Genomic DNA, 144,179 nt, shown 5'->3' with positions numbered 1-144,179 from the left:
GCACAGGCGTGCATGGGGCAAGGTACAGGGCCAGGCTGCCTACCTCCCTTGCTGCAGCAGTATGGGGAGAGAGGGATTAATTTAAGACAACCCTCTCATAATTAAATGCTATACATGGAGAATTGTAAGAAGTGTGCGAGTGCACTAGTGCTTTGCCTAACCTGACTGATTGGTCCCTGCACCCATTAACTGAAGCTACATACTTCTCCTAGGGTGTCTCCCACCCCAGTGGAACTGTTCATGCCTGGCTGGCACTGTGGGTCAGTGGTCACCACCGGCGGCCCAAACGGCCCTTACTTAAGCTTTCGAGCTCTAATCATGTCCCCATTACCATGCCCGTGCCTTAAAGATGTCATTCTGTTGCCACTTAATCCCCTGTTATAGGCTTCAGCCTCCTTAGCCTTAGCCTACAAGTTACTCTGGCTGTAGCCTCGGCCCACTAGCTCTGGCCCAGCCTTTTCAGTCTCAGGCCCTGTTGCCTCCTCTAGGCACATGCTGTGGCCCTCTTGGCCCCTGGCCACTCCTACTGCCTCTTCTGTCCTCAGGGTCTGGCTCTCTCGGCCCTTTGAACAAAAATTCAAGCACCCACTTTAAACTCAAAAGTCCTCCCCTCTGGGTCTTCATACTACTGCCAAGTCACCTTCTCTCTGGCTCTCTCAGCCTTGCGAGTACCTGCCATGGCTTGCAGCTTCGGCTCCCCACCAGCTCTGGCTGCCAGGAGTGCCTCTCTCCCTATCTAGTCCAGGACTTGTTGCCTATTGCCTCCAGGACCCAATTGACATCCTGTGGGCTCCTTCCCTCCCAGGTAAATGTGCTCCTGGCTGGCTGTGGGTGTCTCCCCTCACCTTAATGGGCAGCTTAGTGTGCCTTGGTTGCAGCTTCCCTCCTGCAGCTAACTGCCTGGGGCTCTTTCTGCTGCAGTCTCTCTCCTCCCCGGCTCCCTGTTACACTGCCCTACAAGATCTTGTTTGAAAACCATAATGTTCTGCAAGCAATTTTGCAGACGGTGAAACAGAACAAACTTAATGAAACTTTCAGCCCCCGGCTACTTTGGGAGCTTACACTTTAAACAGGGTGCTTGGCATCTTTGAGACGTGGTTGGCTGGGGTTTCCTAAAAGGGCTTGAGGTAGATGGGCACTGTAAGGAGGGGCTTGGAAAGCAGCTGCAGGCTGTCAGCAGATGATACCGTGTCTGGCAGGAAGGCTGCTAGAATGGATAACCCACTAATGAGGGTGCTGTCACAACGAGGCCTGAGGACTCCCGGATCGGGAGGGAGCAGGCTGCTGTGCTGTGGAGAAGCTCAGAGCTAAAATTTCTCCTCTCTTATTATCTAGAGGAAGCCGGTAGGTTTTTTGGGGGGGTTGTTTTGTTTGTTGTGGAAGCAAGATTGTTCCACGTAGAATAAGCTTGTCTGACAACCTGAAACCAAAGACGATTTGCCTATCTTAAGGCGCCCGGGTAAGGGACCTGCTCATAGGCATTGTATTCCCACTGATTGCCGAAGTCCTCGGTCCCTCACATCTCCCTTTGAAATCTCAGTCTGTACCCACGGTCAGATGGGTACTACCAGCTAATGGAACTGGAGCCATAATCGCTGCATTTTCAAGCAGCAAAGATACCGGCCTGTGATCTTCGCAGCACTAGCCAGGCGTCTGGAGGCAGCAGCCAGGTCACATGGTGCTGCCTTCTTTTCCTTCCTAGTTGTTTAATATTGTTAAAGCAAAATGATATACATTATATTCCCATTGTGACATTTCCATTGAAGAAATTGCTGTGACTGCCTTAGGGCAGTTACGTGACAGCGGATGGGAGGGGAGAGCTCACAGTGACTCTGGGTAGGTCTATGCTGGAGTCAGAGGTGTGACTGTAGTTCATGGATCTGTGAACTAGCTTGCACGTCGATAATGGTAGCCCTGGCTACATGAACACAACACTGCCAGCAAAGGCCGCTGAAGAAGCAAGGTAAATAGCTGAGCATTCAAACCACACCTAGCATTTTGTCTGTGGAAGTCTATTTGTGTACGAAGGGCATTTATACCAAGTGTGGTGTGGAGAACATTTCAAACTGCCCTGGTGCTAAGGACAACAGCTAGCACAGCACTATTATTCCTGTCCTGTTCTTGTCTGGGCAGGTGGATTGGGGACTGCCGTATAAAAGTCTTCACTCATTTCTGCCACCGCCATAATTAGAAGGATTTCTCCCCACCCCACAAGAATGAGCAATCCTTCCTCAGTTGTTACTGCATGGTCATTTAGTACTTGCACAACCAAGTGCTAAATGACTGTGCAGTAACTGGTGTCATTGTGCAGTAGTACCCCCTCACACAGCTTCCAGGTGATGCTGACTGTACAGTAGCCCATTACTACTGTACAGCAGCTCGTTACTTCTATGCAGTAGTGTCACATCACAGTTTGTGCCCTGCAATGCTACTGCACACTACTAAAGCTACTGTGCAGTAGTAACAAGCTACTACACAGTAAGCATTTCATGTAAAATTAACTGCAGGTGGGCAGGTAGAGCCTGGGGATATTGTTGCACTGCTTATCTGTACCCTGAAGCAGACAGTTGGTACCTCTAGTTAGGGCAAGACTAGTAGAGGTGTGAAAAAGTCCTTGCACTGGATATACCAGGTGTGAAATGCTTTGTGAGGGCAGCAGAGGAAAGAGAGGTTCAGTTGAGCTGAACGGAAATGGGGCCTCTCTATCATTTTTCTCCCTATGGCCCTGATCCTGCCTTATTAGACTCAATGGGAACTTTGCCACATACCCCAGTGACTATGGGGCTGAGCCCTATGTTGCCCCTGTCACTTCAAGAAGTCCAGGTGTAGTGCAGTATAGTGAATATAGTGACCCACATGGCTTAGGGATGTCCACAGCAGCCAGCATCTATCTGCACCAAAGTTCCCAATGCTATGTACACGATGGGGCCAACCGGCGCTGCAGTGATGGGCCTGTGGAGCAGGAGCAGACAGGGACTTTGGCTTTAATCGCCTGCTTCTTTGCAGCTCCTCCTTCTGTTCAGGAATCCTATTGCATTACTTACATTACACTAATAGAGTTTGGAGCCACTGATGCCAGAGCAGCCTAAGACCAGGGTTTAGCCTAGAAAGCAGAGTATGTCTGGGAGCTAGAGAACCAAAGGCTAATCTGTGTCTAGTCAATGAATCTCTTTAAATCAGTGGCTCCCAACCTTTTTAGATCCTGGGCTGGCAACCATGGACCAGCAAACTGCAGACCACTGTACTGTAGACTGGAAGTGACTAGCATATTGTGGACCGGCAGCCAACCCTTTTTTATACTGAGTATACCGGTCCACCCTGAATTGGTCCACAGTATACCGGTCACTTCTGGACTTCCGGTCTGGCAGCCAACCCTCCTGCAGACCGGCAGCCAACCCTTCATGGCTCCGTACCAGGCTGCGGCCCAGGGGTTGGGAACCTCTGCTTTAAATGCATTAGAGTGGATACCAGTCATTTCCTTGCTGGAAGAGAAACATGGGCAGTTGGTGATGTTGATGGCTAGTGACCTCAGCTGGAGGTAAGTACTGCCTGATGGTACTATCTTATAGTTTCATAGTTTCTAGGGTCGGAAGGGACCTGAGCAGATCATGAAGTCCAACCCCCTGCCATGGCAGGAAAAAGTACTGGGGTCAAACGACCCTAGCAAGGTGATTGTCAAGCCTTGTCTTAAAGACCCCCAGGGTAGGAGCCAGCATCACTTCTCTTCGGAAGTTGGTTCCAGATCCTAGCTGCCCTGACCGTGAAGTCGCGCCTCCTGATGTCTAGTTTAAATCTACCCTCTGCCAGCTTGTGACCGTTATTCCTGGTCACTCCTGGCGGTGCTCGGGGGAACAGTGACTCCCCCAATGCCTGCTGGTCCCCCCTGACTAGTTTATAACAGGCCACGAGATCCCCCCTCAGCCTTCTCTTGTGGAGGCTGAACAGGTTCAGGTCCCGTAGCCTCTCCTCGTAGGGCCTGCCCTGCTGCCCCCTGATCATACAAGCGGCCCTCCTCTGGACCCTCTCCATGCTGTCAACATCCCTCCTGAAGTGCAGTGCCCAGAACTGGACGCAGTACTCCAGCTGCGGCCTGACCAGGACCGCATAGAGGGGGAGGATCACCTCCTTGGACCTGCTCAAGATGCATCTGTGGATGCAGGACAAGGTGTGGTTGGCCTTCCTAACTGCCTTCCCACACTGCCGGCCCATGTTCATCTTGGCATCAATGATGACTTCAAGATCCTGTTCTGCCTCTGTACTGACAAGAGGGGAGTTCCCCAGCCTGTAGGTATGGTGCTGGTTGTTCCCCCCCGGGTGCAGCACCTTGCACTTGTCAGGGTTGAATCCCATCCTGTTCTCATCCGCCCACCCCTGTTACCTGTCTAGGTCCAATTGTATGGCAGAATTAATTAATTTACTGTGCCCTAATACTGGCACACATGTAGACAGTGATGCTTTACTGTGGAGTTAGCTACGCTGGTTAGCACTACAGATGAAAGGGACTTGGGGGTCATGATTGACCACAAGATGAACATGAGCCTGCAATGTGATGCTGCAGCTGGTAAAGCGACCAAAACGCTGGCTTGCATTCATAGGTGCTTCTCAAGCAAAACCCGGGACATCATTCTCCCCTTGTACTTGGCCTTGGTGAAGCCACAACTGGAGTACTGCGTCCAGTTTTGGGCTTCGCAATTCAAAAAGGATGTGGAGAAGCTTGAGAGGGTGCAGAGGAGAGCCACACACATGATCAGAGGTCAAGAAAACAGACCTTATGATGACAGGCTGAGAGACATGGGACTCTTCCGCCTAGAAAAGCTCAGGCTTAGGGGCGATCGGGGTGACCACCAGGATCTGGGGGAACATCTGTTCACCAAAGCGCCCCAAGAGATGACAAGATCAAATGGTCACAAACTCCACCACGACCAATTCAGGGTGGACATAAGGAAGAACTTTTTTACTGTCTGAGCCCCCACAGTTTGGAATAGACTGCTGCCAGAGGTGGTTCAAGCACCTACATTGAACTCCTTCAAGACACATTTGGATGCTTATCTTGCTGGGATCCTATGATCCCTGCTGACTTCCTGCCCCTGGGGCAGTGGGCTGGACTCAATGATCCTCCGGGGTCCCTTCCAGCCCGCCTATGAAATCTATGAAGTCTACTCTGCAGTGTATGTGTAGATGCATCCAGTGTATTTTTTCCTGTGAAGTGTTATCTTTGTACCCTGCTTTTTTAAAAGGAATTGCTAAAAACAAAACCAGTCATTTCAATACCTAGGTAAAGGCATGCAAAACGTGGCTGCTAAAGGAAAACTAAGAGGAGGTTATGAAAATACCAAGCCTGCCCCAGCTTGCCACCAGAGATTCCCTCCTACAAATAGAAGAGTTGCCAGCAGGCCACAGATGTATGGCATGTGAACAGTGAAAGAAAGAATAGAAGGCAAGTGTTTCATGGCTAAATAGTGATCCCATTTAAGTCAATGGCAAAACTCCACTGACTCCAGTGGGACTAAAGGTTTGGCCTTTAGCCCTCTGCCCATTTGTTCCAAAGGTCACTTGTGTAATTGTTAATCTGGGCTGACGAGCACCATTGGTAGTAGACAGGAACTCTGCGGAGGAGGAGACGGCACAACAGTTGCAGACTCCAGGGTGACTGCCTGGGCCCAGGCTTTCATTTCATGGCAGTGGTAAACATCCCCTTTGCCTTGCCTGCTACATCAAAATGTAGCGGGCAATGCACGATTTCAGTGCTCCAGGGCAGTTCAGGATTAAGCCCACCAGAGCAGAAAGCGCCCATGTTTTGAGCAGAAATAGCACTTAACAATAATCAAAGTCTCAGAAATGGTTTGACGAGGACATTCTGGAAAACTTTGCAACTTGTAAATCAGGTTGCTCAGTTAATTTGCACCATTTTACTATACAGTGGAAGTTTGTATGACAGTCATATCTGGCTCTTATGCAGCATTTTTCCCAGTAAATAACAAAGGAGGCTTGATAACTACCTAACTGGGGTCCTATGAGCTTAACTTATTGGGGGTCCTATAAGCCCAGTATTCATTCCTGCCCAGGGCAGGGGGTCAGACTTGATGATCTGCTCAGGTCCCCTCCAACCCTACATCTATGAATCATCTCTGAATCTATGAACAGAATACTTTACCCGGGAAGGTAGGTGATAGCATTCCCAGTTTTATGGAGGAGGAAATGGAGGCATAGCTGTGAAGCAATATGCCCAAGGTCAAAATGGTTGTTGGTGCCAGAATGGGAAATAGCACCCTGTCTGAGTCTGGGTCCGGAGCCACCCCTACCTGATCATGCTGCCCTTCATAAAGTCAGTGAAACCTTGATTACTACAGGCTCCCTGAAACAAATAAAAATAAAACAGTGCAGTAAACCAGATCAAAGCAGTTTTTTATATTCTGTTCATAATGGGTTTTTAGATACGGGGAGCAAACCAATCCACTTCCAGAAAGACCAAGTAGTGGGTTAGCCCAGTTGTTCCCACTGCTCTCTGTGAGTTTCAGGGGCTCTTCTTAATGCATCTGTTTGAGTGGGAACTGAGTTAGCTGGGATATGTTTCAACTCCCAGCCAGGGTCAGCTGGAGAAAGATGTCAGGTTTCCACAAGTGGAAACGATTCAGTTGTTCTACTAAATAATCCCTAGAACATGTGGTTATATTAAAGCCACATTAAGCCAGAACTACTGTAGTAATGGAAGACTGCCTAAAAATGTAAGCCATGTAGGCAGCTAGGCTGACTGAATAGTGTGCGGTTTATAGTGCTACCTGTCATCATCATAGCCCCATGGCGGCTACTGAGAAGTGGGCCATGTGTCATGCAGCATGAACACAAGTGGCTATTTTATTAAGGGCTTGTTCTCCACGTGCTCCTTAACCTTGCCTCCCTCTCTCCATCTCATTTCAGAGAGGCAACTACTTGTCCAGAGCGCTCTATGTATGAAAGCCCAGGATATGAGCATTGTGATTGTGCTGGCTGGGAAGGGCCTGGAGCAAAGGATCTGATAGTTCAGAGGTGGCCTTAGGGTCAGCCGGTCCACCGGAAGGTGAGTACGTTGCTGGAGGGGAGCCACCAGCAGTCTCCTGGGAGTATTGTCACATCGCTGTGTTTTGATAAAACAAAGATCTGTTGATACACATGTCTCAATGAGGAAGGAGGCTACATGCCATGGTGCAGACACAGGCACATTATTAGCCCAGAATCCTGAATACTAATAGCTCATGGGATCTCAGCCCAGTTTTGTCCACTCCCTAACCCTCAGCTTTGGATTTGAGCACGGCCTCTTCAGCATGCATACTTGTACTCTGCTCCACAGGGGGTTTATACTCTGTTTCGCTCTTACCCACCGAATTTGTGACAACTAAGACCTCTGGGATAAGGCCCTCTCTCCTGACTAGTACAAAGGGAGAAGTTAGGATTGCTGGGCTCTGTGGGATACATTAAAATGTCATCTTGGCCCCCAACCATGTTCTGTTGGAGCTCCTCTTGCAAAGGCTGGGCAGATAGCTGTCCTAGCTCCTGTTTTTCAAAGTCTCCTTTCTCTTTCCCATCCTTTTCCAGCCACTGCTTATGCCAAATTTTATGCTGTTTTGCTTTTGTTGACTGGCTCCTTCTCCATTTCCTGCTGCTTATCAGAAGGTTGCCAAATAATCTCCGGAGTCCAGCCTCACCTACTGCTGGCTTTCAGTGGGAGTGAAGCAGAGAAAGCTACCCTGTACCATGCTTGCATGTTGCTGAGGTGGAAGGCTGGGGCTCTCCAGGAGCGTTCTCCACTCAAATGGTTTTGCAGGGGATAGCTGATCTGAACCCCATGCAGCTTCCTCCAGTTCCCCTGCTCTTCTTTGTCCTGTGCCTCACCCATTGTAGTTTGCGGTTCAGAAATAGTGATCTATCACAACAGGGACAACACTGATAATGACATCATTAAAGGCCACAGGTGCCTAGAAAGGCCGGTGTCCAGGACAAATGGACATCAGCTAGGCTGAGCAGTGGCTAGCTAGGAGATGTGAGTTAGCTGCATAGAAGCTGAGCTCCTCTATAGTCTTGGAAGTACGTCTCCATTCAGTCCATCGGACAAGCCCTGTATTAATTATTCCCGTCACCAAATAGTGTATCATTCATTATTTAAACATGACATTCATTTTGCTTTTCAGCAAATATTTTCGTATTCACTAGCAACTGACAGCAATTTTTTTGTCAGCAACGTTAAAAGGTTCAGAGCTTCCCAATGGCTCCATTGTTCAGCTTAAGTCTGTGCTTCCTTTCCTCTTACGTCTCCTGAGCTCATAGCTCATTGTACAAACCATCTAAAAAAACCAGTGAAGTTGGTCAGTCTTCTGGCTGACCTATGCAAACTACAAAGACCTTTTTTTTCTGTTTTCCTGTATCATATGACATGAATCATAACTGAAGCAAACTGAACTAGGAGGCGATTCATGACATTCAACAAAGTGCTTCTAAAGATCATTCAAGAAATATCCAGATTTCTGTCCAGCACAGAGATTCTCTTCTCATTTTCCTTAGCCCGGCTTTCATGATGCTACTTTACCCTTTCCCCATGCCTTCTTTCCAACATGCTGAAAGTCCTTTGTAGATGTTTATCCTCATGGCTCCTCTGACCCTTTGACTAATACTGGATTTTACCAGTGGGGAAATCAAGGCACAAAGGACCCCCCAGTATGCTAATTGTGGATGCCCCCAGCTTTATACACTGAGACCAACATTTTCATGTGAGCATTCATTTTAAGGAACTATCCTGAGACACTTAGTTACCAACTCCACCTAAAGCCAAGAGGGACACTTGAAAATCACTTAAGAATGCTTGTGCAATTTTGCCAGTGACACATTGAAGGCTGTGGAAACACTGGATCTTTAGGACATTAATTCAAACACTCTTGAAAAGCCTTTATACATGGGTTGCTATTGCCTTTAAACTAAAGAAAAAAAACCTGATTAGGCCTTACAAAGAGCAGGTGTCTTGCCCACTCCATGCTGGATCACAGCTTGTTGTTTGAAACACTTTTTAAACGTTATACTTTGGTCAGAGCTGGCCTTAGGACATGAAAAATGTGTAGTGGTATGTGGCGGTTCATACCAACTGACCCACCACCCAGGAATCATTGAGTAAAAATTATTCTCTCTTTGCTGCTCTTCATGCCTTCTTCCATCCCAAGCTTTATTTAGATCACCTGTTTCTTGGGGGGGAAGGGCAAAAACAGCTTAATTTCTACATTTTCCCATCTGGAAAGATATCCAGTGATGGCTCAGAGGGATGAATTTATTCTTAAATCATGTTGATCAGCAAACATGCATAATGTACCCCATTTGGGCAAACTGTACTCGTCAAGGATGGTATAGCGTACCTGTTTGTCCCTCCTCAGTGAGAGCTAATACGCTGAACCAGCTGAAACAAAATACAGAAGTAGCCAGCAAGATTTTCTTGCAGGATTAGATTTATACCAAACCAACCCCAGCCTGAAAAAAAGAACCAAGAGCAAACTTCCCCATCCTGGCCAGGAGCAGCCCTCCTGATCCCATCCATCGGACGGTGTCAACATTGGAAATAAGGCAAATGGTTAGGTTTGGGGATGGCTGCCGTTGGAACAATTTACCCAAGAACACACTGCATTTGTCCTCACAAGGAACCTTTGAATCGAAATTGGATGTCTTTCTGCTGGGCTTTGTGTAGAAATACTTGGAGGAAATCCTATGGTGCATGTCATGCAGGAATTGAGACTGCATTATCTTAGGGTGCTTGCACACATGACAGTTGTCACGATGTACATGTGACAAAAAATGTCATTTGTGTGACTTAATGGCATCACACATTAAACATGTGCCAGTTTTAGGTGAGTTTGCGTAGTCGCAAACTAAACTACGTCCGGATGTAGTTTAGTTTGCAGCATTGCAAATTGCAACGATGCAGCTGTCAGCTTGCCCCCTGGCCACGGGAGAGGTGGGCAGTCTCTGCAGAAAAAAAGGATTGGGCCCCTTGCTGCGTCTGCCTTCAGTAGGCACCTGCTGAAGGCAGATGCAGCGAGGGGCCCAATCCTTTCCTTTTTCAGCAGAGTCTGCTCATCTCTCCTGCGGCTGGGGAGAGAGCTGTCGGCAGGCCGAGTGACCCCTGAGGTGCGGGGGACCCTAGTTCTTCCCTCCGCAGTGGTGGCACCCTCAGGGGCCACCCAGGTGGGCTGCTAGCAGGCCAGCTCAGAGGCAGCACCCGAACTGATCCAACTGTTCCCCAAGCACCCCCGCTAGAAGCCTGCCGGGCGCTGCAGCATCTGGCCCACCAGCAGCCTGCTTGGGCAGCCCCAGGGGTGTTTCTGCTGTGGAGGGAAGGACCAGGGTCTCCCACACTTCAAGGGCTACTCAGCCTGCTGACAGCTTGCCCCCCAGCCGTGGGCAAGCTCCAGCTCCAACCAAAAAAAACAAAAGATCAGGCCCTTCGCCATAATATGATGGAAAACTAAAACTGATATGGTGGGTTTCAATTAAAAACTCACTGTTTTAATTTAGGGGGTATAGCATAAAACCCTGAGGACTAAACCCTGGTCATGTCTCCAAGCACCCTTAATGACCATCTCAGGCTTTAAACCAAGGGTGTTGAACTTAACTGGCCTTGTGGGCTGGATGAGTGTCACTGAATCAATCTGCAGCCTGGACTGGGAATGAGCCCTGTGGAGTACCCTTAGTGCCAGGGCTCACTGTGCACTTGGACCAACCCCTAGCACAGGTCTAGCCCGTGCACTGCATGCAGCATGCAGAGCTGAGGCTGGCACAAGGGGTTTGTCAAGAGACCTACAGGCTGCATCATACCTGCAGGATGCATGTTTGACACCCCTGCTTTAAACTCTCAGATTCTGACTTCTTATTCTTATTCCAACTAGGGCAGGTGCCAAAACCCCCATTTACTTGACTATATAAATGAAGCGTAAACAGGAAACGGGATTTGCCCTTACATCCTTTCACCTAATTTCCTCCCTATAAACCTAATAGCAAGAATCAGACCTGGGTGGTTGCCAAAGTGCAATGGCTTATGGTTGGTCTTAGGCACATTATTGACTTATTCCAGAGAAGTTAGATGTCTGTGTTTGAATGCTGGAAGTGTAATAGTTCTAATCATCTTCTCTGAGAAATATCCCCTAAACTAGTAATACCGAACACATTCTCTTCCAGATGCTAAGCTATTACAGGCAGGTGTCTGATGCATTTCTTCAGAGAGACTGGGGAACTGAAATCAAAAGGAAAGCCCAGCAAACCATTTATCTGTAGTAATGTTCTTTGGGGAGGAAAAAAGTACTGAACAGAATGGCAGAAATCTCTTTTTAAAGTGTCTGGAGACCGTGGCATTTTCTGAATAAGCTCTATGAACTTGAAAGCTAAAGTGTCTTGTCACATCCTCTCCTGTCACCACTGTGCCTTTCTAAGAGTGACTGTGAAGATGCAATCAGAGCTAATGCAGGATTCAGCCTGCAGCCTTTTGGTAAGAGCTCTGTCCACTAGCCCAAGCATACTTTTCCACCGAGTGTTGCGCAGGCTTGTAACTCGAGCACTGCATGCCTACATGGAAGAACGTGTGACCTTTCAAACTTTCTTTATCATTTGCAAGAAAAAGAAAAGGTGGTTTAATGCCACTTGCATTAACTATATACGGGAGGTACCTCTCACAAGTCAAGTGACTCAAAGTGACACCAGCGGGTGCCACAGCCCTTCAACCCTTGCACTGGGTTAAATGCAGTGCAAGCCACTGAAAGACTGAAAGCTAATAGCTTGCTCCTGTGAGATGCCGAGTCCTCTCGCCTCTCGTTGGTCTTGCTGGAAGTCACAACACCTCCCAAGACTGGCTTTCATTTTGTAACAGAAGGCAAAGCTGTCATCTAACTCCTAATTTTGTAGCTCATTTCAATTAAGCTTTTTGGTTTCACTCCGATTCTTGGGGACAGGCATTTGGTGCAGCAAATACATATCTAGACAAACTTACTGTTACCCATACTATACCTGTCCTGTGACGGACGAAGAATGGCAGCAGCAGGATTTTCAAGTTTTGTATCTTCTGTCAAGTATTGGGGGGCAGTTTATATAAAGGATCTTATTGGCAGTAGGTTAGTGCGGGCTTTTCACTTCTTTGTTCTGTCTCAGCGGTCAGGGGGGATGTACGCAGTAAGGGTACTGCAGGCATCAGCGTTGTGGCTGGTGTTATTTGGCATCACTGCAAACACGTAGGTTACTGAAGGCAAAACAACGAGACGCAGGGTCAGGATGCCATTCACTTGGAAAACACAAGCTAACCTAGCGGAGGTACTGGAGACAGATGTCCCTTCTTAGAGGACAGACTGAAAGGAAGAGCCAGATCCTTAGCCCAGGCAAAGTCTGGTGGCAAGGAGTTTTGATTTCTCATAAAGGAAGAGCTGAGGAACTGCCTGTCTGGGCAATCTCACAGCGCCGGGTTTTATATTACCTATTTTGTTTCCCACACCCACTGAAGGGACAGTCTGAAGAAAGTCAGCGTAAGCTGGGGAAGAAGGGAGAAAGCATACAGTTGTGGGTCAATGGAATAGCTCCGGCAGTGCAAGGGCAGCCACAGGGCCTTTCTAATAGATATGTAGGAGCTGCCGTGGCTCTGGTCAAACCATAGTGGAGCAAGGATGCAAAGCTACTTTTGCCTGCCTGAGCTTGATACAGCTGAGAGCTGAGCCTGGATGACGGAAGCTTCTCTCCAGTGTAGACGTCTTCCTGCTAAACCCCAAACTCTTTGCTGAGACGAGAGTTTCTCTGGTTTTGCTTGAACACTTTTCAGCACTCAGCTCCTGCTCCTTTTGAGCTCTTAGATTTAGGTTTAATCAAACTTGTATTAATGACTCAGGTTCTCACTGAAGGAACTGACCTGTCAACAGGTAGTTTGTATCATTCTGCACCGGCCGGACTCGTAGGCTAAATAGTCCAAATGATGTAAGGAATCTAATAACACTCCTCCTACTCGTATATCAACAGTCAGTTCCCCATCACTGAATTCTCTTTATTGAATGCAACAGAACAACTCCAGTGCAGTTTCTTTAATCCATCTTTGTCCTTACAAAGAATAACACAGGAGCCTGGATCCTCAGGATTTCCATTTATTTCACAATGTATCATGCCCTTCATCTGTCTCAAATGCTTCCTAACTCCCCAAGTTTTCAAGCTTTCCACAATCCCCATAAACCATGAGTCAACTTTGGCTCCAGTCTGAATGCCCAGATCGGATGCTGCAGATCCATATCTTCACAAAGGCTCATACCAGTCAAAAATTACTCATCAAAATCAATTTATCAGTAGCTTTCGTCAAGTCCTTGTGCTTGGTATTGCCACTCCCCTTGAGCACAGGCAGAAGTGACAGTTTTCATTCACTCTGGCCAGAGAAAGCAGTTTATATTCATGACCAAACCCACGTGCATGGCTGCAGGAGGCTTCAAAAATGGCCAGTTGGGATCAGGTGAAAATCTGACCCCTCATTCTATTAAGGGGTCAGATGAAGATGTTTCAAAACAGAGCATCTTCTGTAACTTCTGTCTGCTGGCCTGCCAGCCTGTTGCTGGTTTCAGACTAGGAGAACGGAAAGGGAGCAGAGGGCGTTCAGTCTGGGGTCTACTGAGCCCTGCTAGAGGGTGAGGCAAGTGTATTTGAGCCCCCTTGAGGTGGGGGGCTCCAGTTCACCCATCCCACCCTCCAGTGCTAGGTCGTTTTAGCCCAAGCCTAAAAAACGGGATTTCAGCCCCTGCTCTAAAGAAAAATTACCTTCTAATCTGAAACATTGTGAACCAATCTGAGCATGTAACCGAGAATTTGCATTAGTGCTTGGGATTTATGCACATAAAGCAGAGAGTTGGATGTCTAATTGGGCTCTATGTGCAATTTCATACTTAGATATGTGCTCCTGTTAAATCCAGCCCAGTGTAGAAAGTTTCCATAAAGACTAGGCACCATTTAAGATGCTAAGAGGACTTCAATACTGCATAGGTTTTGTGTTGCTGATCCACACACAAGTGAAAAGTACATATAATCCCCGGTGTGTTTTCAACTACTTGTGCAGCCTCTTGAAAACTCCAGTGATGGAGACTCCACAATTTTTCCAGGCAGCTTCTTTAATTTGTCCTATGGTTCTTACAGTTAGGAAGTTTTTCCTGAGTTTGACCTAAATCTGTTGGGCTACAATTTAAGTTTACTGCTTCAAACTCTTCTGGAGAAAAGGGAAAACAATGCATCTCCATATTCTTTATGGCAGCTTTTCAGATATTTGAAAACTGCTATTCTTTCTCCCTTAATCTCCTTTCTTTTGCCCTGAATAAACATGCCTAGTTCCTTCAATTTTTCATTATATGCCTTGTATAACATTGGCTCCAGAAAGACAAAAAGCCTGTGGCAGAGCATTTTAGCCTCCTTGGACCCTCCATCACTAACCTCAGGATAGCTGTTCTTAGGCATCAGAACTAACTTTAGTGGGAAATTGTGGAACAAGAAATCATCCACAAACAGGGTTGTATTAAGTCTAGTTTAAACAAAACTACAGATTCTTACCCATTACCAGGATTAGCTTTTGTGACCCTTTTGTCTTGGGTGCCCAGAGGGGCTTATGATCATCTCCCAGGGTCCCCTTGTCCCCCACATGTTATATTCCACTCTGTTCTTTGCCTAATAAACCCATATATGGTTACGTTCCAGCTGGTCTCGGATCTACTCTATATGGGATAGGAGAGCTGCTCCCCCATAAGTCGCTACCCCTCCCATATCACACTAACACCTACTAAACCCCTTCCATTGGAGAAGGGGTACCGCATCTCAGTACCACCCAGGTTATCCCCCCAACCCCTGCCAAACCAAAACCCCAGTCCAACAAAAAGTAATTTTAATTAGCCTGCATCTTGAACTGCCTGACCCGTAACAATTTGATCTCTGCCATGAAGTACATGCAAACACAGGGAACAATTTTTTTTGGAATCTAAAGAAGCTGTATTTTTCATTAATCTGAACCTTGAACTAAATCATCAGTAAAAAAGTTTGCAAGATTAGCCCATGGAGTCTTGCTGACTCATTACAATAGAGATCCAATGGATTACTGAGCAAACCCAAGTGGAACCTGGTGGTGTAATGGTTGCAAAGCAGGAGGCAGGAAAAAAAAATCACGTTTTTGGGTGTAAGTCAGAAAATTCACGTTGATAATTTAAAACGATGAAAAAAATAAAAAAAATAAAACAACCCTCATGGAAGAAATTCAGGACCTAAAAATAAGACATGTCGGAGATGTTTTAAATTACCACATTAAAAAAAAAAAGAAAGAAAAAGATAAGATAAGATCAGCTGACAACATGGATACATAGATGCTATTTAGCTAGCTTGATGTTGCTCTTTGTGACATGGACACAGGAAAAACGTAATGTGGTAACAGGAGGTGTAACATGGACAGGCGCCCTATGAGTTCACCACTTGCTTCTTTGCCTCTCCTAGCACTGCCCCTGGCACCCTCCCTCCTTTCCTGCTTGTATTCGGATCACTCCATCCTATACACAGAGCTCTATGCATGTCCTTTCACAGCATGTAAGGAAGTAAGCTTGAGCTCATGAAACATTATGCTATATGTATCACTGATTGAGTTAGTCTATACAGTGCAAATCTACACTGCCTATTGCATTACAACCCCATTGTCATCTTTACCCTTTACCTCTGCATCTTCTTCAATTTCTGTACATCTTTTTTTAAAATGTGGTGCCCCAGACTGTCCAGCTCAAGCTTACACTGCATGGGGTAAAATTAGCATCTTGCAAAAACTGTTTTTCTTTAACGTGACCCAAAATTCCAGCTAATTACTTCATTACCCTAGGGTGAATTCTGCCAGGTATTGCTGACTTAAGTTCATTTAAAATTTGTCAAAAATCCTCTACCATGCTCCTTACTTATCATGGTCTTGAGCCTGTCCCTTTCTTAGTCTTGCTGATCATCTGGTCACATCCCCCCCACCAGGCTGAAACAGAACAGGTATTGAACAGCTCTGCCTTCTGTGCATCTTCTGCTAATAGCTCACCTACTGCGCAGTGGACCCACAGTTCCCCTGACCTGTCTTTTCCATCTGACATGTATATAGTGTCATCCTATCATCTTTAACATTTCTGCCAGTTATAACTAATTTTCTCCTTTGCTTTCCTGATTTTGTTCTTGCATGTTTATGCTATTCCTTTGTATACTTCCATAAAGATGCACCCTTCCTTCCATTGCTTGTGTGATATATATACACATCTCTTTTGATATTTTTACAGCTATAAGACGTTCCTTGTGTAGCCACACTTGTGTCCTGTTGCTCTACTTACTTTTTAATGTTTGCAAAAGCTTGATGTTGAGTCTCCAATATTATATTCTTTAGCAACCCTTGGACTCCTGTTCTTTTTAATATGTCTGCCCATTGTATCATACCAGCTGCTTCCGAGTTGGTTGAAATCCACCTTTTTGAAGTCAGTGTCCTTGTTTTAAATTTTTCTGATGCCTTTCTTTCCTTAAAATCATGAATCCTACCATATTGTGATCATTTTCTTCCAGAACTGGGTGACCACTGCTACGTTCATCCCCGTTGACTAGAAGCACATCCTAGTTGTTTTTTCAACTTTCTGAAACAGAACATTATCCTCTAACCATGTTGAGAGTTTGCTGGACATTTTTACAATATCTCCCCCCCCCCCCCCCCCCCCAAAAAAAAAATCCCAAACAAAACAAAAAACACATTTTGGAGAAAACCCCCATTATTACTAACTTGTACTTTAGAAACGTTCTTGTTACCTGCTTGAAGAAAACTATCCACCTCCTCTCTCTTGTGGGCAAGGCTTCCAAATGCGTTAAGAAGAGGCCCAAACCATAACAGTGATGGTATCTAAACAAGACACTGACTGCACAATCATTACCGCAGTCATTTAGTACTTGTTCATACAGGCAGTGTAATGTTTATACAAGTACTAAATGACCACACACAGAGTTACTGCACACACTAGTGTTTCCAAATGGTTTTTAGGTGATGCCGAGTGCGCAGTAGCTCGTTAGTACTGTGCAGTAGCATTGCATCACGCTTCCTGCCATGCATCTCATTTAGTAATGGCCACTGTCTGCAAATTCCCTTCCACCTTGCAAAGCCTGGGCATTGTTTTCTATAGGGAGGGTTAATGAGAGTGCCACCTGTGCCCCAGAGCGTTGCAATCTCCTCTGGTCGGGTGCAGGTCATTCCTGGAAGTCAGTGCCCACGTGGATGAGTATGTACAGCTAGCAGTCCAGGAGCCAAATGAATTTTTTAGCAATACCCTGAATGCCCTGAATTTAGGCTCAAGGCATGTAGCACGCCTCCTAGGATAACTCATGGAGGTCTCAGGTATCTCCAGGAGAAGCTCCCTGACCCATTACCACCTGCCTCCTGTTCCTCATGAATGGAGTGATCATATAGTTGCTGTTCCCTAGGGCAGGGCTGTCCAACTTCATTGTAGCCAGGGCCTCGGACGAAGTGGGTCACATGCACAGGCCCCCTGGGATCTCCTACATACAGCTGCAGGGGCCCCTGGACCACATGCAACCCATGGGCTGTCACATGGACAGCTTTCACCTTGTGCCAGAGTCCTATCTTCTGCTCTGTGGGGGTCTACATCTGATCTCTTCCATCTATTGATTCATCTGAGGTAGGAGCATCAAACATACCCAGCCCACAGAGGTGGATCATCTGGCCTGTGAGGCTTTTCAGTAGGGCTGTTAGCATCTAAGGCATTTGTAGCAAGGTTGGGTCCCTAGAAGTGGCCATGTTACCCCTAGGTTCCTTAACCATGCCAGTCCTGCCCTACAGGCACCCTCTATCTCCCCTGCCATGTCTTGTTGGTATAACTGATATGGGGAGACTCCCCTTGATCTTCGGGTTTAGGCACGGTCTGGCTAGATCTTAGTGAACCCTGTTGGGGGGTACCCTTGGCATACCACGTTATGGTGGATAGCCCCTGAGTCTCTCAGCCTTATAGGCTATATGTGTGGCTCCAACCACCCCTTTACCATGCCCCAAGCCTTGTAGATAGCATTGACGTTGTCCAGTCTAGGCCTTGCTGTGATTTGGCCCCCTTGTCCCCTCTGGGCTCTCCACAGCCCTGTCTCTGCACCCTCTCCAGCACCTGTGCACCCCCAAATGCTGCACCCTCTCCAGTGCCAGGGTCCACATGCTGTAGTGGGCCCCCAGTGAGGCCTCCTCCTTTCCCAAACAGCCTCACTCAAACCACCGGTGTTGTCAGACAGCAAACAAACAACAGCAATCAAACATGAGCCCCTGGCCTATAACATAACAAAATGCAAGGCATACCCTGTCCCTTTAAAAGAGTAAAACTCCTTCTCTAATATTGGGTGCCTGTAGGTGAGGGTACTTTATGGGCTCCTGGTGCTCCCAGTAGCCCTAAGGGTAGCATAGCCAACCGTTGTAGCCCTTCCTTCCTGAAAGCTCCTTCCCCTTCAACTACGGGCAGGGAACTGAACCATCTGGTCCCAGCCCTAGGGTTTATATGGGCCTAGGGCCCTGCCTCTTCTGGCCAGCTGACCAGGTGCAGGTGCAGCCAATTCCCTCATTAGCCAGTTGTCATGGCAACCTGCACCTGGGCTTTTATCTGGCTTTTTGAGTTCCCTCCGCTGGCAATCTCTGCTGTAAGAGGAGCAGGCACTTCAGTGGCCTGTGACAGCATTAATGCTGCTACTGCTGAAGCACCAGAGCTGTGGCCACTAAATCTGCCATGTTAGCATGGCTAGCAACCAGACAGTGAATGCCACACTTGAATTTAATCTTTTTGGTCACTGCTGGCAACCCCTGGGTGCCAGCTGGGCTGATAGGGCAGCCCAGGCAGCCACAGTATTGGGCGGAGGTGACAATCCTTTGACTGCCACTGCTAACACAGAGGCACCAGCAACTGTGTTAAGAAGCTCCATAGGCCAGATCTGGCCCACCAGCACCACCGATCTAAGGTATCCTCAAGAGTGATACCTGTACTGAGAGCCAAAGCAATTGCTAGCTTCCATCTGCATCTGACGTACTCTGATTCTCCTCCTTTTTCTAGAGGTCACATGCTAACAGTTATCTTCCCTGCTTTTCTTGGGAGAGAACATGTCCCAGGATAGCTACTGACCGTCCTAGTTAGGGTGCCCATCTGGGAAACCCAAGATCCCATTTCTGGTCTGAATCAGGTGGAACAGAGATTTGAACCTACATCTCCCACACCCCAGGGGAGTGCCCTGACTACCAGGTTATGGCCACACAGGCATTTAGTTTTCTTTCTGTCTGGTGAAAAATGGTTGTGTTAGAATATCTAACCTCTATCCCTAGGCTCCCTGAAACAAGATCAGGGGACCCAGATTGTCACACTTGAGGAATGAGTTAAGAGGCACAGCTTTCTTTACCAAAGGTGGGCCTAAACTTCCCCAGGCTCTGCAAATTGGAAGAGGATTCAAAGCCAGTTTTCTGCTTTGGACCTCTTTACTGCATATACGACCCTTGCCCAAGGCATGAGGTCTCAGCTTTGAAGTCTATGGGAGTTTTACAATGGATTTCAAAGAGCATGGGATCAGAGCTTCACTGTGCAAGTAGAGTCATCTCCTACATTTTCCTCATACCTTGAGTACTAAATTATTGTACATCATAACACTGGTATACGACTACTTAAAGTTTGGATCAGTAGCCTACCCTTTGTTCAAGAGGATACACCATTTTACAACCAATACGTTTTTATTTTGATTGCCAAGACTCTTTTAATAACTTCCTCATTATATTTTATAGTTGAGATGCTATATCCACTGTGAAGCACTATAAAATCAGATAATTAAAGTATGCCATGTCTTACAGTCATGCCTTTTGTTACACAGATTTGTCCTTGGGCTCTCTAAATCAGAGTACAAGTGAAATACACGTAACAATTATACTAATACGGATAGCAGTAAAGCTGAATGCAGTGCCATGTGAAAGTCCTTTTAATGCATGAACTCCTAGCCTATTCTAGTCAGCAGGTGGCATTGCAGAACAATCAGAAACTTTTAAAACTCTCGTAAAATCTTGGCTGCCTTCCACGTTGAGTGTAAGACCTGAAATTACAGGAATGACAATAAAACTGATTCAGATCATAGGAGAACATGCAATAAGCAGCCCCAAATTAGTGTCACTGCAATTGTTTGCTAGGAAGCAAATATTGATCTGACTGAAATCAATAGGCATTTCAGTCCTGGCTGCAAAGGGGACAGGGTTTTTTTTATAGGTTATCATTATTTATGATACACTGAAAACATGGTGAGCCCTAGATAGGAAGCAAAACAGAAAGCCATGCCCCAAATAGCTGATAAAAGGGGCAGACGGCATATGCTGGGAAACTCTCAGGAGGATGTAACCTGGTGGTTTCATTTTAAAAATGTTATCTCCCTTGTGGACTTTGCAAGAGGCGAGCTGTTGGCAGGGAACTGGTGTACGGAGGTGATTTGGCAATTGAGCAGGGGGTGGGCATTTGGTCCTGAGTTGGTTTTATTTTCTCAAGAAAGAGTTTCACTATAACTCCGGGGTCTGCATGTTTTCGCAGCTTGCAAAAACTTCCAGCATCTGTCTCTTGAAAAGAAGAGATGTTCTTAGTGATAGGAAAAACCACGCAAGCTGCAACTCGTAACCAACAAAAAGCAAACTTTCCCATGAAACGCCCTGGTTGCATGATGCCTAACCAGTTGTAGGCCAGAAGAAACTTAAAGCATTCTGGCTAACCCCTGAATCCATACACAAAGGATTACAGCATTTTTCCAGCTTTCCACAGTTCAGTGCCAAGTAAATAATCCATCAGTCACATGCCCATGCCAAGGTACAGCACCTTTTTGCAGCTGAGCCTCACTGGGAACTCTCTCCAAATTTTGAAGCAAAAATTAGCTGCTTATATCTATATTTAGGCCCTGAACCTGTAACTGGACATGCACAGGCAGGCCATCCATCAGTGAGGATCCTGCACAGATCAAGTTGCAGAAGGAGGGCCCTAGGTTTTGAATTGAAAAGTTGGCCACTTTTATTTAGGCATCCTAATATGGACATGATTTTAGGAATGTGTCTAGGAAAATGTTGGTTCATACTATAACGGAGTGGCCTGGTCTGGAAAATCCTGCCTCTTTGGGAGAAATAACTGACTTTTTCATCTGCTGCTTTTTCCCTGTTTCCCGTACAAAATGAAAGGTGGAAACTGCCCATTCAGCTGGTACTGTGTTTATCAGAGAGGCAGGTTGCGTTCTGTTCCCATGCCACATACATGTAGTTAGCTGATGACAATGGTGCAGATTGTTAGAACACTATTTTCTTAGTAGGATTTCCATGCTCAGCTCTCAAAAGCTGGGCTTTGTTTCCAGAATACAACCAAATTAGGATGAGATCTAGGTGGTTTCAGTGCATCTCAGCCTCCCCTGAATTATTGATGGCAATAGCCACAGGTTAGCAATATCCACAATCTACACACGCATGCAGGCATATGTATAATGCATGGTTTTTATTAGCACCATCTATTATGGAAGTTGGAGTGCATGAGAACTGTAGAGTAGGTTGCTTTTAAATCACTTGGTTTTAACTATCTGACTCTCTGGGCTTCATTTGTGTACAGGGGCTTTGATAATTTACTTGTTTAGTTGCTTATCCTTTGCCATTATGGTACTGGAAAGAAGAATGACGCTTTGCTCTTTCCGACCAGGAAGTGAACAGTGTATCACAAGGCTGGTTTGGAAATGTGTTGTTACTTGGCCAATGACAGACATTAATTCATGGCAGGAGGCGCAAACCCAGGATCACACATGCTGATTCCATGCTCCCCCAGCTGGTTGAAGCCCCGTGCATTCCTGATCCTGCCAACAATCAACTGATTGATAGCCAGGACCGCACAAGGGATACTTGGAGACCCCCACGTGATCCTAACCCTACCACATATTCAGTTTAATGCATGATGGAAACCAGCCACAATCATATTATACATTTCTTGTGTATAATATCATATCATACCTTTTTGTGGTGCCATTAATTCCATGAACATGTGGCAGGATTATTACTTGAGATGTGATTAATGGACTAATAGGCCATATTCAGATGAGTGTGGCTGTGTGATACCGCAGACACGTCTGTGGCGCCACATACTGCACGTTCAGTTCTTTTCCACACTGCAAGGGAGCAGCACGGAGAGGTTTTTTGACAGGCCTCAAAAAAACCACGCGGGGAAAAAAAAGCAGCAACAAAGCTGGAGCCGCACTCTGCTGCTGGCCAGGCTCCGCATGGCAGGATTGCTGCTGCTGCAGCCCTGGGAGGCCCCCAGGAAAGGAGGTAAGGGGGGGGCATCTTTTACCCCAGCCTGGGTAACTGGCCATGCACCAGAGCACATGTGGCACAGGCATGCCCTGGGGACAACTAGCAGTGGCACAAGGTGCGCGGCCACTAGTTGTCTCCAGGGAACCAAACTTCCATGCACATCTGGACGTGGCCATAGTGTCTGAAGTGTAAAGTCTGCCAAGGGTCAGCGAGCACAGCAGTTGGTACGCCGGGTCTGCAGAGTGTACTCGGAATTCCCTTTAATGTTACACCATGCCAAAGTGGCGTTCTCCGAAGTCAGATGACAACAAATACCAACATCTGGACTTTCTTTTACTGTGTCAGACTCCCCTTTAACCATGAATTAGGCAAACTGAAGATCCATTCTTGATTTCTTTGCTTTTCCTGTGTTGATAACATTTCATTTAATTTTTGCTCATGCCAGGTATCTTGGAGATGCCTAGCCTTACTTGTTGAGGGGCTTCAGGGGGATGAGAATTATACTGATTCCCCAAGATAGCAGGTGGAAAGCAACAGTCGTAGCTTTTGTTTGGTGTAACCTTGGGTTAAATATCTCAACTGCTGTCTGACCCTTTGTAGTCTAAGGCCAGAGACCTTTGTTACAGCAGTTCAACATCTTGCTGGCCCTGACTAATTCACACAAAGGAAACCCAAGGCATTTCTGAGGCTCCAAATTCTGATAACAATTTAAAAGAAAACAATTACAAAGAAGCTTCCCCTATCTACATCTTTGTCCTTTCTGATGAAGATAAAGAGTTTGATCTGTTGCTGCCTCTGTGTTGGATGTGGGATCAGATATTAAATCTAATTTGCAGTTCTCATTCTGCCTGTGCTCGGTATTTGCAACCAAGAGCGTCCATCTCTTCTGTAATCCCCCTTCAATTATGTGGATGCAATGGGTTTAATTTAATCCAGCTGTGAACAGAGCTGCTATTTGTTATATTAAAAAAATGTATGAACTCCAGCATGACTTATACTATATTTGTCCTATTTACATTAAATACATGGACCCTTTAAAGACCCTGCTATACAGAGTGCAATTTAAGGCCTGACATTAGATCTACCCGGTCTGTGTGGTTTGAGAAACTTTCATGCCTGTTTGATCCTCCCCATGTGTGCTTACCTCTTCTGAGTAGACAGGATGTTGAATCGTGTTCTCTTTCTGCTGCCAAGAATAGACAGGGAGAGTAGCACAGCATTTACTTCTGGATGAATGTCTATGGCCATGAAGAAAGCTAGTGCTTTAGGTTTATTACAGTGGGGATTGCCTAGGAGAATATTGTAACGATCAATAATGTTAAAGCCTTCACTATGGGAAACAGATGTTTCAAGACTTCGATGGGGTGCAAAAGCCTCTGCCAACTGAAGTAACTCCAGTAACAAATTTGGTCCTAGGTAAGTACTTTTAAATGCTGAGTTTCTCAACATACAGCTCACAGGGTCTGGCCTATGGAAATTAGTGAGAAAAAAAAGACTTACTGAATAGGATCCATCCCTCAGAGCCAGAAGATAGTACCCTAAATAGAAAACCTCTTATTAACATCTTAAATGCTGTACTTGGTTATCTGCTGCTGCTTTGATTGGCTTGGTTCTTGGTTCCTCTAAAAATAACTAAACAGTGACAGTACTCTTAACCATGTACAAGATGTATAGCTAAATACAAACCTGCCATTACAAGACGACATTATATGAGGGTAATGTTTATTAAGCACTCAGGTGCTGGTTTGTCAAGAGAGTTGAAAAAGTGGTACGATACTCTCATTACGGGTATAAACCTTCAGCTCAGGTTTCTGTTCACAAGCATATGGACAGGCATTAGCTGACATTCCCATCCTATCATTATATATTATCATGCCTCCCACGCTAGTAACTTAGCATCCATCCTCACAAGATCTTAGCTGCAAGGAAACTTAATTACTCTACTAGTCCTTCCAATTGAATGTCACGGGCTTAGTTTTTTTGGATTAGTTTCAATCCCAACCTTCACATGGAGGATCATGGGCAGATATAGGATTTTGAAAATGGGGCTTCAGAAAATGTAGCACATCGTCTTATAACACAACAGATATTTTTCTCCAATTTAAGAGAAACTAGAAGCTTTACTAATAACCTAGGGGGCTTGCTAATTTACTGATAAGCTAGGGGGCTAAATAACTATATTATTCAGTTTGATCAAAGCAAAAACAACTATAACTATTGGAATGTGCACTAATTTTCTAGAGTGTATGTGTGTGTGTGTATATATATATATATATTTAAAAATCCACAACAAACCTGGCAAAAATAGTCAAAAGATGTTGTATCATTAGCTCTGTAGTCATTATAGTTAAATGTACATCTCTTATTCTGATTCATAAAACAAAATCTAGTCTCCTTGAGTGTCTTGACAATGCTTCCAGTATGGTACAGTCTGTGAAGTACACCTGAGTTAATACTTCTTCACCTGAGTTAATATTAACGTGCCTGGGTGAATGTGTTTAGCTAGAACTAAAAACAGCCTTCAGGATTATGAAACAGAAAAAAAGACATTATCAGTAATGGCTACCAGACAGCAAACTTGCAGAAGAAAGGATGGTTTGAATAGTGAAACATCAAGACCATTAAAAAGGATAGAAGGTTGCTAACTCCTGTGGAGCAGAGAGAGATTAATGGGAATTGGGGAGAAGATAATGAGCCACAAAGTCAATTGACTTTCTCAGTGCTGCCTGAATAGAAATGTTGCTGCCCTTCCCAGTCAGTTTGCTTTAAAGTTTGTGGGGAGCAGGAATGAAAGCAGGGTGCAACTGCACTCCTCTGGATCCACCCAGGCGCACCGTTCCAAGTCCTAGTGCTGAAAGGCTCGAGCCCAGAGCCAGGCAAAATCCGAATCCGGCCCGCCAGGTGATTTAATTTGGTTCATGCGTGGGCGCCCACCAATTAATTGTATCAAAGTCTTGCCCACTCCCACTGGGGCAATGTACCGTGTTCCCACCCTCCCCTGTGGGGGTGCCCTGGCCCTTGGCCCCAGTCCTGGCCAGCACACAGCTTCTGGGTGAGGCTGCTGCTGCTGCAGCCAGCCAGGGAACTGCTCGGCTCCTCTGGCCTCCAGCAGCACCTCCTCCTGTCACTGTTACAGCACTCTGGGCAGCAGGAAGGGAAGCAGTGGTGGACTGGGGGAAGCTACAGCTGGTCAGGAGCACAGAGCATGGGGCCAGGGTCAGCAGGAGGTTGGGGCCTGGGATGGCCCACTTCCATTGCATGGGGCTCCCTGCGGCTCACGTGCAGCTCCTGGGACTCATACATCACCAGGGGGAGCCTTGTGCGATAAAGTCAACAGGCCTCCCCACTCCCTGCCACCATATGCAGCTCCTGGGACTCTGCTGGGAGTGGTGGGGAGCCCTGCATGATGGAGCCAGGCTGGCTCGACCCCACTCCCTGCTTCCCCGCCAAGTCCCAGGAGCTGCATGTGGGGGCAGGGAGCAGGGCCAGGATGCTGGTTCCATCATGCAGGGCTACCCCTTGGTGGTACATGGCTGTGGCCAAGTCCTAGGAGCTGCATGTGAACCATGGGAAGCCCCGCACGATGGAACTGGGCCAGCCTGGCCCCGCTCCCTGCCGCCATGTGCAGCTCCCATGACTCCGCAGGAGCCACTCACAGCAAGGGGGCTCCACCTGTGTGTGCCATGAGCACACTGAGGGCCACCACCTGCTGTACCATGGGGGGACATGCTTGGGGGGGAACACACAGACACCCCCCCCACCCTTCCCACATCTATACCCTCCCACAAACCCCACCCTCCCACACACAACCACACCCTCCCCATCCCACCTCTCTACCCCCCATGCCCCTGTATGCACAGTGCCATGCATCCCACACACAGCCACACAGATGTACCCACACCCCCCACAAACCCCAAACCCACCAACACACTCACCACATACCATCCACACACTATACAAGAGTCAGACTTTATTTTGATCTATCATGCAATTGCCTCTATACGTAATATGCAAACGCCACAAATCTGGACAAAAATGTTTTTTGAAATAAAACTAAAATATGTTATAGTAGATGTTTGACTTTTAGTATATGATTTGGTTTATCTCCAGTTCCAAGATAGCACCCCACCTCCCAAAAGGAGGGCTTCTGGGGGCAAGGGGAAGGACTTCCAGTGACAAAAGCAGGACTTCTAGTCCCAAGCGGGCAACCCAGGGGTGGGGCACCTGTCAAGGGATGGGGCTACCATGGTCGCCCTTGAAAGCTCACCCAAACTCATTAAGTGACCCTTCAGCTGAAATAACTGCCCACACCTGCTTTATCCTCAAGCAGCCAGGTTCCCTAAAGACGGGGCAGCTAGACCTAGGTTCTTATGTCAAGCTCTGGGAACAGAGCATTTTCAGATGCATGTTGTCAGGAAATATTGGACTGAGCCCAAGACTGGCAGCATCTCCCGCAGGGGACAAAACTTGTCTTTTTTGATAAAGCCTTCCACAGCTTTGACCTACACAAAAACCCTATATAGTCAGAGTTATTCTTTTGGTGGGGAGTAACATACACACAAACACATTTTTGTTTCTGGCACTTTTATAGATCAATAGTTTTGTGCAGCACTTAGAAACCCTGGTGATAGGGTAGGTAGAAAAAGCAGGTTCGTAGTATAAATTATGCAAACTGCATATGTCCATATTCATCTCTCCATGTTTTTAATAAAACATTACTTTCCCATACTATCACTCCCATGATTAAAAAAAAATGAATGTGGAGATATTAATGGTAAAAATTATGCAAGTAGTGCAGATCTACTTGAAATGGATTGAGCAGTACGTCTTAATATTTTGAGCACATTATTCACTAAAGACTTCCTGTTCTCTTATTTTCATACTAATTTTTAAAGACTTGATGCCAGAACTTGGAAGACAGTTATGTTTGACACTAATTAAAATATTTAGGTAAAAAAGCAGTAGAAATGCATTTAATTTAATATATTTGGATGCACAGGACTGGAATGCAATAAAGGAAACATGCTGAATTAAGGAAATTTTTGGAGTCACTTATATGTACTTCTCTGAAACTCTACCTCTGTTCAGACAGGCACATACTGAACGGAAATCAAATTACTATGTCCAGCTCTGCAATTTCAATCACTCATCCCATTTATAGGGGTCTTTTTGTCTTGAATTAGGCAAAATGTGAGCCCAACAGGAAATTAAGCGACCAAGCAAAATCAGGAAATTCACTCAAGTGGCTTAGCCAGTGGAATGCCTTTGCTATCTGCAAACTAAGGCTGCAAAGAGAAGTGGTTGAACTTCAGTCAGATTTATTTTCAGAAAAGCTAATGTGCTTTTAATTTGTATAAGACTAGTAACCATGAAAAGCAGACAGGCAGAGCTCTACACTGCTGTTGTGAGGTTTGCTTTATAGTTTGTACGGAAGATATATGCAAGCATGTATAACGAATATAAAAAAGGCCCTGCTTATAAGGTAAACAGCAGCACTGCCATATTCTCAGTTTGTTGCTAAAAGATTTTTTTTTCTTGCTCTAGATCAACATTTTCACGTTTGCAAAGTTTGTAATGAACTGGAACCGAAAATATACTTTCAGAAATTGCAACTCTCGCTCCTCAAACAGAGAACAGCTATGCTGGTTCTTATTAAATATTTGCCCAGGGATGTTTGCAGAGTTGTTTTGCATGTGAAACACTCTGATTTGCATTTTTGTAGTAAGCAGGCATTTAATTCCACTTTCTTGCCTTCACTGATTATTACTATTATGATTATTATTATTATTTATTTGTATTACTTTACTTTATGGGCCTGGGTATAACCATAAACCACATCCAACTGGAGGGCCTGGTGGCAACGTAGTGGAGCTACTTGTGGGAGAATAGCTCCTATAAAATATCACAACGTTGCAACCTCTGGAGTAAGGTGAATATAGGGTGCCTCAAAAACCTACTCCTCACTGCCTTGTGGGCACTCCTTGGTTGGAGAAAGACTAAGGTCCATCACCCTAACAGAAACACACCATCACTGAGGTGTTAGGCAGTCAGCAGCAGTTATTATCCATTGCTCTTTGGCAGAAGCTATAATCATCGAGGCACTGAAGGTCTGGGCATGGTCTGGCCTTTGAACTCTGTCTCAGTGGTCTAATCGGGGTTGGTAGTAGGGCTGTGCAAAGCTTCGGTTCCTGATTCAATTTGGTGGAGATTCAGCCCAATTTGGTGGCCAAACCTCCAAATCTGAGTCGAATCAGGAGACCCTTTAATCGCTCCGAATCAATTCGGAGAGATTTGGAAAGATTCAGAGATTTGGCCATAGACACACTGTTAAAGATTTTTTCTACGTACCTCAAGTTGCCAGGCAGCTCATGAATGTTGCGATGCTAGGGCACATGGAGCATCCCAGAGGAGCACGGGAGGTCCCCAGTGCACTCAGCAGCAGACCTGGAAGTGGACCAAAAGCACTTACAGTCCACTTCTGGGTCTGCCAGGGAGCACATGTGGGGGCCCCCACTCCCCCCAGCTTGGCAACTGGTGCCTCCTGGGTCTGGGGGAGATACCTGGGGTCCCTCTGCAGCCAACTGCTGAGCTGGGGGGAGCACAGGGGAGCCAGGCAGATCCAGAAGTGGACTGGAAGTACTTCTGCTCCACTTCCAGGTCCGCCGCCGAGCACGCAGGGGGCTCCCCTGCGCTCTTGTGGGATGCTCCATCTGCCTCAGCATCGCAGCATTGATGAGCTGGTACCCCAACGTATGTAGAAAAAACATTTAAAGCTGTGTCTATGGCAGAATCTCTGATTCTCCGAATCAGAATCTAATTTTCAGATTCGGATTCGTCTGAATCGAATCGGGGACTGTGATCCGAATCAATTAATCGAATTACTGTCCCTGATTTGGGCCGAATCCAAATCAAATATGGCCCGTTTTGCACACCCTAGTTGGTAGGTCTTGGGCAGCCTCCACTCCTCCATACTCTTGTCTATGTGTACACATCAAAGGTCTTGGTGAGAGGGTTGTAGGCCTCTTCTGCGTACAGTATGATCCAAGGATCGATGGTTGCCTATTATTACTTTGATTTAGTGTCTAGGAATCTTAGTCATGGTCCAGGATCTGTTGTGCTAGAAGCTACACAAGCACAAACCAAAATGACAGCCCCTGCTCAACATGGGACGAGAAACAACAGGTGACCACACTGAGAATGAAAGGAAGCTGACACGGTATTGATCGGTGTGATCAGCAATGGTGCAGGTCTCAGCACACTAGTGGCCTAAACTTTTTCAGGTTGTTGTTTGTGGGGCTTAAAGTAAAGGGGAGTTTTAAGGAGGTATGTGAAGGGGTAAAAGGAGGCAGCTTTGCAGAAGTGGCTGGGGAGTCCCTCCCGAGTGTGAGGCTTGGTCTGGGAGAAAGCACAAAGGTGCTTGAGGAAAAGGGAAGAGGTGGGAGATAGAAACAGGCATTGCTGGCCAGTGCAGTGGCTAGTAGGTAAATTAGATAAACTTGACTGAATTAAGATGCAGTTTCCACATACATAAGTATTTTTATTACATTTAATCTCAGAGACTGGGGAGAAATGTTAAGAGTGCTGCTTTGGGAATAGGGTATCCTGAATACCTATGGCCAAATTCATTATTTACTAGTGGTCCATGTCAAATGTTCCCCTCATAAATTGCCAAAGGCACCTTGTGACAGTATGTATAAACCCTACACTGGCAGGAAAAGCATTACAGGGGGTGGGAGATCTCAATTAGTTAGCATGGATGCACCTGGAGGCACATAATTGCTTTAGCTGGGTCGCTATGCAGGGGCTATAGCTTTTCCTTGAAAGTGGGATCAAAAATGTACCGAGGTAGAGAATTCTGTTGGTAGGAAGCGTTATAGTTCAGATGAGGATCCTGGGAAAAGGGGCAAGGGTGAGGAAATAGTCCTGTAGGCTGCTATTTGGCAAAAAAAGAAGAACCAAAAAAAAACCCAAACCAAGGAACTTGGAGGCATAGAAACTCCAGAGAATTTCCATAGGGGTTTCCCAGGAGAGACTAGAAACCGAAGGCTGGGGCAGGGATAAATTTGGATTTTTGAGAGTAAGGATCTTTCTGGAGTGTAACTGTTTCTATGGGACTCTGGGGAAAACTCTGGGTCCTTTGGTTTTACTGAGGGGCCGAGATGTGGAACAATACTTGCTGGAGCTTTATTTTGCTTACCTGAATTTCATGGCTAATTGGTGTCCTGGAGGGGGTGGGACTGAAGCCGACTTGGATGAAGGACTGAGATGCAGAAGAGGTAGATGACCACAAGGCTGGACTAAGAAGCAAGCGATGGGGATCAGGAAGTTTAGATGAGGGCAAAATTCAGCTATGCCATGCCTAACTAGTAGGGACACTTGGGATGTTGAGGTATCCTTCCACAATCTCTAAGAGCTGATCTTGCTGTAACAAGCATATTTTTTGCTTCTTTGAAATTCTGTAGGATCAAAATGACTCTGAGATCTGTCAGCATAAAAGACACTGGAGATTTGGTTAGTGCAATTGCTTTATTTTACTTTTCCAAGACTAAATTGTTGCCTTTTCTTTTTTTGCATTGAGATACTTTCTGAGAAATCTCTTGTTTCTCAACTTCCAGTTCGTTTTATTTCATGTTCTAGTTGCTTCATCTCCTTGCTGCAACCCCCTCACCAAGAAACAAACTGTAGGCAAAAATCATTTTATAAACAAGTAATTTGTTTGCATAGTCTGAGCTAAGCTAACATTAGCATCTCCCAACTGAGAACCACAGCTCATGCCAGGACTTCCTCTGTGAATCAGAACTGAGATGTGCAGATGAACAGGGAAGTGCAAAAGGCTGGCTATGCTAAACTGGGCCACACCAGCCTCTCCCTCGAACACAAGGCTATTGCAAGAATCCAGCTCCATCTAGGACTGTAACGGCAATTCAGCTTCTTCACCCAATAGCATGAAGACTCCAAGAAATGAAATCCAGATTGCCTGTTTGCCTCCTAAGAGAATTGCAAACTGACCCCAATGCAGGCAGGCTCATCTAGGGTTTTATTGGATCTGCAATCTTTCTGACAGGGCTTCATAAATTTCACCTGTCTCTGGAAAAGGCCCACTTGCATCATAACTATTTTATTGGAGAGCAGATGAATGGCTCATAATGATTACTACAGAAAGAGGAATACTGTAGTTTCATGTAACTGAAGTGAGACTTGTTAACAGAACTCCAGGCCTCTTTACCTGTATTTTTCGCACAGCTCGTGAGACGCAAGCATTTTACGGAACAGCGCATGTATATGCCCCAGCTGCTTTTGGATTAGGTAAACTAATGCATACAAACTTTAACATCTGATTACTGCATGATGACTTCTGTGACTGATCCAAAACAGTTCATGAAATCAGGACAGCTGAAATGTAATCATGCACTTTTGGACAAATCTGGGGTTTCATTCACTTCACTGCTTTTGTTGTGCAAAGGCAAGATTAAATTCCATGTGAAAATCAGAGGATAATTAAAAAAAAGGGGGGGGGAGAGGGTAGAAAGGGCTAGATTTCCATGGCTCCCTTCTTCCTCCAAGGGGTAACTGTTTGCTGCTGGTTGCAAATTGCTTTCAGACACACCAGTGATAACTCAGCTCTGCTAACTGGCATGTTGGAGCAGGAGGCAAAGCCAGGGCTTTTATTGAGGTGGGAGTAGCATCTGCTTCCTTCTGTGCAGCTGAACACGGGAGCCAGGTAGCTTGAGCAGGGTTATAATAGAAGCTTTGCAGCCTCCTAGTATTCCTACCTATGGGTGGAGGCCAAAAGAAAATCTAGCCACAAAAGTTTGATTTTTTTTTAAACATATACAAGATGCTGTTTGATTCACAAATATACCCATGCTGAGTCCTGTAGTTTGGTTTATAATATAATCCACAATATGCAATCATACATACTATTTCTCAAGAGTGTCTCGGATCTTTCTTGGGAGTGTCATTCTGTCCGTTTCATTATGTTTCTATTTTGGTCTGTGATTTACTGTATTCATAGACTTTGCCTGACTATCTCTTAAGTTTTTAAAAGCCTTTTCATTTAGGAAACCTGTCTGCATTTGTGTCTCGCTGCTTTGTTGGAACCAGATGGCTCTTGCTGGAGAAACATAGTTGAATGAACACACCAACCACTTAAACATGTGGTGATGTATTTGTAATCAGATCTTTAAAGTACTAGCCAATGGCTGTTGAACCCTGTCATAGGGGAGCTTTGGTCCACACTTATCAAGACCTAAATTATCATTTGGATCCTTGCCAGATCTTTACTTTGGTTGGAGAAGGGGAAGGTACATGGCTGATTTCCTGATGCCACTTGTTAGTTGCCACCTGTTCTGTTTCAATGTGGGGACATGCTTCTTGATCTCCCTCTCTTAACTGGCCCTATAGATTTTGGGACAACAGCCAGTGCAAGAGCGCTATTTATACAGCTTCTATGCGGCATGTCCACTTGTCTGTGGCTCATATCAAACACAGTAGGTGATCAGAAGTATTGTGTCAAGTGCCATGACCTAACTGGGTCTCCGATCCTCCTGTGCTTTTTGATTACAGGAGGGCAGACCCATCAGGGGTAATGCAAAATAGCCTGACCTCACCTGTGACTGTAAAAGACGCAGATATAGTTGGAGGATGTGAAGAAAGGAAATGAGAGAAGGAAAGGACTTAGAGGGAAGGAGACTGGAGGTCTGAGAAATATAGACTGGTGAGCCAATACCAGGATTATAGTTGGAAAAATATAATCCTTATTACCAAGTTTTTTCTTCAGTTGCACTAACCTATATGAAACCTGGAGGAAGGACCTTTGGTTGCAGGAAGAGTTTGGCTGAGATCCCAGGAAGCCAGTACATGTGCACATGGATTGAGTGCTGGTTGCAATTACTGCTCAGCGTGTAGTACATGAAATAATATATGTACAAATCAGTGTGACTTCACTAGGGATCAGCTGTGTCTCAGATGTGTTAGAATAGTTTAAAATGAAAAGTGGAACCCAAGGTTGTAATTTGATTAGAAACTTTATCACAAGGCTATTAAAGGAACTTTGTTACTATGGCATGAAAGATAAAATTGTACCATGGATTTGAAAACTGATTACATGTATGACTAATGGCCAATTCTAAGTGTGGAAGAAGGTTAGCAGTGGAGTGCCCCAGGGATAAGTTGTTTTCAATGGGGAATTGTGTGTATAAAATTGGCTGCAGGATGTGGCCCTGTTGCTGCCAAACAATGACATGGATAGGATCCTAAAAGCAGCTGGAATATTAATTTCTATGTGCTAAAAAATACAATAAAACTAGAAGCAAGATGATTACAACAAGAAGCAACGTTGAAATGTGTGAGAACAAACTCCAGAGTGTTGGTAAGAGTTTAAAGAAAAGGTTCAGTAGTAAACTAGTGTCTTAAGAGGCAGTGCAGATGTTGTGTTAAATTAGGTGATCTATTCCACCATGTAGGTTTGCATAGTAAGTGACAGTGATAGGTTTGGAAAAATATCCTGGCAAGACTGAGCTTGAAAACAAAGAGGAATTAAAAATATGGGGTATAATTTTCAGCTGTGTTCAATAGGCTTTTCATGGGAAAGAGAACCATAATAAAGTGAATTCTCAACAAAGTTAGGGGAAAACAGAACTCTGATTTATGCATATGCTAATACTTATTTACAATTGTGGAAAACCAGCAACATTATGTTGGGGGTTTCCAATTTAATGAAGAATTGGCCCCTGGACTGGGATCTGCTAACTAGCCCTGCTCCAAGCCCGTCTCCTGCCGCATCAGGCACTTACAGTATGAGTTCAATCCATATAGGAAAAAATGAGGGGGAGGGAATGCTGTGTAATCTTACTTGTTTAGGGAAGCCTTGAAGCGTAGATCTATGCGGATGGTGAAACATACTCATCTGCTGGAAGGGTCTCATTGGTATAGCCAGGACAGCTACCATGGCTATTGGTTTCACTTCTATGGATTAACTCAGCTGAGTTTGGGGGCTCGTGATAGTAAGTTGCAGCTGTCTAATGAGTCCTGCCCTGACAGTGTGCAGTCCTGTCACCCATTGCTTCTCCACTGTAACCAACTGGTGACAGCTTTTCGGCAGCTGCAGGAGGAGGCTTCGAGTTACGGGGCACGAAGCCCGCTTGTGCCACCCTCCCTTCGGAGAGACGGGACAATGGCAGCAGCAGCCCCACTCCGTACTGGGAACGTTCCTTCTCCCACAGCACCTTCGGCTCCCCGCAGACCTTTGCAAAGCTCCCAGCAGCAGGGAGAGCCGAGCAGAGGGTAGCCAGGCCCCGCGGCGCAGCGGGCAGCTGCACCTCCCCCGGGGAAAGGGCCGTTTGATCAAGGTCTGGTTTCTCGTCTGTGAACCACTCTTGTAAGGATAGGGTCGCCAACCCTCCAGGATTGCCCCGGGGTCTCCGGGAATTGGAGAGAAATCTCCAGGGGAGTGCGAAGAGTCACCCAGGAGAGAGAAATGATAGGGCATTAAGATAAATAGTAAATGTTGAATCTCATTTATGCAGTTGTCCAGTGGGTTCTTAAAAATGTAGTTGTAATGTGCCTCCCAGGGGGCACCCAGCGTTGGGGCTGGACTGAGACCTGCGATACTCCAGCCCTGACCTACAAGGAACTGCCGGCTCATGACCATGGCAGGCTCTAGGGGTAGAGGCACACGTGGCTCTGACGCGCATGCGCTATGCGCTCGAACGGCCGCTAGTGCGCACGCGCCGGGTTCGTTTCCTGAGCTGGGCGCGCGCCCTCTGGCGGCTTCATCCGGGCACGCGGTGACGTCGCCGCCTCGCACGGGGCACCCCGCGTCCCTTTCCTAGCGTTCCTTCCGCTTTGACCCAGCGCGCCGGCGCAGTCGCTAACCAATGAGGCGCAGCGCCGGGCGGCCGCGGTGCCCGGTGGGAAGCCGAGTCCGGAAAGGCCCGTCGCGGAGGCGTCTGTGTCCCCATTGGGAGCTGCCTGTGGGCGGAGCGAGCGCTCCCGGGTGCCCTATGGCAACGCGGGTGAGAGGTCAGTGGGCGGTGGAGCGGCCAATGGGAGGCCGTGGGCCCTGCCGGGGGGTGGAGCCACCCGTGTTTTGTTCCATTGCCATTGAGAAGCGCCGGGCAGATGCGCTGGGAGGCAGCTCGGGTCGGTGGGGCAGGTAGCTGCGGGGAGCGGGTAACGGTCACGGCCAACTGCCCCTCCTGGGAAGCCCTCGGGGAGGAGGGGGTCGCATGCGGAGACGCTGCGGGAGGCGGCGGCGGCGGCGGCGGCGCGGATGGGCTGCGGGAGCCGGGGTTGTCAAGGTGGGGAGGCGGTTCCGGGCCCTGGGCTGGGGTGGTCGGCTGTAGGGCGCCGCCTTCTGACCCGGATCAGCCCCATAGAGCCCCCCCCCCCCCTTCACCCTGGTACACACGCGGGGTGCAGGTCCTGGCAGGTCCTTGCCAATGCCTGGTTGTGGCTGTGGTCCCCAGCGCTTCCAGTCCGGGGGTAAGGGGTCTTGTGTCACCGACGTGAGTGTCTTCGGGTGCAAAGAAGGTCCTGTCAGCAGGGGCGGCTTGTCCCAACTTGACCTAGCTCCATCTTTAGTGTGTGCGTGTAGATTAGGGGGGGGGGACTTGATGGCGGAGACCTGCAACCCCTTTTGTAGTGTTGCATCTATCCTCTGACTTCATTCTAAAAACGAAAGCGCTTTTATCCTGTCTGAAGGCATTCAGTAAATGCTTGTTTCAAAAACAGAGTAGCATGAACACGTGAGGTTGCGTTAGGAAGAGCAGCTCCATGTGAGAGTCAGAACAAATAAAAGGCACTGTGTTTTGTCTTTTTTTAAATTTTTTTTGTAACGTGCCTGCTGAGTTGTTGTAGGCCTCGGGATGAGTCAAGCCAGTTGGTCGAATCTGTTTTCTGGTTCACCATGCTCACGTTAAAATTAGCTCCGGAGAATCGTCGTTGCAGGCTTTGCTGTTATGTTGCCTTGCATTGCTGTCTTGCTGCTTCCAAATGTGGCTGTGGAAAGCTGGGTTTTTTTTCAGTCAGAATGAAGAAGCCTTTGGACTTCAGAAATATTTCGCTTGCCACGTGAAGAGGACTTTGTATGGGGAGCGAGATATTTCTGAAGAGGCATAATATAAATTTTTGAGTTCTTTTTAAGAAAAGATAGCTGATTTACACCCCCCCACGCACCCCAAGAACCTCATCTGCATGATTTGGAAGCTGTTTTTAATGGTATGTTCCGTGTACGTGAATCTGATTCAAAGTGAACAGTGACCAGAATGGAAAATTAATAGATAGTAAAAATTAATCTGCCGATGGGAACATGGGATTTAAGGAAAGGTTTTAATGAAAGTTTAAATCATTTATGGGTGCCTTTTAAATACCTGGTTGAGCCAAAGGAGGCTTTGTTTATTCCTGTACAGCTGTTACACTTCTAAACACATTTGCAAGATTTGTGCGTGGGGAAGAGGTGAGCATGTACCCGTGAGGCAGACAAAAAAAAGAACACTTAAGATCTGATTAGGTTAAATTTAATCTTTTGAAAGGGGATTGCTGAATCTGTATATTGAATCTAGAAGAAGCATTATGCATTTGTCTGACTCTCTCTATTCTTGTGAAATACTAAATTCTATTTGACTGTCATGTATAATGTACTTAAGAGGAATTAAAATATTTAGCCACAATTTTAACACATTAATTCGTAGGTCACTAATAACTGGCCCTGCCATATGCTGTAAACATTTTACTTTGTTTTCTGCCTTCGCTGAACCTTTATTCTGTAGGTCTTGCTGTAGAAACTCCAGTAATTTTGTATCTAGCTCAACCTGTAGTTACTGCACATCATCATTCTTAAATTGAGTTTAGCTCACTTACTATAGGTTGTAAAACAGTATTTTGAGTGAATTATGAAAGCAAATATTTTTCCTTAGAATGCTAATTATGTGCCAAAAATTAAGATTTGTATTCCCAGTGTTTCTGTGTAGTAATCCACTTTACAATATACAACGTTGTTTTGTAAGACAGCACTTGACATGATTAGGAGGCTTAATATAGTAATTCAAGTAATGTCATGGTTAACATTGTTACATCTGTTAGTTTTATTTAAAAATTTACATGTGTTATTTTGAATGATCTCTCTTTTCCTCCCCCTGTAGGAATCCCTGTGGAGTCTGGTAGCCATTGCTTTTTTTTTTTTTCTTTTTCTGCTTTTTCCCCCCCCCCTTCCTGCCCCCTTCAACACATTCCTTTGTGTTAACAGCAAAGATGATGGCAGTTCTAGTCACCTCCTGTGGTTTGATAGATTATTCCTTTTAGAAACATGTGTACTTAAAACTTTCCAGCCCTGATTTTCTTTCTTTCTCTTTTTGTCCCTGTAGTAAATTTTATTATGCCACTCTGAGAGTTGGGGTTTTTAAAATTCATCTCTTTTGTTTGTGCTTTGATTTTCTTTTGAATACTATCCCCCTAAATTAGAAGGGGAGAGTATTGGGTTAATATATTCATTTGCTTTGTCTTTAACATGTAATTGGTGTTTTAAGGGAGGTGATAAGAGCATTCAGAAAAACTGTATAGTCCCTGGGGTATGAAATCTAGCAAGCTGACACTTTTCCTGGTAGGGGTTCTAAATTGGAGGGGTTTTACTACCTCTCTTCTTTCACGATTATTTTTTTAAGATACCTTTTTTGTTTAGCTCAAACTTCCTTGTCTGTTTCTATAAATATGAGCTTGTGTAATATTTTACAGCTAAATGGGTATGTACAGAATATATTGATATCCTGCACCCTCCTGTACAGCCTATACTCGTTTATATGGATTTTACTCCATATTTACCATTTTTGTTTTAATGCAAGTACTTACTTTTACAATGTCTCCACTCTGCATTGTGAAAAGATGCAAGGCGAGAATCCCTGAATGCCTGGGATCTAATAAGAGAAGATGTAAGTAGAGCCTGTCTCTCTATCAAAAAATATATCTTACATTTTGAAAGGCACACCTGTAAGTACTGTCTTAACAGCACAGCCAAGAACATTAGTGTATCTCTGTTAACTGGCAAAACAGTTGAACTTTATTGCTGCTTTATTCATTAGGAATCACCATATATGTGTTACTGTACAAAAAACAAAAACCCAAACAAACAACCCTCCCCCCCCCCCCCAAAAAAAAAATTCCCCCATGTCTCCCCCAACTCTGCCCACTGTATACACTTTTTTTTTTCCTTGAGGGGATAAGGGTTGAATCAACACAAAGTACAATTTACGCTATCTGGGGACAAGAAATCCAAGACCTTTTCATGCAATGAGAAAATGGCAGAAATGGTCTTGTGCTAGCTGAATATGAATACATAATGCTCAGCCTACTTCAGCAGCTGCTGTTACTAGGTAGGTAAAGTGCGAGTTGCTACAAACCTAAGAAGCAGTCATTTTTATCAACACTTTTTTTTCCTGACATCATTAAGTTGGTTTGGCTGACAGTGTCCTAGCTGACCATATTTGTGAAAAGCTCTTTAGTAAAGTATAATATTAACCAGAGTATTACAATCTAGCAATATGGTTCTATGTGCTAGCAGCTGATTATTAAATCTGAAAACAGTAGCTTCACTGGTCATTTTCCCCTCTTGCCTTTCATTAGAGGGACCCAGAAAGCTTGCAGATTTTTTGCAGTAGGTTTTTGAAAAATAGGTTGAATTCATCTAGCAAAAATCCAGAAAAAACCACACATGGATATTTAAACTTCCTGCTAGAAATATTGAGGTTTTCCCATAACCTGCAAGTAAAATGAACGAAGATTCCACTATATATGATTCAAGTGAAACCAGTTATTGGTTTCATTGTCCAATTTGAGTAAAATGCAAAAAACTAAAACTACAACTAGTAGGGGGGAAAAAACCCCCTCAATATTTCCAGTAAAAAAGGTAAAGAAACCTTCAGCTGCTGTTCTTACCCACAATTTATATAAACAGCTAACGTATGAAAGCAACAGTTCTTCTAGCTTTCAGTCATAGAAGGAGTAATGTTGAGCGGGCAGGCTTGTTTCTAAGTATGTTATTTAGGTAATAGCTGCGAGTCTATCAATAGCACTTTCAGCTGTGTTATCAAAGGAATCGAGGCAGATTAATTCATACACTTTGAAATCCTATTATAGTGGACTACTAAAACGGAATTCATTTTTTTTACCATTTGATCTTTTATTTCAAATGCCAGTGTTACTTTATGGTTGTTACACCCCTGTGATAAGAAAAGAATTGTGATTGTAAGCATATAGAGGACTTGTTTCACTCTTGAAATGAGCAGTGCAAGACAACAAGGTCTTGTATAATGCTTGTGTTAAATTTCTTTAAACTCTTGGCCTAACTTGCCCAGTATATTGACTCTTCAAAGTTACAGTCCTGCAGTTGGATCCCTGTACACCCCAACATCCTAGGGTTACCATATGTCCAGGCTTTTCAAGACATGGCCTTTTTTTGGATCCTCTGGTCTCCATCTGCGTGATTTTTTTGTTTTGTTTTTTTGTTTCAAATATCAACAGACGTCAGGGATTTTGCTCTGCCTCCACTCAGCATCCAAGTTTTTCCCAGCACTTCCTGGCTTGCCCCAGCAAGGGCCTTGGGGCTGGGGGAAGTGGGGGAGGGGCATTACAAGCCCCAGCAGCTGCAGGCAGGTAAGGCCAGGGTCGTGAGTGTGTCCGCTCTTCTAGTGGGGGGGGTGGAGCAGTGGGGATGCTCTTTGGGGGGGGGCAGGAGGAAGCTGCATGGACAGCAAGGCTGGGGGAAGCAGGGGACTGGGTCAGGAGTGAGGGGCACTGGCAGGGGGTCTATGGCTTGGGAGGGAGGAGTAGGGGTAGGGCATGGGCATATCAGACTATCACCTCACAATCATATTTCCCCCACACACACCCTAGTGTCCCTTTTTTGAAACAGGAAATATGGTAACCCTACAACATCCAATCTCTCTGAGTTAAATTGAGGTTCATATGAGATGTGTGGTATCTGTACAGTGCAGAAGTGTAAAAGCTTTTTAAGCACATTTGAGTTTCAGTTGACGTCATCCAACAGGCACTAGAAGCAGTTCTTGTTGTACACATATCAGCACAATAAATCATCTATGCCTTTTGCTTATGTTGGTGGAAGAGGGGTGTAAGAAATCTGAATTGATTGCTGGCCTAGATGGAGAAATCCACTGTACCTCTACAGATACAGTTTTCTGATGGGTTTATTTTAAGTTTCTTGACATTTTGTGTAGTTGAAAATACAAGGTGAATGCAGAGTCTTATTTGTTCTCAAGACAGCTGGTTGTTGGTATTGCTTATCAGCAGTACAGGTGATCAACATCTACCTAGATGACTAGTTTATTTGTTAGTGTGGTGGAGAGTCTCATTCATCTCTGAATGTTTGTTTGATTTGAAATTCTTACAATTTCTGTGCTTTAAAAGGTAGGCTTTTCTGGAGAGAGGCTGCTGAAGATCTGTGGATTAAATGGATCAGTGAAAGATTGGGGTCTCCCAACACCACATCCTGAAGGCAGGTCTAAAACTTGAATTCTCAAAAGCAAAACTTTTCTTTTGGTAAAACTTCATCTGATTTAGAACTATGTTTATTAATAGAGGTGCGCTTATATATCGGTCCATGTCGGATTGGCACCAAAAGAAGGAAAACTGACATTTATCGACAGTCAGCTCTCTGTTTTTTGGCCTGGGTAGCCAATAATATCACTGATAAACACCATTTGTATGTGCACACAGCCACAGCGGATGCACAGCTAGAGGCTGTACTGATCTCTTCCTTGTGGGGTGGGGGGAGCTGGGCTGGGGTGGGGTTGCTCTCGGGCAGGTGTGGGGCAGAGCAGACAGCAGCGGTGCGGGGGTGGAGGGGTGCTACAGGGTGGTTACAGCCACCCCAAAATTTGCCATAGCCACTCTGTATCCCCCTCACCCCTGTGCTGCTGCTCGTGCAACCCTAGTGCAGTCCCCTGCTAGGAAGAGGCTGATGGATCCCTGAGCCTGCAGCGGGCAGCCCGTGCTCACCCCACACCCATCTTGGGGGCACATACTCTCCACACTCCCAGGGGAGTCATGCACAGCAGCAGGGGTCACCCCCCCGCAACCCCCGAATGAGCCACCCTGGCTCTGTCCTGTGCCCCACTTTCTCCCTCCTCATGGGGGCCTTGATCTGTGGCCCCCTGTCCCCCAAAGACTTACCAGCCAGGAGCTGCTCTCCAAGCTTTGTGGTGGCTATTGGTTCGGTATTGGCTGATATGGTTGGTTCATAAATGGCCACCAGTATCGGTCAGAAAAATTGTTATTGGTGTACCCCTCTTTTTTCCATTTCTGGTTAATGAATAAAGTTAGGATTGTTTCTGGTCATTTTCCTTTGAGTCTTCGCTGGTCACTCTTCAGTACAGTGGTCACAGCTAAGGCCCGTATCTTGGCTGAGGTGCACTAGAAACTTGGACGTTTCTGGCTAGAGGCCCTTGCTCTTCTGATCAGCATCATAATCAACAAATTTGTGGTCAGAAAGGTTTTATTCTATTAAATTAAACTAGGAAAGAATAGATTTTTTTTTTTTTTTTTTTTTCCCCTTTTGAAGGAGGGTTGTTGGTTTTCCCTGTCCCCCAGTAGTCTGAGTCATGGTCTCTTCTTTTGTAAGATCTTGTAAGCATATATTAACTAAATTTTCCTGGGGCTTCTGCATCAGGCTGTTGGCCATACCCTTGTTTCCCCTTGTTTCTTTCTGCGGCATTTGGAGTATTCTTGGTATTTAGGTATTGTAGCTGTGGGTGAGTATTTTTTGAAGTTATTTGGGGTACTCCTTGGGTCAGCTGTTGCTTATTACTGCAGGAGCCTGGATTTAGTGGCCTCCATGGCCTTTTTCAGTCCTTTGTTCCTGTTTTCTTACCTCTGGTATCTTGAAATGAGTCTGCATCTCAAACACCATTTACAGAATTTTAGGCTTTGATGGACTTGTCTTCCTCAATGCATGAATCTTTTAATGAGTTAGAGACTAATGCAGGAATATAGTTCTTCTTGTTCAAAGACTTTTTTGTTGTTGTTTGAAAGTACTTAAAACCATAATCTCAATGCTGCATTTATCAAGCAAAATAATAACCAGGTTAGGCTTATATATATAGCCAACAGCATCACTTCATTGTACCTTTTGCATCTTTTGTAACTTTGAACTGTGCCTGACTAGCTGAATTAACAGGTGATGAATCTCTTCTCTTCCACTCCAAGTGGATGGGTACATTTGGAGGGGGGTGGGGTGGGATTGTGGATTTCCCTAAAAACTTAAGGATCTTGACAGCGAAAAGCCATATACACTTTACAACTTAAGCAGTGGGTGGAGATTAGAGGGAGAAACAACAATCTCTCCCTGCATTCTTAGCTGCAGATACCCAAGATGGAAGGCCTTAGCTATCTTTTTCCAATGCAGCAGATATTGGTTTGATGTTCATCAGAGACCAAGAGCTAGATTTTATTTTTCACTCGGAGTAGTCTGTTTTGTGCAGCAACTGTAGTTGCATAACTAAACTCGGGACTGAATTGTAGTATTTTATTTTAGTCAAAAGAGTATATTATGAGAGTGTTTTCCCCAGTCCTACATCAAAGAGTAAGCAATTACATTACTGATTTAAGTGCTTGTTCTAAACTAGTAGATGGATCAAGAAGATGAATGTGTTTGCATCCCTTCTGTGGGGAATAAACATGTTTCTGTTACTTGGAAGGAAAAATGCCAGTATGTTGATAGCAAATTCTTTAATGACATGGAAAATGATAGTAAACTGATTAATTTACATCTGTACTTCAGAAAGTAAGTGTGGCAGCTGTGACTTCTATAATGTGGTAAAATAAAAATCCTGTCACGAGTATGTCAACCTAGGCATCTTTAAATTTTAGTTTGACAGGCAAGAATGTGACTAATTCCTTACTTGTGTAAAAGAAAAAAAAAGAAAAAATCTCCACTGGGAGTAGAGGGGAAGAAATGATGGTGGCTTGAAATTACTGGCAATGCACATCTCATTTTTGGAAAGCGGCATCAGAAATGAGCCAGAAATGTGAGGACCTAATCCCTATCGGTGTTGAAATTAACCAATATATTTGTTTTCCTGTAAACTCTTGGGAGCTTGAACTGGGAGATTTTCAATTTTATAGAGGCATTAGTAGTGACTATAGCTTCCTTTAAACTCTTTCTTTACAGCACAGGTGAAATCTTTCTTTTACCTTTTAATGTCTAGTTTCCAAATATGCTTTTCAGGGGGTAATGGGAAATGATTTAATACAGAAAGTGTCCTAGACACTTTAACATAAATTGCTTTATAAAATCGGAGCCCTGAGTGACTCTTCCATCATACTCCTCAACTTTATTTGAAGAGCAAACCCTGCTTGCTGGAGGGTAGGGGTTTTCTTGAATCATCTTTCTGTGCAGAACTTCCTCTTTCTCTTGCTGCTTTACCTTGACTCCTTACACTCCCTTGTCACTTGTTCTTGCCCAACATTGGTTGTGTTTTCCCATCCTTCCTATAACCTTTTAGAGTATCCTTTAAACTTGTATTCTAACCTTAAAACAAAAGCAGGGCAGGGTGGCTCCTTGAAGAGTAGCTGGTTTGAAGAGAGATGAGATTCCATAGGCGACAACCTATTTTGACTGACGTAGCTTGTTGCCTACAAAAGCTTGTGCCTCTGTGGTTAGATGCAGGTATTATACCTAATGTGCTTTAAGCATGCAGAAAGTGCTCTAAATCTGTAACTGAGCAGATGTTCACAGCTCTTCAAGTGTGAGCCACCATTTTTAAAATGCTCAAAGTTAACTCTTGATGGATGAGATATTAGATGAGGTTCTTGTTGGAGCACTTCAGTGAATATCTGTGCCAGATCCCATCAAAGGCCAACTTAGTAGGGTATGGAGGGTTTGGAGGGAAGGCATCTGAGATCTCAGTAGCCCCAGCCTCAGTGTGCCAGTGCCTGGCCGGACTTGTACAGGGAGATGGAGCCCAGACCCCTTTCCTCTGCAGCCTGCCCCAGCCCTGCAATGTGCTGCTGCCTGCCTGGGGGCGCTGCAGAGGAAAGGGGTCAGGGTGCCCAACACAGTTTTGGCCAGAGGGGGTCTGGTTGCAGCTTTCAAGAGGCTGGGATGGGGGGGAACCCCTGCCTGCCCCCTACCCCTAAGACCTAACCAAGAAATCCAGGGAGGGGGGTCCATGTGGCACCCTGTCCTTGGCTAAGCATTTTGGCAGCTGCAACATGAGATTGCTTGGCCTAGCTGGTGTGGGGGCAGGGCCTGGGATAGAGGTTGCTCTGGCAGACTTCTGGGAGGCATGCAGGAGCAGCCCCTGCCTGCTGGCCATGGCCAGTGTGGACAGGCTCTGACACCCCCATTCCCCTTGCCTCCACCCCAGCCAAACAGCAAATGTCTGTTTAGTTCACTCCCACTCTAACTTGTAGCACTTTACTTAAAGTGTGATGACTGGAACACTTCTGCCAGGGGCTTTTGAACACTTGTACTTAGCCTTATCTTTTGCCTGACTTGACTAGCGCTTCTAATCACCTTCTCATTCCAGTTTTGACTATAACTTCAGATTGTTCTAGTATGAGGGTGGGCAAAATATGGTCCATGGGCCAGATCCAGCCTATGAGACCATTCTGTGTGGCCTACTGGGCCCCTCCATCTTGTGGTGACCCATCTGAAAGTTGGCAGAAGGCATGGGATTTCAGGGGTTGTGCACCATCAGACCAGGCCAGCTCTGTACCTCCACCTCTGGGGCTCCTGGCACTCCAGGTGAAGGTGGAGTGTGCTGCTGGGCTGGGCTGGCTTTGTGTTGGCACACACAGCTCTCAAGACTTGGCTGGAGCCATGTGCCACTGTGGGGCTCTGCCTGCACCTGCAGGCCATGAGCACCCTGAGTGCTTGTCACCTACTGCTGCTGGGAACAGGCGTAGTGCGCTGTGGGGTGGTGGTGTGGTGGCACGCCCTCACTCCCTACCTCCCTTCACAACCCCTATCTCTCACATGCCTGCAAACACCACACACAATACAAAGAGTAAGACTTTATTTTGAGCTATTATGTGCTTGCATAGAGGCAATTACATGTAAATAGGGACAGAAATATTAGTCTGCCCTTGGATTGAAACTGGAATGCAACTAAAATGCAGAAAACCCACTGCAAAATTTTAGAATGTTTAAATAACTACATACGTGGGCTCAGTTAATAAGGAAAATGTAATCGAGGCATTGAAGACCTTATTTAGTAGATTTTTAGGGTCTGAAGGGACCTCAGAAGATCATGGAGTCCAACACTTGCCCTCTGCCCCTGGCTGGAAAAAGCACTGATGGAACAAAATAAATGCCTAATTAGTGTATTGGCCTGATTTTACCTTGGCTAGTAAATCTAGCTTCTTGTATCCAGTCCTTCATAAATTGGAAGAGTGTTTTTCCTAACAGAGAGATTACTCTCCTATCCCTTCCCCCTCAATATCCAGCCTGTTTCTGAACACAGAATAAACTAGTCACTAACTTGAATCAAGCTGCAGAAACTGATGAAAATCTGCAGGTGCAAGAATAGGCTGCAGCTGTCAAGGGCTGGTTTATCAGTTTAACACATTCTGGTTCCAGGTGCTCAGCCAATGACTTCTCCCAGTTCAGTGGTTTGGCTCTTCAATTTCGACAGCAAACAGCATGTTGTAATTTTGATTTACTTTGCATAATCGTAGTAAGTTGAGACTTTAATATAGCCTGCTTAAAAAGATTGTTTTTAAAAAAATAACCTTATACATTTCAAATTTTAAACCTGAATAACTTTTTTTGCCCACCCTAAAACACCAGTTAAAATGGGGTGAGCAAACCTATGGCCTGCTGGCTGGGCTGTCCATGGCAACTCAGTGGTAAGGAGAATCAGTGGTGGGAGAAAGCATCATCTAGGTTGGTGGCAGGGAAGCGCTGGAGTGAATTGCTGCTCTTAAAACTTTGTTTAACCTGGAGTTTGAAAAATGTTTGTTAGTGTAAGGCTGGGGGAGAGAGGTGGGTTGCTTTATCTGGCTTCTTTTCTCCCCATCATCTGCTTCCCATGCTCAGTATTTCTTCCTTGCCAGCTTAACTGAAAACTGATTCTGCCCAGCTGCAATGCTTTTGATTTTGACACTTGTTCTAATGGCTATCCAGAGCAGGAGTGGGCATCCTTTTCAGGCTCTGGGCTGGAGGCAGACCAGCATGCAGATACTTTTCCTTGCGGCAGCAAAGGGAGAGTGTCTGCAGCCAGTGCTCTTACCTGTGGCAGTGGTGGCTTTGGCAGCAGTTGCTTTCCACTGCCATCATGGGATATATAGTGCCAGCTGCAGACATTCTCCTTATGCAGCTGCAGGGAAAAGTTGGGTGCTTTCCCTGTACAGCCACTGAAAGTAGTTGTGGTGGCTGAGACTTAATGCCCAGTCTCCTCTGATCTGAGCTGGATCAATCCAGCAGCTGAAGCCCTACATCTGTGGGTTGGATCAAATGGCTCTGCAGGCTAGATACGGCCCATGAGCTGTAGCTTGCCCACCCCTGATACAGAGCACCTTTATCTGCAAGAGTAGGTTGGCAGATTGGAGGACAGTGGAATGGATGCTTTCCTTCCAGTCTCTCATAATGGTCATCCTACCTCTCTAGCAATCTTTTGTGTCAGTAGAAAAGGCACTCACTCCCTGGCACAGATGTTTGTCTGTCTGTTTTAGAGTTGCCAGATTATTGTTTAGAGGATTGGTGGCTTAAAGCAGATGCACCATTTTCCTTTACTCTGTGCTCTCCAACTTAGATCAACCAATGGTCACCTCCAAGGAAACAAAGGAATTTCTTATTCCTGTCCAAAATGAAAAGCTAACTCCTTTTTTTTTTTTCTCATGTCCTTTTTTTTAAAGAAGGCCTCTGGCTTGTCAGGTGCTGCAGTAACAAGCAGTAGTCCTTGCTCCTGAAGAGTTTGCTTATGGGCTTTGCTTTTATAGAATGAGTTTTACAGAAGTATTGGTTGTAGCCGTGTTGGTCTAATGACGTGGGCAGACACAGTTCTTTGGGTATATCTGATATCTTTTATTAGAGCAACTCAGATATCTGGAAAAATTCTTTTTTTTGCAGACTTTTGGGTACAAATACCCTTTGTCAGTTTTACAGGGCAAACTTCTCCATAGGAGCAGAGGTGGGGGGCTTTTTCCCTTTTATGTGGAGCTGTAAGTCTATCAACACTGACAACCTTTCAGAATTTGAGACCAACTTAAAATTGGGACCACGTGATGCGGCTACACATTCAAAACATTAAACAGTAAGAATGTGCAAGACTTGCTGAAACTATTGTAAGCTTAGTAGTCATGTGTAGGGTTAAATTGCATGGAAAAAAGCAAATTGGCTACAACTACCTAGGAGTGTGGTGGTAAAAGGCAAAATGAGAGAGACACTCAGTTTAACTCTGTTTTTCTTGGAAGATGTTCTTGAATGGCAGCGTATTACTTCAAACATGTCTGCAAAAGAATTTCAAATTTAATTGAGTGGAAAATAAGACGAGGAAATTAATATTATAAAGAAGAGAATTTTTAAAGTGTGTAACGAGAGAGGGCCATTCTTACAAATGAACTGGTATAATTATTTGGTAACAAATTAAAAACTGGCTCATCAGCGAAGTTTTTTTTAATTTTGGGAGGGTTATGCAAACGAACCTTATGCTTCAGGCAGAAGTTGCAAAAGGGCATGGAGTTAGGGTTGGAAATGCAACCACAACTTTGGTATTTCCTGACTGACTGTTTTGCCATTGAACCTGTAGTGCATTAAATACAAATGAAGTTACTTGCTTTGCCTTTGTTATGGTGTAATTGAAATAGAAATGTAGGCTACTTAGCTCAGCTGAATGTGTTTTTTATTAAAGTCAGAGTAGTTAAAATAAACTTGGAAAGGGGAAATATCCTTAACTGTGTTACAAATAACATCTGGGATTAACATGGAAAGTGCCCAACCTTCAACACTTCAGCTGCTTTCTTACTCTGCCCAAGGGGATTGAAATGCAGTGTAAAGTGGTCAGCTTTGTTTTCTGGTTTCTCTAGTCTAGCACGAGGTTGTGATGTGTAGCATTGCATATGGTACAAATTTACTCTTTTGAGTTGATGCATCTATTTCTATTAGATCTTGTAATTAAAAGCCTAGACTTTGGGCTGTGCAGAGTCCTTCTTTAAAAGGATCTGAAAACTAAGAATGTTCCCTCTTTCCTTAGTAAATTTTAAAGCTTTTTTGAAAGCTCACTTAGTTTAGCAGAAACTGCAGATGTTTAGTCTTGATTGTGAGCATGCTTGGGCCACAAAAGGGAACTGTCTGGTCTATTCTGTGCTGTATCTTCTATCATTTTAGTGCACTTTCAAGATAGATGATACAGCAGAATGTGGGATGTGTTTTGTTTTTGCTGTTGCACGTCAGCCTGTAGAGTATTTTCTTACGTGACCAGTCTTACATTCATAATTTTGCTTTCTTTTAGTAACTTTTTGTTTATCTATAGCATACAGGTCTGGGGGCAATTTTATGTCTGCCAGAAAAAACAAACGCATGCAAAAATAACTTAAGAACTACCATATTCTGCAAGGAGGCTTGGCTATGAACTTCTGGTTTCTGTCTCTAGATTCTTTGGCAAATGCATGCAATTGAGCAGTGCTATGCTATGAAGGGGCTGGGGAGGGGAGGGGGAACATGGCTTGCTTTTTTTTTTTAAAAAACAAAAACAAAACAAACCTATACACAATCTTAAATTTATAGTATTGGTTTTAATTTGAAAAATTAGGCCAGTGAAACTGGTGTATTTGCTGTATTATTGGCAATATTCTGTGTGTGCAGAAAGTTTATTTTGGAAATATTCTAGTGTCTTGGGTTTTAGTGAATTAAAAAAAAAAAAAAATTTCCACTCATGAATCCAAGGAGCTTCACCTTTTTGGAGGGCAAATAAATTTAAAAGCATTAAAACTATTTCTGTCCTTCTTTGTTTCTTACTGTAGAGTAGCTCTCCTAGTCTCACATCACCTGTGAGCAAGGATTGCTTGAAGCTGATTTTTAGCTCTCCACAAGGTTGTGACATACCTTACAGCAAACGCTTCTTACCTGGCCTCCGGCTTCAAACAGGCAAATTCCACACTTGGAATAAGAAAGAAACATTTCCCAGACGGATTGATTTAAGTGAACAAATAGGTTGTTTGAAGCTGTTTCAGGAGTTTGGTATGTTAGAGTAAGGCTGGGGGGAGGTGGATTCATGTAGAGTGCATGTGAGTTAATCAGAGGGGCTTGGTAAAAGGAGTTGATTTACCAGTTGGACTTTTTTTCCCCATGTCCTCTGTTTACTATTACCATGACAGAGTCCATTGAGCTGTCTGCAATGATGTGTAGCTTGTTTTCTTGAAAAGTTGCATCTGATTTGGAATAACTGCCATGGGCAGGATGAACTAGTTTTTGCTACCATCCCTTCACTTCCTGTGTTCTTCTGTAACTTTCTGAAGGTCTGTACATAATCTTGATCCCTGGGATACCCTGTTATCAGCTTCTTTCTGTGCTGAAAGCTGGCTATTTTATTTCTGCGTCTCTCCTCTCCCATCTTCTAACAGGTTCTAATCTAGTGTAAGACTTTACTGCTCACTCTGCCTACTGTTTCTATCCTCTTGTGTTAGACTCTTTTTATTTAGAAGCCTATTTAAAACCCCTCTGGAAAGACTGACTCGAGTTCATCCGCCTGTTCTCATCCCACCCCCATAACTCTTCCAAAGGATTCGAGCGGGTTAGATGTGGCTTGTCCTTACAGAGCTCAGTTGGTTTGCCCTCCTGTTTTGCTGTGCACTCAGTTTTATTTTTAACTTTGTTCTTTGCACTTTCTTTTCTAAATGTCAATTAAAATAGAAATTTAGATGAAGTAAGTGCGTCTAGAAAGACACCTTGAAAATGGGACCGACAGCTCTCAAAGAGTGAAGGAAGAGTGCTTGAAATCTTTGTCTTTCCGTTTCTTGTAAACCTTCATCTGTTCAAACCTTTCAGGAAGGCATCAGCATCACTTAGTAAGTGATGGAGCATAGATGCAGACTCTGTATGTTGAGGAGGATTTTTTTTTTTTTCTTTTTAAGGTTGGGCAGCCTGATGAAAAGAATACTAGCTGGCATCAGGTTTTTTCCTCTGCATTCTTCCCATTCTTCCTCTGCTGGATGCAGAGAAGGAGCATCAAGCTACTACAGCCAGCTATGTGTTGGCACTGCATGTGCCTAGGTCTTCCAGCACCAACCTCCAAAAAGTACAGTTGAAACCATGTCCCCACAGAGTTTATTGGTAGCAGAGGTCACTACACTAGCAGAGTTCGAGGTACTGAGGGAATCTAAAACAGCACACCACTATTCCAGCAGTATCAGGCAATCGTATTTCTAGTTGGTCTCAATTTTGTGTCTTATCAGTGAGATTTAAATAGCCGTAGTAAATTGAGACATCAGGCACTCAATGATGTTCATTGAATGGAACCATTTCTATTAAAGGGGAGAAAAAAAGTGGGGGGGGGGTATGGGATTTGGATTAAAACTGCCCCTGTATAACTTTAACCATATTGGCTGTTTTTGTTTTTGTTTGTTTTTGTTTTTGTTTTGTTTTTTAAAGGCTTTGGTCCTTTAAAAGTCTCTACAAGTCAAATTCAACGAGTGTAAGTACTTCAGAATGTTAAATTAAAATTTGTAATTAATTTTAAATCCAAGCCAGTTGCTTTGTTCTCTCTCTTCAGCACTTACAAGTAGCTGTTAGCCTAACTCTTTGAGTTCCCAACTAGTAATACTAACTCTTTCTGTTTTTTCGCATTATAAATTATGGTAAGCCTTGCTAGGCCAAGTTGCATGATATTAAAGGATGAGTAGTTCTCTGTCAACTCCTTCCAGTAGGATTGGTGGGAGGGAGTGAATAATAGCCTGTATACGTGTAACTTTTATATAGATAAAATAAACGGGGTATGTAAGGTTGTCTTATTTACTTTATCTATATAAAATAAAAACAGGTGGTGACCTTTCTCTTTCTAATAACCTGTTTGCAGTATCGCTAACAGCGTTTATTAGATTGGCCACATCATGAGATGTGATGTATTATGCATAACGATGTCTATAAATCTTAATTTCCAATATGGTTTGGAAATGGGTTCTGTTCCTTCCACTTTCTGAAATAAACTTCAGTTTAACTTAAAATCAGGCAGACTTGTGGTTGTGTCTTGTTTGTTTGTTTGTTTTTAAATTTTTTCTATATTAATATGAAGTTCCCAGTAGCTTAGAGCATCTGTTTTTATCCCTGGTAGTTTGAGAACAAATTATACCCTTAGGATAGCTGTTTTTTTGCCTGGCATTTGTCCGCAGGACTGAATAATGAAAAACCTACTAATTCAGTAATTCTAATACAGTCTTCATTAGAAAATGATAATTGAGGATTGACAACTACATAGCTCTGGAGTTTTCTGTAATCAGTCATAGACCAGTGCCAAAAAAATACTGCCAGCCCAGGGAACTGTTTTAAGGTCTGATCTCCTGAGCCAACCTAGGGCTATATTTAAAAAGGGATTTATACCATTGGGGAATCTCTTATTTAACCCTGTCAGGCCATGAGCTGTTTGAATTGATAAATGCACATTCTGCTTGCTGTCATGCTATCTTCTTCTTTCCATTTCATTCTTGTGTAACTTTTGGATGCTTCTGAGTTGAGATGCAAGAGCTAGAAAATAATGACCTGATTGATATCTGGGTTGGAATATTGTTTCACATGGCATAAAACATTAATTTGTAAGTCCTTTGTAAGAAATGGGCTTCTACAGTCAAGTCTGAAGTGAGACTGGGTTGGCAGACAGCAGGTAAGAGAAAACATGGTGGCTGTAATTGGAGAGGTTCAGTTTGGTGTATTACTTCCAAGATGCCAGCCTTTTGAGGCATCCGGATGGCAAGACGGAATAAAGGTAACTTTGAGATGGGATTCAGACGAAGGGGTGACTGGCAGCTTGATTTGTTGAAGTGGAGATGAGAGTTAAAGGGCCCCTAGTTATCCTAATCTGAGGTTTGAATCTTTAGTTTTAATCCTCCTCTTTCTGACACTAAAGAGGATCAACGCTTCCTGAAGTACCTAAAGAAATCCATAGGCTACTTCTGTATAGTCTCATAAAGATGTTCAGAAAATGACTTAAATAGGTGTTTGAGTTGGTTAGTCTAAAAGCAAGAAATGATGGGAATAAGGCTCTCTTTCAACTCCCTTCTCTCTGTTTTTACTGGTTAATAAATAGTTTGTTGCAATTGGTATTAGGGCCGTAGGTGAACTTCCTTGTATATTCAACAAGCTGTTAATATTGCAATGTAAATCTTGAATGCTCTTTCTTTGGTTAAGTTTTATAGCAGTAACATCTCCCTTCATTTTTTGTCCTTGCTTCTTTGAGGTCATGAAAAATATTTCTTCCTTAATTGTAAGAACCTTTTATTATACAATAATGACCAAATATGAGTTGAGTTCATTTCGAGGGTAGGGGGTTGGACTTGATAATCTACTGAGGTCCCTTCCGACCATAAAAATCTATGCGTCATGAGATGTGATGCATTGTGCATTTAAAAAATAGAAGGGAGCCATTGTTAAAAGTTACAGCATATTGTTCTAAAATTCTCTTTCCTTAAACAAATGGAGGATAGAATTTGTCTGCAAATAACCCAAAGAAAAATCTTCTAAAGGATGCACTAGGTGATTAGAACACATTTTCATATGTAAAAAGGAAAGATAAGAAATGACCTGAAATTTCACAAGGCTTATGATGCTTAAAAAATCTATTTGAGATTTAATGTTTTCTCCTCTGCTCTTGGAACAGTTTAATTTTTCCTTTTTTGAAGGCTTAAGCTCATCTGTTTATCCCACTGGTAACTTAAAATTGTTAATGGACACACCTGTCCTGCAAAGTCTGTTCATAGCAGAGGTATACTTACTAGCTCCAAGTGAGCAGAAATATCACAGATTGCTGTTTGCATCTGTGAACCTGGTGTTATAGGTCTCTTAATCCTTGGAAGAGCCAGTTGTTAATTTGGATGAATCTGAGAGCTCTACTGAAGGGTTTTTTCAATATCTTTAATCCTCCTCAATAGGGCTTTGGGGATATTGTGAATAAGACCATAAAATCCCTGGCAAAACAACACACTCTTTTTTCCCTAAAGCTTTTCTGACACTGTTCTTCATGGCACTATATTTGACAGCTTCTAAATTCTTTAAAATAAAATCCTGACTAGGAAGGCCCCTCAGTGCATGCAGGTAAAGGCACAGTGGGATCTAATGCAAGATCCACCCAGTTGTGCCTCCTACTATGCCACAAGTGCCTGGCAGGAAGCATGATTTGAGAGTGTGCATTAGATCCCTCATGCCTTTATTGCTGGTTTAAGTGGAACAAAACTCTGGGCTCCCCCAACACTAATGAGTTCCCATGGTGGGAGCCCCCTCAGTTAAAGGGGCTCCCAGCTGTGGGGGTGCCCCATGCACATCAGAGGCTGGGAGATCACAGCAGCCACAATCCTGCAGCCCTGGGAGCTTAATGCCTCCCCTCCCACCTGAGTCCTGGCACCCAGTGTCCACAGCTGTGGGACTCTGGGTCCCTTGTGCTTCCAGGACCCGGAGGCAGCAGCTGCTGGGGCAGCCTCCTCGGTTGCGGGCTTCCCAGTCCGGGCTGGGCATGGTGCAGCCCTGCAGCTGGGAGCCCAGACAGCTGATGGGGCTCAAGACCCTGATACACATGCAGATGAAAGCTGGATAGCAACCAGCTCTAAAGTTAGTACATGTGTACTAACTAGAGCTGGTTGGAGCTTTTTATAATGTGGTAACTAGCTTGTACATGTAACTGGTCTCAAGATAATTGTGCAGTTAACCAGTTAATTGTGTAATACCTGTAACTTGTATAAGGGGGGGAGAGAGTGGTTAAGTGTTGGAACAGGCTATCTGGGTAAGTGGTGGACTCTCTGTCCCTGGAAACTTTCAAGTGAAAGTTGGACAGACACTGGACTGGGATGGTTTAGTTGGAGGTGACCATGCTCTGAGCGGAGGTCTGAAGTATGTGACTTAATGAGGGTTGTTTTTTTTGTTTTTGTTTTTGTTTTTTTTCCCAGCCCTGGCTTCCTATGACACTAGCATTGTAGCCAAACTGCTATGATATAAAGATACTTTACCAGGTTACCTCTATTGTAGACTACAACCTGAAACTATTTTCCCCAAACTTCAGAATATTTCTACTCTTAATCTACAGTTCACACTGTTTAGCAGGCTAGTGGTAGCCCATGGTGCCCCCCCAGAAAAAAAAACAAACCCAGATGAACTCAATAGGTTCCTTTTCACTTTTATTTCTCAAGGAAAAAGTAAGGATCCTAGATCAATTTTTGGCTTAAGCTTCATGGATTGGACAATTTCTGCCTCCTGTTTAGAGGGGCTATAGTTTGAAAGAAATACTTATTTTTCTTGGCCCTACGGTGAATGGAGCTCAAGGGAAAAGGTGGCAGTAATCTTCTGAGTCCCCATGCAGTTGCAGTATTATAAAAAGGTATTGTTACCTTGAGACTTGGACGACCTTAGAAGTTTGAAAACTTGGCTGCTTCTGCAGTTTATGTTGGCAGCTGACTCCATCTTGGCAGCAGCAGAGGTGGAATGTACTGTGGTAGGGTGGTGGCATGGACTAGATAGCCATGCTGTAATGGTGAGACAAGCTGCTGGGGGAGGGAGGAGGAATGTAGTTAGGTCGGCAGGCCGACCGAGGCCACACGTTCTGGGAGGTGACAGAAGAAATGCAAATTCAGCACTTGGCATCTTCAGGTTGCCCTAACAAGAAAGGTCATTAGGTTCCAGTTACTGAAAATCCAATTAGTTTGAAGTGCGGAGTAGTTTGAGAGAGGTTCAAAGACAGGTGATGAATATGATTAGAAGCATGATGAGACTCTTATCTGAGGATGGAGTGAAAATATTGGGACTAGTTAGAGGCGGCTAACGAGACATCATGGAAGCACAGGGAATACTTCGTAAGTGGTGTAAACCAAATGTTCATATGTTTTACTTTTTACTGACACAAGAACAAGTTGACTCTTAATGAACCCAGGAAGCAGACTGGTTGATGTCTCGGGATAACTCATGGAATTTTCTTCCTTTTAATCCTATACCATTAACAGCATCTTAAAAAGAAAAAATTACTTTGCATACATGGTCACATCATTGCTGTGACCAGGGATGGGGGATAATGCCGATGGTGTTGACTTAGTTTGAGGTAACACACATATTTATCCTTTTTATCACAACCTTTTATCTTTAGTAGTTGTCTTTACGTATTTCATATGCAGTCTTCTGCCTTAAAGCCTAGGGCTGAAGGTAGTTGATACTTTTCTGAAAGCCGTTGGATTTCAGGTCATGCTCATCTAATTTAATTTTTATTTTAAAGTGCAAGGTATGTAATGACAGTGTTAAAGTGATGTAGCTGTGATGATCCAGAAACTATGTGAGAAGCAAGGATTTCATAGGGTGATATAGTTTATTGGACCGTGTACTTGGGATAAAGTTAGACAGACTTTTGAATGCCAAGACGTATTTCCTTGGGCGTTCCTGAGAGAGCATGTCTTGCATTCAAAAACTTGTATGTATGTACTACACTAACGATGCATCTCAATCATACAGGCTTTTGCTCAGCTACGTAGTTGGTCCAATAAAAGCTGTCGCCCTAAGAAATCCTTGCCTCGTGCACATATGTCATGGACAGGCATGCAGCTATCCTGGAATATGCAGGCTATTGCTATTGCACTCCATATTATTCTATGAGGAAATGGGTTCCTCAGGATTGGCTGCAGACAGACTATCCTAAAACATTGCTAACCCCTGGTGTAGAGTGCCAAAAGTGCCCACAGCATCAACTGGTAAAATGTTGGCATGGCAGGGGTGGATGGTGGGGAAGCTGCGGAGGACCCGAACCTTGTTGTGGCAGCACAGCCCCAGCACCTTCTCCACCATTCCCTCCCCAAGGCTTGCGTGCATTTGCTGCTGGCCACAAGCCAGGTTGGGTCTCTGCAAACTGGTGCAGCTGCCTGACATGGCCAGCCCGGGCCTGCCACCCACCACGGAGTCCACACTGGCATGCGTGCCAGGAGCTGCCAGCCCCTGGACTACAGCAACAAAGTGTAATTTATACCATGGGGTTTTATTCCGTTTCCTGTAAGCATAATTATCTGCTGGATTAGGGAAGCAATTAAGCACCCCAGGGTGCCAGGATACCCTGGTCAGTGGTGTTTGTTTTTGTTTTTTTTCCCATGGGTTACACAGAGTGCTATATATAAGGTTAACACTGTTAGGTGTGCAAACATGATTCACAAGAAACTCAGAGTTTGCAAATGAAAATTTGGTGTTAAAACTTTCTGCCCTGTTATGGTCTTTCTGAGGCCTTTGCAACAGAATATTTTTCTGTAGTAAAGAAATGAGTGAAAAATAAGTTAGCATTTGATGTTGAGTGCTTTGAGTACAAAAAGGTTGAAAACCACTGGTTTAGGGGTTTGTGTCCTCTACAGTCTTACACTGATGTAAACGTGTCATCTTAAGATGAGTTTTGTATGATAGGAAATTTGAAGACTTAAGATGAAAGTCATACCTGGACTTGCAGTTCACATAATTAGGATACACAGTTCTTGTTTCATCCTTCTCTTCCCTTCTTCCCCCCCAAAAATGGACCTCATGGTTTTTGTTTGTGTTGGGGTTTTTTGATTTTGTTTTGGCACTAGTACGAATTAAGAGTCGGGGTGGCTGTGTAGGTAGTTTAATCAAATGTGGTGTTGAATTTTTTCATACCCCCCCCCCCCCCCCAAGTGCTGGCTTGAAATGTCTAATGGAGTAAAAACCAGTATTCATTAGCTCTAAACTCTACTTGCTTTTTTTGCATACTATATTGAATACATCAACAAAACTGAGGCTTAAATTCTGAGAACGTGACGCAGAGAAGTTTTTAAATGCAAAACTTAAGGTTGATGCATAGTCATATTCTGACTTGTTCATTCTGTAACCCTTATGAAAAGTCTCAGCGTGTGTGTACCATCATTCATTTTCCTCTCTTTTTTCACGGTTGATTTGCTTACCTCTTGTTCCTTGGCATGAGCATGTGCAAGTTTTTGCAAGACCACCCTATAGAAAAAGGAGGATAACACTTGCTACAAAGTTTGGCAGGAGCTGGTGGTTTTTACCCATCTAGACCAAGATTTAATATTTAATGTTTTAAAATTTATCTGTAAGTCCTGACATAATGATGTTAAAATCAAATGTCTTGACAGTTCTCGTCAGTTTAAATTGGTGGGTGGTTAGTGAAGAAAACCTAACTAGTGAAAAGGCTAAAATGCCATAGTCGTTTTGGATTTAGATTCAAACGCTCAAGTATGCCAATCTGATAACCCTGATGAACTCTGAACAGCAAAATTTGAATATGTGTATGCCCACCAACAGAGAAAGGAGACTCGCAACATTAAAGGGTTTTATTTCATGTTGTATATAATGGTCTGCACTTTATTCATTCAAACCATGCATCCTCTTTGGCAGTAACTGAGGCAATAAGGATATTTCATCTTTTGATGTGGAGGTTAAATTTCAGACGAGACACTGGCAAACACTTTGAGTCCTGTGAAGGAAGATGGGATGGTGTTTTGGTTTTGCACTCCTGTATAAATGGAGCAGCAGGGCTTTTGGGAAGAATGCGAGTGTGTATCTTCTTTATAAATCTACCTACTTTATCCCCAGTTAAAATTGGGACTGGGTTGAGGTACTGAAAGGAAAAGCAGTGTTTTGCCTTCCGTCAATTTTTTGAGAACAGATTTCTTTGGAGAGGCAGTAAAAGTAATACAGGCTATCATACGAGATCATATTTGCAGGATGTTCTTCTAGGTGACAGGTTTAGAGATAATCTGATATTAATTGCATTAATGGTAATACCTTACAAGTTTTAGGCAGGTTTAACTTGGGTCACATACCCGAATAACCTCTGTCTATTAACAGTTATTTAAGAAGCTGATTAGTAGTGTGAAAAATACATTGGAATGTTTCAAATCTAATGCTTGTTAGTAATAGGAAATATTCAAAGAGATTACTTATTGTCAAACATCCCTTGGCATAAACCCTCTTTTTTTTTTTCCTACTGTGTTTGAATTTTGAGTGCATGCTTTAAATGAAAGCAAAACTTTGCTCATCTCCCTAGCTCTCCCAGTTAAACTGTCTCTGCATTGCAAAGCTTTCCAAGTGGAAAATACTGGCTGTGGTTACTTCACACGTGACTAGGATCCCTATAAATATGCTTGTAAGCGTGTAATTCTACATTTCAGCATTGGGTAAAAGCGAGTGCAGTAGTTCTCCCTGGTGCTTCATTGAGTATAAAGTGTATAAATCTGACTTGTTAGCTGGGCATGGAAGAGCGCTCCTTTGACAGCAGAACGTTGAGGGATTATTGGTGACATTGAAGTAAAATTGGGTTTGAAAGAGGAGAGACTGCTTCAAGCCCCAGTGTAGTATTTGGAAGAAGATGGACCAGGGCTGTCCAACTGGAGGCCCATGGATGGGCCTTGCACAGTGGCAAAGTTGGACAACCCTGAGCTAGAAAAATAACTGCGGTTTGGGAGGGAGGAGGATCTTGAAAGTACAGGAAATGAGAGGTGGGGTTAAAGGCAATGATGAATTGTAAGGTATGTTTCCTGAAACCTATCTAGCTAGAGGGCAGCTGATGATTGACATGCTTACAGACTGCCCCATGTTCTTGGCCTTCAAAAAAACAAACCAAAACAAAAACAAAACCTTTTAACTAGGCCCACCAGAGGTGCACATTGTATCAGAATTATTTGATCCACCATGAAAACTTCATGCTGTTTTGATCTTTCATGCTGAAAAACATAATTCTACGTTAATTCTTTCCCTTATTATTTCACTTACTATGTCTTTTTCATATTAGGGGAATGCCTGGTCCTTTTTTCCTGCTGTCTCTTTTTTGAATCGAGTATAAAGCACGGGCGGGCAACTTATTTTGAGTTTTGGCAAGCCATCGAGGGCCGCATGACAGGCAGCCAGGGGCAGATAAAAAATTTAGAAAATTAAATATTTAGAGGCCCTGCGGGCTGGATGGAATGGCCTGGTGGGCTGCATCCCGCCCCGGGCTGCATTTTGCCCACCCCGGTAGAAAGGCTGCTGTTACAGACTCATTAATGTTGTAAGAAGAGAGAGAAGTTAATTGTGATAAAATTACTGAAACATTATTTACCCTTTTTGGATAGTGAATCTAATCATCAGTGATCAATATATTTATAGTAAGAACCATATTTTTAAAAAACTGTGCAGTGCTTGATGCAAGGTAAAAATACAAACTAGACTTTTTTTAAGAACAATGCTTTATACCTCTGACTGTATGCAAGAGGTCCTTGGGTATGAGCCCAGCTATTTCTGCATAATGCATTTTTAATACAACTAGAACTAAACTTAATTCTCTCTGTTCTGTTCCCCTTTCTCCCTAGTTTTACAGAAAAGCAGACATGGTACACTGAAGGCCTTTGGAAATGCATTTTGGCAGTAAGATGGAAGTATAAGTCTTGAGACTTAGAACCAGAAATGGCTCAAGAGTGTTGAGGCGGGACACGGAAGAGCCTCCAATGCTTGTCAGTGTAAGCAGTGGAAAAGGGACAACTACCATGGTAACACTAATAACAGAAAAGCTGCAGAACCAGAGCTTGGATGACCTGACGTGTAAAACATACAATATTAATCTGGTAAGGCTATCCTCAAATACTGTTTCACTGTGTTGAAGTAAAGGATAGCAATATGCAGCCTTTACAGAAACAGACACACACATCAAGATCAAGAATATAGAGCAGCCAGAAGGAACAAGTTTTAAAATTTATTTTTTGGAGAAGGGGCAAACGGTTCCTGAGTGAAACATAGCATGTCTGGCACAGGTACTCAAGCATAGTATTTTTAGACTTTTATATGGGAAGTGCATATTTGGAATTAGCACTATAAAACGAGACGTGTGTATTGATTAGTCATTTTTGTTGTTTTAAGTGTGCTAAAAGGCCTACAAACTTTCTCTGCACACCCTGAGTCTTGGTGGTCATCTTTTTTAAAAACATTGTTTAGCAGTTCTAGAAGGTAGCTTAAGAAACGTATATCTAGTTTTGACAACATTCACTTCCTTTGGGCAAAGTTGGTGGGGGTTTGTTTGTTTGTTTGTTTGTTTTGTGGTTTTGTTTTTTGTTAGTGAACACTAGATTGTTGTGCAGACACCAAAAAAAAAAAAGAAAAGAATAGGTTTTTTTGGCTTATGGCTACAGATAGACTGGAAGCTGGTGCTCTTGAATCTCAATTTTGTGTTCAAATAGACTGGTTACATTCAGTGCATAGGACAGGGAGGACTGATCATCTAATCAGCAGCTGTTTTGACATTTGGTTTTATCATCATTGTTCAATCTTGGGCCCATTTCTTACTTGAATATGTCATTCAAACACTGCGCTGAAGATGGAATTAATTCCTCATGGGCTCTTCTGTGGCAATCATCATTGCATTATCCCAGTGCTACACAAACAGTGCTTCAATAACCCCTTTGTGATATAAGGGGATTATGACAAAATGTCTACTTTCTAAGAATCTTAGAAAATAGGAGCGTGGGGGTTGTGATTAACTGGAAAGTGTTTTGAAGTTTATCTAGTACCTTGCGTTACACAGGACAGAGGCAGGGGCAACATCCTTCTTCAGAGTAACACTCAGCTGCCTCTTTTTCATGAGACTTCATCTTCCTTCATTTTGTTGCTTTGTTTCCCGTCTTTCTTGCGATCCTGCATTTGTCTTTATTCCACAGCCTAGGTTCAAACCATGTCAGTGCCATGTAATGAAAGGCAGCAGTTTCATAGGCAGCCTTAATTTTTTGGGTGTTGTGACATTGGAGCTTGTCTTCAGGGTGGATGATTTAAATCAAGTCCTTTTTTTAAATCAACAAGCCAAAATCTCCATTTAAATAATTGATTATCAACCTTCTTATTGCATATTTGTTTTTCCTTTAAAATATACTTTTGTTTGTGTTTAACGTATTAAAATTGTTATATATCAACTTACAACTAAATATACATATTACAGTGGATTTGGTTCTTGTGTTTCTTAGTTACACAAATGGGATATGCTAAACTATGTAGATGTTTATTTAAAATACATATTTGGATTGTTAAGAAACCTACCTTTTTTAGTATGCCATAATGGTGAAACTGTTTCTTAATCTCTAGATTAACTTTTTTGCTTGTATTTGTATCCAGCTGCAATAACATGGCAACTTGAATTTAATTAAACATACACAACCAGCACTTCACATTTTATTTAACAAAGCTTTAATGTTTTTGGTTATAGAACCCCCTGCACATTTTACAGCCAACTAATTTATTATTACAGTTAACATTAGTCTTAATATTAGAAGTATCAACTGTGTTCAGTGAATTAAACCAACTATGTCAGTCACCGGAAGGAAGTTCCTCCCTGGGGAATTCTTTGGGGGGTTTTTGTGGGTGTTTTTTTTTTTAAGCTAGGACTTTTAGAAAATTTTTACCTACTTTATTTCAAGTTTTTGGAAGTTTTTATGAACTTCATCCTCATTCACCTCTTTCTTTCTCTCTTTTTTTTTTTTTTTTTTTTAAACTCCCAGTCAGTTTTTCTCAGCTTTTGAATGCAGAATTTCTAGAAAATATTCCCAAATGAATGGGTCTTCTTTTGCAACCTGCTGCCATGGTAGGTTTTCTTCCAGTTTCTAGGTTTTGAAATCAAGACTAATCTATGCTCCACAGAACGCTGTTCCTCCTTTTTCCTGCCATGTCTTGAGCCAACATTGGTCTTCTCACGCACGTTCTCTCTTGCGTGCGCTCTCATGCACGGTCTCTTCACGCGCACAAGAAACTAATGAATGAAGACTTTCTCCCTGTAACAACTAAGCTTGGTAGAATTCAATCTTTTTATCTTTAACTGTTTCGACAGGTAATATTGGTGCTTGGTTTTATATCAATTTTAAGCTTTTAGGATTGTGCAAAATTAGGGGACAGGCAACTTATTAATGACAGTAGTATTAAAAGCTTTATAAAATCGTATGTCAAAATATAAAGAGTTAATATCCATAAATCAATATATCATACCTGCTTTAAAACCTTCTGTTCAGTTGTTGGTACTTCTTCCTTTGTTGCCAGTCCCCTAGGTTTCTGGGAGTTGCAGTCCAGACTATAGTCAGCACGGTTCTGCAGGACTGTTCCCCCTGTTATCACATGCTCCATCAATTTTTCTCATGTCCTGTTTCTATGCATTTTGTCTTATTCATGGAAATACTTTTTTTTTTGTCTGAGTGTGAGGTGAATTCAACATTTTTATCAATGTTTACCAATAAAAATCGAATCCTGCCAAGCCTAGACATAACCCACAATGCCGCCTCCTCCCATCTCTTTCTCCTCTCACCCCAAAAGAAAAAAGAAATACTTCCCCCCTAACAATCCATGATTTTTTTTTTTTTGATGCTTCAAGAGCTGCGTTCAATCCAAATAATATTTTGTGTTACAAATTGAATTCATCTCATGACTCTTGTGTATTGCACAATGTCTCGTTTTGGTTTCATAGGGAAATCATTTAACACACTTGAATTGTCTCGAAATAAGCAGAGGCTGGACAAAGTTTCCAGCAACAATGCGGTGATCCAATATAGGTTCACAACTTTGTATTTGTTTTAATCAACTTCTAGTTAACAGAGTAGAAATGAGAGCCATTTAAGGTAGGAATTGGGCAGAGACAGGGAGGTCATTCCACATTTTTTTTTCCAGGCTGCCCTACGTATGAAGACCATCACCAATATGTGGATTTCTGAGACCTGCGCAATCAAGATTTGAGTAGGTCCCTGCCCATAGGACAGCTGCTTGAATCTCTTGGAAGAAGTACTGGCCATAGCTGCTTTTATAAGTATTCCTCTTTACTTCCCAGGGCAGGGTAACACCTTTTACAGACTAACTCGTTCAGAAGCAAGGCCTTTTGTATGCTGTTACTTCATTGGATGCTATGACCGGACTTGCGGAGGGCCGGCATGTTGCACCAAAAGGAATAGAGAGAGAGTTAGCTGAGTTTGCCTGAAGTCAGGCAGAAGGCTGGGTAGAGTTGCACTTCATAGACTAATTCAGAGATGCATAATCTTTCACAGACATCAGCTCATTAAGCTGAATTTGTCTGTAAGGTGCTGCTCTACCCAGCCTTCTGCCAGAAGGGAATACGTTTATTTGAATGCAAAGGACAGGAAAGGAAGGAGGCAAAAGAGTTAAAGGGATCAAGGAGGATAAATAAAACATTTAGCGCACTGAGGGTCATGGATGTTAACATGTTGTATATCTATTTACTTCCTGGTAAAGGCACTGCAATCGATTAGCAGAATGGTGCTCTTCTGAGCAGATGCCAGGTGTTTGGCCAGAGTGATTAGGACTAAAATAGAAAGAAGGGACTGATCCGTATACACAAAGGTGGTGAACGCTCAAGAACTGTGGAAATGAAGTAGCATCTTCCTAATGATCAAACAGCAGGGCTGGAGTCTAAGTGCAAAGAACTAGATGTTGATGAGAGGACTACTTTGGTGGAGTGGATGACTTCCAGTAGCTGAGAAGTCTGTGGACTCGAGGACCAAAGGAGAGCTTCAGGCTTTTCAAAAAGAGGAAGCTCTGGGCAACTAGGAATCTTGCGATTGCCCCAGTGTTGTGGACTTGATCTCTGGAGCGATAAACAAGACTTCCCAATCTCTGGCTGACTGTGGGAAAACGTCTGTTCACTATTTCAGTGCATAGATTGTGTAGTTTCTGTTGCCTGAGGGTATGGCTACTTTCTTCTGTATGCTGAAGGGGTGGGCTGTTTGGTGGCTCCACGTACATGAAGATTTGTGATTCTTACTCTTTTTGTAAGCTTGGACTCTTGCTGTCTCCAGAGAAAGAGGTTTCATGTTTGTATTCAAAAACTAGTTCTTTAACATCAGCAGATAAAATATTTTTATTCTACATTTTCTTATGGCTTGCTTATCACATATACAAAAAAAACCCCAAAACCCTCTTCAGTCTTCTCTTACATCCTTTTCAAATCCTACCCCCTTCCAAATTTTTTTTTTACATTACTGCATCTTAAATATGAGCTTAAGGTTCAAAGTTTTAAAGCCACCAGTTACCACTTCATGTTGCTGAACAGCAAAAATGCTTCATATAGACCAGGGATGTTTACTTAAAACTAAACTTGTATTTGGAAAGGAAGTCTCTGAACAATACTGTCTTTTTTGGCTGTATGTAGAAAACAAGGTCCAAAAAAAGCTTTTGAAAGAGGTTTTTAAGTAATCCTTCCTTCCCATCCCCAGGGGAAAAAACTTGTAACAATCAGCAGGGTTTAATGAGAGAATTCATTTATCTTTAGACTGGATATCAAGATGTACTACTATACAAGACAGGTCTTGGTACTTACAGGGGGTTGAGTCACTTTTTTTCTTGCTAAGTTATATATGGCATCTGAGAAATTGCACCTTTTGTATGCAAAGCGCTCTCTTTGTGCATTAGGACTTTGCAGGTGTGTGAGGGTTTTAGTATTTTTCACATGGAGTTTATAGCCCCAAAATATAGCAGTCATGCTAGGAAAACCACACTGATGTGATTGCCCATCTGTAAATCAATACTTCATTTGCTATGAGGTATACAAAAGTCTGCAACTATTCTTCTCTAGCTGTTGCATTTTGTTAGAGGATCCCCTTTTTTTAAAGAAGGAAAAAAAAGAGGAAATCAGTTGTTTATCAGTAAAACAACAAAATATACTATTCAAAGGCTAACAGATGTCTGCTTTTTTCCTTTATGAATGCTATAATGTACATGTTCAATCCTTTGTATGTATATTTAAAAAAAAAAAGTTTATCTACAAAACTGGAATGACTATAGTAAAGGTACTCAGTTATGCAGCATTTGTAATTCTGTGGGGGAAGAAAAATGCAGGCAGTTGCCCTTTAGATTTCAATTTCTTGTGGGTTTATTTTAAAGGTTTAGATAAAGTCCTTTTGAATTAAGTAATTGCCTTTCCACTTCTGAATTACTGCAATATGAATTATGTGAAGCATCTGAAAGACTTGAGGTTGTATGGCTGCTCAGCTTCAAAAGTTTACCACTTTTAAACAGAACATGGAATTTTTGTCATTAGATGCTCAACTAAATTTATCACTCTTGTCAGTTTATTGCATGCATGTACAGGGAAACTTCTGTATCTAAATAACGAAATGCTTAAGGTTTATGCCGGGGTATGTTTTTGTCTTTTCAACGCCATACAGCTCTACATGGTGTGAATCTTTTTTTTCTCTCTCTGATTAATTTCAGTACTCATCTGAGAAGCTGAACAAAAGTGGCAGCTTGTTCCCTTTTGAAATCAATGGTAAGTTCTTGTGAAACCCTAGCTGTGGTTTACTGAGGTAATTGGTATAGTAAGCAGCCTTTCTGTTGTAAATAAGGTGGAGGGGAATGGAGCATGCTGTTGTGGAGCCTGCTGGCTTAAGCTGGTCTTTGAACAATACTGGGAATCGCTGGTTGTTAGTTTTTTGTACTTGTGATCTGCTTTGCATAGTAAAAAGCCCTTGTTACATGTTTTTGTTCAGTAACTGTTATGTACAAATGCACAGCAACTGCTGTGTGCGTCCTCTCTCCCCAAAATACCTCCTCCCCCCCTTTTCTTACTGGGTTTTCTTTGCTAACAGAAAACTACACATCTTACCTCTTCACACACCTCCATAAAAGTAGGCTGTTGCAATATAGACTATCTAGCCCTACAATATTTAGCACAAGGCAAAGAATAAAATATAATAGCGTGCTAGAGGGAGAAAAGGAACCCTCCACCACGGTTTGTCCTGACTCCTTTCCTCTTGTTATAACAAAAATGGGAACATCTTTTTATTGCCAAGTAATGTAGGTTTTACTTCTGATTTATTGATGGGAAAGTGGAGTTGAGATTATGCATCAGCTGTTTCATATCTTAAGCCATGGTAGATTTTTATTTACTCAAATGGGTTGTCTCCTGAGAGATGAATCTGTGTTTCCATGAGGTTCCCAGAGGGGACTGCAGTGTCTCAATCTTACAATACCATACACAAAGAACACAGTCACAACACTTTTTTTTGCAACTCTTGAGCAGTAGTAATTTTTCTCTTAAGACCCCTTTTAAAGCAGCCTCAACCATAAAAATCAGGCTAGTAAATGCTGAAAAAACTGGAATTACAGTATTGTCTAAAAGCTCTAGGCAGGATGGTACCCCATTGTGTTAAGTGTTTTGCTCGCTGAATTAAAGATGGTCCCTGCCTTGAAGAGCTTACAGTCGTATTAAGACTCAGCACAATGTGTGGTTGTACCCATCTGAGAGAATGAAGGACAAAGGAATTCTAATAAAACACATATTTGCATCGGCCAGCTGTCAGCGCATTCTGCTTTTTAGTTGCATTATTTTTAAATAAGATCTCAATAAAGAGGACAATTACTGGAAGACCCTCCTGGCTAGGGAGCAGATTCATCTTGAAGCTGTTTGGTTTGCAACTCTTGGAGTCATCGTGCTTTGGGTTTTTTTGTTTTTGTTTTTGTTTTTTAATTCCAATTAAAGATTTATATTTAACTGCTTGTAGAAGGAAACATTCAAAACAGTGAACCTTTCAACTTAACTAGTGCAAGTGCTGCCTACTTTTGCTTACCTAATTTTTTTTTGCATGCATACATGCATGCACATAATGGAGACAAGAAAAAAATATGTATTTTCTCCATTACTCTGTCCCCAGGAATAGTGAAATTTACTTGGATAATTGGTTTAAATTAGCAAAATTTCTAACCAAGCATGAAGAGCTGTTAACTAGCCGCAAGGACAAAGATCTGCTTTTCAATTTGCAAATCCTGGGCCTCTGTTGTAGTTCCTCTTACACTTCACTGTATAATGTAGGGGAACAGCTGTAAAATGTGCAAAATGTTCTCAAAGAAAAGCTACACAAAGGAGTGTGAAGCTTGGCTGGTAGACTTTTTTTTCCTTTTTTCTTTTTTTCAACTCTGCATTGCCACTTGAGATAAGAAGTTGTATATTATGGGCTATGCTTGTATCCACAGTAAAATTTGTATGAGGTTTTTAAAATGTAAAATAAGGGGAATGTTGGCCTTTAATTTAGGGCTTTCAAAGGGTTTTTATGTAGTAGATGTGAGTGGGAGGGACAATGTTCTCTGAAAAACAATCTTAACTAACATTTGCTAAAATAAGTATCGCCCTACTCTTAAAGATAAAGCTTATTTTGCACTATAAAAGAGTGAGCATTCATCGCTTAAGGCGTTTTACACGTGCTCTGGGAGTGTGTGTGGGGGGACACTTTAATTGGAGCTGCTCTGAGGCCTGCTCTAATTTAAAGCACCTGCAGCATCTTATGCATCAGTGTCCCCATGCTTGAAAATGGTGGTGGAGGCACTTTAGATAAAGCTCAAACTTTTAAAGCGCCCCGCCACCATTTTTGAAGCATGGGGATGCTGATACAGGAGACATGGAGGCCAGCTGGAGCATGCTAATTAGCATGCTTCAGCAGACTCGATTTAATTGGGTCTGCTCTGATGTGCTGTAATTACAGTGCATCGGAGCAGCTTCCTTGCATGTCTGTGGGCACCCTTACAGCATCCCCACACTACAAAACCTAAACTTTGTTTCCTTCACAAAACCTAAAGCTCTCAGTTTCATGCATATAGGAAATATAGTTAATAATGGATGACAGTTCTTTCCTTATTATGGTTAAAGGAAATATCACACCGAGCTGTTGTGAATTGAAAAAGACTACCAGATTTTTACAGTACAGTACAGTACAGTGGTGATTCAGTGCTCCTGGTCTGAGCTTGTGGGCTCTGGAGCCTCAGATGAAAGTGGCCCCTCTTGCTTTATTAATATATAATACATGTTTTAATATTAAAAGTTTTTTTCAAGATGGCAAATGCAATGCTGGGAGATGATAATATTGTAAGTGAAATTTCACAATGTCATAGTTTCTAGGGTCAGAAGGGACCCGAGTAGATCATCTAGTCCGACCCCCTGCCATGGCAGGAAAGCATACTGGGGTCAAACGACCCCAGCAAGATGTTCATCTAACCTCCTCTTAAAGACCCCCAGGGTAGGAGCCTGCACCACTTCTCTTGGAAGTTGGTTCCAGATCCTTGCTGCTCTGACCGTGAAGTAGCGCCTCCTGATATCTAGCCTAAATCTACCCTCTGCCAGCTTGTGACCATTATTCCTGGTCACCCCTGGCAGTGCTGGGGGGAACAGCGACGTCCCCAATGCCTGCTGATTTCCCCCCCCCCGACTAGTTTGTAACGGGCCACTAGATCCCCCTCAGCCTTCTCTTGTGGAGGCTGAACAGGTTCAGGTCCCGTAGCCTCTTCTTATAGGGCCTGCCCTGCTGCCCCCTGATCATGCGAGTGGCCTCCTCTGGACCCTCTCCATGCTGTCCACATCCCTCCTGAAGTGCGGCGCCCAGAACTGGACGCAGTACTCCAGCTGTGGCCTGACCAGTGCCGCATAGAGGGAGAGGATCACCTCCTCGGACCTGCTTGAGATGCATCTGTGGATGCATGACAAGGTGCTGTTGGCCTTCCTGACTGCATCCCCACACTGCCGGCCCATGTTCATTTTGGCATCAGTGATGACTCCAAGATCCTTTTCTGCCTCTGTACTGACAAGAAGGGAGTTCCCCAGCCTGTAGGTATGGTGCTGGTTGTTCCTCCCCGGCTGCAGCACCTTGCACTTGTCAGTGTTGAATCCCATCCTGTTCTCATCTGCCCACCCTTGTTTGTTGCTTCTAATATGCAAAAAATAAAATAAAAAAATCCTATGAGATTGCGTGGCCTGGCTATTTGGATACAGATGCTTTTCAATTTTTTACTTACTTGACCATTTCTAAGGTGACAACCCTTTTAAGCCTGCGCTTGGAATTCTGGCAAAAACTCATCTTCGCAGTTTGCCCAGCATTTCAAATGTGTATGTTTTGGGTTCTTTTTAATTGATAAATTACTCTGATCTAACTCTCTCCCCTTTTCCCCTTATGCCTTTATTTTCTTTCAGAAGAGAGTCCTTGGAAAGCTTTAAATGGGAGTTGTCCAATCCGAGCTGAAGTGACCAAGCATTCAGCTTACCCTTTCCCAGTGTGTCCATTTAGTACTACAGCTGCTAATGTGGGTCTACAATGGCAGCAGGAATCTTCCAGCACATCAATGGTGTCAGGCTGGATAAGTGAATTAAACCTTAATGAGAACTCGGGGCAGCCATTAGCACCACCAACCAAGCGCCACTGCAGGTCACTCTCTGAGCCAGATGAGTTGGCCCGCTGTCGGTCACCGTGGAAGCCTGGCAGTTCAAAGGTCTGGACTCCTGTATCAAAGAGACGGTGCAATAGTGGTGGTAGCGCCACTTTGCAGCGCTGCAATAGTCATGGGAGTGCAACTTTACAGAGAAGCACAAGTATCAGCCTGCCACAAAACGTACTGTCATTAAATAATGTCTTCACTATCACCAGCTTCAACACATCACCAGTTCCCAGACCTTCCTCCGCGAGCAGTGGCTTTGTGGACAGTAGCGAGGGAAGCACAAGTTCAAGTACCCGTTGGAATTCAGGAGGGCCTTGCGACTTTAACCCAAGGCGTCGCCTCTCGCTCTCACAGGAGCACATCACTGAGACGGGAAACCTCTTGCCTTCGGCAAACAGCACTCCCACCTCCACACCCGAGCTCAGCCGGCGTCAGGGCTTGCTGAGATGTCGCTCCCAGCCTTGTGTCCTGAATGAAAAGAAAAGCCGGCTAAAGCGCAGACGAGAGGAGGATGTACGGTGGAATCGCCCGTCGTTAGACTTTTTTAAAATGACACGGGTGAGATTTTTCTTTCTTCAGCAGGGCATGGGAAAACATTTATTACGTAAAAGCTATTCCTAGAAGAGGCAGCTAAAACCAAGTTTTGTTTTTGTGGGTGTATAAGCCGTATTAGTCACTGTCAATATGGACTTCTATCATTCCAGAAGGTACAACTGTGCTTCATGTACCTGACACTTTTTTTCATGCCTGAAATTGGTGCTCTGATGTCCAGTATAGAGAGCTGCTTAAAAACTGCTTCCAAATGTTGGAAAGGAAGGTGTTTTCTAAAATGCTAGGTAAACTTTTAGGAAGGCAAAATAACTTTCAATCAAATAAGCTTGTTCCCACAAGGTAGGGTAATGTATACAGTCCAATATCCTGCTTTGATGGAAATGTCTTGTTCGGTTTAAACCTCCACGTATGGCTTTCATCATTTTGTAATTTGGAATGAGCCAAACTATATTTTGGCCTATTGCATCTGCACAGGTATATGTGCATTAACAAAACTTTTATAAATGAATGTAACTAAGGAAACTGCTGACAGACAGTAATGGAAATAAATGTACTTTTTATATAGCAGCTCCAAATGTTGTCCTGGGTTACTAGAAAAATATATGTTGTTTTTTTTTTTAGATCAGTTGATCAAAAATCTTTTTCCTCACTTGGTCGAGGGTGAGATTTTTGTTTTCTGAGTAAAATAGGTTTGTGTCTCTCTCTTTTGTTTTTATAGGCTAGTGAAAAAGTGCCCTTTTTATGCAAGGGTCGGCAGTGTCCCTAATTTTAGAAGGTTGATTAAAGTGAACCAATTTCTGCTGAAGCAAAAAATAGAAGTTTACTTATCAGCATTGATGGAAATAATATTGAGTCCTATCATGTCAGTCCTATAGGCAGTGCTGCACCTGAGGGTATCCCTGGCTTACCTTCACACCACAGTCTGTAATAATAACTTCTGTAACTTGTTACTGGATTTGGAAGGCTCATGCATTTGGTCGTCCTAATTAAAGCGAACGTTGGTAGCACAATGAGGAGGGGACAACTGGAGATAGTGGTAAGGATGGATCAGCTGAGAAATAATGTGCATTAGGGGTGGTGTACTTAATTTCTCAAACAAGGTGAATACAGATGGTTTGGGGATATTTTTGGCCAATTCGTGGCACCCATTTATTGGTGACTATTTTAGATATATGGCTGGAGAAGTCTAAGAGGCTGGGGATGGGCTGCAACTTGTCGATGTCTTTATTTTTACATTTGGGTGTATACACATGTATATGTGAAATATTTATATAAATCAAAAATTATAATATGATTAAAATTTTATATATGCATATAGTACAAAGGACTGATTGCTAGTGGAGGCCAGTATCACTGTATGGGGAAAGGAGAAAAAAACCCCACAAACAACTTGTCACGTTTCAGAGGGTCAGTGGGTACGGGGGCGCATGTATCACTTGCATGCATGCACATACCCCCACTCCCCTTGAAAATGACAGGTTTTTTTTCCATATATTGGCTTCCCCCAGAATAACCAGACCCTTGCAATAAGTAATAAACTTACAATTAATTGCTTGTTTTATAAGGATAGGAAACTGTGGCTTTTTAATGGATAAAGTTTATCTTAGATTTTCATTTGTTTGTGTTGCAGAGAGCAATATAAATGCATGGATTAAAGTGTTTAAAGGGATTCTTGGTGTTTTTTTGTTTGTATTTTTTTGGGGGGGGGGCAATTTTAGTTCTTGGGTCTGAGCTTTAGTCACTTTTCAAGGGGTAAGTGATTGACACTCAGAAAATTGGGCCTTTGAGGTCCCCTGAGGTAGGTAACTCGAAGTGAGGCTTAAAAAAAAAAAAAGATTAATTATTTTGTTTCTTTTTTTGAATATCTTACCTGTAATACAAACCCCACAGAGAAAAACCTTATAAGCAATAAACCTAATAGCAGTCTTATATTTAATTTCTACTTATCAAGTAGCATAGATTCTTGGCAATCGCACTCTTTTGATAAAACTACAAGCTAGGTAATCAATCAGTTGGTGTGCCTTGTTGAACTACTGAAATGTGTTGAATGCCTAATGCATTGAGTTACCAGCAAGTAAAGGAAGTGGTTGGTGGAGGGGTGTACGTGTGTTTAAAACAACTAAAAATATTGGTTGCCTACAGGAGGGATGTCAAACAAATGGCCAGCAGGCCAGATTTGATTTGTGGAGCCCTGTGATTTTTTTTTTTTTGGCCTGTGGAGCTGGCCTGGCTGGTCTGGACCAGCCCTTGAGCTAGCATGCGGAGATGGACCAGTGGGGCGCTTGATGCGGTACGTGGCCTATCCTGGCCGTGTGAACCACATGCAAACCAAGCCCCAAGGTGGGACTGGCACATGCTGAATGTGGCATGTGGGGCTGAACTTTCCATGCACATAACAGGGCTAGCTCAGGGTGTGCATTGCATGCATCACTTTGCTGGATACATCACAGTGTGCTCTGGTTTCAACATGGCCTGATCTGGCCCACACATGGGGCCAGGCTGAGTTTCATACCTTGACTTAGAGTATGAGCTAGATACCCTTGACATCATTTTGTACTAATTTGGAAATACCTGAGTTTGCTAGTTGAGTGACCGAATATTGCCTTCTATTAAGGCTAATCTCAGCTAAAGCTGATTGGGGTGGGTGCAGAAATGGCCATATAGTTGCTTTTCAACTACCAATATTATTATTTTTTTTTTTTTTTTTAATTTTCATTTCATTGAAATTTTGTATACATTCTATTGCTATGATCTGGGCTAGATTTGAAGCTTAAAATGCATTTAATCTGTTTCCTGCAGTATTTTAAATAAGCTGGCAAATGTTATAGTTGTGGTTGTTCAGCTCTTGCAACTTTGTATTCTGCAGCCTAGTTATAGTTCTGGTGCTGGATTGCTTTCTGTAGCATACCTTTTTGAGGTATTTAGATTCCCCATTTCTTTCAAATCTGTGGGACTGCTATGCTAGAATAGGGGTCAGTAACTTCTTTGCCAAAGTGCCAAGAACACCCTGACCTCCACTCATGCCATGACTTAGCTTGCCAGAGGTGGGGGAGCTGTGAAGAGCTCGATCCTTATTGCTGGCAGTGGCTGCACATGCCTCTGGGTGGATGGTGGAAAAGAGGCTGGGGTTGCAATGTCTCAGACCCATGGGCCATGAGATGCACATGCACCCACTGCTGCCACAGAGCCAGAGTGGTTCTGGAGCCTGGCACAGCTGTCTGCAGCCTGCCTGCTGCAGGTGCCCAGAGCCTGGGCCAGCTGTGCCAGGCAGCTGGGAGACTGCAAACGGCAGAGCTAGGCTTTGAAGCCCCAGCCAGACCATGTAAGTGGTGGCAGCTATACATGTGCCTCTGGGCATATGGTCAGGAAAGGATCTAAGGCAGTACAATCCTGGCCTCTTCCCTACTGTCAGCCCCAAAGTGTGCCACCATCATGGAGCCAATGCCAGGGCTGCAGAGCCCAGTGCAGCTCTTTGCAGCCTCCAGAGCCTATGCTAGCTGCAGGCAGGACATCTTTTGCCTGCCACAGAGCCTGGAGGCCAGGCTGGCTGTGGTGTGCTGAGGAAAATGGCATTGCATGCAATGCTTTGGCATGCATGACAGGAGTGGCTTCCCTGTGCTAGAGGCTCTGCTATACATTTTTTTTGGCTGAGTTCTGTAACGTTGCGAGAGCATTTTCCACACTGAAGGCTGACAGTACCTGCCAGCGTTTTTTTTTTGTTTTTGTTTTTGTTTTTTTTCCCCCTTCAACTTGATGTTTCCCACCCAGTGGTTCAGTTTTTTTTTGTAATCAAGTACTGATCTGCTGAATGCTTAAATGAGTAATGTGTATGGTACAGAATAACGGCATACATTCAAATACACAAATATTCTTGACACTTTGGAACAAAGCCTTGAGGGAGCCGAGAAAGTTCCTTGAAACTTCTCAGTATAGAAAGTATTTTCCCCTGTTACAATCTTTGTCTTACCTAAAGTGTAGTGCAAAAGTGTTAACCCTATGAAGTTAATAGTTAAGCTGAGTTAAATAGATTTCCTGTAAATTCAAAACAGTACTTCTAAGAAGCTAGGATCATATTACCACTGATTTGAGTATAATTTGAGCATCTCATCCTCTTCGTCTCTGTTTTAATTTAAGCTCTAAATACCCCATATGCTTATTCATAATTCCTCCTGCTCCTGCTTACATAGTTTCTCCCAGCACTGTGTTGCCCTGTTTGCCAACGTCATCCTTTGCACTTAGAATAGTTTCTTCCTGTCCAGTAGGTGCCCCTTGCCTCTCTCTACTCTTCACAAATCCTACAAAACTAGATGATGGGAACCTTCCTTTCTACTTCCCTTTTTATTTGAAGAACTGTTCCCCTGTATCTTATCTTATCTTTCCTTTCAAGGGAGCATGCCTAGCTTCTGTAAAATGGTGTGCAAACTTAAAATAACTTACTGATCTTTTTAATGAATAGATTTAAAGCAATCTTAGATGTACAAATAGTTGCAGCGCTCTCAGGTAGTGTTCAGAAATACTTTATTCTGCTCATCATTTTGCTGAAGCCGATAAAGCACAATTCTAAAATAATTCCCGACTCTTTCAAGAACATGAGGCCAGTGAAAGCAGAGTGGGACATGTTTGTGCTCTTATTGTTCAGGGTCCCTGAGCTCTACAGGTTATCCCTACTCATTACCCTCTGAGGGGCATAGAATGGGAATAAATAATTAAAAATAAAAATAAAAAATAGCAATGATAGAAGCTGTTTTGCATTCCCATATATAGCTTTCACGCTCACAAAGCCAAGGTGATACCAAGTTTTTCTTAAATGTTGCACTTCATGTAAATAGACTATTTGATGTTTCATTCTTCAGCCATACTGACAATATTCTTGATGACAATAGAAACAACTGTGTGCACTTTTTTTTAAATGTTTATGCATAGGTGAGTGTTTAGGTATAAATCCTATTTTTGAAGCTTCGTGTATGTTAAATTTGATTAAAAAATGTTAGTCCACATTTTTGAAAACTATTTATTTAAGAAGAAAACAACAAAAGTGAATTAAACTGTTCTCTTAGTCTTTGGAAAGTTCTGCTTTAGGTGAAATACACCACTTGCTATGTCAGTCAGCTAAAAATGCCCTGCAAAATGTTTTGCATTTGAAGTATATTACACTTCAATCCATCATCAGGTATATTGGTGCCATTTCCCCACAGTACGCCCACATTAGTACCCATATGCCCAGTGCATGCAACTTCAATAAAAAAAATTATATTTTTAAATTCTAATATAGACTATATTACTTCCTCCAGAGAGATTTTTGTTAATAAAGTACCTACAAAATGTTTATAGTCAACATTTTCTTAAACTCTGGCTCAGTAAAGTATTCATTTCTTTAATTTTGTTCAAAATACCTAGTTTTCACTGAAACTGGCAATAGGGTTTCAGGTATTTATCTAGACTTTTATGCCATGTTATCTGATACAGTGACATCAAATGCTTCTTAGTAGAAAATGCTGAAGCCACAGAAGAGGTTTGTAACCTCTTAAGATTGAAAGCACCTTTAGGAAAATGCCAGCTCTGTTTTCACTTGTTTTTTGACTACTGCGAAATAATGAAGTGTTCTTCTGTTGCAAAGAACTCAGACCGCAACGGCTTCGAAATGTTTCTGATACTATAGATTGCTATTTGAAGTCTCTGTGAAGCATCTTGTAGGTGTTTGCGCACTGAATAGTGCTGATATTGAGCTTGGACAGACAGTTTGTCCAGGGAGAGTCCCTGCTTTCGGGGGAAGCCACTAGTGTACAGAAATTGGTTGTTTTGGGGGGGTTTGTTCCTTCCGGAGTAAAAGTGGCCACTCTAAAGTTGGAAAAATTAATTTGGGAGTAACCCAAGCGAAATTGCTCTGTAAAGGCAGCCAGGGTGCTTTGCTGCTGCTTCTCCTTGTACCACAGGGCCAGGGAGCTCCAGTCCTGGTCCAGCAAAACAGAACACAACCCCCTCCCCTCCCCATCATCCCAGTGCTTCAGACCAGACGAGCCCAGCACTAAAGCACGGGGGGACAGGGGGGCTGAATTACAGCAGGCAAGGTTCTCTGAGGAAATGTGATATTCTTTTATTAGACCAACTCAATACCTGGAAAAAGTTATTCTTTGCAAGCTTTCAGGTGCAAACACTGAGTACAGCGATGGGCACCAAAATGGCCCCACAATATGCCAACCTTTTTTTTTTTTTTGGGGGGGGGTGGCCACCTAGAAAAATTTTTCAGGAAGTGCACCATCAAACCTGTACTATACAAAAGATGTATAGATGACATCACCATTTGGACTGAAAACCTGTGATCTCTGATCTGCATCACAAATCTGATAATCCTCACCCCATCATCAGACTTTCTTGACTACTCCAGCACCGGCATTTCCCTTTTTTAGATCAACATCCAGAATGGTGAAATAGAAACCAATGTGCACATCTACACAGCACCAGCAATTGCCCTAAACGCACCAAGAAAGCTGTAATATAGCCAAGTCCCCTGATGCCACTAACTTTACACTGAGATCACCCTCAATGGTCACCTCGCAACCACTCAACAAGGATGCTTCTCCAGAAAGATTGCACGTTTGAAAGAGCCACTCAAGTACCCTAGGAAGAATTACTGCAGTACAAAAAGAAAATCCCCAAGAATTGCACACTGCTAGCCATGACATACCGTCCTTCCTTGGAACCTATACAGAAAACCCTCAAACAATTGCAACCCATGCTAGAAGAAGACCCAGTTCTTAAAGAAATCTTTCCAGAACCACCCATTCTACCCTTTAAACAGGCACCAAACCTCACCAACTTCACTACTAGATGCAAACTTCCTATGGCCCAAAGCGCACCAAATAGATCCAGACCATGCTGGGACAAAAAATATAAAACCTGCCGACACCAGTCCCACAATAACTATATCCCCAAAAAGAACCAGCGCCACTCCTGGATCTTACACTTGCATCTCCAGAAATGTACTCTATCTCATCCAGCGCACTGAATGTCCTGATGGAAAACACAGGAGAAACCAACTGTGCACCAGAATGAACACACTCTAAAAATTTTATCCAAGACAAAAATACCCAGTTACCTGGGAGCACATTTCTCACAAGAGAACCACTCTCTCCCTTTTGAGGATTAGAACTGAGAGAGTGAAGAGTTTACAAAACGCCTTTCACAGATGAGCCTACGAGTTTTTTTTACTTCATAACTCTACTGGATACAAAAAATCATGGACTAAATATAGCCATTGGATTTATGGCACACTTAACCTGCCTGCCATCCGATTTCATCCCAGGTAACCTGTCTGCATTTTACCAGCTACATTCTTTCATCAGGCCAACATTTTCCCCCTTCTCTCCACCTGTCTTGAACCTGTTAACTCCCATCCCCTCTGATCTTCCCTGCCATACATTTGCATTTTCAGACCTGCCTTTTGCATATTGGCTTTAGCCTCTCTTTCATCTAGGAGGGTGCGCAACACCAGCAGTGTCTCCCTGTGCCTGAAAAGAAGTGTTTGCGCCCAAAATTTTGCAAAGAACAGTTTTTTCCAACTTTTTATTTTCATATTTAGTTGGTGTAATAAATATCACATTTACTCAAAGAGCCTTGTTTCCCTATGTCCTTAGAGCAGCACCTCCTGAATTGCACTGCAGCACTTGGATGCCAGGAAGTGTGCTCCCTCCCTGGGAACACAGGCTGGGGCACAGCATGGAGCAGGTGACTGGAGGATGCTGCACAGCACACAGCCTGTCCCCCCACCTTCCCTGATTTTATGATGATCCTTGCCTACATTCACTTAACCAAAAAAAAAAAAACCCCCCAAAGACGAAACAAAACAACCCCCCATCCTGCAAAGCTCTCTGGGCAGCATGCTGTAGGGACTCTTGGCAGCCCAGCATCTGCACTGAAACTTTGCTCCTCTCTGTCTGAACTTCTATACAGGTCAGGTTTTTTTCCTCAGGAAAATAAACCTGGGCGAGTTGTCCTGCATGATTTGAATATGTGTATGCAGCCATTGTGTGGCTCCCTGGTTGAGAATCACTGAGCTACAGCATACATAAGACTTTGGAAGCGGTGTGTGTTTCTCGTGTCAACTCCTAAATTGCGGTAAAGTTTTGAAACTCCAATATTTTTGGGCTCAGATTTGCAACCTGAAGATTTTGTTCAGGATGCAGTGTTAAGACAATTGGAAGTGGTGGTTAGAAAGGCAGAAGCCAGTTCTGAAAATCGAAACAAAACTTCAGCTCCTGGGTTAAAGACCTTTTTGTTCTTAGGAGTAAGTTTCACTCATTAAGATGCCCAAACATTTTTGCCACTCCTCTATATGCATACAGTACAACAGTCATCTTTGAGATAAGAGTACAAAGGCTATTTGTATCAAATCCCCATAGCTTTAAATTGTAGGAGGTGTGGAATGTTGCATTTCTTAGCATCAGTTCCAGCAAAGGTGACTCCTTATTTGTTCTGGTGGGGTTGCCATTCACCTGTTCTGAGAATAAATTGGCATTGGAGTTGGCGCATGATGAGACATACTTGTGGGCACTTTTAAATCTCAGTGGAATAGTGTTGACTTGCATTTGTGAAACTTTCTTTTTCTTTTTCGTTTCTTAATTGGACAATTCGATAGCTTTCAAGTCTTGAAACTTAAAAACAAAAGCCCTTCAAAATGTGTTCCACTGCTGGTCCAGGAAGCCCCTTCCAGCCTTACCATTTCATTTTCTCTCCTTCCTTCCTGGCATCTGGTCTTTTCTTTGAGAAAGCTTAAAGCCTAGCACTGCACTGAGACTTCCTAGCAAGAACCTATTCTGAGAATGGAGCCCTTTTGGAGTTGCATTGAAGTCGAAACTGAAATTTAAGATGCACCCGTAAATATTACATATGGAAGGGAGTGAGGCTTGTTGGAGGGTGGAGGAGTGCATTTAAAGTCCTGATTCTTTAAGAAGCTTTTGGACGTAAGTATAGGTGACATTAAAGTCCTTTGGGGTGGGGGTAGAGGCTTGGTGGGTCACTGTGGGAAGCAGGGCTTTCCAAACCAGAATGGTGATGGGAAGAGAGCACAAAAACTGCCAAATCATTTGCCCCATGGTCTAAATTAACTTGACCAAAATGAGGATTCCCTCAAATCTGTCCTTGAGACTTCTTTAAATTTTGTATTTATTGTCTCGTGACATCCGTACATAGTCATGATACATTATACCGGGGTACTCAATCCCAGGGCCGCAACAGTTTGGCTGCCAGTTTGCAGCGTGGTCAGCTGCCTGACCGGAAGGGGCCATGGGCCAGCAAACTGCACCCCCCCCCTCACCCCCCCCAACCAGGCAGAGGGGCCGTGGCTTCTCCTGTGGGGCCCATGGCAGCACCGAGTTTGGCCCACCCGGGGGTGGGGGGATCCTTATCTGTTCCCCGGCCAGAGAGTCCAGCTGCAGTTGGCTGTGACTTCTGGGCCATGGTTTGCCAGACTGGCAGAAAGACTTTGGGAACACCTGCATCTATACAATATGTGTACATATAGGTAATATAATGCTAGTTCTGTTTTTTTTCTCATATTTGGTTCTACTTGCCTTAGCCAAAGTGCTGAATAGATGTGCCAAGTGACCTCCCAGAACACTTGCATGATGCACTAGAACATAAGAATAAAAGTACCATACTGGGTCAGACTAATGGCTCGTCTAGCTCTGTATCCTGTCTGGCAGTGGCAGGGGTGGACACTTTTAGAGGGAAACCACTGAACAGGGTATTTTCTAGAGTGCTCTATCCCCTATTTATGTTCCCTGACATCTACCACCATTCGTTTAGAAATGGCAGAGGATACATCCCTGACCACTGTGTTTAATAATTATTAATGCATCTATCTTCCATGAATGAGTCCCTTTTGGCCATGCTATCTGCCTCTGCAACCACCTGTAGTAATGTGTTCCACCGATTAACTACATACTGCATTAAGAAAGGAGTTCTTTCTGTTTCCTCCTAGTTTCAGTGTGTGCCCCTTAATTTTAAGATTCCTGGATTTAATAGCAGTTTTCTGTTCACCAGGATTCACGCTGTAAGATTAGGTGTGATAGTGGTCTGAATCTTGGCTCATAAAGTTCACTCAGAGCTGCATAGCCATTTGCATTTTTTTAAAATGCAAATATTAGCAGGATTGTGAATAATGAATTAATTCTACCTCCCTACTTCCAACTTTTTTCCTTTCTGGCCTCCTACCAAACTAGGAATGCAATCGTTGAAGGTTTTCCCCACATAAAATAAATTGCTAGGTGGCAACAGCCATGGTACAGACAACAGACCAGGTATGGAGTGGTCAATAGTAGACTCTTTCAATATATTATCTTTTGGGAGAAGATTCAGTACCTTCAATTTATGCATGTTGTTGCTCACGTAATTCTTGCAGCTCCTATAAGAGTAGGAGCATAGTCAGATTATCTTGAAGTATTGCTTAGTTATTTGTTCAACTTAGAGGATTCACTTGCATTATGTATAACTCGGGGGTGGGCAGTTATTTTGCGTGGAGGGCCACTTACTGAATTTTGGCAAGCTGTCAAGAGCTGCATGGCAGGCAGCCAGAGGCAGATAAATATTAATTTTCTAAATTTTTTAGGGGCCCCATGGGCCCTGGTGGGCCGCATTTTGCCTGCCCTTGCTCTAACTTACGTAGCTGCGATTGGTTGTTCAATACCTTTTTGGCATTATGTGGAATATACTGTTCCACCTTTGCCCTTCCTCACCCACTTTTCACCACGAGCACCTCTGTTTTCTGAATAGTGGCCAGTGTAAGGTAAGGATCATGTAGCAGTGGCAGGCATAGTGCCAGGGTAAGCATTAAACAATATAAACAGGCTATTATTAATCTTAAGTACATTGGGTTGTGGGGGTGGGGAGGGAATCTTCTTGGAACTATACTGTGTTTTATAAATTTTAATGAAACTCCTGGTGAGCCCTAGACCTTTGATATTTAAAATGAGCATAAAGGTAGTTGCAGCCTGGTATTGCTTTTTGCAAGTGGGTTCTACTGTTAGACTGAGGACGGAGAGGCTGCTGTCAGTGAATGAGTTGAGCCCAGGATTAGGACTGAGGTTTTGGTCCAAATTCTTCCTGTTGGACCTTGTATAATTTTACCTGTTTTTTCTAGAGAAGAGGTTAAGGCTAACTAGTTTCTTATAAAGGAGTTTCTGGGGGATGGCGGGGAGAAGTACCCTCAAAGTGTTTTTAAGTCAACACATTACATCCTCTAGTTCTAATTTCCAGCAGCCTATAATCTAATTCAATTCACAGTTATATAGTCAATGGTTAGGCCAGTGGTTCTCGGCCTTATTGAACTCGAGCTCTTCCTATTACATTTGTCAGTTGAGTGGCACTCTATTTCAAAACCTGATTTTATATATTACAGGGCTTCCCACCTTGTAGAGGGGCTGAGGACTTGGGGGATCAGAGTTAGTCAGGCAGGGAGAGTCCTGGGCCTGTACTTATCTGCTCACACCTCACTTATCTCTTCCTACCTCGTGGCATCCCTTGCAGGATATGGCAGCACCTCCATGCTACAGCCACGTGGTTGAGAGTCACTGAGTTAGGCTGAAGGCAGGACAGTGATGAAGTAAGCTGTAGCCTGCCAAAGCTCATGTCTCTCTGAACAAGTTCATCTGCAAGGGGCCATGCTGCCCCTTACTACTTACTAACATGGCCAACTACCTCTCTAGTCAATGTTAGGCAGCAAAATGTGCCTAACCAGGCAATTCAACATTTTGAGCCTGTTTAGCTGCATGATTTCATCTCTGCAAACCAAACTTTATTTTGATCATAACAGTTATAGTAAATATACACTAGTAGGATTTCTCTTGTTGGCATATAAGTTTCCCTTGGAAGTCCAAGGCACCCAAGGCTTAGATGTTTGCAAAATCTAATCATTAACCCAACCCCCTCCCCCAACCTGGCTGTGAGAATAAATGTCTCATATAAATTAATTCAGTGTTGTCTTTCTCGTCTTTTGAAGTCACTGATACTCGTACGTTTCCAAAGCTCAAGTAGAGTGAAAACAGACTAGTGTTGTACACTTATTTATTCAAAACCCTATAGGCTTTGTCAGCTTTAGCTTTCTGGAGTTTGGGAAGGCTACATAAAGGCAAGTGCTGACTGCAGAAGAAAGGAGGCCTTGCAAGTTAGGGGGGAGGTTGGATAGGAGATGCTTCCCTTACTGCATCAGGTTGGGTGACTGGACAGAAATATAATGGTGTAGGGTGGAGCAATGGTTCAGATGTTCGGGTGTCTGCTGTCCAGTGCTGGAAGAGATTTTAAAAAAGCTATCCCACTTTATAATCCCTCTTTGTGTTGAGAAATGTGCATCTGCTGTAAAGCTATTTCTGCTTCCTGCGTTTTCTTGCATTTGTTTTTGTTCAACTGCGTAGTTCATACACTGCTGTACAGTGTGCCTGTAAATATTTGTATTTGTATGTGGTTATAATAAACCTGACAATCTCAGAAAGGAGGGGGAGTAGGCTGAGGGGAAAATATACTTTAAATAATCCAGTCTTTCCCTGTCAATAGTTTTCCTGCTGTATGTAGTCTTTCTTTCTATTGGTTTTTCCATTCAGTCTTTTAACATGTTTCCCGAGATGGGTTTTCCTTCGCTTTCCACCTAGCTGCTAAGTCTTTCTGGTTGCACCATAAAATCCGTTCAAATTTAACATGGGTTGTGATGCTGTACATTTATCATCAGGTTTTTCTCTTGCAATTGTGGGATAATATTTACACAGATTTTATAAACCAAGTTGTGGGATGCATCTGAAAGCAATTTTAAAAATTTCTTGATTGTTGGGTCCTTTACTCTAATTTATCCTCCAGTTCTGTTGAAGTGCAATTTTCAGCCTGTGCTAGTTTGTTTAAAAGGCACTTGTGTTTGGAAGTGCCGAATAAGGAACATGAGTAAGTAACTCACCTGATGCTTTTGCTTGCTTATACATAAGTTATGGATGGGTTCTTCAAATGTCCTTTCTTCTGCATTGTCTTTTGGGGGGAAATATTAGATATGAAGTCTTCTGTTTGGTTAGTCTTTGCTGTAGGGCTGTCCAAACAGTGTCTGCCCATTTCCTCAGAAGTACTTAAGATCTCTTCTTTTGAACTAGTGAGAGGATCTCGCATGTGACACCAATTGTCCAGAGCCCTCCAGTAAAGGCTGATCTTTCTTATGTGTAAAACAGGCAAAAATACAATTTAAATCAGCTTTTATAAATCCGAAAGATATCTACAAAAACCCAGTTTTTTGCTGTGTCTCATTATAAGAGGTGCTTAAAGTTAACCTGAAAAAGTGTGCTCATTTCCTAAACATTCAATAAAATATCTTCACCTATTGTATGCAACATTGATTTTTCACGTCCCTTCCACCCACCCTACCCCGCCACTTTCCTGCAACTGAACAAAATGGAATAATTTTCTAGTTCTCCTGTGAAGAAATGCAAACATTAAGAAACTCGATCCACTTCTCCATTTACCTTGATCAGGACGACCACTTTTTGTGAGCTTTAATACTGGCTTTTAAAGAGGTCATAAATTATTTAGACCAGTTAATAGGTTGCAGTGTTTTTTTTCTTCTCACTATTAAGCGTCTGTTTAAACAGAACAAGCAGTAACTTGACTTGAAGTAGTTGCCATTGATTATTACTTGTGGGGAGAACCCTATCTTTCTTTGTATGAGCTTGTACACTTCCAATCTGGGTGGGTTACCCTGAAACGATTTTTAAATTATGTTAATTGCAAGAGTGGTGCAGGTTTTGAATCGGTCTCTCCAGCTGGTCCTGTTCTTTTAAACTTCCTCGGGAGAGGAAATGTCTGTCTTCTAATGTTTATCCTCTGCTGTGTACATTTGTGTGTGCACATTGCTCTTTTTTTCCCTTAGCGTTCCAGTACAGACACTAGACTGTTCTTGCAAACTATGCATCTGTACTTTCTAACTGAATAGTTCAGCTAATTTTCAAGACAGCTGTTTGACCTTGTTGGAAATTTATATTTCCCACTGAGCTTTGGACTATTATCTACCAGTACTGGCTCAATTCCACAAATCAGATTTTGTAGCTTCGGGTTTTAGTTTTCTTGCATTTTTTTCCACCCTTCTTGTAAATCTGAACAAATTGACTACTTGTGTGTGATGTGAAAGGTGGAAATATGCTGGAGGAGTAGATCTTTCAAGAACACGTAATTGTATCAGAGGACTAATTCTGTTAATGTAACGTTAATTGAAAGACTTATCTGTAATGTGTAGCTCGTGTTCCTTAAGAATAGTGCTGCAAGGGCTGAAAGCGGATCTTTGTAGTTCTTCTAAGCAGGTTTGTTTTTTTTTTTTCCTGAAGAAATTTCTCAACTACAAAGTGCTGAAGTTTTTAGTTGAAGATACTGTGCTCAACTTAAGGTACAAATATTATACTGTTTATTAATCAGTGCTTAATTCATGTTTAGGTGCTGTGGAAGATGTATTAAAAACAGTCCGTCCTTCAGAGAGCTTTATGCTGGGGCAAAAAGCATTAGCACTGGCACGTAAAAGTAATAATTCAAAACCTAAAAAAATACCGACTCTGAACAATGTCAGTAAAGACTGTCTCGTTTTGGTGTCCAAAATCAAGGTCTCAACTTAGAACGGTTCCTTTTTAAACATCCACATTGAATCAACAGCCTCTGTGAATGCCTGAGGCTGATGCAAGTACTGCAGGTGCTATGGGGGTACTGTTACATTTTACCAAGGTAGAGAGGCTCTTGAGCTTGAGCCTTGAACTTGGCATTAGGCTCTTGCATTGCAATGGTACTTTGAAGAATCCTTGGGGAGAAGGGCAGGGTGTCTTGTTGAATTGAAATTACCATAAGACACTGAGGTGTAGGAGGAGTATAAACATGGCACTTAAGTATGCAGTTCCTGAAGCAGAAAAGTCACTATTTAAGATATCCAGAAAATCAAAGTCCCTAGAACAATGCCATAACCTAGTTGTTTAGCCAAAAAGTGAAAGGCCACATATCTGAAAAATAAGAGCTTTTGTCCAAGTTTTGTACTATGAATAACTTGCTCTTCTGTTTGGTTCAAAGTTGCTACTTGGGTATGAGCTTCAGCAGTTCTCATATAGAAATGGTCTCAAACATTTGAGCTGACTCGATGGACAAGCATTTTTGTTTCTGTGGAGTCTCTGCACTCCAGTGCATGTAGTTCCCTTGCGAAAGGTATCAAGTCTTTTGTATCATCCCTTTTTATTTTTTTTTATTTTGGGATTCATTGGTAACCTCAAGAGGAGGAAGTAAGGCTGTATTAGTGAACAGACCTGGAAAGCAGGGATGAATACATAGCGTCCATCAGATACAGCTGGCTTGGAAATGATTTCATCCTGTAAGAATTTCTAGCATTTTAGAAAGTAAATTGTGCCGGTTTTTAAAAATGCAAGCCTCTTATGAAGTAGGCCTTCAGCATTTATAGTGTGTTCTGTCTTCGCACGCAAGTCATCTTGTGACTGTTTAGCTCTAGAATCTGACCGCTTTTAAGAACTTTCCATATGAGAAAACAATTAGCAAATCTGCAAACTCCCATTATTAATTGAAGTAATGTTCAGCTCTCTGTACCCGCTAAGCTTTATTAAAGGCTTGACAATTTTTTCATAGGCTGGCTTGCACTAGGAAGATTATTAGAAATGGATATAAGTTTAGCGTTAACAACATAAAGTCAAAATACAAGTTACGCCCCAGTAAAAAAGACTGTTTAATTACTTTCACAGGGCGGCCTATGGAATTATTCTCTAAATTCTTGTGGGTGACATTCTCAGGCACCAGCTATTTAAGTACAACTGATCTCTAGAGCATCTTATTTGTGCAATTTTAGTTGGAGAGACCATTGATAATATAGTTCTACTTTTGTGTTGGTATAAAGTTGCATTAGTCTTATCATGAGCCTGAGACTTTAACTTAGTAAGGCAAAATTCATTTTAAAATTTCAAATAGAGCTGGGGTTACCATAGTGTGTGTGTGGGTGCGTGCACATCTGTCCAATTATGAAACCAGCCACTTAATCTTTATTAATTGTATTTAACATGTTAAACTTTCCAAACTTCACCAGTAGTATGCTAAATTCACTGTTTTTTAGATCTAGAAATCGTATAATTAGCCTGCATTTAATATTAAAACTTCTGGGGTATGGTATTGTTATGGTATGGTATGAAGGTGTACGTCATCAGAGCCTACCCTTCCATTTTGGGGGAGGAGAGAGATTCTGGCTTACATACATTGCAACTACCACATGCAGTCATCTCGAGTCTGCAGAGCTTTTTAGTGCTTCTGCTGCTTCTATAGTAGCTTTGCCAAATAGAAGTGGTAAAAAATGAGCAAAATTCTAGGTTTCCTCTTTTTTTGTTGAGCAGAATTTTTGGGTGGCTATAAAACTGTCGACCTCCTGCTGCTGTTTAGGAAACAAACCACAGTCTAGTATCTGCATTATTTGGAGGGAGGAAGAGTCCAATATATGGAAGCAATTTATGAAGTTCTTGGAAAGCTACTTTTTGTACTTTACAGGGGCAACTGGGAAGGAAGGATGTAAGAAGTTCTCATTGGGTATTAAGCAGGGACTCTCTTAAACAGCAGCCTTTCAAGCCAGACCAAATGATAACATTTGCCTGCTGGTATCTTAACACACACACATTTTTGGTGAGTCTCCTTTTTTTTTTTTTTTTTAAATCCCAGATCTAAAATGAGTTTGTAATGGTCAGATTTTTTCATTTTTGGTGATGGAAGCTAAGTACAGTCTGGAGGAGCTTTCAGTGTGCTTAAAAATCTATACAGTCTTGGAGAACTAGAACTCGTAGCATGTCACCTCTCTGGTCTGGGACAGACATTGCATAAACTGGTTTGACCCAAGCCAGTTATGTCTCATACTACATTCAACCAGGTTCATCTCAAACCAGCTTCAGCTGTTTTCAAACTGGTTTATGTGCACTGAACATCTGTTCTGTTACAGGTTTAAACCAGTTTCTGATCACAGAAACCAGTTTGTGTAATGTCAGTCCCTAGCCTTCTACCATAAGGCCAAAATAAAACAAACCCCAAATGATGGGATTCAACTGCCATTCTCCAAGCAAGATCCATGGTTCGCTGGAGCTTGGATAACTGGTCTCTTTCTGTGGTTGTGGTTCGGAATGAATTTTTTTCTCTCACTCCACCCCCAGTGGCTGATTTTTTCCTATGGGGTATCTTTTGATACTGGTGTTTTGAAGTGAGTTGTATCCAATAGTCTTAATTTAGTACTAGCCTTTTATGATCAAAATGCACACTTCACTCTTTTGCAATAGTGCTGAGTTTCATGTTTTACCAATTTCACGGTCAGTAACAGGTTTTGCTATGAAAACTGTAAACGAAACTTACTGAATTGTGTGGCCTACTTGGTTAAGCAGGTCATAAAGTTCGTTATGAAGTGGCCTTGCAGTTTGTAACCACAGCTGAGCATTTTTCTTGATCCAGAATTTTGGGTTTTTTTGTTTTTTGGGGGTTTTTTGAGACGCCGTTTTTCCCCCTTTACTTTGTACCGTATGCTGCGAAGGGTTAGTTTGATGGTATGCAAAACGTGAGGGTTTTGAAGAGCCCCTCAGAATTTGTGCCTCTATGTTCAATATTGAATGTGGGCCAGGTTTCTGTCCTAGCACTGTTAAGTGAAAAAAGGATTGGAAGATGTGTGGTAAGAGAATTCTGGCACTTGAGTTTTAAAAAAAAAAAAAAAAAAATCCATCAAGGTAGCAAGTATAGACTAAACACTCTTCTGTATACAGTTGTAAGTTCATTTCTAGCATTAGTTTCCAATGCCTTACATATTAATATTTAAAGGATATAGTTTTATAACTTACCCACTGGAATCGGCGTTTATTCAAGGTTAACTGGTCTTAAATTATCAGAAACTTGGAGTATGTATCCAAGTAGCTTTGCAAACTACTTACTTGCTATATGCTTATCAGAAATCGGAAACAAACTAATCTGGATTAATTCATTACATTCTAATAGTTATTAATTTCCCTCTTCCTTCCAGTTTCTGTCTGTTCCTTCAGTAACATTTGTTGCTGAAGGTTCCCTCTGCAGGGGCTGGAATGGACGTGGATTTAAAAACGGAATAATTCCTGCTTTGTAGTTTCTAGTCTCTGGCACACCTGCCCCCAGTCTCAGTTAACAGAACCTCTGTTTTGTAGCATAACAAAGTTCTGAATTGCCTTTTCATGGTTTACATATTGTATGAAGGTCCTTGCCACCTTTTTGTTAGACTTTAGAAAAGACTAAATGGCTGGTTTCTGAGAAGCATCCAAAGTGCATCTAGATGTCGAGTGGGGGAAACTGGGAAGGCAGTTGTTTATAGCTTCCTGGTACAGGTCAGCTGGCAGAAGTTGGAGCAGGAGCTAGGTACCTTACCTAATATAAGGGCCTCACACCACTGGATGAGCAGATGGAGCATAATTCCTGTGTCCCAACGTGCCCCATGGGTTATGGGATTTCATCAGCAATGCTCATCCGTGGAGCTCTCCATTTTAAGCTTTATACTGCTGGAGAAGTTTCCCTAATGGGATCTCCTTCTGACCAGCTGAAGCCAGAATTTGGACACCTGGGGAGTATGAAATAGCCATCACGCACTTGAGAATCTGAACCTGAGTTTATGAACCCCTTTTGTTTTTCTTTGTGTTGGGGTGGCTTAAGTCTTACGAGGAGGTAAAAATACAAGGATTAACTTTTGTATGATTAATAGCCCTGTGATGGATTCAATTAAAGTTGCATCAGATTCTCTAAATGCTTCATCTTTGGCCATATATTGAAACAAAGTGCTGGTTGTGGGTTGTGCCTTATCTCTCTTTCTAGGTGAGGAAATTGGGTGTTCCCATTTCTAAGTTAGATACGATGTAGCTGTTTTTAATCAAAGTGGAGTGGTTATGATGTTGATAGTTTTTGGTCAGGGTGTGCAAAATATACCAGTTACGCAGAAGGCTCCGTCTGCTAGTTAGAGCAGAAGGAATCTCACAGCAGGTTTATCGTGGTGTAGCTCATCTCCCCAAAACCCAGCAGCAGGGTTCAGGAACTTCAGCTACTTTGCTGTCTCCTGACCTTCTCAGGCCCATTTTCCCCTATCCATCTCTGCCTGTTAGTAGCTTGACAGATTGGAAGCTCTACCACTCTTCCACTGCAGGAAGGGGGAGAGGAGGAGTTATCTCACTTTCTCACTTACAGACTTCTGGTTGCAGCTGGGGATGTTGCAGTTCAGGGATGAAGGCATCTACTAATTGACTTCCTCAACCATTGTGTTTTATTCAGTTTTTCTGGCCTGGCCTGTGAGTAATCCCATTGCTTTCTCTGCTGTTGTACTGATTTGTCCCCAAACAACATTACTGTGAAATGGCATGATTCTTGAGATGCCTCTGGGTTTCAGATGGTGTCCTTTGGAGCATAGATCACATTTCCTGCTTTTAGCTGCATCAGTGACCTTCCTTGCTTTACAGAATTGTAATTGTTTACACTGGGAAGAATAAAGATTGGAGGAAATCCATCACAGATCCATGAAATGATATCAGCCACTTTTGGATTTTTTCTTAAGGGTTCTTGGTACTAATGAAGCAGCTGTTGGGTTATTAAAGTCTGCTGTCTGGTTTGATTGACATTTGTATTTCAGCCAGGGTTGTGGTGAAGGAAAAGTTCCCCTTGTACTGTAATGATCATATACTGCAATACTTTGGATGAAAGCAGCAGAAGCTGTGACCTAATTAGAAGAGATTCTGACTTGTATTACAACAGATTGTCTGCAGAGCATAAGAAGTGCAGTTCTCAAGTGCTTAGCATTTCCACTGTGCTTATAAAGATAAGTATTTTTTTTTACTTTTGATAGGAATCATAGAAAAATACAGCTGGATTGAACTGCAGCAGGTCATCTAGTTCTACCCCTTGCTCAAGGCAGGATCATCCTTGTTTAAACCATTCTAATTGGTTGCTGTTTAACCTTCTCTAAAACTTGAAAGGGTGGGAATTTGTCAGCTTTCCCGTGATCTGTTCTAATTCTTACTGACAGAGTTCTTAATATCTTATCTAAATGTCCCTTATTGCGGTTTAAGACCGTGATCCTTGTCCTGTCTCTTGTGGCCTCAGACACTAGTCTGTCATCATTCTCTTTTTATAACCACCCTTGAAGCATCGGAAGACTGTTATCAAATCCCTCCTCAGTCATCTTTTCTCTAGACTAAATAGTCCCATAGCTTGCATGAAATACTGTTTTAGTCTAACACCAAGCTCTTGATTTCAAGTACCCCTCTATCCAGTATGGGTCCTTTTTCCCCCCCTCCTCTATTATAGATGCATTTCAGATTGTTTGCACTGAAAGAGGGAAGGCTTTTCCTTCCATTGGCATTCTCTGAACTTTAAAATTTGCTATGAAGTTTGATTCATAGCTGGGTTTAGGTCCAGTTTTGCAGTGAAAATAAGAATCTGGTGCATATTATTACTACCCATAAGTGATAGCAGAATTGTTCATCTTCTGAATCTGTGTTGGCAGATAAAGCAGACTAGTGTGGCATGGTCTGCGTTGTCTAGCCAGTGGTCCTTGTCTTGATGTTTGAGGGCAGTACCCAAACTTTTAAGCAGATTTCTGCACCTGTATTCCTACTAACTGCTGTGGATTCCACCATCCATTACTCCAGCTCAGTCTTATTCCATGAGATCTGTCTCTCCAAATTTTATAGTGACATTTTCCTCTGACTTATGTTTGTTGAACTTGGGATCTTCACTTGGTCTGTCTCTGCCTTAATGGAGTGGTTTTGTAACGATGGAAATTTTAAACTTGGTCCAGTATGAATGGTTTGTAATAAGTTGCACTTGTCCTTTGCAGGGCCTCCCTGCTGTCATCTCTTCCTTCCTACTTATTTTATGCTTCTGCTGTAAAAGAGCACTTCATGTCATAGAAGGAGCCAGGGGAAGACTCTTTTGTAGCGCTGTTTGGTGGGGCAAAGTGGCAAAAACGTCAGTGTTTTCCAATGGAATCTAAACTGAATTTCCCAGTTTGAAGAGCATATTTAAAAACTGAACAAACCCAAAGTAAACAGTGTTTTACCGTTGTGCTTTTCCCCCCTCCTTTCAGTGCTCACCCCCACCTCTTTCTTCCCCTTCCTTTTTTCTTAAGTGTGTGTGTTTTTGTTTTTGTTTTTTTTTTGGTTGGTTGGTTGGTTGGTTTTTTTAGGGAATGGGCATTTCCTTAATAGAAGTTTAATTTGTAAAGGTTTTGACATGATTTCTTGAGAACATTTTATAGTGCACATTGGTTTTATTTTTCAGGAATCTTATGCCACACATGTATCTGTTAAATGCTAGTTCCTTGTTCTTGTGGTTTTGTTTTTGTTTTGTTTTTTTTTTTAAAATGCAGCTGTTTCATTTATAGTCAGGAAAAGGAGGTCATCTTATTTTGTACTGGCCGTTCTTCATCCTTCATTGACTGATGGTTGTTCAAAATATTTTGATATGAGCTATTTTTAAAAAGATTTGTTAAAGTGAAATTACGTTGAGTTTCCTTGGTTATTCTCCGACACCTCCCCTTAGTTTCTCTTCCCCAACCTCTTGATTTAATTATGCTTAAATGTCATAGCAGCTTCAAGAGGCTACCCATATGTGGCAGAGTTGCCAGCTCTCTGGCCAGCTTGTTTAATAATGTCATTTTTCCCATCTTTCTTTTTCTTTTTTAAAAAAGTTTTCAAAGTTCCACAGGGTTCAAGGAAAGAAGGAAAAAAAAAACTTCAGGTGATCAGTAGTTTTTCACATGCTTTCCTGTTAAGAGGAGGTGGTTTCCTTTCTTTTTTTAAGAGTAGCCTGTGAACACCAGCCAATAGGGGCTACATCTGAGATGAGATGCATGGTTGCTTTTGCTTAATCCCCACAGTTTGTTGGCATTGCCTGGCAGCTTTGCACCCCTTAATCTGCCCAGACAGTTGCATAAAGGGGTCCTAAGATGGGATCCCCAATGCTTCTTAGAAAACTTCCTCTATAAAAGTCATGAATTGTGATTACCTTCTCATGAAAGGAAGTGAAGATAGGACTCAAATTACCAACTTAATTCCCAAATCAAACATTTAGGGAGCATCCAGGCCCAGGAGGTACCTGCCAGTCCTTAAATCCAGTGCCATATTGCATAACCCTATTAATGCATTTTATCAAGGTCTGTCTAAGGATGAGTGAAACTCCTTTGCCTCCACTGCTTCTAATGGAAGTCTGTTCTAGGATCTTACTCCTAATACAAAATCTCCAGTTTCGACCCACAGTGTCTGCATGGACTGTTTGTCTATAGTTCTAGGGCCTGCATTGTTTTTAGCATAAATAACTCTTTCCCTTGTACCCTTTATCTCCAACTACTAACACCATCATCCCAAGTTCTTTGTAAAGTACAGACATTTTCATCCCTTTTCAGCCTTTTAATAGGCTAAACAAGCCAAACTCTGTAGCTTCCTCTTGTAAGGGAGGCTGTCAACTTCCATGATCAGATCTAATAGCTGTTTTTTGTACTCGATCCCTCTAATTCATATTTCTTGAACATGGGTGACCCAAACAATATTAATATTTTTAGTACCTCTACTGGGGATCTCTCAACTAATGGATTACTTTTTTCAGCTTCATCACATTTCATGGCTCAATCTTTTGGGATCAACTAACATGCACAGTCTGAGTCTCCCAGTTTATAGTAGGGTTGTCATTAGGTCTTATGTCCTTCATCTTGCACTTTGCACCATTAAAATTTAGTCTCATGCATGCATGTTATTTCAATTCTTGTATTCCAGACCTCCTCTTTTATTGATATTGTCTCCCAAGTTTGTTGCAAATTGCATTAACACGCTCCTACTTCTGCCAGTGTTGTTGGGAAGGATCATTCCATTTATTTTTTAATAATAAACCATTTCTCAGTCACCTAGTTTGCTGGACATACGTTTTGTTTTTTCAACACTGTGTGCATGCACTAAACATTAAGCTCATCTGGGCAGGTATGTCTGTCTGTACAGAGCTTATATGGCTGGGCTTGGATCCTCAATAGAGACTTCCAGACATCAACAAATTGTTGACAAAATTCATTTGGGGGGTTATGTCGCTAGCCACAGCAGCAGAAATGGTGACTAGTGGTGGAAGGCTTCTATTCTTGAGACTGGGGTTGTTTGTCATCCTTGCGGTAGTAAGGCTGTCTCTTCCATTCCATGAATGTTGTCCTGTATTATATTGCAGGCATAGGAGTTGTAAGGTAGGAAAGACCTTGCAGCAACTGTAGAGGCTGAAACAATAAGGAACATAATTATCTCAGTTATGCAGAAGAATGTTTTGAAATAAGACTCGTGTTGCCTTTGTTGGTTTGTTTTGGGACATGGAGAAAGTTATTCTTTAGTTCGGATGTTGCCTTATTTCCTGGAATCTGATCCAGGTTGGCTGTTTTGCTAGTGTTTGTCACGTTATGTGGTTCCAGCCAATGAAATATGTTTTATGCATAAGATGAGCAACGTGTAGCCACTTAACGATGTGTAGATTTTTTTTTAATGCAAAATGGGACACCAAAGAAAATGCAGTTCTAATCACCTGGCAATCCTCCTCTTCAGGAATCGGGCAACATTTTCAATGTTCGCTGCTGCCTTCAAATCTTCTAGTGGGAAGTGGAATTTGTCTTGGTTATCAAAGCATTCCCTTTGATCTTTGCCTCTAGATTAAGTTCATCAGGGCTTGCTGTGGGTGAAGGGAGGCCTGTTTCTGGTGTGGTATAATGCCCAGACCACAAGATTAGCACATAAGCAATTCATTATTAAGATTTGAATTATTCTGGAAACCTGGCTCAGTCTGTGTAACAAAACCAGAGTTAACTGAGCAAGGGTTCTTACAAGTCCCCATTTCAGAACACGCACAATGCTGGCCAAACAGGGGGGAACTTTCTTAACAAAAGAACTACCCTGAAGCTTGCTTCTTTTGGGGGAACTTGACATGGAGGCAGATGTTCAGTGAATGAGATTAATTCTACCACTTGCAATATTTGTTGCCATATACTGGGGGTCATAATGTGAGAGCAGTTTATCCCCAGAATACCTTCTCTTTCAGATGTGGAATTCTTGGCTCTCTCTGTTCTCACAGACTTGTCTACTTTCTTAATCCAAGTCTCCATGTGCAGCATAGCCAGTAGAGAAGAGACAGAAGCTAGAGCAGTATGAAGCCTTCAGCCTCTGTGATCAGAGTAGATAATTAAAAGTAAGAGGGTTGTCAGTTATCTTGCACGAAACCTACATTCTTCCATATGAGCTATTCACTCAGGTGGTCACTGTACTGGGGGGAAGCAGACAAAGTTGCTAAAATAAGGCCTATAAAACCCTTTTTTACAAGTCTTCTTGCAGATCAAAAGCAGCTGATGATTGCTGCCTCCTCTAGGAGAAAGCAAAAGTCTGCATAGTCTGTCTGTTGTTGGAGAAATCGATATATTCCTTTCCCATAATTTACTTGCTGTGAAGGATGATTTGAAAAGTTGAGGAGATGAGTCCATCTTAAAAGCCTGTAAATGAGCAGAGCAAATGAGACTTCCCCTTGTGCTGTAGGTAACTGTATTGCATACTGTCAGACTGCGAACTAGGTCAGACCTCAATTTAGGATCCAGTATGCTGACTTTTTTTTTTCCTTTGCTTTGTGGTCATAGAGATTTGTTTTATGAGTTAGTAAAAGGCTAAACACTTGTGTGCTGAATTGTGTTTATGAACACTATCCAGGATGCTGGCTCTAAAAACGTATTTGTATTGAGAGCAGAATAATTTTCCGAAGTGTGATGCACAGACTATCCCTCCCCCCCCGCAAAAAAAAAAAAAAATTAAAGATCTAAAAACTATTCTGTAATAAATTTGTTATGAAAAGTTCAGTTTCTCTCTCCTTACAGACAGTACATATAAAATCACTATTTTTGAAACTTCTTCAAGGCAAACTTTTTTTTTTTGGTGACATTATAAAACTGTGTCCTTGGATGTACTTACCAAGAGCTGTAACTACTAGTGTATTCAGATTTGGTTCTAATAATGCATGATGGTGTTTGCAAAAGTCAGTTACTGTAATGCTATATTTGTCCAGTGGCTTGTCCTTTAGTTTGTCCCGTTCTAAGCAGTGGGGCTTCTTTTAATTCACTTGTTTTAGAACTAAATATCTCCATAATTATGAAGACTTGCCTTGTGCTTCAGTCTAAACTTTCTCCCAAACATCATTTCATTTTTCCTAACTAGGTCAGCATACCCCACTGAATATTTTTTCTGTCACTAGTGTACGTAACGTAATCTTTTCCTTTTAAAAAGACTGGCTAAAATGCCTTGCCCAAAACTTAGTCCTAGTTTGCCCCCTGAAAACCAGTCTTTCTAGTTATTTTATCACTTGCCTCAGCTCCAGACCGGTTTTTTTTCCTTCTGTCTGGTTGCAGTGTCTGAAATGAGATGCAATTTCCAAGGTCATTCTTGCCAGGTCCTTTGGAAGGAGTGGAGCCTCCGAGCTTCATGCTCATATTCGAGAAGCAATCTAGTCGTCTTTTTTTTGGTTCCTGTTCAGGGGGAGACTTGGCAAAAAGCATAGTGGAGCACAGTACCCAGGGCAGTCTCTTGGGTGTTAAGGAAAACTTGTTTCCAGCTTAACCTCAGATTTTTTTTTTAATTTAAAAACTTTAGCTTTTAAGTTCTTTGGGGACAAGAACTGTGTCCTACTATGCACTTGTGCAGTGACTGCTGTAGTAAAGCACCGAAGACGGGGGTGGGCAAAATGCAGCCCATAGGCTGGATGAAGCTGCCAAACCATTCTCTCTGGCCTGCAGAGCCCCTAAAACTTAATATTCGTCTGCCCCTGGCTGCCTGTCATGTGGCCCTCGATGGCTTGCCAAAACTCAGTAAGCAGTCCTCTGCCTGAAATAATTGCCTATCCCTGACCTAAGAGCTATTATGCTATAGTCCTCTCTTCTGTTCCTTGTTTTGAAAAGTTTGGACATCCAGGAAATAGTGTGTGTGTGGGTGGGGGGAAAGGAGAAAGGAAAATATTTCTTTCAGAAAATGCAAAGTATTGATTATCATAATAGCTGCACTTGCTTGGATTTCTTTAACATGTGTCTCTTTTCTGTCAGGACTCGGGGGTTGTTTATAGGTATGCCTTCCTTTTTGGGGGGGCGTTAAAAGTCAATTTGATAGGCAAAATATCTTCTGTTCGGTGCCCTTTAGTCAAGAGTTAACACTACTGCCTAATTTTCACCTTTTTTAAATCCTGGCTTTTAATGGTGTCGCTTCTTTCCCCCCCCCTCCCCAGCTTCATTAGGTGTTTTTTCACTCATCTGTTGTAGGCAGTAACTGCTTGTGAACTTAACTAGTTCTAGATATGGTGCTGAACTGTGGAATAAGCTCCCTCCAGAGGTGGTGCAATTGAGATCTTCAATAGGAGACTGAACAGTTGCCTTGCTGGGGTCATTTGACCCCAGTTATCTTTCCTGCTTGGTGCAGGGGGCTGGACCCGATGATCTTCCGAGGTCCCTTCCGGCCTTACGATCTATGAACTCTCGTTAGGGGAAAGCTCTCAAAATACAAACCATATTTGTGCAGTTTGTATGAGTAGTGGCATTAGTCTCCATATCTGGGTATGTAAAGATCCATTTCATTTTTACAGAACTGCAATATGTTGGCTAATTAAAAACTGCTGTCTAGATTTCAATGAGGGCAGTTGGCTCAGTGCTCCACCTGAAAGAACGTGGTAAAATACATCCGTTGACTTGTGTTTTATTTTGAAAAATGATTAGGATTTGAGATCAACAGGAAATTACCAAGGTGCCATTTTAAAAATATATAGAGCTGCTACAAAAATTGGGTTTAGTACAAACTTTTTTGGGGGGAGGGTGGGTTCCAACTGCTTAGAGCTTCTTTCCAAGCAGTAGGTTTCTTTCAGCTCAGTGAGTTGATTAGCTGTAGTCATGGAAACAGCTCCTTTTGCAGTATTCCAAATATTGGAGGATACAGCATTAAAGTGTTTAGGTTTGCTGTGCCATGAGAACAGCTGTTATGTTGTATAGATAACTTTTCAGGACGAAACCTGTCTTCATCTGTCTGCCAGCTTAGGTTTAATATAAAACTAAATAAAATAGCTTCCATAAATATTTGCATTAACCATCAGATGAAACCAAAATGCCTATTATTATAATCTGACACAAGAGACTTTGCAAATTGTCTGTTACCATAACAGTATAGCTGAGACCAAAACAAAGCTACTGAAAGACCATAATTCTTAGTACTCCGAACGGTAGAGCAAGATCATCTTAAATTTAAATTCTAGTCATTTAGGCTAAGCAGATTTTGTGTTGAGCGTGTTCAGCACCCTTGTTCTATATTAGTCTTTTAACAACCTAAAAAAAAAAAAAAAATCTTGCTTAAGATATGACTACAGATACTTTTCTAATCATATTGAGTGAACTGGCACCTACTTCTTTAGTTGCAAAGCTGAATTAGGACGTGGTACAACCTTTTAATTGACCGCTCAGATTTTTGACACTGCCATGAGCATACAGTTGAATAATATTACAATAATTAGTGATGAGACCAGCCTTTTGTGTGGACCAAGAATTTGGACCTTACTGCAAAATGTTCCTTTGCATTTCTTTCTGAACATGGCAACACTTTCTTCACTGGCTGAGCTTTCCTCCAGTAGCACCTGCATTCTCAAATAAAAAAAAAAACAACAAAAACCCCCAAACAAGCAAGCAGATGTTTCAGGCTACCAAGACATAGGCTTCATGGCAGAGACGCAGCTCTTTTTAAAGCCTGGAAGCAGGTTTTTGTCAACAAGAATTCAAGTTAATACTTTCGTTCTTGGTCTTGAATGTCATATAATATGCTTACTAGTAATGGCACCAAAATATGGCAATAGAGCTAAAGTATAAATTGCCTTTTGAATTTTAAAATTTCAGCACCACAAGCTTAGTATTAGATTGAAGGATTGGAAGGGAAAAAATGGATGCTTTCTTGATATTCAAATTGCTTATTGCCAGTTCACACTCATTCTGTTCTGGGAACCCAGATGCTCCCTCTTTAAAAAGAAGAAAATTGCGAAGCTAAATCTGATTGTTCAGATCCTTGGGAACCGGAGATGACTCATGTTGACCTGTTTGCAATCTTTCTCTTGTGCAACCTTGTGTCCCTCTGACCTAGGACCATTGATTCCACCTGGAGGAATGCCATGAAGCTCCTCAAAACTGGACTTTTTCCTTTCATTTTGATTCTGCCCAATGCAAGTTACACAGGGCCAGCCAACAAAAGGTATCTTTAGACCTGCCAGCCCTCCCTTGCTTCAAAAGGGAAACTCCCTCAGTTCTGATTATTTTAAAAACAGCTTTAACATTCTTTCTCATGAATGGTCTTGCAATATAGTTAAATGAGACTTAAAAATCTTTTTCAAATTTCCCTTAATCATATTGTCAGACCGTGACAACCCCTTATTTTAAGCAGGCAAGTCTTAGCAAGGCCCCACATACAATTTGAGAATGAATTAAGGCTTGTCTACACAGGGCAGTCATTCTTGAAATGACTCGGGGTATAAATTTGAAGTACAATAGCTATTGTGGAATAGGTCCATATGCAGGCACTCATATTCATAGATTGTAGAGTCCTTTATTGGGTTTACTGTCCACATAGTGCACTCCTCTGGTAATTTTTTTTCCCTGTGGAGACTAGCCTTTTTTAAATATTCACTCTTAGTATTAAAAATATAAGGGGAGGGGTGTATGTAGAAGAGACTTATTTCATAAGGTGAGGAGTTTGTGGAGACCTTGTCACCTCTCTGACCATTGAATCAAGATACCTTTTGCAAGTGAAAGGGGAGGTGTCACTTAGTGGACAAGATGGGATGGAGCTGTGGTTTTGTAGGGGTACTAAGGGGGAGATAAAGAGTTAACTTAAAAGCATAGAAGACTCAGTATTGAAGACTTATTTCCCTCATTCCCACCCTTATAAGATAAAAGGTTTCCCCAGTGGTTGGTAGAGTGCCCAGTGTGCAGCATACCAGGTGCCATATAAGTGTATTCTTGCTTCTGCCAGTTGTGCCCAGATATTGAAACCCTTTGCAGAAAACTTCTTGATATTTTGCCATCTCCTCAACTGTAGATGTGTAAAGCTTTCCTTTGCATATTTGCCTCGGGTCCCATAAGAGCACTATCGGTGTTTTATAGGAAATAAATCTGGGAGAGTGCAAGTGTTGCCTTGAAACTCTGAAATCAAATGTTTATTGCACCTGTATGGCATTGGTAGGGGTAAATAATCTGTATTTATTCAGGAGGCAAAAGGGCATTTCATCATAGAGCCAATAGCTTGCAAACTTCTGCAAGCTTTGATAATGGTGAGTGCTGTTTCCTCTGGGCCCGCATTGGAATCGGATGTGCATAACCTGAAATGCAAGCTCAGTTAAGTTGAAAGATGTTTCTTTTGGAGTAGTTTTAAATGGACTTGGGCATTTGGATTCCTCCAGTCTGTACTTTATTCTCCTTTTTGTAATGATGCCTACAGATCCAAGATATTGAGACTGCTGTAGAGATGGACCTGAATTGGTGTCTGTAGCAGGGCAGGGGTTATGCTTCTACCTATAGACCTTGCCCTTTGGATCATCATGATGGCTAGAGGGGTAGTAAAAGGGACCATAGGGACCCTCCACAATATTTGTTTGCAGTCTGCTTGGTTAGTTTGGCAGGTGTTCCCTGCCAGCATTGTCAGTCCCTCTCTACCTTCTGGTACAGTACTTCCCTCTTAACCTCCATGGCTGCAGGGCAGTCTATGGGGTGGGGTCATCTTAGGCACGGGGCATGTCCTGGAACCTGTCAAACCAAGTGTGGGTCCCTTTGTCCCCATCTGTGCTGTCGGGACACTGGGTAGCACCACCCAGAAGATAAGGATGGTGCCGTATTGTGGTTTGGAATCAGCTGACTTTGTCTCAGCTATGTGGATATTGGCTCTGTGAATGTGTGCTGCTTATTGTATAATCCCAGCAGCTGCACCCCTTATGCATTGTCCAGGATGAAACTGTTCTGAACCTCAGTGTTGGGGTCTACAGACCATCGTTATCAAAGAGAAAAGAAAATATTTTTCGGTGCTTTTCCTGATCAGGTTTCTTTGAGTAATGAGATCCACAGAGCCAACGCATCTTGAATGGACTGTTTTAACAGGTCAAAAATATAGGAGCGTTAATTGTCACTCGGTGTTTTGTCACTGAATTCCTCGCTCTGTAGGAAGATGGTTTTATTTAGTGTTAGTTGATGCTTCCTTTTCCTTATTAACATAGGATACTTGGAGATTTCCCAGACTATGGGAACTGTCTCAACAGGCAGTTTCTTGGAGATGAAGCCACGTTTCCATTCCAAAGATGACCCAGAGTAGAGACACCCAACGTCCGGGATCTGTAGATCCCGTTATTCTGAGAGAGTACGCTTTGAGGATGGGGCACAGATGAATGTTGCGGCTTCTTCTTGGCGTTCTATGTAAATAGAAATGCCATAAGAAGCAAAAACTCCCTGTTCAAGACGGTATGTTCCTTGTATTTCTTAAACAGAAGAAAATATTTTTTCATCATCAAAATACCATAATGTTTGCCATCTGTAGCAAATGGCTGAACACAGCAGAGCATTTACTCCCCTTTCCTCTCAACTTGACAAATGAGACTAACGATGGACCTAAATCTTCCTCACATGCTGATTTTTTTCTCTCCACAAGATGTAGAGGTGTTCTTCTGCTGGGCCTAAAAAAGGAAAGCAAATATAATAGTGTTGGGATCTAATTGTAATGCTTTTACTTGGATGGGGTTTAGTCGGGGCTCAGGTTGGAGCCATTGGTGGACCTCCTTCTCAAATGAGGACTTTAACTGTGTTTTGATTAAGGCTTTAGAGCTACCAGCTACCTTTTTTCCTATTTTGCATTTTTGATTAAATTTGGGGCTGTATTTTTTTTCTTTCTTTACTACAGCTCAGTATTGATGTTTAATTTCTGGTTGTATGTTTATCACTCAGTGCTCAACAGCTTTAAATGTCTTGTCCCTCGCTAACCCTGTCTAGATGTCAGGGCCTCTGAAAAACATTTCTGTGCCTTTTTTTTTTTTTTTATTTAAAAAAATATTTAATATACTGTGCCCTCCACTGTTTTTCACTTATTTTAAGAGAGTGTTTTTCAGAGGTTAAATCTGGCTTGTTGTCGTGCCAGTTACATTATCGCTGTCAAGTTTTTTGAAGCATGTTTTAGATTACTTGATATCAAGGTAGGAAGTGGCTGACTTTAAGGGTTTTTTGGCTCTTCATCTAAAACAGTTGGGGCCAGCTTTCTTTGGCAACTGTACCATGAATTACCCCTGCACCATCCTGAGTGCCACTCCTGTCCTCTTTCCCTGCCCAGTCTGCTGCTCTGCTTCCTGCCCTGTGCTCCCTTCCTGACCTGATGCTCTTATTTTGGCTCCTTGCCGTATGCACATCTGTACTGCATATCCCCTTCCTGGTCTTCGTGCTTCACACAGAAGCTGCTGGTGCCACTCGGTGCCTGTGCCATAGGCTGGCTGTCATTGTTCTAGGATGCACGAGAGCATGTTCTGACAAATAAAGTTTTAAATGTGAAAAATGCTGCAAAATGTCACAGGTGTTGTGTGGTTTAACTGCCTTGTGCTACTTCATAGGCTTTCAAAATTGCTCTCCTGTAACTGTTTATTCTTAACTGTTTATACATTGGTTTCCCTGTTCCTTTTTTAAATCAGATGTGCTTGCCTATATGGCTGGGGTCAACCCCAGCATGTCTAAATGGAAATACTTATCTATAACTGTACAAACATAAGATTGGTGGAGTGATTTATAGCCTACATCTACTCCACATTTTGGACATACAGTACCATCATTTGGAAAGGGGGGGGGGGGAACCCCTTCCTAAATATAAAAGCATAGAACTAACAAGCCATGGTAGTTTTATGCGTGTGGTGTTTTCCATTATCCTTGCATTTCATAGCATTAGTTGACATTACTAGATGTCATTTCACTATGCTCACTGAACATCACTAAAGCTGAACCAAAAATGTGTAATGTAGGAAATCTACAGTAATATTTTTTCATGCAGTTCACCATGGTTTACAAACATTACACAGGCTGGCCTACCTAAAAGTCCCTTTTTTAAATGGGAATATCCGAAATGGTTCTTGCGGCAATGTTTGTGGTTTTATTAAATCTGAAGACGCCTGAAAGCTCAACATGATGTGTATATAACACAAACAAAACACCCCCACTGTACATACCGGTTGCATAATGTTTTTGTACAGTACAAAGCTTAGTCATTGGTGTAAAGTTTGCCAGGAGCATAGTCTTATACAGTGCCAGACTTTTGAGCCATGAAGGGGAAAAGTCTGGAACTCGAATGGTGACAGCCCTCGGCACTTCAGCATATAAATTAAAGACACTCCTGTATGTGCAAGGTGTTTGGATCTGGGGAGGATGCAGAGGGAAGAGTGGGATTTAATAACTAGCAGGGTATACCTTGGCTCCATTGTGGAATGCTTTTGATTTTTCAGTCCTCAGATCTTCCCCACTCTGTGCCATTTATATTTTAAAACTATTGCAAGCTTCTCTTCCCCATTCTGGCATCTACTTCAGACAGCTGCTTCTGCTGAGCTGTGCAACTGCATGGTGCAATGGTTTTCAGCCTGTGGTCTGCAGACCCTTGGGCAGCTGTAGATCATGTTTAAAAAATCCATGAAAGGTAACTAGGATCGATCAAAAGTATGTGAATACCTACACTTACAATTCAAAGAGGTCTGCACCTCCATTTGAAATTTTGTAGGGGTCCACAAATGAAAAAAGGTTGAAAACCACTGCCATAGTAAAATAGCCAGCAACTCTACAGGTATGTTAGGGAACAGTATACCAGTTCTACCTTCCAAATGGGACCAGAGGAAGGCTTAACTGAGACCCTGTGGGTCAAGCTCCAAGGAGGGCGGGGGGAGAGGGATCTGGTGGCAGGGGTTTACTACAGGCCACCACATCAGCAGAAAGAGCTGGATCTGGAATTCTCCAGGCAGCTGGGGGAGGCCGTGCGTGCAAAGGATGTTGTGGTCATGGGTGATTATGAATTACCCTGGCATCAACTGGGAGGAGCAGTCGGCCAAGTCTAGCCACTCACAAAAGGTTCCTGATGTGCGTACAGGACCTACACCTCATGCAGGAGGTACTCATCCCCGCTAGGGGAAATGCCATACTGGATCTGGTGTTAGCCTCTGGGGATGACCTGGTGGGGGAGGTGCTAGTACAAGGGAGGCTAGGGGACAGTGATCATGAAATGATCCAGTTTGCTATTCAGAGGAAGGTGGGGAGGGTAACTAGCACAGCTTTAGGAAAGCCAACTTCGATGTGCTCAGGGCAGTAGTCAGGGAGGCACTCGGAGCCCAGCGGGGTAGCTAGTATGGGGGTCCAGGAAAGGTGGTCCTTCCTCAAGGAGGCTATCCTTGGGGCGCTGAGGGACTGCGGCATTGAGTGCACAGTCACATGGGTGGCAAACTGACTCCAGGGATGCACCCAGAGGGTAGTGCTGGACAGGTTGAAGTCAACCTGGGAGGGTATGGGCTGCAGAGTCCCCCCCCAGGGCTCAGTCTTTGGGCAAGTGCTGTTCAACATCTGCATTGGTGACCTGGACGAGGGTGTGGAGAGCACCCTGTTCAAGTTCACTGATGACACCAAGCTGTGGGGTAAAGCGAATACACCAGCAGGCAGGGACTGCATCCAGGCAGACCTGGATAGGTTGGAGAAGTGGGCAGATCTGAACAGGATGCACCTGGGGAGAGGGAACCAGCATTATGGTTATAGGTTAGGGGCTGACCCTTTCGGCAGCACGGAGGCAGGGAGGGATCTTGGAGTCAGGATTGACTCCAGGATGAATATGAGTCGCCAGTGCGACAAAGCAATAGGCAGAGCCAACTGCACCCTGTCCTGGATCAACAGGGGCATCAGTAACAGGTCCAGAGAAGTCTTGCTCCCCCTCTGTGTGGCGCTGGTCAGGCCGCAGCTGGAGTCCTGTGTCCAGTTCTGGGCGCTGCACTTCCAGAACAATGTGGAGAACCTGGAGAGGGTCCAGAGGAGGCCACTTGTATGGTTGGGGGCCTCCATGGCCAGCCCTATGAGGAAGGCTGAGGGACCTGAATCTCTTCAGTCTCTGCAAGAGGAGACTGAGGGGGATCTTGTGGCTGCCTACAACCTTATCGGGGCCACCAGCAGGGACTCAGGGAAAGTCTATTCACCAGGGCCCCCCTTGGGGTCACCAGGAACAACGGCCACAAGCTGAGGGAGGATAGGTTTAGGTTAGATATTAGGAAGAACTACTTCATGGTAAGGGTGGCCAGAGCCTGGAATAGGCTTCCCAGAGAGGTGGTGCTCTCACCTTCCCTGGAGATCTTCAAGAGGAGACTGGACAGGCACCTGGCTGGGGTCTTATGACCCCTGCCACCCCCTGTGCTCCTTCCTGCCCATGGCAGGGGGGTTGGACTCAATCTGTCTAGATCCCTTCCGACTCAGGGATTCTATGATTAGGTTGTTTCTGCTTGTAGATGCAGCAAACTAAGCAGCTCAATCGTGACATGCTGTCTTTGTTGGAAAACAGAAACTCAATTCATAGGAACCCTTTAAGGTAATGGGTTGCCTGAAGACTTCATCCTTGTCACTTCCCTTGTAGCAAAAATGTATGTCTTAAGTGAAGTGCGTTGTAGAAGGGGAAAAAGTTGGATATGTGAAACTTGTGTAGACCTAAGTCTACCTGAAATTTAAGCGTGGAGAGAGAGCCATATGCAAGTTAAAACCTTACGTCTGGTATAACTGTCAGTGTATACTTGTGTTTGTCTAACTAAGGAATTTTAATTTTGCTTTCACTGAAACTCAATGCAGGTTTACCTACAAAAGTGTTGGAAACAGCCCTCATTTAAGACTTATAAAGAACATGGCAGTTTCTAACTACAGTTCTAAAAGTGAAGAGGATGCCTTAAGATGCATATTGAATATCGGTGAATTTATTCTTACATCCGAGCCATTGGTTTTGCAGGGTCTAGTATCCATTGCTGGTTTTAATGAATGCTGTCACCCTTCCAGATTAGGAATAGCCAAACAAGCAGAAATAGGCGACTTCGCTTTGAACTCCAGGCTGCTGGGAGACGAAGCCTTGTGTGTTCATTCTGATTATTGGAGTTCCCTGAAACTGGGCAAGACATATATGCTGATGGAAAACTTCTGGGCAGTGACAAATGTGGGTTCCCCCTCTACTCCGCTTTCTAATCAGACTGCTTCAAATAATGGTATGTGTAGGCGATTGGTAAACTGCTACATGTTCTGGGATTTTATTGGTAGAGTGTTTTAGCAGAGGGAAATATTCTTGCAGTGCAATAAGTAAGTCTTCCTTATGGTTTCTGAGCGTGGTACATGGCCTTATCTTTGCTCAAGGGAAAAGGTGCTTTCTAAAGTAAATGGCTATAACAGTATGTGACTTGAGCTTTTCTGAAGTTTTTTTACACTAAGAAAAGAGACGGTTGAGCAGGTAGTTAGTAAGGGTTCAAAATTCACAAGTCCCCTGGTAACAGTAGTCTCCAACTCTGTGTTCGTGGATTTAGTAGCTTGTCCTCTTGGCCGGGGCTGTCCAGCTGTGGTGGTGGTCTGCAGTTTGCACCATGGCCGCTTGCATACCCTGAGCTGCTAGACTGTGTGCATGCCCTCTCCCCCAGCACACAGCCTCACACTGCACGGTGCCATGCAAGGTCTCTGGATCCCCCAAACTCCCTGGCTTGAGCTCCCTCAGCCCCACAGCTGTGCTGCCCCATCCTGTCCCTGGTAGTAGGGGCAGGCAGCAAAAGCTGGAGGAAAAAGGGGAACCCAGAGACTGCAGGAGTGCAATGCAGGGAGTGGTGTCCTGTCAGGGAGCTGCAAGCAGCCTCTAGGCCACCAGTTGGAAAGCCCTGCCGTAAACTATGGCTTGTAACCCACAGGTACCTCTTAGTAAGGTTTGCATCCCAAAAGACTGGACTCCATAGTGTCTGTTTGGAGAAACCGCTTGCTTTCTCCGGGTTTCCTTGCCCTCACCCCCCAAAAACCCCTTAACTCACAGTTGAATGCTATTTGGATGCACATTTTTGTCCAAGATCTTGACACCAGGATCCCCTCCTCCCTCAAATGGATCCTGGATATAGAAGCTAGGCCTTTGGTCTCAGGCTCCTTTTTCTTTGGATAGCTTTTCCTTCACTGGCCATCTGTCCCAAACCATCTTCTACAGTCCAAATAAACAGTCAGCTGGCATGCAGCCAACTGGTCAGAAGTCAGCTTCTTCCCTTCACCCTGTCTTTTATTTAGTGATCTTTGCTGGTGGTGGTGTGGGATCCCTCAGTGCTAGGTGCCCAAGGAACCCTGCCTGCTTTACAACCGCCTCAAGCCTTCAGGCTCAGGCATTTGTAATATAACCTCATGTCCTGCTCACTTTTTTTTTTTCCACTTAATGATAAAGCATAACTTTTCATGGTAGAAATGAAATAGCTCTCCAAATCTGTGTGTAGTTAATACCACATAGAAGTTTTAAGTCTGATAGGCAGAAAGTTAAAGGCTATACTTTCTCCCCCCGAACCTGGGAGAATTTAATGTAACCACTAATTTGTTCATAAAAGTATTTCCGAAAGCTTTCAAATGCAGAAGCTTAAACCTTCTGATAGTAGCCAAGGGCTTTCATCAGTTAAAACAGCCTTCACTGATCACATGTATAAATGCTTTTCCAGGTGATCTAACCATCTGAAGAAGCTGTACTAAACGTTGTGAAGTGTTAACAATACTGTCCTTTAAACATGTAACTGGTAATCATTTTAAGCGACTGTTGTGATGGAAATGCACAAATGCTATGGTCCATGCCTACTTTTAATATATAAAGATATTAAAATTAGTGAAGCCACAATATAACAATTCCAACTTTTTACTTGCAGGTTTAATTTAGTTAAATTTTGGTTCTGTTCAGACTCATTCTGAGTGTGAGCATGAGCGACTGGTGCCTCCTGAGACTCGGGGGGGGGGGGGGGGGCACATTTGTGGGAGGCAGCATTGCGGGAGGGAGAAGGGGGAGCTGAGTGGCGATTGCCTGCAGAAGCTTATGTGGGGTGGGGGGATGGCGAGTGGCGACTGTCCGCAGAAACCAGCCGCAGTGGCAGCCAATGAGTCGCCTGTGAGTATGAGTGCAGTTACTGCTTTCGAGGATTTTGGTTGTAGCCATGTTGGTCTAAGGACATAGGTAGGCACGGTTCTTTGGGTAGATGTGATGTTTATCTTCTATTAGACCAACTAAGTACTTGGGGGGTCCTAGCAAGCTTTTGGATGCAATCGCCCTTCTTCGGGCATAGGGAATCTCTGCTGTTCTGAGACTCCAAGGAATGAGAGAAGCTAAAAGTGTGACAGGATGTAAATAGGTAGATATGTAGATGTGAGACTGTAAATAGGTAGAAATTAGGAAAATCTATTTACATTCTTAACGCTGTCCTGTCCCACTTCTCAACCAGCAGAGGCTCTTTTGCCTGACAAAGGGTAGCGTCTCAAAACTGGCTAAGAACTTTTTTCCAACTCCTCAGTTGGTCTATTCAAAGATATCCCATCTACTCAAAGAACTGTAACTGCTTTTCCACTTTCAAAGCACCTAAGTCTGAACTGTCAATACTGAATTAATTTTGATTTTTAATCAGTGATGTGGATAACTTCAGCATGATTAACATTTTAAGGATTTCAAAATGTTTAGATCTAGAGCACACTAAAACAGTTGTATGTTATCAGATGCTTCAAGTATGTAAATGGATTAAGCCATATGTACGAGGGATCATTCCTTTCCTTTTGCAGTATATTGCCTACTTTCTAAGAACATTGCTCAGAGCCAGGCTGCAAATCCAATAAATCTGTCTAACCTTTAACGTTACTCCCCTGTACGCAGGGTAAGAAGAACATTTGTTCAGTATTTAGATGGGGTCTTTTTTTCTCCCATGTGCTAAAAGTAGAAATTCTTAATCTGACATAATTAAGAGCAAAGCCTTCAAATATTTGTGCTACTATTTTTAGTTAGAAAACTCGGATGAGTCATATGGGGGCAAGATGAATGTACAGCTCCTACCGAATGCATTTCTGAGAACTTAATCAGTATGCAAGTATCCAAAGCATTACTTTAATCAGAATTCAAGAAATCAGCAACCCCTTCGCTCTTATCCCTCTTGTCATGCTGAGGAGGCCACCAGTGTTGTGTCCCACGCTAAGAGCAGAATATAAATGCGAGTTTGAAGAGTTAATTTGGTGGGGTTTGGGGGGCTCTTGCCTGGGTGGCAGCTGCTGCCTGAACCATCTCGTCTCTGCTGGGGCAAGGTGCCTGCAGCAGCTGCTTCCACTTTCCATTCCTCCTCTCTATAACGGCAGTGTGGCCTGACAGAATGTACTTGTTACCAAATATCTATGGGTTTAATGAGGTTGAAACTTGGCAACTATCTTGCAGAAAAACACTGCCAGGAGTGAACATTTTTCAGATGGCTTAATGCAGTTAATGAGCATTTGTTACTTCCCAGATAGTAACATTCTTTGTATGAAATGCATTGCCCCTTGTTTTAGTCTTTTAAAAAAAAAAAAAAAAAAAAAAAAATCTGCTCATATCTGTAACTGAAACCCCCCCCCCACTTTTTTGCATCAACTCAAGATTATCACCAATTCGTTCTTCCATTTTTAAGCAGTCATTTTCTAGAAAGTGATTAGGAAGATTGCAATCCTGTGCTTATTTTCCATATAGTTAAACCAGCGCTTCACTTTAGGTTGTGTTAAGTGCAATTTTGTGAACAAGGAATAAGGATCCCTCTAAAAGTAGATTCTCTAATCTAACGGGCAAACGAGAAACTAGTAAAAACAGATGGTGCCAAAAATAGTTTATTACCAGGCCTAAATACATCTGTGTAATTTTTTTTCCTTTTATAAATCTTGCTAGATATCAATAAGTATTGAATTGGCTCCAAACTGCTGAGTGTTATAGAGCCTCTTGGCTGCTTTCCAGGCTTGGTGTTGCCCTTCATTCATAGGATCAACATTTAATTTCTTAACTGGGAAACCTGAAGAATTCATCCTTTTTGAATGGAAACATAGACACAGTGAGCTTGAATGAGTAGCTACAGGCTCAAGCGTCACATTGGAATGGAATGGGAACTGTGCTTGATGAGATCCTGCTAGGTCGCAGCCAGGATGAATCTCGAGCCTTTCTTTTCAGCAACGCATGAACAATCAAAGGCCCTCTTTTTATCTATTGTTACCGGGAAGGACATCCATTTAAAGTTCAAATTCCAGCAGGCTTGGGAAGAAGGAAAGGAGATAGCGGTAGGCCGGGCGAGGAGATGATAATCAAGCATCAAAAGTGAGCTGAAGACAAGCCAGCACTTTGTCCTCTGACAGGAGAGACCAGGCTGGGGGTACTTATTTTTGAATGGGAGCTTGAAGATTTTTGGAGTAGTGAATGAAGCACTACTGAGGTGGCAGGCACAGAGAGCATCTGGCGCTTTGCTCTCTTTGCATCAGCAGAGTGGATCACAATGTGAAATTAGGCCCAAAATGGCATTTAATGAAGTGAGCCTCTGTTGCAGGCTCCCCGTGCTCTGACAGCAAAGGACAGCCCCAGAGTGTAAGCCCTGGGGAGAGCGAAGGGAAAGGAAATCTCATTAAGGATACTCTTTTCTTCCACAAATGTCACTCTAACAAATGTTTTACAAATAGCTGGTCGCCTCAAAAGTGTTCAGTGCCATGTTGCCCTTACCCAGACATGAAAAGCAGGACTTAAATTTACAGTACTTTGTTCTGTAAGTGATGTGGTAATAAGAAGACGAAGCTTAGTGCCTGCTGCAGATTTACTTTTCCTCTTTGGCAAGTTGCTGTAAGTTCAAGTAAGAATTCATTGTTGAAATAGCTAATGAGTACCAGACCAGCTGCATTTGACATTATGTGAAAGGGGACCATCCGTTAACTCAGATTTCAGCCAGATGTAGGGTGGGTTTTTTTTCTTTTTTTCTTTTTTTGCTTTTCTCTTTTCTTCTTTTTTTAATTATTAGTCGGTTTGATAAAATTGGAACATGCCAAGCTTGTTGGAACTACCTTCCAGGACTCAGTAGTAACATTCTGTCAGGTTAGTCACTGCACATACAGTACAGTCCCTATCTGGGATATTACAGGTAATCTTTCCAAGCCATGCCAATGGATAACGTTGTTTTCTGGGTTCTTCCATCTGGAGTTGGACAGGTGTCAGGGGGTGAATTATTGAATTTTGCCTCAAAGGGGAGGGATGAGGGGTGGCGGGCAAAGAGATTGGATGGAAGGGATTATTCAGTAAGGATCTAGGAAACTACTCACTGGGTGCATCTACACGAGACATTTACTGCAGAGCTAATTAGGCAATTCCACAGTAAATGTCTCCTTGTCTACACATGCAGTGCCATTAGGACTAAATAAATTTAATTAATCTCTGCAGTAGGTTAGTACTTGTAAACGCGAGTACCAGCCTACTGTGGAGTGGTTTGTTTTTTTGTTTTTGTTTTTTTTTTTTATTCCTCATCACTGCACATGTAGACGCTTACCTGGTTGGTTGGGGCATGAGGGTGCTTCAGTGTGAGGGCTGCCTGCTGGCTAGCCCCATGCTGAAGACCATCAGGCCCCAGCCAGCCCCTCTGCAGTACATTGAGCTGGGTCAGAGTAGCCCCAGGTTGGCAAGCTGACCAGGTCTGCTCTGAGCCAACTCAATGTGCTGTGGTCCTGGCACATGTTCAAAAGGCACACCCAGGAGCAATAAACTCCAGCATAATATGCGCTGGAGTTTCTTGCTTTTCATTCATTGTCCACAGCTTGGCCTAAACTAAAATTCCATATTAAGATTTGTGAAATTTTAGGAGAAATCAGTTTTCATAGTTGGTAGGTAGGGTTGGAAGGGACTTGAGCAGATCGTCAAAGCCAACCCCCAGTTTTGTTGTACTACATACAATATTGGTATACGTCTTTATATTGTCCTACTTTTAATGTAGTGGGTTATTGCAAAGCTGCATAATAACCAAATTAAACACTTACAGATCTTTTTGCTGCTCCGGAATGAAACAACTTTTATTCATTTTGAAATCAAGCTGTAGGTCTTGTATACAGTAGATGGAATTAAGTGTAGAACGGTTCTGTACAAGGTAACTCCTGCTTTCTTTTGACTAGAGTTACTTTGATTTTCTCAACAAATTGCATCAAGAAGAGTCTTTGCAAACTGTAAGCTTTGTACAGCTTCTAGTGATTATAAAACCACTTTCAACAGGGGAATACCTCAGCTGAATCTGCTTAACTGTTGCTTGCTTTCTGCTAGGCTAGCACTGCACAGACCAGTTTTCTGCTGCAGACGGATACTGGTGCATAGCTGTGATAAAAGCTAAACAAACATCTCAGATGTGCTGGAAAATTGTGAGCTGAGTTGGCTATGCCAAACTCTGTTATTTCAGATCTTCATGTCTTCTACTGAAGTTGTTGGACAAGGCATACTAGCTTATTCATGATTACACCTTGGAAAAAGGACGTGTTTTAAAACCTGGAAGACACTTTGTTAACGCTGATAAAAGCAGCTCCTTTTTAAAATAATTTTAGCTCATTCATATGATTTTACTACTTGAAAGTGACCTAGCTTATGGGTTGTCATTAAGGTTAATTGAACGTATCCAAGTATGTTAAATATAAATTGATCAATCTTTTCTCCCTTGTTTATATTGTCAGGGTGAGAAGTCTGGTTTAAGGTAGCATGTTATAAATTGGCAGGGTGAAAACCTGAAATTCAAGTAAGTGTGACTTCCTACTCTTAAATGCATCTGCCTTCAATTCCTTTTGTAATGCTTGCACACATTTCATTGCTACGTAAAAGAAATTAAGTTTCAGCATTGTTTTCAACACTGGAGGAAGGGCGAAGTTTCTCCAATGGGAAGCCTGGAAGCTGGTGGTGTAGACTAATTAGACTTTTTGAAAAAGGAAGTATATGTAATGTTTTACGTTTTAGCCTTGCATTCAAAGTGTCCATGGTGCTTTGCAAATTCCCTCTGTATTTTGAGAGATGTCATAGGGATTTTAATGTTTTGCTTAAAGCTGGCAGAATCTTTATTACAAGGGCTTATCCAGAAGAAGCTTCTTTTATTCCTTTTCTTCCCTCTCTCTCCCCAAAGTGCAAATAGGGTATCAGTTTATATAATGCCGAATATAATAAAGAACCATATGTACCCTTCTTCATTGAATTTTGTCCAGAAAAGTTAGATATAACTACCCAATCCTTATGTTGAGTGATCCCAACAACTTCTCAATCAATAAACAATCTTTAAACTGGGCATCATGCCTTTCTTAACCGTAAGTTTTTTAGAGATTGACCATATATAGAAATGCCAGAATTCTTATGGCATTTAATATATATGAAAAAAGAACTGTTCCGTTTAACAGAACTTTATAGGAATACATATAGTGAACATATGTCAAGAAGTGCTGACTGGACACATGCAATGACCCTTTCTTTTCCTCTTGTGCAAGCCAATGGAACTTGCTCAGTTTAATTTTTCTCTGGAAATAATTAGTGGCCCCAGTCCACCTCTGGCTTGGATTAATGGCCTACCAAGAATTTATTGTAAAAACATACATGTGTATGTTAGGTTGAACAAAACATTCCCAGCACCAACCATTTCTTTTTAGTGCTTGTATAACAAGATCATTTAAAATAATAATTTAAAAAAACCTGGTTGTTTGTTGTTTTGTTTTTTTAAAAGAGAGAATTTATTGCCATCTAGGAGGTGGGGCAGGGGGAAGAATTGCTTCCAAGCTGCAACCTTTTATTTTATACTTATTTAATACTTGTCAGGAGTGAATTTTATGGCTATTATTATTATTATTATTATTATTTTTTTTTTTTTTTTTTTTTTTTACCAAGTCCATAAAATGCTGGCTGTAAAAATGCTGACACAACCCAATAATACAGGTGAGGTTGACATCTGTCAGTAACTAATGAGCGCACTTTTAAGTTTTTAGGATTCAAAGTTCAGTCTTCTAATCTGAGTAGATCCATATCAATTTAATATTCACACCACACCTAGCATTATTGTTTTGTCTGTCACATGTTTAAAACCTCAGTTAACTGCATAAACTGTGCCAAAACACAAAACGATGGTGTTTTAATGACAGTGTTCTAGAGGTGAGAATATATGGATGTATCCGTACTAAAACTAGAAAGCATATAGGTTTTTGTCATGAATGTGATGGTCTTCAGCTACTGGTGTATGAGACCATTAATGTTAAATGGTCAGAAATAGTAGGAAATTGCATATAGCTCTGCATTTTTTTTTTTTTAAATGACAACTGTAAGTGATAAGAAATGCCTATATGGCTTTGTTTCATAGATACTGGGGGGTCATGTTCTGTTGTCATGCTTGCTGGCATAAAGTAGGTGGTCTTGCACAGCTGTTAATGGGAATCAGAATTTGGCACAATGTTCAAAGCAGACCTGCAACCACTATAATTCATTTTGAAGGTTATAAAAGTAGTGTTATAACTCCTCTTCCTTTGTTTGTAAATAGCTTGGATGATAGAATGCCACTTCATTCTCAGTTTCCTTTTACTGTGAATTGTGCTTTGCTTGTGTTATATTCATTAAATAGCACTGTATTTTTGGGTACCTGTTCAAGAAAAAAAATGTTTCTTTTTCCTTTTAAAGAACATAATTTTAAATGGAATTAAATTTAGAGCAGCATTGGTTTTGGATCCTGACTATGACAATATTGTCTGCTAGTGCTTCCAAAAATGATTCTCTTGGGCACTGTCCATGTACTGTTCAGAAATGTTAACTTGAGCAAATGTGGAACGTACTTGCATCACTGGGTGAAGGAACGTGTGTATGTAACTCAGTCCTGCAGGGATGTGAATGCACTTTGTGTCCGAGTTTGATGTGTACATAAAGCACCTGTTCTGCTGTCTTTTAATTTATATCAGCGTTAGGAAGCATGTTGAAGGATTAATTTTAATGTTGGCAATTTTATTATAAACTTACTTTGTATCTGTGAGACTTGTAATACTCTGTTTTCTTAAATGATAAATGCGGAAACTCTCGCTCGCTTCTAAAATGAAAGGTGAGCATTACTAAGTAAGATGGGCTTTAATTTCCCTGTATACTTCCCCCCCTGCCCCTCAAAGTGACATGGCTGAGCAAACAGCTGCATCATTTGTCTTCATGTTTACCACGCTGCTTAGCTCTAGTTTTGCAGCAGATGTATTTAAACATGGCCATCTTCCTTCTGTACAAGCCCTCCAGGATGGACACTGTCTTTGTTTGTACAGCACTGACACAACAGGGCCCCAGATCCAAAACATCTTCTCACTCTTTGACTTGTCCACTTCCTTTTTTAGGATCTCTGCAGGTGGTGTACTTTGTGGTTATGTGGGGAACAGAAAAAGAAAATCACAGCTGCCATTAGTGGCTTCTAACTCATGTGGGACTAGAGTTCCACTTGTGGTTAGGGTACCGAGCTGCTGTGGTCCTGTCAGGGCCAAGAACCACTAACATCAGCTGCTCCTTCCTTCAGGAGCAGGCTGCAGTTCTTCCTGACACTGTCTTACTGCCCCAGCCACCACACACTTTATACCACCCTTTCCCCTGCAGCACACCTGCTCTTTTTAATGTTCTACTAGATTAGGACTTCTAGGTAAAGGCTACTCCTGTATCCTTCAGGCTCCCTCTTGCTGCTGCCCATCTGTCTTGCCTTCCATCTTTCCCAGACTCCTGCAGTTAGTCCCTTCTGACTTTTTCCAAGCATCTTTGTCATAGTGGCCATCCAAAATTACCCAGTGTTTTGTAATTGTTCCAACCTTCTCGCAGCATTCGGTGCATTCATACTACATAACTGAGGGGTAGAGGAAGGCTCGTTTGCTGTGCTGCAGTCATAGGAGTTGGTTATAATTAAGCATCACATACGCAAGACTTAGTTGAGCATTCTGATGACATCTAGTATTAAGGCTTACATGCTGAGGTCTTTACGTTTTGGGCTGGCTTTTTAGAGTTCTGGTTCACCTGCTTGTTTGTTTTTTGCGATCACAATTTTTACACTTAAGTTAAAGAAATGTTATTAAGATTTTTTTTTTTTTTTAAACAACATGGAGTGCTAGATTTAACAATGTTAGGAAGCTGCACAAAACAGTAACTGAAATTACATGATATGATACCATATTGACATCCACACTGATCGCACACTTTGTCCGGTCTTTAACCTCTTATTAACTGCTTATACCATTTTCAGTCTGTTCACTTAGTTGGTCCCAATCTATGACAGGCTTTGGAAAGGTGGGTGGAGCGGAACTAGATGCAGTTCAATAAGGATAAATACAGAGTGTTTCATCTTGGGAGAAGTAACCAATGACATGAACATAAATTAGGAGGAGATGTCCTGGCCAGCGTGATGGCTGAAGGGGACCTCGGGGTTATGGTTGGTCACAGGATGAAGCTGAGCTGCCAGTGCAGCACTGTAGTCAACAGAGCTACTAGCATGCTGGGATGCATTAGCTGATGCATCATGAGCAGGGCTAAGGAAGTGATGCTTCCTTTTTACTTGGCATTGGCGAGACCCCAACTGGAGTCCTGTGTCCAGTTCTGGGTGCCACGCTCCAAAAAAAGACATGGAGAATCTCAAAACGATCCAGAGAAGGGCCACAAGAATGATTTTTTTAAGGGCCTGGAGGACAAATCTTATGAGGAAAGACAAAGGGATCTGGGACTGTTCCTCGCCTGAGGAAGAGAAGACTGGGGGGGGACTTGGTGGCCATATATAAGTATGTAAGGGGTGAATATCAGAAGCTGAGAGAAAAAGCTGTTTGCTGGGGCACCCCAGGGGAGGACAAGGAGCAATGGCCAATTAACTGTTAGAAAGTGGTTTCAGGTTGAGTGCAAGGAAGTACTTTAAAGGTGACCAGAATCTGGAATAGGTTTCGCAAGAAGGTGGTGCATTCCCCAACCTTGGAAGTCTTCAATAGGAGACTGTGCCGACCGCTTGTTGGGATCATTTGATCTCAGCAGTCTTCCTGCCTAGAGCAGGGGGGTTGAACTCTGATCTTTCAAGGTGTCTTCCAGCCCTTAATTGCTATAATTCTATGAAAAGCAGCTGCACCAGAGCAGCTTGTGGGATATGGGTTGAGATGTCTGGCTGGTCAAGACAGGGGACAAAAAATAGTAGATTGGGGGGTGAAAAGAGCAGTGCTGGAGCTGGGGCCAGTGATTGATTGAGTTTTCCCAGGCCTGGGATTGCACAGGGGAAGTTCCATGCACTGGCTGGACCTAAATCAAGTCTGATACTACATAGATCTAGATTCATCTGGCACTGGGTTCTGCAACTTTTAGACCAGTTTATGTGCATGAATCTTTTGTTCTGTTACAGGTTTAGACTGGTTGCTGGTCACTGAGACTGGGCCTGTAGGTGTAAGGATGGCACCAAGATGAGCTAAGTTTAAATCAGGCGGCCACTTTGAACCTCACCAGATGTCTGTACTTAACCTACATGTTAGGAAACCTTGATAGGCTGGCCTACTAGAACTGTAATGTAGCATGATTGTGTTCTTAAGGTGAAAGCAGCTACATGACTTGATGCTTGCATACTAAAATAGCTAATATACAGAATTAAGGTTGCAGCTCACAAACCCAAGAGGTAGAAAAATGTAACCTTACAATACCCATATCCTACTGACAGTGCTGTGGTGTGGAACATTACATGTACACCCTAGACTACTGTTCAACCCAGAATAAGAACAAAAATACTGTGCGTGTGCTCTTGTATTCATGTTAACATTGCAAGTTACCCTTGCATTGCCTCACTCATTTAAATGTTGCATTAGCATAGTTCTTTGCTTTCAGTTTTCATATTTTAAATACAAGAAGTTGTGCATAAATCTGGTATGTATTGGGAGCACAGTAAAAATAAGAACTATTTAAATCCTGTATACATTAGTTATATGGAAAGCCACTGCACACAGCCAAAATTTTATATAGAAAGGAGTGGTCACAAAAAAGCTATAATCATGTTCTGTACCTATTTAGATATCTTACAAGTTTAGTAAAAAAAGCACTAAATTAAAAATGGTATATAGTCACTCAGAATTATTCTTTAATCCACGGGTAATGTTGTAGTTGTGATGGTCCGGGAAATATGGAAGAAGAAAGGATTTTTGTGGGGGGTTGTAGGGGTGGGTAATCACTTTTATTGGCCCAACTGCATAGTTAAGAGAAATCTTAAGTATAAGGTACCCTTCCTCAGACCCTGAAATCTTGTCTAAGATCTCTTCTAGCTATGTAGCTAGGCCAAATAAAAGCACTCTTTATTCCAGGAAATTTGATAAAAAAAATTTTCGCAAATCGGATGAGATTTTAAATTTACGGGGAATGTACTAATTCAGAGTGTAGGTTAGTACCATCCTCCAAATCTGAGTTGCCTACTCATTTTAGCACAAAATGCAGTGTGCACAGTGGGGTTTTTTTTCATTTTCCTAAATACATTTGGAGATCTTGGTAATACCTTGGAACAAAGAGGAGGTGTGAGGGGTGATTGGAGAACTAAACTCCAGGCTTGGGTTTTTTGGTCTTGGTTTTAGCACATGTACCCCTTTAGCCCATCTGTCTCATAGGTGTAGTTTTTCCTTTATTAAGGGCTATGCTGCCTTCAAAATATTCCTCCTATTATTTTTCCTGCTATACTCTGCAGTTGTCTACAACATGGTAGATTTTTAGTGCAGTGAAAGAGATGGCTACCATTTTTATTGAATCTGGCTCTTAAATACTTCTAATTGAGTAGGCTGATCCCACTACTTCTAATTCAGTAGTGCTGAAGACTGCTGTACGTGTGCCCTCTCCTTTCTCTGTCTGTCTTACCTGGTCCTTGGGACAGGGGCTGCCTGTCTTGCTCTCTGACCGACTATTTGCAGTGTCCTAGTTGATAATGGAGGCGCTCCTAGGAAAAACTGAGCTAGTACAGACAGTATGAATTATGCTGAAATGCAACTAAAAGGACTGAGACTTATTGGGACACGGCGCTTCTGAGGCTCATGCTACATCAAAAAACTGATGCACGTGAAATGGGTTGGTTTTGCTATAAACCCGACTGCTCTAATTTCAGGCTGTGACCATAACTGGCACCTCAGAAAGGAGGTCCAGCCTCTAAACTATGATTAGGCTTACATGTTCTGCCAAGATCTCTGCTGTGACCAAACAAGTCATATAACCCTTCTGTGCCTCAGTTTCCTATATATGGTGACAGTGGTACTCCCTTACATCACAGGATTACATGAGGACTAATGCCTTGGAGATGGGGGCATTTCAAATGCACAGAATCATAGAAGTCGGGTCGGAAGGGACCTTGTAGATCTTCAAGTCCGACCCCCGGCCTGGGCAGGAGAAAAACTGGGCTCAAATAACTCCAGCCAGGTAGGCATCAAGCCTGCTCTTAAGGACCCCCAGGGTAGGAGCCAGGATCTCTTCCCTTAGAAGTTGGTTCCAGCTCCTAGCCACCCTGACTGTAAAGTAGTTCTTATGGATGTCTAATCTAAACCTCCTCTCCAACAACTTGTGGCCGTTATTCCTTATTATATCAGGGAGCGCTAGGGGAAACAAGGTCTCTCCCAAACCCTTCTGGTCCCCCCCCAGTGAGTTTATAGATGGTCACCAGGTCCCTCCTCAGCCTTCTCTTGTGAAGGCTAAACAGGTTCAGGTCCTGTAGCCTCTCCTCATAGGATCTGCCCTACAGCCCCCAGATCATGCTCGTGGCCCTCCTCTGGACCCTTTCTGTGTTGTCCGCATCCCCCCCTGAAGTGGGGCGCACAGAACCGGACACAGTACTCCAGCTGCGGCCTGACCAGTGCCGCATAGAGGGGGAAGATCACCTCCTTGGCCCTGCTAGAGATGCATCCGTGGATACACAACAAGGTCCAGTTAGTCCTGCCAACCGTGACCTTGCATTGTTGGCCCATGTTCATCTTGGAGACAGTAATGACTCCAAGATCCCCTTCTGCCTCCGCACTTTCAAGAAGGGAGTCTCCCATCTTATAAGTGTGCTGCTGTTTACTACTGCCCAAGTGCAGCACCCTGCACTTGCCAGTATTGAAATGCATCTGTTTTTGTTAGCCCACCCCTGTAATGTATCCAGGTCTTGGTGCAGTCTTTCCCTCCCTACTAGTGTGCCCACCTCGCCCCAAATCTTGGTCTCATCAGCAAATTTAAACAGGTTGCTTTTCACCCCATCATCCAAATCACTGATCAAGAGAGTGAGCAGTGTGGGCCCAAGGACTGAGCCCTGGGGGACTCTGCTGCCCACTTCTTCCCCAGGTCGAATATGACCCATCCACCACCACCACCCCCTGAGTGCGACCCTTCAGCCAATCTGCAGTCCATCGATGCCACAGTCCCCTAGCTTTTTAATGAGGATGGGGTGGGAGACGGTGTCAAAGGCCTTGCTGAAGTCCAGAAAGACTACATTGATGGCGACACCTGCACCCAATGCTTTTGTGACAGTGGTAATGAAGGTCACAGCTGAAGTAATTAATTGTATTTAAATGAACACTCAGGCCTTCATCCCTACTAGTGCCGAATGCATTGTGGGGTTAACCCCAGTTTTGCAAATATGCTTGATTTTTTTTTTTTTCTTTTGCCAAATGTAGCATTGGTTGCAGCTCTGTAAACCTACTGAAGGGGAGATGGTTCCTGAGAATAATTTGATATATAGATCCTTCACTGATGTTCAGTAAAGGATCATATGTTGAGATTTGAATAGTTGACCAAAAGGGTACCTTTTTACATGGGAACAGAGCACGGCTGATGCATGCTTCCTGTATCACTAGGACTCTTGTAACAGAAAAGTACCAGACTAGGGTTGCATTTCACTATAAATCAGATATTCAACCATTAACTAAACTTTATTTGGACATCTAATAAAGTGTTCAGATGGATAGATAGGATTTCCTTAATTCCTCCTACTCCTGGAAACCAAGAAGCTTTTATCTGGGGATTTCTTCTTTCATCTTCCTCCTGCTATATTTGACTGCAACTTTACTGTGTAAAAAAACAAACTAAAAAATCATTTGGCTTTGGAATAATCCAGACTTATACTTGCATATGCAAACTTTCAGGTGCTTTAACAGCTAATGGACAAAAGTAATGCAGGGCTTTAGCACTGGGTATGGTAGGTAGTGTTCTGGTTACTGGAAAATAAACCATCTGAAGGATTTTGCAAAGAGGAGAATTGCCTCTTTTTGCTTCTTTATCCCAACCCCTTCAAAAATAGGAAATTAAAGTACTTCAGTGCTATTTTTCCTTCCCCTGACCTCTGTGCTGAACATCCCTTTCCTGAAGAGTGGAGGATAGTGGCCTTCATTTGTCTGGAGTACCAATGAATTCACCAACTGACTTCCATAGCTCCAGAGGTCAATGGCCAAAGCTTTTCAGCTACATCACCATTGCTGCTTTTTTAGCCAAATGTACTCTGTGCCCAGGAACTCTTTACACACTTGGGAGCACAAGTGCACGCTATGCGATACGTAGGTTTGTTTTTAAAAAATTCATAAAATACTTGTATCCAAATGCAGTGGAGGACAAGCACCGTCTGTGTTAAAAGGTTTAGGTGAAGTACTGTATTATGAATTAGTAGATTGTATCTGGGTAAAATGCATTCTTCAGTATGCTAATTAACTTCTTTGTTAGTTTTTTAGCACCATTAGGAGTCTGTGAGGAACTCTAGCAGGAAGTGATTATAATTAAAAGGTGTGTTGTGTTTTTTCAGGTTCATTATGTCTTAACATAATAGTTTATTTTTCTCTACTATTAATTATACCTTTTAACACAAAAGAGAGAAACTAAAGCTATATGGGGCTAATGAGCGATTGTTTGTATTTATATTATGGTATGAGTTGAAAAGGTATGAAAAATTATAAAAGAAAATATGGAACAGAACTTGGCCTCCTGGATAATAATTGAATGCAAAACCTTTCACCTTGAAGGCTTTCTTGTATAAATCTATCTCGGACTGGGAGACGGGGGACCAAAGCCTGTTAGCATAAGAGCTTGCTCTATGGATTCTGGAAATGTTGAAGTTATTCCGTTTTCGTCCAAGTGTCTACATAAACACTGCTACCTGCAGAGCTTGTACCACGCATGCAAAAGAATGACCAGCATTACTGGTTCAGGACAGAGCCACGTTGGTACGGTTGTGTGGAAGCTTGTGCTGATTTAAACAGAGGTCTTTGCCTTTTTAGTATATTTCCCAAACAAAAGGTTACTTTGTACAATTTTCACATTTGGAGAAAAAAAAAAAAAAAAAAGAGACCAAACCATAGGACTAAAATGTGAAAAGGATTTATAATTTGAAGAATTAAGTCCATAATTAGTGAAGATGGTGTTTCCTTTTAGTACACAGTTCATTTATTATATTCTATAAAATTAATAGTACTGTATCTGTTTAAAGTGTACCTTCATACTAGTGTATGGGGTAGAAAAATAACTCAAATAGTACACCCAGGCAACAGGAAAACTATTAATGCTGTGGTTAAAAATATAGGGACATTAAGGATAGTGGTCTTTTACTTCTTTGTGAAATGGATCCATTGAAAGGGTCAGGAATTTCATAAAGATTTCCCTTGAGTCTCCCTCCACTTTTTATACATAACAGTTACTATGTAGCTAATTCCACTCAGCAGTTTTGATTTAATGGCTTCTCTTTAACAAGGGATTGGTACTTGTTACGGACTAAGCGATGAGCAAATTCCAGTTTACAAACTGGAGTAGTAGTTTCAAATTGTTTTATAATTTTACACCCAGTGGGCACATCTACACGTGCAGTTAATACAACTGAATTTTTTCTGCACAGAAAATTCAACTGTGCCTGGGTGCGCACACATAAATGTGCACCCGTTGGGAGCAGTTCAGTCCCGATGGAGCTCCAGGGTTGCAGGGGGGTGGGGGTCAGGCCTGGCCTGTTGGGGAGCTGTCCCAGTTCCCAGGAAGCTCCCTCTCAGCTGCATAGAGGTCTGAGCCAGTGAGAGGTGTCCTGGCTCCAGGGTAGCTGCCCTGCCCTGCAGAGGTCGAGGCTTAGCCAGGGAACAGTTGTGGCCTCTCTGCTGCCTGAACTGAATGGGAGCTATTTGCTCCCAGGCAGGCAAGGTCTACATGTGTGCTACAGTGCCTTAGTTAATACGCCATTTTTCTAGTACCTGTATATATGGGTGCTGGCAAATGGTGCATTAGACTACAGGCAGTCCTTGACTTTTAGTGTTTCAAGTTGTGATGTTTTGCACTTGCAGTGTTTATAAATTGACACCCTATTTCAACTTTCTGACATCACTTTTGACTTTACAATGCTTGATCTGATGTGACACTATGTGCATTAAATTAGTGTAATGTGCAGTAAAGCATCTCATGTAGTAGATGTACCCAATGAGTCTGCTTTCAGATTTTGAGATTGAAGTGAATCTTTTCTACCAGCTTAAACTGGGAAAGGCGAATATGAAAGCAGCAATGTAATAGGATCCTAAACATGCAATATGGCAAGGACTCCCAAAGGGTTACTTTCCTTCTCCTTATTTTCTGTACTTTCTGAGTGTCTGTCATTTTGCTTGTAGACTTTTCAGGGCCCAGATTGCTCGTCTTACACAATGTCAAGTATTTTATGAAACCTTCATGAATGATGATGATATCAGGTGCCAGTCAGACTTGAAATGTCTTATTACTCTTTTGCGAATTTTATGCCAGTTTAGGCAACTCCGTAGACTTCTGTAGATATGCAGGAGTAAAAGTAGAGAATCCAGCTATCCATGAACATAACACTTTTTCTTCCATACTCCTTTCTTTCAGTACCGTTGAATGAAGACGGCTTTGTGTCCAATTGCTTTGTTTACTATGCTTCCATTAAAAGATGCGGTGATGAAGGGTGACCAGATTTTCCAATAACTTCCATAAGCTTTCTTGGAGAGGAACTGTAATTTAGTGTGCGTGTCCAGTTTAGTATCTGTCATGGGGGTGGGGGGCCTCAGCTAAGTGATACTAACCTCTTACATTAATAGCATGGTTGTCTGTGATTTGCAGGAGTCTCAGTGATGCAAATGGTACCTTTCAGTCTGGTAAATACCTTTAGTTACCACTGTAATCCATTTTCCTGCTTCTCCTTAAGCTTATTTTTAAAGAGATACCACATCCATGTTCTGGCATGTGCCATAACTTCATGGTGGCTGGATTGTGCATTTATGCTGTAAAAAAACCAAACAAAAACAAAAAAAACAAACAAAAAAACAACGGTGTATTTAACTAAAGTAGTGTTTCCACTTGATTCCAGGAGTTGGGTCTTTAGGAAAGAATATGAAATACTGACAAACCTGAGATTTAAAATTTGTTAGGTAGCGAGACAGGATGAGCATGCCAAATGGAGTCTGAAGTACACAGATCTTAATTGTATATGCCTGTTAGTTTGTTAGAAAGATGACTGTAATGAACTTCTAGTACAGAATAGGGTTTTTAACCAACCTAAATAACGTTTTCTATTAACTGCTGTGATGAAGTGCACTCGTGAAATAATTCTTTACCCTTTTTTCCCTTTTTTTAAAGAAGCCTCCCTTTTTTATTATGCTTCAAAATTTGTATAGTGACTTATTGTGAGTTTCTGAGCCAAAGGTTTGGTAAAGAATACACACATTAGCTTGCTTTCAAGTTGCTGTGAGCCTTACTTGGTTGCTTGTTTGCTTTGAAAGCGAGGGTCTAGAGAGATTTCTTTTATTTCATTGCCCAGTATTGTTTCCTGTACAAAGTTTTAATATTCAGACATTTTATCACCCCACTTCTTTTAAACCTCAGAGTTTCTTTTCTTTTTCCTGTTACACAAAAGAATACTTTTAGCTGATTGAGTTCCATCCATTGCCAACCGGGGATTCTTTTGTTTTGCTGGTCCAGCACCCTTTATAAAACGAGGACCATTGAGCAAGTACTCACTGGCTCCCCACTGAGCTTGATTGTGCTTGAAAGGTGTGGTACTGTACTGGTATAACATGTAAAGCTTCAGATGGAGGGCTTGAATGCATTTCAGCTTTTACCTTTTGCTTTCTGAAAAGTAGTGGGATTGTGTACTGAGATAATAAATCCACCTATTTTTAGTTTGGTGCGGTTGTGACAAGTGGGTGAACAAAGAACTAGTTGAATGCACTCACTGTTGTGTTGAAGCCAGCTAAAAGTTCCCATTCAAGTGGTTTCAGCACAGTATAGCTAACGGGCAATTTTCCGTTTATGTACACAAACCTTCCAGAAGGGCAGCTGTGCATAGTTTTTGATTAATCTCTAGTAGTAACTTGAATAAAGAACAGTTTGGGGGATTCAAGAATCCCTTTCTAAAAACATAAATAACTCTTAAAGTTTTGTTTCTTTGGACCGGAGCAGTGATCGGTATCTACTGTAAGGCTTAAAGGACTACAAAGCAAATGCTTTCTTCCTCTGTCTGTAGACAGATAGCAGGAAATGTTTTCTTCATTTCAAAGTTATAAGCTACAATTAGGATTTGAGTACCTGCTAACACTGTCTTTGCTGCTTATTGAGAATCACTGGTTTTGCTTTTAACTTGTTTAAATCTGAACAAATCTTATGGTCCTCATTCAAATACAGGACAAAAATACAATGTTCATCTAGTCAATATGTGTAGCATAGGTTCACTTATGTGCCAGTAACTGCACTGAAGGGGTATAGAGAGTGTTTTTATGCACAGATTGATCAGATGCCTGTTTGCATATGGATCTATGTGGGAAAAGAAGTTTTAATAATAGAGGGCTTCTCCATCTAGCAGAAAAAGTTTTTTATAACCCGATTTAATGGCTGGAAGGCAGAAGATGGCAAATTCAGACTACTAAATAGGGTGCACATTTTTAAAGTAAGAAGAATAAATCCTTGGAACAATGTAATGGGTTGTGGGTTCTCCATCTTCAAGGAGCTTTTAAATTGATTGGATTTTTTTTTCTAAAAAGAACTCCTCGTCAGCAGCGTGCCTGTGCAGACTCGTTCTGTGTTGCAGTCTGACTTGGCATGTTCTTGTGAGGGCCTATCGAATTTGTCAGTGATCTTCGTTGCGCAACACTATTGCAGTAAGCTCCTGCAAAAGTGGTGCCATCGGTGAGGCACTTCTGTCCTCCTCCTGCGCTTCACTCGCTTTGATCCTAGCAGTGCTATAAAATTCCCAGATCTTGCTCATGTTTAGGGTTGAGAGAGAAACTAGGTTTATCTGGATCTTTCTCAGAACTGTATAATCCCTACATGTGGTGGGCTTGAGGTACATAAACCTGGGAAGTGTCCTGACCTGGTGGAAGGACTATGGGGGTGGGATGTAGACTCTACTGAGCTTAGAAACCCAGTCTGCCAATGACTGACGTGGTCTTGGGCAAGTCTTTCCCACCTCGGTGTATCTCCAGGTACGTGTTTGGGAAAGCTAGCATCTCTGAATGTGGAGTGCTGCCCAAAAGGCCTTTCACATGCCAAATGCTGTTAAGATCATGGTGTACATTGGAAAATTCACTCTTAAAATTCTTGAGGAGCCTCTGGCATTGGGCATTCATATGGATATAGTAAACTCTTAACAGTGCTCTTGACTGATGTAGCTATATCTTTTTAATTACAGACTTTAAAAAATTCAAAGAGTCTTTGCTCTCTTGATTATGAAGAAGATGATGACGATGATGATGATGACGACACGCAAATGAAGACAATAGTGTCATCCCCATGTGACTCAAATGACCTTATGAACATCATCACCCCTGGTTCCAGTCCAATGAAAGAGAAGCTGGATGAAGTAAGGCATCATGGGCCATGCCAAGTTGGCTTCAACACAAGGGATTATAAGAAAGCAGCTGCGGTATGTGAAAGTGATGAGGACACGAGTGATTGTGAGAGCACTGAAGAGGGGATCTTTCCTCTGGACTGTGGGGACTTGGATCTAGAGCAGATTGAAAACAACTGAGACTCAAAAGTTGTGTGCTAGAATCAGAGTTGTTCTAAATTAAAATGATAGTGGATTACACTTGCCATGCATAATCCATGTCCCTGAATCTCTGTATTGCCTATCTCGGGCCTGTGTTAGAAGAAATGTTTCAGGTGGGGGGAGAATAAAATTGAACCATTGTTACCTGTTTAGTCTGTTGATCAGTATGTGGATGACAACAACAACAAAGAGTAGGAAGTTAAATGTATTTTGAACATTAAGGAGTAATTTTGATTAAAAATTTCCTAAAAGATATTTTGCATTTTTATGGCTTTTACAGTTCTGGAGAAAGCATCTCTATTTTGAAATGAATTTTCAGAAGGGCGCTCTATAAAACAATCTATCTACAGTGATTCTGGGGCAGGTGTATGTTCCTTTTGTTTTTAAAAAAAAAAAAAAAAAAAGAAAGAAAAGAAAAATAAAATAAAAAAAAAAGCTTGTAAGACATGAATTACATAATTAAATTGGTAATAAACCATCAGGTGATCTGAACTCTTAAATATCTGGTTGAGAATTGGTCCAAAATACTTAACTGCCTCCTTCTACAGTGTGTGGTTATAAAACTTCATAACGTGTAAAAATGGATTTTTCATACATTCAAGCCTTTTTGATCAAAATGTAGTAGTGACCTTAAAGGTTAACATTTTCCATGATTTTACTACTTGAATTGTTTTCTAGCCTGAAGCAATGCTAATTGAGGTGGGATAAAACTGCAAGTAGCTGCCCACCTTCTTGGTCATTATGTTTTCTGTGGTTCAAAAGAATGTACAACAAGAGCACTTGAACTTTTAGACAGGGACTTTGTAATGATCAATTCCCCAGGAGGTGATCCCTTCAGCAATACTAGAAGGAAACTAGTCCTTGAATTAAATAAAGTGACATTTTTGCTTTGCATTTTTGTGTGTTTATGAACTTTATTGGTTGGCATGTTTAGCTTTTGGCAGACTTAGCACGGTGCCTCAGTTCAACATGGGAAAGGGAAAAACTTTTGGATGTGTCACTAAATTCAGTCAGCAAACACTTCTTTAAATCTTATCTCCAGATATTTCTAGCATCCCCCCCATACCGGAGTTATTTTCATCACTTTTCATGTAAGAGTATATCCATTGTTGACTGCCGCAACCTGCAACTATTGCAGTGCTGCTGCTGTAATGAAAAGAGAGCTTCCCAAATGAGAAGCATTAGTTTGTGAAAGCTTTTAAATTAAGAGGAAATAGACAGGGTAAGAATTACTTGCGGTAATTCAGGAGCTAGGAAACTGGTAAGCTGCTTAAATGAAGTTGACTGTTTCACTTTCTGCAACAGTCACAGCATTGCAATGGAGAGTCTAGTTCCCTCTGCTAGAGAACATTTAATGCAGCTTGGGTAGTATGGGGAGGAGGGAGAGACCACGTTGGGAGATGTATTACAAAGGGAAAGGAAGGACTGTTGTGAAATTCAGTCTGAGTTGAGTGTCAGAAACTATAATCATAAAGAGAATTGGGCTTCAGATGGCTGGCCAGAGGAGACCTCCAAAATGCCCATACAAAATAAAATGATATGGGGCAACTGACAGGAAGCAGATGTCTCTCTTGTACTTTGGCAGGCAGTGGGGGGATACGGTGTTACTAGTTTAGTAGGGCCTGGAGGGGTGCAAAGTGGAAGAGGACTGGAATATGAGTAGAGAAAAATATATTGTATACAAAAGAGATTGAATTGCATTGCTCTTGTACCATGATGCATACCAAGAAGATCCAGGCTACAGAAGAAAATGAAGCTCACCATGTAGGCAAAAGTGCAAAAACAAAGTTTTCCTTAAAAGAGCAACTAGTACTGAAGGAAGTACCTATTAGTTCTTGGATAGATCCTGGGCATGGTGCTTCATTTCCAAGATCCTTTCTGCCATAAAGGGGATTTGCATGCACTGAGCATACTCGGCGTGTTCCCTGCAAAGTAAACTGTTCTTCTTAAGGTGCAAAAATATGATTTATGAGAAGCCAGCAAACCCAGTGTATGCAATACCACTGGAAAATGTGTAAAGAGGTTGATAGTGTGAAATGGTAGAACCATGGTGGGTCACAGAGCAGACTTGCTTGAAAATCTGATACTCTTCATTATGGTATAGTTTGTTTCTTTCCAGTAGAGCACTGCACATAAGTGAAGTTCAATGGACTTAAAGATGCAGAGTGATAGCAAAGGTCAGTAGAACAACTGGAATCACTTAAAATCTAATCTTTCCGTATTAAAGCACTCCTGTCGAAACTATAAAACTGCAGGGAAAGAAAAGTGTGACCCCAGTAGCTTCTTAATCCTTAAGGAAAAGGAGAGCTGGGAAGAAATGAGAACAAAAGAAGAAAGAGTGTGGGTGCAGAAAGCAAGGGACAGGCTCAGAAAAGAAAAAATACTTTCTTTTTCTTTTTTAACACAAATTAAATACTTATTTTAATGATCTGAACAGCTGAGGCATGCTCTGAGCAGCAGACTGGAAGCCAGACGTCTAACCCCAGATCTGAAATGGCAACTTAAGCAAGTCAGTTCATTTGTCCCTTCCAGCCCTAAACTTCTGTGAATCTGTCTGTGCCTTAGTTTCTCTAGTTTCAAAAAACAAGGTTATGTGCCTCCCTTCTCAAACATATTGTAATTTAAATAGAAGTCCCCTCATGGCCCTGTATAGAGTCCAGTCCCCTACTGTTGTGGGCAGCTGAATCCACGTAATCCCTTTCATGCAGTTAGTTTCATACTGAAACACTACTTGGACCCTTTTTAGGTACATAAATTAGGGTCAGTCTTGTATCCTGAACAACTGCACAGGGAAATGCCCGCAACAGTAGCCATCCACACTAACTTGCATTTTTATGAATAGGTGAGTAAAAAAACAAAAACAAACCCTAAGTAGTTGAACAGCTGCGTAATAAAAATGGTAAAGTCATGGGCAAACAAAAACCGGTACTGAAACAAAAATGTGTGTACTTGAAATTTTCAGGGTTTAATATAATCCCAGATAAGTCAGGGAGTTGAAGGAATTGCTATTTATGAACTCACTTCAGACAGTGGGTTCTCTGGAATTGCATCATAATGGGGAAAAAAAACCCATAGTTTCTGCTTTGAGAGCTTTTTAAACCATGAACTCTCTACTTTTATGTATTGCATTAAATTGCAACAAGACAGGAAAAATCTCTATTAAGTTGTACTGGGTAAAGGCAGTGAGTTTTCCTGAAAGGGGAGACCTCATATAGTAGGCCAGCAGTTCCAGGCAGCCACAGGTTGAGCTAGGCCTTAAGGAGGTCAGGTTTCAAGTCTGAGATGGGCTTGATTTCCTCCAGCCACATGAGACAGAGACTTGCTGGACAATGTATGCTTTGCAGGGCACAGAGCTGATGAAAGAGAACCAGGGAAAGAACTTGGAAGTCTAGTATATAAGAATCCAGGAGAGACCCAAAGAAGTCTAGAGCTGGCCTACAGAAAGATTTTTGGGGAGGGGTGTGTAGGTTGAAGGAAACCCTGAATAGCAATTGGTGCCTTAGGAAACGGGCCTGTAAAATCAGAATGCCTCTGGGAGCAGGATAGACTGAATTCAGGAGGCAGAAGCACAGTAGCATCTCCTAAATACGGAACAAGGAAACCCATACGGCACGGGAAGGATTGAGCCCCAAGGAGAGCTGACAAAAGACTTGGTTTGACCTTTCCTGACTCCAAAAGAAGGCTGAATTGTATTACTTTACTTTGGTCTAAAGAGCCAAGCACCGGACTGTCAGCTGTCCACCTAGAAGAGGGACTGAGGCTGCAGCCGGATCTGAACAGCAGACCAGTCAACCTGCTGCTGTGGTCGCAGGAAACATTGGATCAGTCAACTAAGTGCCTTTTCTGTTGTTGCTCTCAACTCCCAGGTGACACTGATGGCTGGTAAAATAAGCATCAATCCACATTGCTGTGTAGAAATGCAGCCTGAAGAAATGGTTAATGATCAGCCAATACATGGTTCTGGCACAAAACAGAAATTCTGCTGGTTAATGGCAAAAATTTCCTATCTGTGTTGCTAGACACCAAAGCCAAGCACATAGGTGCTGTGGGCGTGACCGTGAAGAGGGGTCTGTGACTGATTGATTTCTTTTTGAACCTGGCTGGCTTCTTGACCTCAGGAACAACCTGTGGCAATGACTGACACACTGTGGGAAGAACAAGCGCTGCTTTGTTTTGCATTTTCTGTTTTGGTTTCACTGCCTGTCACCTTGTTCTTGTGTTACAAGATGGGGAGAACTGAAACTCCTGGCCTGCTTTATGTAGACTGCTTAAATTTCCTGGGTTTCTCCCATTTTGCCTCCTTTCCGAGGTAAGTGGCCCCAATCCTTTCCATTTCCCTATTCACAGTGCCTGGGAAGGGAAGGAGTCTATGCATAGGCAGGGAGTTGGTGAAGGTGCCAGCCAGCCCTGGGAAAGGAGCATTTTCTGAGATGTCCTAGGATTGACCTGAGCTTGGCTGGTCAAAAGCTTTATGTAGAAGCTGTAACTTCCTGAATTGCCCATTGCTCTACCCAATTGGATCCTCCTTGTTTTATCTATGATGTACTGAAGTTTCCCCAACTGAGGAACACCAGCCTGGAGGCCACCCCTTGAAGCAGGGGAAAAGAAACCATGACACCAAGTTCTGGGTTTATTCTTGGGTATCCTGCTTGGCAGCAGCATTGAGTTTTCAACATCATTTGTATGAATGGGTATGTGTATGTAGACTGGAGTGAGCCTGGGAGCCCATCCTCTCTTACACAAGCCTTCAAATTAGGCAGCATAAATGGGTTGGGTGCTTGTGTGCTCCTTGCCTGTCTATGGAAAGCCTGAGCACAGTGCTACTGGCTCATTCAGGCATGCACAAGAGCTGCCTGTGCCTTATTTGTGGGCTCATGTAAGCAGAGATGACAGGGCTCATCTCAACAGTGCTCTGAGGCTTGCTTAAGAGGCTGTATGGATTGATAGGATAAGGCCAGAACGAAACATTAGATAATCCCATCTGACCCCGTATATCATTCGGGGGTTGGACTAGATGATCCGAGTGCCAACCAACATGGCTTGGTTGCTGGAAGGTTTTGCCTGACCAACCTCATCTCCTATGACCAGGTGATGCATTGCCTGGACAAGGGAGACAAGGTTGATGTCATATATCTGGATTTCAAAAAAGCCTTTGACTCGTCTCCCATGATGTCCTCATGGTTAAGCTGGGGAACTGCAGCCTTGACCATCTCATGGTCTGATGGCTGGGGAACTGGCTCCAGGGTCGGATCCAAAGAGTAATAGTTGACGGAGGCAAATCAACATGGTGCAAGGTGACTAGTGGTGTACCTCAGGGCTCAGTACTTGAGCCAGTACTCTTCAACATCTTCATTAATAATCTGGGTATGGATATCAGATGCAGACTGGCAAAGTTCGTGGACAGCACTAAACTATGAGGGAAGGTGGTCATACAGGAGGACAGGCTGCGGATACAGGCCGACCTGGACAGGCTCGCAAGGTGGGCAGACCAAAACCTGATGGCATTCAATGTAGAGAAGTGCAGGGTGCTTCACCTTGGGAGGAAAAACCAGCATCGTACTTACAGGCTCAGTAGTGCCACACTCGCTAGCACCACGGCCAAAAGAGACTTGGCGGTCTTGATTGACAACGAGATGAATGTAAGCTACCAATGCGATGTCGTAGCCAGCAAGGCAAACCAAACTCTGGCATGTATCCACTGATGCATCTCAAGCAAAACCAGGGATGTCATCCTCCTGCTTTAGTAGGCCTTAATGAGGATGCAGCTGGAGTACTGCATCCAGTTTTGGGCCCCCCACTTTGGGAGGGATGTGAATAAGCTTGAGAGAGTCCAAAGGAGAGCCACCTGCATGATCAAAGGCCAAGAGAGCAAGCCTTACAAGGAGAGGCTGAGGGACATAGAGAAGAGAAGGCTCAGGAGGGGCTTGGTGGCAGCCTATAAGGGGTGTGTATCAGGATCTGGGAGAAGAGTTGTTCATCAGGACCCCCCAAGGAGAAACAACGTTTAACAGCCACAAACTTCTGGAAGGCTGCTTTAAACTGGACATAAGGAAAAACTTCTTTACAGTCCAAGTGTCCAGGGTCTGGAACAGACTGCCCCAGAGGTGGTACAAGCACCTGCTCTGCACTCATTCAAAAAATGTTTGGATGCTTATCTTCCTGGGATCATTTGACCGCAGAAGACTTCCTGCCTATGGCAGGGGGGCTGGACTCGATGATTTTGCAAGGTCTCTTCTAGCCCCTAATATCTATGAATCTCCTGAGGTCTCTTTCAACCTTATTTGTTAATGATTCTGTGACCACACAATTTCACCCAGGTTTTACCCTGTCCTGATAACAACATTTTGTTTTGCTAAAGCATGTCTTCTAGAGTGGCCTCTGCTCTTGGTCTGAGGACACTGCTCTACCATTTCCATTCATAGTTTGTCCCAGTGGCTAATTACCCTTGTTAAAAAAAAATACCTGCCTCTCTTTCCAATTTGGACTGTAAGTATATAGAGTGTTTTCTCTCTATGAATGTACTTGTGGATCCAGTCACCTCTTAATCTTTATGGAAAGCTAACCTAGCCTAGCTAGCCTAACCAGACTAGCGTCTTCAGGATTGTCACAATGAGAGATTTTCTCCAGTCCCCAAATACTTGTTTGTGATGGTTTGTCCCCTTCCTAATCTTTTTGACATCTTGACACCAGATTCACTGCTCCAGAAGCAGTCTCACCAATGCCTTACTCGGAAGTAAAAGAGAAGGTAATCCTTACTCACTACACCTCTCTTTAAAATATCTAAGGATCAGGTTAGCCATTGTTGCCAAGGCATTGTACCGGGAACTTGTCTGGGATGGCTTCTCCACTAAGAGCCCTAGATCTTTTTCAGGATCACTGGTTTCTAGGATACAGCCCCCTATTCTGTACGTATGTCTACATGATTTCTTTCTGATAGAGGAAAATAGTGTAACCAGGTTCCAAAAGGTTTCTTCCTGACTTCATCCTTGCATGCCTGAGCAATGCTCTTATACTGCTCTCTAGTTGTTTGTCCAAGTTTCCACTTCTTAAAAGCTTCCTTTTTGTGATTTAGTTTACTGAAGAGTTCCCTGTGAAGCCAAGCTAGTCTTCTGCCATACTTGCTAGTCTTCCTGTGCATTGGGATGGTTTGTTCCTGCACTCTCAATAAGGCTTCTTTGAAGTGCAGCCAGCTCTCCTGGACTCCTCTCCCCGTCAGTCTGGCTTCCCGGGGGATCCTGTATATGAGTTCCCTGAGGGAGTCTAAATCTGCTTTTCTGAAGTCCAGGGTCCTTACTCTGCTGCTCTTCCTTTCCTCAGGATCCTCAACTCAATCATCTCGTGGTTGTTGCTGCCCAGGTTTCCATCCACCACTGCATTCCCCACCAATTCTTCCCTGTTTGTGAGCAGCAGGTCATGAAGAGCCTGGCTCCTAGTTGGGCGCTCCAGCCCTTGCACCGGGGGGTTATCCCCAGTACTGTTCAAAAACTTCCTGGATTGTCTGTGCACTGCTGTGTTGCCCTCCCAGCAGATGTCAGGGTGAGTAAAATCCCCCATGAGAACCAGGGCTTGTGACTGGGAAACTTCCACTAGCTGTTTGAAGAAAGCCTCATTCACCACTTCCTCCTAGTCTGGTGGTCTACAGCAGACCCCCCACCATGACATCACCCTTGTTGCTCTGTCCTCTAACCTTAATCCTTTCAACAGGCCCATCTCCAGTTTCATGGAGCTCTGAGCAATCATATGGCTCTTTTACATAAAGAGCAACTCCTCCTCCTCCTCTCCCCTGCCTGTCCTTCCTGCACAGTTTGTACCATCCATGACAGTGCCCCAGTCATGCGAGCTCCCACCACGTCTCTGTTATCCCAGTCATGTCGTAGTGCCGCGACTGTGTGAGGACTCCCAGTTCTTCCTGCTTGTTTCCCAGGCTCCGTGCATTTGTGTGCAGACACCCGAGGTAAGTAGTTGATTGCCCTGATTTCTCAGGAAGTATGAGAGCACCTCCCCTGTTGCCCCCTCCTGCTTGCTCTTCCTCCACATCTCCTGCTTCCCCACTTACCTCAGGTCGTTGGTTTCCATCCTCCTGGCAAACGTGGTTTAAAACTCTCCTCACTAGGTTGGTGAGCCTGTCTGTGAAGATGCTCTCCCTCTCTTCATTGGGTTGATCCCATCTCTTCTCAGCAAACCTTCTTCTTGGATCTTCATCCCATGGTCAAAGAGGCCAAAGCCCTGCTAACGACACCTGTGCAGCCGGGTATTGATTTGCAGGATGCACCTGTTCCTGCCTGGGCCCTTTCTCTTGACTGGAAGGATTGAAGAGAACATGACCTGAGCCCCAGACCTCTTCACCCCTGCACTCAGAGCCCCGTAGTCACTTTTGATCTGCTCAGGATCTCCCCTGGCAGTGCCATTGATGCCCACATGGATAAGCAGCACGGGGCAGTAGTCAAAGGGCCAGATGAGTCTCGGTAGTCCCTCCGTGACATCTTGGATCCAGGCTCCAGGCAAGCAGCAGATTTCCCGAGACAACAGGTCAGGTCGGCAGATGGCTCCCTCTGCCCCACATCACTTCCCTTGATCCGCTGACAGAAGATTTTCCTACTAATGCAGCCCAGTTTGCCATTAGCCTTCGCAAGAGCACAGTGTTGGCTCATATTCAGCTTATTGTCCACTGTAACCCCTAGGTCCTTTTCAGCAGGTTTTGATGCCCTGGGTCTTGATGAAGGTGAGGCAGATCTAACTGGATTTTGACTTGGAAAATTGTTACAGCTAGATTTTCACCTGAACAGTAATCCTCAGAAAGGAGCATCAAATCACTCCTCATCATCTCCATAGGTCTGAAGACCCTATTCGCTCCAGAACACCATGCGAATCTGCAGGTGGAAGGTAATTGGGGTGAAAGACATTTACAAAATTATTCCGTTCATATTTCCAAGAAAAGGAAGGCATGAGAGCTATGGCATTAGGACGATGGATTTCAGCAGGCCCAGGGAACTGGATGATGGATTCTCTTTCGAAAAATTCTAAGCATGACAAAAAAGACTTCAGGAGACCTGGCGGTTTCTTAAAAAGACAATATTAAGGTGCACTGATGAGCCATCTGCAGCAGGGGCAGGTTAGGAAGTATTATAAGAGGCTCATGGCTGTATGCGAGCTCTTTAATGACCTGAAGATTAAAAAAGAATGCTCAAAAATTGGAAACAAGGATGGATGTTTAAAGATACAGCAAAAAAAAAAAAAAGACTAGTGGGAGCATGAAAGGGCAAAAACAGAAAGGTCAAGGCACAAATTATGTTACAACTAGCAGGGACATGAAAGTTGAGAAAGAAAAGGTTCTATAAATACATTAAGAGAAAGATGAACGGAAGTGTAGTTGCACTAGGTAACGTGTGACACAGAGAACACCTAAACACATGTGGCCTTGTGAGCAAGGGGAAAACACAAACAGTAATGTGACGTTTCTTGATTTTGGTAAGGTTTTTGACTCACTTCCTTGCTTGCAGGGTTATATTACTGTACGGTGGGTACACAGCTTGTTGCAAAACTGTGCTAAAAGAACAGGGTTCAATGATTCTCTGTCAAACTGGAGAGATTTAAGTGGTAGGATCCCACTGGGGTCTGTCCTGGATCCAGTACTGTTCCATATGTTCATTCACAATTTGGAGTGCATTTATATATCTGCAGGCAAGGCTCTTTGGGTAGATGTGAAATCTTTTATTAGAGCAACTAAATAGTTGGAAAAAAGTTCTTTGCAAGCTTTTGGGCACAAACACCCTGCTTCAGGTACAAGGAGACTCTCAGAACAGGAGCAGGCTATAGCAGGGGTGGGCAAAATGCGGCCCGCGGGCTGGATGCGGCCCACAAGACCCTTCTATCCTGCCCATGGGGCCCCTAAAAAATTTAGAAAATTCATATTTATCTGCCCCGGGCTGCCTGTCATGCAGCCCTCAATGGCTTGCCAAAACTCAGTGAGCGGCCCCCCGCCCAAAATAATTGCTCACCCCTGCTCTATAGCTACCCGAGTGTCTCTTTGGAGGCCCCCCACCTCTGGTTGCCTCACGACCATGCCCTGCCCCGCCTTTTTTTCCCCGTGGGGGTTTGGGGGATTTTTTTGATACCTAGATTTGCAGCGCAGGGAACATTTTTCCATTTCCGGTGTGCCTCTTGCGGCGTCTCAAACTACTTTGAGATGCCGCAAGAAGCACGTGCGCGCTTGTCTGGATGCACCCTAAAAGGCTATCTAGCATTGCTCAAAAGCCAGAGGTAATAATTAATTATGAAAATCAAATAAAACCCCCAGCAGCTCCCAATTTAAACATTTTGTTAGCAAAGGATTGCCTGTATATCCCCATTTACATACCTCAGCAGTAACATGCGAACCAAGTCATGAACTGGCGGGTCAGCAAGTGGCTTTAACTATCTTAAACAAGATTTGGCCATCAAAAATCTGCAGCTTGAAGACTCAGCTAGGAATTTGCAACTCTAATGTTATTTCCATGTTTTCATGTATCTATGAACATTGGCAATCCACAAAAACTCCGGAGAGACTTCCAAGTGACTTTGACATCAAACATCTCAAGGAAAGATGAGGCATTAACTGGGCTGAATTTACAGCAAAAGCTGAGATTTGCTCGAGAGTTTAGTTCACTAGCAAAAAGGCTACGAATATTTGAGGCAGATATTATAGAAGAAGCTAGTATGTCTGTCATCAGAGGCCTGCCGTTGGGAAGCAGCTGTTAAGTACTACTCAAAAGATGGAAATCTGGTGCTACTCAAAAGATGGAAATCTGGCAAGAATTAATAGCACACAGAGCATACCAACAGTGGCTCTGGCTTGATGGGGATAGCAGCCTGTGGCTGAGCCATAAGCAAGCTCCGGCACTGTGGGAAGGATTCAGAAGATGTCTTTCTTTAAAAGCAAATGAACGCAAATGTGTTCAGATGAGTCTTTGTAAGTGCTTGATTCTCATCTATATATCTGTGTATGATCTCCTGAAAAGGTTCATTAATGTCCCCACTATTCAACCCAAATTCATCCTTGAGTGCGTATGCATCATAGCAACTCTTAATGACATGGCCTCATGCTATTTTCTTCCACAGGACCCTTGCCTCATCCTGCCCATGAGAATGGCACTGGTCTCTGAATGAATAGCTGTTTAGTGTTTCTTTTTATTCTTATGAAATGCATTGGCCTGCGCATTGTTTGCCACATCCTAGTCAAACCCTGCGTTGAATGATGATGATCAGGCATGTCTACAGGTGCCATCACTGTAGCATCTTGGCTGTTTACAAACGTGAAGGAACTTATCTTCACAACACCTCAACGAGGTGAGGCGCTACTCTCGCCATTTGTTGCATGGGGAGCTTCGGCACAGCATTGTCAAAACTATCCATTGATTCTGGATGCCCAATATAAGGCAAAGGCTTAACTTTTCAGCGTACTTAGCACTTCATGGCACTTGACCTGTTTGGAGCAGGGCTCCTATTGTTCTCCTTTGTCGTTCTGAATAGTTAACACTTCCAATTGGACTCCAGCATTTCAAGTCTGGATACCAAAAAAAAAAATAAGGAACACAGTGAAAATGTTGGTTTGAGTGACTTGCATTATGGTTATGCTGCAGAGTGAAGTGTTGTGTGGGGATACGTGAGATTAAACGTGCTGGCTTGGGGATGCAGAGCACAATCTAGTAGTGGCAACATGAAGCTGAGCTTGAGCTAATTCACCTTGCCAAGCAGCAGGGAAAATTAGCTGCTGCTGAGCTCTCTGCTGCCCTACCTTAACTGGTTTGGTATCGTTAGGTCTACAGGACAGCTTCTACTGGCAGTGGTAGGCTGTTATAATTTTTTTTGTTGGAACTGCAACTAGAGATGGGGATGAGTTGCACACTCTGCCAAGGTCCATGTAGCTGTTGCCTAGACAAGAAAGGAAAGCCTTGAGTATTTTGAAGCAAAGTATTTTGAAGCCTGAATTCAGTTGTAGATTGTGCAGGGAGATGTCATTTAACCTGTATGGGGCCTTTCTACCTCTGTTCCCTCTCTTGCTGCTGCCCTTCCACCCCGTGCCTACTTCAGCTGCTTCTTTCTTGCAGAAACCCTCCGAGTTCTTCATTCCTGTGAAGTCCAGTCATACTGTTCCCTGCTCCACACTGAGTGGCTTCCCCTGGCAGCTTGGAGGAAAGTGGAACGGCAAACCCTTCATGGTTTTTGCCACCTAAGGCTTGGAACAGGGTTCATTGACTTGTGGGGACGGCAGGTGCACAATCCAGCCAGCATGCGCCAGCTCAGTGCAGATGCAATATGCCAGCAATTCAGCTGATAAATTATCTTGACTGGGAAATGGGATTGTTGAGAGACTTCAAACTTGTCAAAATCCGAGTGAAGTTTCACAGAGGCGGCAAGAAAATCAGCTTCGGCTCAAAGTGGTATGGGTGACCAGGCCACAACCAAATTTCAAGACCCTGCCCCAAAGCACATGGATGGATGTTAAACCTGCTAACAACCTGGCTATAAGATCCCGCTTTTTAATATAAATAGGGGGGAAACAGTTTTTCTTTCCCTAACCTCAGTCTGGGAAACAGCTGAGCTGCTTTAACAAAAACTTTAAAAATCAGCCTGGAGCAGCTATCTGGGATGGAAAATTTCATCCCGAACGATTTAAACTTGGCAATGTGATAAGCAGCTGAAAACAGGGTTTTATAATGGAAAGTGCCGGGCAGCCTTATCTGTAGGCAGTGGTACCTCGGCTGCATCATATGATTCATAATGGAATCGACAAATTTGTTTTGTCTAATGTGGAACCTATGAGTTCAAATGCCATTGGATTTGGAGGCTGCCTGGGGCACGTTGGAAGAAAAATGGAGGCAGAAACAGAGAAAAAGTTTAAAGAATGCAAGAGAGCTGGGGAGGGACCATTCTGACAGAAAAAAATCCAATCCATGATATCATCATTCAGATTGGAAAGCACCTGGCATAAGGCAGGAGGTGTAGCAAGCATGAGTTGCCACCCACTGACATATTTGTATAACATATCTGTTCACAAAGCGTGCATTCGTGCCAGCCCAATTTTGGGGATGAGGACGAGGGTCTTGGGATGAAGTTTTTTGAGCCAGAAAACTTTCCTTAAGAATGTTACTCCTAAGGACAGGAATGGGATTTTCACTTCCAGGAAGGAAAAGATTGGAGGAGAGGGTGCTCAATCTCTTTTTTGTGCATACCTAAAAGAGTCTGTAGTGATCTAGCCCTTTGGTTCCCCACGGCTTGTAACATATTAAAAGCTGTAAAAAAAAAAAGTTGTGCAGGCTGTCAAGGGAAAGGAGTAAAACTCCTTTAATGGGCCTTTTCTCTCTGATTTGCATGATGCTACATTTTTCACACGCTTCACCGTTCATCATTACACCTGGCCTTAAATTTGCTGGCGAATGATTGCATCAAGCCACATTTTCACACATTCCTTGAAACCTCCCTCCCTCCCCTGACTGATCCGCTTTCCTTCTCTGTACCGAGGAGCTTGTCTGCCAAGTGTCAAGAGCAAATCAAATTGCTTAAGACAGCCTTAAACTTCAGACATTGGCACTGCTGCTCTATAGCGAACGATAAGCCGGGGTGGGGGAAATCTTTAATATGCAAACTGAGCAAGCCAGACATCAGGACAATAGAATTATATAATCCATTTTCAGAATGGCCAGCTGTTCCGTTGCGAGGCTGCTCGGTCCTCCACTCTCCTTCTTCCCAATGATAGTTATGCAAATGTGTGGTGAGACAGGAAGCCAGCTGGGCTACCAACTGAAATATTAAGCTGTGCTTTGTAGCGTCAGATTCCTCATTAGCAGGGCTACTTGTAAAGCAGCAGAGTGGATGACAGACTTCCCTGGAAGAGGCTTGCCGGTTGCCAGCCTAAACTTACCTTCAGCCCACACAATGCCGGAGACACAAAGGCTGGATCACCGAGGTCACTGAAAACGCTCTTTGTAAAACAACCTAAAACTACATCCCGCTCCCCACCCCCACTCTCAGGCTTTCACAGAGCCAAGAAAGGTTCTGCTGGAAATAATGAGCGGAGAAGAGAGACTCGTGGTGCTGGGGACCAGTGGCCAGACTGGCCTGAGCGTGCAGTTAATTGCCTCTCATTGTGTCATTGTTCCATCCTTGCCATTTGAAGCTACCGTGGCTGCAGGGCAGAATTTTGTATGTGTTTATCTCCCAACTTCTGATTTTTTTCTGCAGATGGGTGCTGGCAGGTGGAAAGCCATCGGTTTTGATATGCCATACAGGTGAGGAAGACAGGAGGCGATCAATTCAGGACAAGGGGTATAATTATAGAAAATTAGGGATGGAAGGGACCTCAAAAGGTCATCTAGTCCAACCCCCTGCTTGAAGCAGGACCAGCCCCAACTAAACTACCCCAGCCAAAGCTTTGTCCAGCTGGGTCTTTAAAACCTCCAAGGAGGGAGCTTCCACCACCCCTCTGCGTAACCTGTTCCAGTGTTTTATTACCCTCCTAGTGAGAAAATTCTTCCTAATATCTAAGCTCAACTTCCCTTGCTGCTGCTTGAGACCATTGCTCCTTGGTCTGTCATCTGCCACCGCTAAGAACAGTCTAGTTCAGTGGTTCTTCCCAAACTCTGACAGATTTGGACCAGCAATATAAAACGATACAACCTTAAGTACCATCAGCAAACTTTTGTCATATAACGTATTTATAATAAATCTGTTAACGTGTACCACTGACAGGTTATCTGCATACCACTGGTGGCACCTGTACCACAGCTTGGGAACTGCTGGTCTGGTTTTGAACCCTGCTTCAGGTAGTTGAAGGCTGCTGTTAAATCTCCTCTCAGTCTCCTCTTCTCTAGACTAAATAAGTCCAGTTCCCTCAGCTTCTCCTCAGAAATGATGTCCCCCAGCCCCCAAACCATTTTGTTGCCCTCTGCTGGACTCTCTCCAATTTGTCCATATCCTTTCTGTAGTGGGGAGTCCAAAACTGAACACTGTACTCCAGATGTGGCCTTAACAGTAGTGAATAGAGGGAATAATCCCTTCCCTTGACCTGCTGGCAACACACCTACCAATGCAGCCCAGGATGCCATTAGCCTTCTTGGCAACAAGGGCACACGGCTGGCTCATATTCAGCTTCTTGTCCACTGTAACCCTCAGGTCCTTTTCTGCCAAGCTGCTGCCCAGCCAGCCCCAGCCTGTACCGGTGCATGGGATTGTTCTGTCCTAAGTGCAGGACTTTGCACTTGTCCTTGTTTGAACCTCATGAGATTCCTTTTGGTCCAATCCTCCACTTTGTCCAGGTCACACTGAATCCTAGCCCTACCCTCCAGTGCATCTACTACTGTCCCCAGCTTGGTCTCACCTGCAAATTTGCTGAGAGTGCCCTCTATGCCATCTTCCAGGTCATTGATGAAGACATTGAACAAAATCAGCCTCAGGATCTACCTGTGGGGCACTCTACTTGATACCAGCTGCCAGCTAGATATCAAGCCACTGATTACTACTCTCTGACTCTGATGCTCCAGCCAGTTTTCTATCCACCTTATAGTCCATTCATTCAGTCTGTACTTCCTTAGCTTTCCTGGGAGAATGTTGTGGGAGACCGTATGAAAAGCCTTGCTATAATCAAGGAACACCACATCCACCAGTCTCTCCACATCCACAGAGCCAGTCATCTCATCATAGAAGGCAGTCAGGTTGGTCAGGCATGACTTGCCCTTGGTGAATTCATGCTGGTTGTTCCTAATCACTGTCCAAGTGCTTAGAAATGGATTCCTTGACCCACAAATCAGACCAACCTGCTGCATCTGGGGTTCTCCTGCTTAGAGTGGCTCTGTCAAATGGCCAGGCTCAGCTAGGAGGGACGGCTGGTGTTCTGACAGCAACTAGGAGTCAGCCCAATTGAGGATGTATCTGCATGACCCAAGCCCAGGCTAAGGGGCACCACCTTGAAAACATGCCTCACCTGATTGGTGTGTGCGCACCAATGCTGAAATATGCAGAGTGGATGCCGCTTGGCACATGCCCAGTTCTGTGTATGTTTGCTAGCATGCTGCCAGAGCTGCTCCTGGAGGGGCCACATTACATTTTCAGGGGTATTTGCTGGGCATTGCGCAGAAATGAATGGGTGAGGCATGTTTTCCTGGCAGTGTTCTCACCAGGCTCATAGGCATGGTCAAACATAGTATTTCCTGCTCAGAGGCATGGTGAAGAGCACAGCTAAGAATTCATGATGTAAGACGCTGTCTCTCACCCCATCCTCATCAATAAATTAAGCAACTGTGGCACTGATGCCTGCACAGTTGGATGGGTAAAAAAATTGGCTGATGGGGCGCACCCAGAGAGTAGTGGTGGACGGGTTGTACTCAACATGGTGAGATGTGGGCAGTGGGGTCCCCCAAGGCTCGATCTTTGGGCCCACACTGTTTAACATCTTCATCAGTGACTTGAATGAGGGGGTGGAAAGCACGCTGTCCAAGCTTGCTGATGACACTAAGATGTGGAGTGAGGTGGACACACTTGAAGGGAGAGAGAGGCTGCAAATAGATTTAGACAGACTACAAAATTGGGCAGACGAGAATAGGATGGGGTTCAAAATAGACAAATACCAAGCTGCACCCTGGGAGAAGGAATCCATAGCCTACATACAGGCTGGGGAGTTCCCCTCTTGAAAGCAGAGGCAGAAAGGGATCTTGGAGTCATTACTGACTCCAAGATGAACATGACCACAGCCAGCAAGGCCAGTCATACCTTGTCATGCATCCAAAGGTGCATCTCAAGCCAGTCCAGAGAGGTGATCCTCCCCTTCTTTGCGACATTGGTCAGGCCGCAGCTGGAGTACTGCATCCAGTACTGGGCACCGCACTTCAAGAGGGATGTGGCCAGCCTGGAGAGGGCTCAGAGGAGGGCCACCCGCTTGGTGAGAGGGAAGCAGGACAGCCCTACAAAGAGAGACTTAGGGGCCTGGACCTGTTCAGCCTCAGCAAGAGGAGGCTGAGGGGGGGCCTGGTGCCTGCCTACAAACTCATCGGGGAGATCAACAGCAAATAGGTAGAGCCCTGTTCTCCCCAGCACCACCTGGGGTGAGGAGGAACAATGGTAATAAGCTGATGGAGAATAGGTTCAGGTTAGAGATCAGAAGGTAATTTTTTACAGTTAAGGTGGCCAAAATCTGGAAACAACTTCCTAGGGAAGTGGTCCTCATCCCTACCTTGGGCAAATTCAAGAGGAGGTTGGATGACCTTGACAGGTTGCAACGGTGGGCGGATGAGAATAGGATGGGGTTTAACACTGATAAGTGCAAGGTGTTGCACATGGGGAGGAAGAACCGGCACCACACTTACAGGTTGGGGAACTCCCCTCTTGCCAGCACGGAGACGGAAAAGGATCTTGGAGTCGTCATTGACTCCACGATGAACATGGGCCGGCAGTGTGGGGAGGCAGTCAAGAAGGCCAACCGTACCCTGTCATGCATCCACAGATGCATCTCGAGCAGGTCCAGGGAGGTGATCCTCCCCCTCTATGCGGCGCTGGTCAGGCCGCAGCTGGAGTACTGCGTCCAGTTCTGGGCGCCACACTTCAAGAGGGACGTGGACGATATGGAAAGAGTTCAGAGGAGGGCCACTCGTATGATCAGGGGTCAGCAGGGCAGGCCTTATGAGGAGAGGCTACGGGACCTGAACCTGTTTAGCCTCCACAAGAGAAGGTTAAGGGGGGACCTTGTGGCCTGCTACAAACTGGTCAGGGGGGATCAGCGGGTATTGGGGGAGCCCCTGTTCCCCCGTGCGCTGCCAGGAGTGACCAGGAATAACGGTCACAAGCTGGCGGAGGGTAAGTTTAGATTAGATATTAGGAGGCGCTACTTCACAGTCA

The 144,179-nt window shown here is 43.1% G+C and overlaps 1 protein-coding gene across 6 annotated transcripts; it reads left to right on the top strand.

Annotated features, from left to right (window-relative positions):
* The first annotated feature begins 35,419 nt into the window (after positions 1–35,419).
* FAM53A (family with sequence similarity 53 member A) lies at positions 35,420–127,208 on the top strand. 6 transcript variants are annotated; one of them, XM_090035383.1, is made up of 5 exons: positions 35,420–35,495; positions 59,831–60,082; positions 65,706–65,760; positions 69,448–70,247; positions 125,955–127,208. In XM_090035383.1, exons 2-5 carry the CDS (start codon positions 59,966–59,968, stop codon positions 126,291–126,293), a joined length of 1,311 nt encoding a protein of 436 aa, XP_089891509.1. In that variant the 5' UTR covers positions 35,420–35,495; positions 59,831–59,965; the 3' UTR covers positions 126,294–127,208. The 6 variants fall into 6 exon arrangements, with proteins under 6 accessions (XP_089891509.1, XP_089891513.1, XP_089891511.1 ...); XM_090035387.1 differs by having other exon boundaries at positions 35,438–35,482; XM_090035385.1 differs by having other exon boundaries at positions 35,467–35,512.
* The last annotated feature ends 16,971 nt before the right edge of the window (positions 127,209–144,179 follow it).

The sequence above is a fragment of the Crocodylus siamensis genome, chromosome 2, assembly GCF_052110815.1.
Source record: "Crocodylus siamensis isolate JL-2025a chromosome 2, ASM5211081v1, whole genome shotgun sequence".
NCBI classification, from domain to species: Eukaryota; Metazoa; Chordata; order Crocodylia; family Crocodylidae; genus Crocodylus; species Crocodylus siamensis.
This window is presented reverse-complemented; position numbering and strand designations above follow the sequence as displayed.

Bases quoted from the DNA above. Each gene is read 5' to 3' on its own strand.
- FAM53A (XM_090035383.1), top strand. From the start codon at position 59,966: ATGCTTGTCAGTGTAAGCAGTGGAAAAGGGACAACTACCATGGTAACA. The intron at 60,083-65,705 runs GTAAGGCTATCC...GATTAATTTCAG, and splicing joins AAACATACAATATTAATCTG to TACTCATCTGAGAAGCTGAA. The intron at 70,248-125,954 runs GTGAGATTTTTC...TTTTAATTACAG, and splicing joins ACTTTTTTAAAATGACACGG to ACTTTAAAAAATTCAAAGAG.